General features: G+C 37.9%; 1 protein-coding gene and 2 pseudogenes across 13 annotated transcripts; 2 read left to right on the forward strand and 1 right to left on the reverse strand.

The window, feature by feature from the left end:
* Positions 1-11,680: 11,680 nt before the first annotated feature.
* On the reverse strand, positions 11,681-110,482 carry NEK7 (NIMA related kinase 7). 13 transcript variants are annotated; one of them, XR_010318775.1, is made up of 11 exons: positions 110,398-110,482; positions 87,290-87,430; positions 78,726-78,788; positions 76,932-77,042; positions 56,113-56,221; positions 55,105-55,212; positions 39,524-39,618; positions 35,311-35,424; positions 34,839-34,888; positions 26,431-26,553; positions 14,078-14,187 (listed from the first exon to the last, which is right to left on the reverse strand). XR_010318775.1 is itself a non-coding variant. In XM_023548235.2 (10 exons), exons 1-10 carry the CDS (start codon positions 110,452-110,454, stop codon positions 14,175-14,177), a joined length of 861 nt encoding a protein of 286 aa, XP_023404003.1. In that variant the 5' UTR covers positions 110,455-110,482; the 3' UTR covers positions 11,681-14,174. The 13 variants fall into 13 exon arrangements, 5 of the variants coding, with proteins under 5 accessions (XP_023404003.1, XP_010588490.1, XP_064129506.1 ...); XR_010318774.1 differs by lacking the exon at positions 14,078-14,187 and adding an exon at positions 23,171-24,853; XM_023548235.2 differs by lacking the exon at positions 26,431-26,553 and having other exon boundaries at positions 11,681-14,187.
* On the forward strand, positions 89,871-91,128 carry LOC111750673 (suppressor of SWI4 1 homolog; annotated as a pseudogene).
* Positions 110,483-115,312: 4,830 nt separating the features above from the next.
* Positions 115,313-116,959, forward strand: LOC100667874 (T-complex protein 1 subunit beta-like; annotated as a pseudogene).
* Positions 116,960-144,179: the final 27,220 nt, after the last annotated feature.

Here is a 144,179-nt window from a genome sequence, read left to right on the forward strand (position 1 = left end):
AGCGTTCCGCAGCTAACCAAAAGGTCCGCAGCTCAAATCCACCAGCCACTCCTTAGAAACCCTATGGGGCAGTTTTTCTCCATCCTACAGGGTCACTATGAGTTGGAACGGACTCGAAGCAATGGGTACTGAGGAAATACTCAGTGCCCAAGAAGGGAATGGTTTGTGGAGGTGGGGGAAAAGATAAAAGGGTTTCCTGAAAAACTGCTGAGTTAAGTCATTTCATCTCCTTCCATAACCAGAGTAACTTTTGGGTTTATTTACAACACACAAGGTCGAGGGTTTGAAGAGTGGTTAAGTGCTTGGTGTCGTAAAGGAAATATTATTAAAGAATCCCTGAAGTCATTAAAAGATAACATTTCCCAAAAATGAAAAGTATCATCCTATAAAATTTGAAACTATTTCAGTCTCTAAAGAGATGTGGCAGAGAGTGAATCTGAGTTAGCAGCAGCCCTGACAGATTTCTGTAGCTAAACTGCGTTACGCACGTGAAACACTAGGATAAAACATAATTGGCTTTTTGAGCAGATGATGTATATGAGAGAATGGATCAAGTATATAAAGTCCAAGGGAGGCTGGCATAGGACTACCATTTTCGTACACACGTGTCTTACATGTATTGCCCTATGATTACCATTTCAACATCCTAGATCTGTTATCATTTCTGGAGTCTCACAGTTGGCATAAGGTTGGGGAAAATGGGTTTTCTTTAAAAATATATTGAAAGAAACCAGTACCCCAGACTGATGACTTAATAGAGATATCGAGTTATTAAAAAAGAGAAAAATATATATATATGTATATATATCAGCCTTCTCTACACTTTGCCACCTGGTGCAAAAAAAAGCGGGGGTACACAATTTCTGTAATAAAGTGGACCAAATTTAAGTTCACTTATATCACGTAACTGGCATTAGATGTGCAAACCTAGGTTTCAGGGAATAATGGTATGTTTAAAAAATATTAATCCCACATCTAAAGACTGAGTGCTTTTTCAATTTTTTTTTCATTTTTATGTTATTAGGTGAATTCCTGTGGTTTAACCTATGGAAAGACTGGATCTTAAAATACAATACATACAGACACACATACATAGATGGATATACATAAGCAAGCTACATGTTCTTTTTGCCCTTAGGAGACTGAAATTTGATTTACTGAGCTAGTGGACAGGTTGGCAATTGAAATGAAACTGCTCTCCGCTTCTCCAAACACTAGGCATGACAGTCATTTCTTCTGATTGGTTATCCCTGGAGAGAAGTAAAGAGCAGAGGGAGAAAATATTGTGGCCGAATGCACCTGAGCTAGCTGCTGGATCAATGGTCAGTATCAGCGGGGCTCTATTTAATGAAGCGTACGCCAGTGTCACCGCCTGGCTGACAACAGTGGGTAGCGCTGGTGCCAATGCAGAGGGAACAGAATCTGTTGGAAGACGAGATAATTGCTTCATTTTGTGGTACAAAGGTATAAATCCGATTTTTGTGTACATAAGAGCAAGCTTTATATCCTTAACTGGAAGAGAGCCTCGCACAGAACATAGAGTAAAACATGATAGAAAGAGACCGTGCAAGGGAGTCTTGTTCACAGAACTCCAGGAGAATTGTGAAGAGGGCTTTATAGTCAAGGAACTCTCGCGCTCTGTGGGCAAACACTCGTGCGAAAGCATGCTGTCTTTGTTCCAGAGAGAAATTGTTGTTTTCATTTGTGCTTTTTCCATGATAAAGTGTTTTGACAAACCAATAGAAGCAGGAAAAAAACCCACCAATGTGATTTACACCTAATTTATCTCATTATTGCCTCATTATTATGGGGGAGCCTCAGCAGGGCACCTCTCCCAAATGCTGTCTCTGGCATACGCTTGAGAGTTAAAAGGAAAATGGAAGTGACAGATCTAACTCAGAATTTCCATATCATGTTTAAATTTCCTTGAGGTTCCTGGTGCTTTGAGCTGGCACAAAGTAAAATTATGAGGGCAGTTAAGTCCTTTTAAAGATGTGTTTCTAATTGTTACCAAGTTTAAAACGAAGTCACAATTTCTCGGAAATGTTAACAAAATACAACTTAAAAGTAGGGAATTCATGGTACACCTGTAGCATTAGTGCATACTTTCGGATTTTCCATCATCATCCACCTAATTCTGGATCAGACACAAAATGAATTTTGCTTGCTGTTGTTGTTGTTAAGTGCCGTCGGGTCAGTTCCGACACATAGTGACCCTGTGTACAACATAATGAAACACGGCCCGGTCCTATGCCATCCTCACAGTTGCTGCTACGCTTGAGCCCATTGTTGCAGCCACCGTGTCAGTTCATCTCATTGAGGGTCTTCCTCTCTTTTGCTTATCCTCTACTTTACCAAGGATGATGTTCTTTTCCAGGGACTGGTCCCTCCTGTTAACATGGTCTAAGTATGTGAGACGAAGTCTCGCCATTCTGGCTTCTAGGAGCATTCTGGTTCTACTTCTTCCAAGACAGATTTGTTTGTTCTTTTAACAGTCCATGGTGTATTCTCCTCCAACACTACAATTCAGAGGCGTCAATCCTTCTTTGGTCTTCCTTATTCATTGTCCAGCTTTTGCATGAGGTGATTGAAAACACCGTGGCTTGGGTCAGGCGCACCTTAGTCTTCAAGGTGACATCTTTGTTTTTCAACACTTTAAAGAGGTCCTTCGTAGCAGATTTGCCCAATGCAACGCGTCTTTTGATTTCTTGGCTGCTGCTTCCATGGCTGTTGATTGTGGATCCAAGTAAAATGAAATCTTGACAAAGTCAATCTTTTCTCCGTTTATCATGATGTTGCTTACTGGTCCAGTTGTGAGGATTTTTGTTTTCTTTATATTGAGGTGCAATCCATACTGAAGGCTGTGGTCTTTGATCTTCATTAGTAAGTGCTTCAAGTCCTCTTCACTTTCAGCAAGAAAGTCGTATCATCTGCATATCGTAGGTTGTTAATGAGTCTTCCTCCAGTCTCGATGCCCTATTCTTCTTCATAAAGTCCAGCTTCTCAGATTATTTGTTCAGCATAGAGATTGACTAGGTATGATGAAAGGATGCAACCCTGACACACACCTCTTCTGACATTAAACCATGCAGTATTCCTTCGTTTCGTTTGAACGACTGCCTCTTGATCTATATACAGATTCCTCATGAGCACAATTAATTGCTCTGGAATTCCCATTTTTCACAATGCTATCCATAATTTGTTATGATCCACACAGCCAAATGCCTTAGCATAGTCAATAAAACACATGTAAACATCCTTCTGGTATTCTCTGCTTTCAGCCAGGATCCATCTGACATCAGCAATGATATCCCTGGTTCCACATCCTCTTCTGAAACCAGCCTGAATTTCTGGCAGGTCCCTGTTGGTATACTGTTGTATCCACTTTTGAATGATCTTCAGCAAAATTTCACTTGCTTGTGATATTAATGATATTGTTCAATAATTTCTGCTTTTAGTTGGATCACCTTTCTAAGGAGTAGGCATAAATATGGATTTCTCTCAGTCGGTTGGCCAGGTAGCTGTCTTCCAAATTTCTTGGCATAAAGGAGTAAGGACTTACAGTGCTGTGTCTGTTTACTAAGCATTAGGATGAATCAGTCCTTCACTAGACACCTGGCAAATCACCACAGCAGTCCTGACTAGCTTCAAAGCAGACCAGTTGTAATAGTAGAAAAATGCCCTTGTCTTTTACAGTGTTAGTGGAATAGACTGTGAATTTAAATTAATGGTCATCCCGATAGTAAGTCACTAACTTTAAGGTACAATCAATCAGCGGAGCCATTTCCATCATTTTCCTTTGAAATGAACCACTTCCCTTGAACTTTTGTCAGTACCTCCATATTCTTTCCAAAATCTCCTATTTCTCGTGTTCCTAGCATTTTTTCATCCACTGATTCCCCCACAAGTATATGTTTTGCTCACATAGTGTACAGGAGACCATTTTCTCCCACCACTTCCAAGGTGCTACCTTGGGCAAGTCAATATTTGAGCCTTATTTGCCTCATCTTGTTAAAAATGGGGGTGATACTAGCGGCTACTTTATAGAGTAATTTAAAAAAATGTTGCTGTGGAGTTGATTCTGACTCATGGTGGCCCCATGTGTTACAGAATAGAACTGTGCTCCATAGGGCTTTCTTGGTGGTAATTTTTATGGAAGCAGATCACTAGGAGGACTTTCTTCCCCAGAGCCGCTGGGGGGATTCAAACTGCCAACCTTCAGGTTAGGAGCCTAGACCAAACTGGTTGTGCCACCCAATGATCTACAGAGTAATTGAAAGCTAGCCAGTTGTCAATTCCGACTCATGGCAATTGCATGCGTGTCAGAGTAGAACTGTTCTCCACAGTGTTTTCAACGGCTGGTTTTGGGAAGTTGATCCCGAGGCCTTAGTTCCAGGCTCTTCTGGGTGACTCAAACAACCAACGTTTTGTTTAGCAGCTGAGAGAGTGCTTAACCTTTTATGCCACCCAGAGAGAGTAATTAGGATAACTGAATAAACTAAACTAGTATAGGTGATTTGTTTAAGCATCATGTCAAGAAACCTAGACTACCCTCAATGAATACAAAGTAAATGTTAACACGCTTCACTTTTCTGTCTCTTTGATCACCTTTACCAGAGGTTTCACACCATGCCAAAGAAATATCTTTGCTACCCAACACCTTTTTTTTCTTAATCTCCTGTATTGCTGGCTTATTGTTAAAGCCACCACTTTCTCACCTCAGCGTCATTCATTAGTCAAGTTCTGCATAAACCTGCTGCTGAGCAGGTGTTTCTCACATTCGTTTTTGCTGAGTGTCCCTATCAGCAAACCACAAATGGGAGAGGGACGATAAAGAATAAAACAAATGTCTTAACTCATCTATGTTTGAGCTCATTAATGCAATTCCGGACTTTCTCAAAAGATTCCTTTGCAGTCAACAGAGGGCAGGGTGTGAGATTTGCAGCCAAACTAGAATAAAATCCAACTTGGTGATTTTGGAAAACTCCCTAACCTGCAGGAACCTCAGTTTTCTCAACTGCTAAGCTGCAGGCAATGATATTACTCTCAGAAGAATATTAAGGAAATCCATAAATCCAGACCCATGAGTTAATATATGCAAATGTCCATTCAACGAGCATTTCTTGGATGTTTACATGTTTCAGGGCAGGATCTGCACAGTGAATGGGAGGTTGGAATGGGAGATTCAGGCCATGATGAGGAGTTTAGATTTTATTTTAAATGCAACAGGAAGATATTGAAAGGTTTTAGGCAGAGAATGTGAAATGATGTGATTTCTGTTATAAATCATTTGCTCTGACTGTTGCATGGACAATAGGCTGTAGAAAGGTAAGAGCTGAAGCAGAGACAACAGTTGAGAGAAGCAGGTGATAGATGTTGGTTTAGACTTGGATAGTGCAGAGGCGAGAGAGAAAACCTAGAGGTAAAAGGGACCTATGTAGGCTTCCCTTTCCATGCAAAATTTGGACTTTGAAAATCAAATTAGATAGCCTGCTGGTATACATACATTTTAGGTTAGGTAGAATACCTAGTCCAGGGTGACCAGCTCTATATGAAATAAGACAATTAGTTTGATATTCCACTTTTGGAAGGCTGTGGGTTCTTGGTTTTTTGCCCATGAAATGTTATGTTCTTCTTAAGTTTTCTGTTCTTTTGGGTCAGAATAATTTTGGAACAAAGTCCATTTGCTTTATGCACCAATCTTGTTGTAGTGCTGATGGACAATGAGCAAAGGGGAGCTATTCTGAATGCAGTTACCAAAACAAGGGCCCATCCGTACCGGGCCGTAGGAGAAGGTTTTGTTCACAAAACAGCACCAGGAGTTTCATGATCTGGCTAATACGCAACACTAGATTTAAAATATTAACACAGAGGGAAATTTTAATGTCACAGAAAATAATAAAGCCCTTAAAATTAAAAAAAAAAAAAAAAGCTAATATGACAGACTGGAACAACTTTGTTAGAATATTTATAACTTACACATTAAATAATTACTAAATGGAAAGATACTGATAGAAGTTAAGAGAATATATTTAATGGTGGTCTTTCTACCTATTAAAAAAGTTTCTGGAAAAGAAGCTAGTTGTTGAATCTATTCTGGGAAATTTACCACTTTAGATAATATTTATGCTTGCCTGACTTCAGTTGTTTAAGTTATATGCGTATATCTGGATGATTGGTTAATAATTTTACTCTTGTTCTGTTTGTCGTTTTAAATTTTGTTCTGAAAGTTCTTCCCTTATCTCCTCTCCTTTCTTTTTCTGTCTTTAAAAATATGTATTTATTGTTTTGTTTCCTTCCCATTAAATAGATTGGGCTGGGGGAGCCTGCAGGACAAGGGCCCCAGAGGAAATTGGGAATGAGAAGGCAAGACGATCTGGAAGATCCTACAGGGGGAGGTGGTCAAGACCGAGAGAAGGTAGTTAGGGCTGTAGGACCTCCAGGGCTGGGACAAAGGAAGTGGTCAAGGGTGACAAGCCTGGGACTAAGGCAGTCTGAGTCAAGGAGGCCATTAGGTGGGGTCAGAAGATTGATTAAATACAGTGGGAATGAGCAAATATTGGGGGTAGTGATAGCCAGACAAGAGAGTTAAAATTTGGAAAAATTAAAGGGGGAAAAAAAATTTGAGGTGTTTGATTAGAACTGCATGGAGGTATTGGTGAAGCCTCATAATTTTTTAATATGTGTGCTTGTTCGCTGCCACGGAATCAGCTCTAACTCATGGCGACCCCTTGCAAAATGGAACGAAATGCTGCCTGGTCCTGTGCCATCCCCGTGATTGGTTGCTGATCGGACTGTGGTGCTCCCCAAGGCTTTGATTGTTTAACATGAGAAGTAGATCACCAGGCCTTTCTTCCTAGTCATTCTTACTCTGCAACCTGCACTGAAACCTATTTAGCATCATAGCAAAACACAAGCCTCCACTGACAGACAGGTGATAGCTGCACATGAGGTGCACTGGCCAGGAATTGAACCCAGGTCTCCTACAGGGAGAGTCATTAATGCCTCTTTAACATGCACAGACACATAAATCTAGAACTAGATATAAGCATAAACAAAACAACAACAACAAAAACCCATTGCCATCGAATTGATTCCAACTCATAGCAACCCTACAGGACAGAGAAGAACTGCCCCACAGTGTTTCCAAGGAGTGGCTGGTGTATTCTAAATGCCAGCCTTTTGGTTAGCAGCTGGTCTCTTAACCACTGAGCAACCAGGGCTCCATTTAAGCATGTATGAACACACATATATACCTTCTAGCTTGGTTTACTGAAAAGGCCAAGAAGCAATGCCATCCCACTAGATGTGAGCATACCTAGCACCCAGATCTTTATTCCTAAGTACCATTCTCCTCGAAGAAATTACTGATTCCAGGGTTAAGGCAGAGAAAGTATAAGATGAATCTGGAAAATCTTGTGCCAGAAAGTGCTCAAAAAATGATGAAGATTTGTCAAAAAAAGATATAGGGGCCTGTAGTGGACAATTTGTGCCTCAAAATAAATAGTGAGTAAAGAGTCTAACTTACTGAATAACTAAAACAGGCAAGAATGATCAATGGATGCTAAAACCGGTGGGTGAACATTCGAGAAACCTGGTATTTACATATTCTCAGAAAATCAACTCACAACGAACTACTACTTACAAAGAGAAACCCAGTAACTTAATAGCAAGGACAACAACTTCTGAAGTTATCGAAGTTAAATCACCAGTAATGGATAAATTGACATTGTTGCTTCCTAATGTGTTGCCCGGAAATATTTGACTCCTTTTTACCCTTCAGGTTTTGACTTGAATGTCACTTCCTTATAGTCTCTCTTTTCCTCCTTTGCACTCATCACAATTTGCATTTATATATTTTTGTTAGATGCATTGCTTTCTGACTTAATTCTAAATCCACGAAAACAGCCACTTTGATCTAGATTATATGCTGGGCCTAGGGCATGGTGATATGCAATGCTCATTTACGGAATTATGGACCTTTTCTCTGCTCATCACCTCTTATACTCCCTAACATCTACAGTTTCTTCTTTATTTGCTACTTAAGCTTCAAACTTCTCTAGGTTCACTTTACCTTGAAAAAATTAAGCCAACACTATATGGTTAAGGGAAACCCTGGTGGAATAGTGGTTAAGCGCTACAGCTGCTAACCAAAAGATTGGCAGTTTGGATCCATCAGGCCCTCCTTGGAAACTCTATGGGGTAGTTCTACTCTGTCCTATAAGGTCGCTATGAGTCAGAATTGACTCGGCGGCAATGAGTTTGGTTTTGGTTTTGTGTGGTTAAGAGCTACAGCTGCTAACCAAAAGGTCAGCGCTTCAAATCCACCAGAAGCTCCTTGGAAACCCGATGGGGCACTTCTACTCTGACTATAGGGTCACTATGAGTTAGAATCAACTCGATGGCAATGGGTTTGATTTTTGGGTTTTTCTGTCTGGATAACTAATTTCTCCCCATGTACCACCACTCCTACTTTTACTCCAATTTGTTCTCTACTCCCACTCTCTAATTGAAATGGCTGTTTTGACGTTACTGTGACTTCTTGAGTCCAGGGGCCTATCTTCAATGTCTTTGTAACCCATGGCAATTGCTAACTTCAAATACTTCTCACAGTTTGACTTCATTTCTGTTTTTTGTTTTCCTACCACTGACTTGCCCTTACCTCTCCCAATTTCTAATGTTTTTGCATCTATATACTCTCCCTGGAGTGCTCAGCTACACTTACTGCATTATAATGCTCATTTATTATCTCAATGAAAATAGAATGACTACCATGAAGGAGGTATTGTGTATGGTGTTAAGTGTTGACTGGCTTGGTTTTCGGTGTTTTTGACCTTGAGATGAGAAAGAACTTGGTGCCTTTGGAAAACTCATCCAGTGGGACTGCAGCAGAAAAACTATGGAAAGGTGGACTGAGGTGGAGCCAGAGAAGACACATAAATGCGTTCTGTTCTACACTTATATAACAGTAGCTCCATTTATCGAGCACTCATTTGGTGCCAGGCATTGATGGCACTGGACCAGGCAGTGTTTCGTTCCATTGCACATAAGGTTGCTATGAGTCAGAACCAACTCTATGGCACCTAACAAAAACATTGAACTCAATGCTTTAGAAAATGTAATTGAGTTCTCTTGTAGAGTTAGGAAGCCATATCACTATTTTACAGATGGGTAAGTAGAAGATTAGAGAAATTAAATAACATATGTACATGGCTGCAGTCCCTGGGTGGTGTAAATGGTTAACAAGATCGGCTGCTAACCGGAAGGTTAGAGTTTGAGTCCATCCAGAGGTGCCTTAGAAGAAACGCTGGGAGATCTACTTCCAAAAAGTCAGCCACTGAAAACCCTGTGGAGCACAGCTCTGGTCTGGCACACACGGGGTCACCACGAGTCAGGGGAGACTCGATGGCAACTGCTTTTTATAGGGTCGCTATGAGTCAGAATCGACTCTACAGCAACAGGTTTGTTGGTTTTTCTGTTTGTTTCAAACACAGGATTATAGTTCTAGGAAGGAGTAAAAAAAATTTTATGCAGTTACCCAACAAAAATAATTTACTCAAAAGCCCATGATTATGAATCTTAACTTTCATGTTTCCATATATTTTTATATTCTAAGATTTAAAATTAGATTTAGGGACCCAAGCAAACAATGAAGTAGGTATATCAGAACACCAGAAAGAAAAAGCCCTCAAATAAATGTCAATTAAAAATAAAACAAACTCTATAAACGTTCACATCTTTTTGTGAAGGAAAATCTGATTAATTTGTTTTAATTCATTACTAATTGTACCAGAAATCCACATGGACTTTAAAATAGACAGTGTAACAACTTCATGGAAATCTTTTGATTAACTGCATTTCAGTGCAGTTGTCTTTGCCAATAATGTCATTTTGATTTAAAAAAGCAATTTTTAAAATTGGTGCACCAATTTGGTGGTAACAATAGCTGCAGCCATCAACACATTTAAGCATATATGCCTGGTACAGACTTTTCTAATTAACAAATGTACTTTTGAAATAAAATTTGTAACTAGTCCCATTTTCTGCGGCTAAAATTTACCATTACTTTACAAACACACACATGTCCACACACAGTCTAAACGTTTGTTAATATAAGTCATGTGTTATAAAATCAACCGTTCTTAGAGTCTAGTTGGAAGGTGTTCCTGATGCGTAGGGCACACCCACTCACCCTACTCCACTAAGATCTTTTAGCCTCAATGTCCCCAGGCAGAGCAGCAATTGTCACTTATGTGAAGGGAATACTCAACACAGGGAATTTTTAGGGCAGTGAAATGATTCTGTATGAGACTGTAATGGTAGACACATGACATCATACATTTGTCAAAACCTATGGGACCGTACAACACAGAGCGAACCTAATATGAACTATGACAATAATAATGCATCCATGTTAGTTTATCAATTATACCAAATGTTACCACATGAATGTAAGATACTAATAATAGGATAAACAGTGTGTAGGGGAGAGAGGGGACATATGGGAACTCTCTGTACTGTCTGCAAAATTTTTCTGTAAATCTAAAACTGCTTTAAAAAACAGTGTACATTTAAAAAAGTACATTTAAGATATAAACTATCTGTAACATTGTTCAACAGCACTTGAAAGTGACAGGAAATTGGCTCTATTGCCTAAATTTTAGACTCTGAAGTTTCAAAGTAGGAAGGCGAATCTTTTTTTTTTTTACCTTTTAGGAAACTTTTCTTACCAGACAGAAAATGATGTACTGATAGGACAGGAGCATGTGGAGATGTGCCTTAGTTCAATGCACATTTTATAAGCTACATCTGCTTAGGATCTATCAGAGTTCCATTATCACATCTGACTATTTCAAGTCTTCTTGTGGTCGTTAGCTGTCCTCAAGTCACCTCCAACTCATGGTAACCCCATGCAGAATGGAACAAAATGCTGTCCTGTCCTGTGCCATCCCTGTGATCTGTTACGGACCTGACCAATGTCATCCACAGGATTTCATTGGCTGATTTTCGGAAGTTGATCGCCAAGTCTTATCTTTGTCGTCCATCTTAGTCTGGAAGCTCTGCTGAAACCTGTTCTACATCATAGCAATTCGGAGGCTTCTCCAAAATGGCAGGTATGGAATCGACTAAGCACTGTTTTTATAGGTTAAGTGTTAAGTGAAACAAACAATGGCAGATTTTTGGAAAAAGTCACAGATAGAAATCTTACTGTACTTATTTTTTTATTTTTGTTTTTATTTATATTAGGATATTGTACAATTTTCAAGGCTAGTAACAGAATCTTCTTAGTATGTGTATTTAAAGCATAACAAAATAAAAGTATTTCACAAAGAAGTCCACATTACAGTACTACTGAAATATGAGGCATAGGGTAGTTATGCATTTGTGGGTTATAAACATAATACATTCATTTTAAAGAATAAACGTTTAATGTGAATAACATTTTGGTTAAAATAAATATGGTAAATGTTAACAGCAACACCTGGCGTATATGGATACAAGAAAGGTGTTTTGTAATAGATACTAGCAGAGTGGTAAAGTATTCATGAAATGGCTGTAATAGCTTACTAAATTTACAATCATTGCACACTGTTGAGCACTTTATTTATATAGGGACACACTTCATCCACCATTCCTAAACCTCCGCACACAGAACAAAGTCATCCCACAGTTTTCTATGGGTAACTGGTACCAAAGTCAAGATAAGGTTTAGAATCAGATGTACCTTTCATTTCACTGATTGTAAAATCAATTCAAATGTCTAACTTAATTAAGACAACGTTTATTTATAAACAGAAACATAGATTATTTTATCAGTGATTAAAAAATTACAGCTTCTCATCATCTTCATAATTCTCTGAAATGATCCCACTCAAAATTAAAACTTGGTTCTTACACAGTGGTTTCTTCGGAAAAAAAATACATGAACACTTATGTTAAAAAGTCCAAAACAAAATATTCCCACATGTAGACAGTAAGGGGTTTCCTCGATCATTGAATTCTTCCCAGCTATTTCCTTCTAGCAGACAGATTCACTAAAAAGCTTAGAAGTCACTGTGAGTGGTTAAACTAATGAATTTTTGATCCATGTATTCCTAAAGACTGCAAGAAAAAGGAGAGTATCTCGTTAAACTAGAGGACACTTCATCCTAATCCAAATGAACTTGACACCAATGGTCAACAAAAACAATTCTACTCATACTTCTGGAGATAAGTATGTGGATGTTCAATGTACAGATTGTAAGTCATCAGAGTCTGGGAAAACTATGCGCTCAGCCATCAAATACAGGACCAACCGGGTTTGCCTATCCTAAGATAAAATTACCCTTCAGAAATCATCCATAACTGATTAAAGTTAGAAAAAAAAAAGATGAGTTTACACTTTTTTTGTCATTTATACATTTTTCAAGTTTACAGCTGACTTGAAGGTATTCAGATGACTGTAAGAAAAATACTTTTTTAAAAAACAAAATCAGCAGTGATCTCAGCTAAGGGTAGGCATTCTCTGAAGATGAGGTTTCCACGTTGCTGGGATAATCAATCCCAAGGTTGTACGGTGGCACGGCGTCCTTTAACGGTGGCTGCCACTCGGGCCTTTGGCTTGACGATTCTGTGAGGAACTGGTCACCACTCACATGAAGACGGTCAGGGATAGCACATCTCCACGACAGCGTTTATGAAACTCTGTCCATTTCCTTAAACTAAATAAGGCGTAACCATCTTTGTTATCTTCATGCAGAAATACAGTACTTAGTGTAACAGCTTCTCAACAGAAATGTTAATCCCATAAAAATTCTGGCTACAGCAGTGGCCAGTTTTCATTTTTTAAAACATATTCTAATATCATAACTTTGTCAAACGAATTGAAACTGTATCCACATTCACGGGTACAGCGCAGCAGACACCCTTTCTTCCTCTCTGACAAGACAAAACACACACAGACAGGGTGGCCCAAATTTTAAAAAGTTAAAAAGTCTTTTCAATTCAGGAAAAGTACTGGTATACCTAATATCTTTTAAAATGGTATTGTGTTCTCAGGAAAATCTGAAATATTAATGGGTAAAACGTACACATGATATAAATAAGAAAAGCAACTTGAAGAGTATAAAAAAAGTTCTTAAGGGAACCAATCAGAACTTCAATAAAATCTATGAATAAAAACATATGTTTACACTACAGCATACAATTATGAACTTAAATGCATTTAAATTTATAAAGAAACTCAATTATACTACTATGAGATAACTCAAAAGAATATTTTTCAAATGTACAAACAATAATAAAAACACACATGCACACAAAAAGCCTCGGGCAATGTGCAACTTTAAAAATTACAACCACAGCAGCCAAACAAATCCTTAACCACTTTTTAAATGGATTCATTTATACCATTTACTGCAAAGACAGTATCAAAGATATTAAAACAAAACAAAACAATTCTTCAGTGTCTGACTCACATTTTTGACCCCAAACCTTTTCACATTTAATGGTTGCATTTTGAATGTGTAAGCTAAAAATTTTAAATTTTAAGCTCAAATAGTTTATCTACGTGTATCTTAAGAGTTATACTTGAAAACTACAATGCTAAGAACTAAAACACATACTTCAAACGTTTAAAAATAAAATAATCACAAAAGTTCACACTTGTGTTCATCTCACATGTCCACAAATGACAGAAAAGCAAACAAATCACAGGTCAGATTCTTCTGCTCAGGTTGTGAATCCATTCGGACGCGTGCCAACCTGGACTTTCCGTCTCTGGACCAAGAGTCTGCCTGAACACAATTTGATCAGCAGAAAAGTCCAAGTAATTCTAAAAACCGTTAGCCATTAAAAACCATCACGTTTTCATTTACTCCCCTAACACGCGGTCTGATTATTCTAAGGTCATTTGGGGTTTGCAAGAAGGTGACTTACATTGGTACAAAATGAAGCTTATAAGAAAACTGGTTAAGGATTCAAAGCGCATTAGCTCTGAAATATTAATCTTAACACCCAGACAAAAATGGGGAGGTATGACTTGCACAAAAATACTTTAAATTATTTTGGTTATGTTCTTCATGATCTTCCACACGTTTAGCTGCTTGCAGTGCACGCATGCATTCTCTTGGCTATGTCGTAAACGTAGGTGATGTCTGGTCGCTTCTCGGGATCCGGGTTGATGCACATATTAACTAGCTGTCGTAGCTGCAGAGGAAGGGAAATGACATCACGGGCTTAAGAAAACCACTTCAGTTAGTTATTAAAACAAGACAAAAAAGTAAGAAGAAATTCTGAATAGCTATAGATTTACTAGGGAAGTATATTTTCTGCCTAAGTATTCAGTTGACTAGAAATACGTAAAACTGCTACAAATGATTTTACAAGTGGTTAAAACTTCCAAGAAGTATAGCCATTGGAAAGTGTTAATGTCAAGCAAAAAGTATTTATTCACTGTCAGAGGCTTTTAAAGGCTTTCAAATGGACTCCAGTATTTTTCACAGACATTCAATCAGAAGATATGAGTCACTAACGACAATGGGCTTTTAACTGTAAGGCTCCAAGTGACTGCAGATATACATACCTTTATTTGACCTAAAACTTATTACATTAGCTTTGATTGTAGGTTGAAATTTTCGTTAATTACCATATATCTAAATTTACATGGGGCAATTAGGGTAGACTGCTATCATATACACTTATCATAAACCATTTTATATATACATGAAATGTCTCATATTAGAGAAAAATACTCCTCTCTAAACTAAGAATAATAAATCACAAACTAAGCAAGTTATAAATGTTATTCTAATCCTCAGCTGTGTGAGGTAGTATTAACGTCTTCACTTTATAGACGAGAGCTATGGTTTACTTAAACCACAGGAGAAAAGCTCATTTCAGTAAATTAAGAAAATATCTATCCTATCTGGTTCTAGAACCACTGCTGAGAAGAATACGGGATTTCATTCTCAATTTCACTCTGAGTTGTTCCACCTCATTCACTGAGGACATCTAGCTGATGGTCTTCTCTCCACCTCAAGTACTGCAATCATCAATCCTGGGTCACTTCAACATCCATTTGGATGTTCCCTCCAATACCGCAAAAGAACCAAAGCTTCTTGATTGGCCTTAATCTTCACCTTCATTCCACTTTTAGACTCTGTCCCCAAAGGGCACAGTCTGTTCCTTATCATGCCCAGTGTCACGTAAGAGATGTAAGCACAGCCTCCTGTCCTTCCAGGTCCCTCACTCCTTTCCTCCAGTGTGTTTGTTCTTTGATTTGACTGAGACTATTTCCAATAACTTTCTTCACAGTCAACTGTCTCCTCTGGATTTATGTCATTCATTTCCAGCCTTGAAATCACAGGGCAACCCTGTGGCTATGACTACATATTTGCCAGCCATTAATAATTTGTCCCTTGTTTTTTTACTATAAAAAAAAAACCAAACCCAGTACCCTGAAAATGTTTTTTTCTTTGCTCTTATAACCAGGATGTTAAAGACTACTGGAGACCATGTAGTCTGGCATCACCAGATTCATGGTTACCAACTGCAGTTGGACCTTAAAAGCTGTTCTGCAAATCAAACGTTGTATCTCAGGAGCTCCATTTCCCACAACGGCTAGTTGAAACCTCCACTACTCTATGGGCACTGTCCTCCCCAACTTCCATCCATGACGTTGACCCTACTTCCTGAAGAAAAATCACGACTATTTGCCTTATGCTTCGTCAATATCCTGCCCCAACTCTTTCAAACTTACCTATATCTGAGCTTTCTCATTTTCATTCTTCTAGCATCAGAAGAATATTTTTTCTTTTTCTACTCTCAATTCTATGACTGCAATCTGAATCTTTTTACATCCAGTGTCTGGGACATTGTTGGCTCTCAATGAATGCGTAACAAGTGAATGATGCATCTGTTATTCCTTTTCTGTATTTTCAATCTCTCCCTCATTTGCTGATTCCTTCACTATAGTCTTTAAATATAGTTAAGTTTCTCCCATATTAAAAACAAACAAACCAAAAATGTATAGAACTCTTCTTAACTACTGCCTTATCTAATTTGCTTTAGAGCCAAACTGAAAAGGGCGTTATGTTTAGTAAAATAGAAGGTCAGCACAAATGAGGGAAACCCTCAATGTGACGGACGACACAACAGCCACAATAGACTCAAACATACTAATGATTATGAAGATGGCACAGCGCTGAGTAACAATTTGTTTTGTTGTACATCCAGTCTGTATGAGTCGGTGCCAACTCAACGGCAACTAACAGCAGGCAACTTTCTTGAGGATGAAAAAAGCTATACTTACTATATCTAGTTCCTCAATCTACTCACTTAAGCCCACTGCAATCAGTCTTTCATCTCCCTCCAAAGAGTACTTCACTGAAAGTACTTTGGCAAAGATCAGCAGTACATCCTACTTGCTAAATATAACCAACTCTTTTCTGTCAATTTCTTACTTGACCTTTTTGCAGTAGCTGACACTGCTGATCGACCCTTCTTGGCAGTCTCCCTCCTTGGTTTTCATGGCACTATACCCTGTTGGTTCTTCTCCAACTTTTCCTTAGTTTCCTTTTAGGTTCATCACCTTCCTCTGCCAACCCTTCAAGTGTTGGTATGCCTCAAAATTCTTTCCTTTCCTTAATTCTTTTTCTTGTCACTCTACCTTCTTATCCTAAGCAATCTCATTTACTTCCATGGGTTCAACAGCCCCACCAACATTGTGAAGAACACAAACATGTATCTTTAGTCCAGACCTCTCTGCAGGCTCCATTCACATATCTCCAACTGCCTTCTGAGGATGTCTACCCAGAAGGCCCACCAATACCTCAATTTAAACATGTTTAAAACTCATATTTTTACTATTTTTTCTCTCTAAACCAGTTCTTCCTAATCTTGGACAGCACCTCCAATTCTCAAGTCAGAAATCTGAGCTTTGTACCACATCCTTTACCACACTTCTCTCCACATGCCTGACAATCGTTGACCAAGTCCTATTGTTTCCAAACTGCTAATAAATCTTGCATTTGCTCTTGCCATACAACCTCCACTGCTACACTCTTGGAATAGGCTTCCAACTGATCACTTTGGCTCCAGTTTTCTTCCAACTTCTCTGGCACTGCCTAAGCACCAAGTTGACTACACTTCAAATTTAAGTATTTCAATGACTTTTTATTAAAGTCTAAGGCCCTTAGCATGACATCATGGGTTTCTAAATCTCTGGCTCCTGCTTACCTTTGCAGCCTCATATTTACCATGAGGCCCCAAGTCCTCCTCTCCACTCCCACCCTCCAGCAGCACCCTACACTCTAACTAAATGAAGCACTTGCAGTTCTGTGCTTACCTAGCTTTATTATACCCCCACATCTTCGTTTATGCTGCTCCTCTGTTTATAATGCCTCCTTCCATCCTTACTCTCTTGCCTGTCTAATTGTTACCTATTCTTCTCACTGCACAGCTCTTCTCCAATGCCTTTCTTGAATATCCTATTCCCACACTGAACTTATTACTTTATACTTGGCCTACTGCACTTCCTTTCATGTCTACGTTGTCCTACTGAACCGCAAGAGGTGGAGTGTGAACAATGGTGGACGATAAGTGCTCACTGGATTGCTGAGTGATTGAAAGAATGAATGTGTAACTTTGGGCTTAGGGTGAAAGGGAAGGTTTTGTGCAGGCGGCATTTGAGCTGAGTCTGAAGCACGAACAGAATTTTAATATATAAAGGGATGGAGAGTATCCCAAGCAGAGGTAACAGGATGAACAAAGGTGCTGGGCCAAAGAGAGCACGAGAAATGTGAAGGCAACAGCAAGTACGTCTGAATGATTGGGGAGCAAAGGGGTGAAATGATAAGCTGAAACCAAATAAAAGAAAGTCTTCAGGAGCTTAGAATCTCTTCAGATAGGCAGTAAGAAATCAGTATTTAAGCAGGGAGGGCAAGATCATTAGAGCTGTGCTTCAGTACATATCTTCTTGGTACAGTCTAGGATGGAGCAAAAAGAGAGCAACACCAACAGAGCATTCAAGTTCCTCTAAGACTCCAAGTGAAAAATACTGTTCCTTAGAAGTTTTCACATGGGAATCTGAAAGGGAAATGTTACCATTAACAGAAGTGGGTAACACAGATGGAGGAGTAGCCTCAAGAAAGCAAAACGGAAGCTTTCAGTTTTAAAAGTATTACATCTGAGATAACACTGAGATTTGGGTAGAAATACAAATTCCTGAACTTGGGGTTCAATTCTGGATCCACACACAGCTAAATGAATTATATATGCCAAATAATTTTTATGTTTTACTCATATTTAGATTATGAAGATAAACGACATAGCTCAAGTGAAAAGCTGTTTATCAGTACTGAACTTATACCCTGGTGGTGTAGTGGTTCAGTGCTACGGCTGCTAACCAATGGGTCGGCAGCTTAAATCCGCCAGGCGCTCCTTGGAACCTCTATGGGGCAGTTCTACTCTGTCCTATACAGTTGCTATGAGTCCCAATCGACTCAACTGCACTGGGTTTCTTTTTTTTTTTTTTTTAAAGGCTCTTTTACTCATGTGTTAATTAGTTTTGCTTAAGGGCAGGGATCATTCTGTTGTTGTTAGCTGCCATCGAGTCGGTTCCGACTCATAGTGACCCTGTGCACAACAGAATGAAACACTGCCTGGTCCTGCACCATTCTTACAATCGCTGTTATGCTTGAGCTCATTGTTGCAGCCACTGTGTCGATCCTCATCGTTGGGGGTCTTCCTCTTTTCCGCTGACCCTGTACTCTGCCAAGCATGATGTCCTTCTCCAGGGACTCATCCTTCCTGACAACATGTCCAAAGTATGTAAGACGCAGTCTCGCCATCCTTGCTTCTAAGGAGCATTCTGGTTGTACTTCTTCTAAGACAGATTTGTTCGTTCTTTTGACAGTCCATGGTATATTCAATATTCTTCACCAACACCACAATTCAAAGAAGACAACTCTACTTTGGTCTCCCTTATTCACTATCCAGCTTTCACACGCATATGATGTGACTGAAAATACCATGGCTTCGGTCAGGTGCACCTTAGTCTTCAGGGTGACATCTTTGCTCTTCAACATTTTAAAGAGGTCCTTTGCAGCAGATTTACCCGTTGCAATGCATCTTTTGATTTCTTGACTGCTGCTTCCATGGCTGTTGATTGTGGAACCAAGTAAAATGAAATCCTTGACAACTTCAATCTTTTCTCCATTTTATCATGATGTTGCCCATTGGTCCAGTTGTGAGGATTTTTGTTTTCTTTATGTTGAGGTGTAATCCATACTGAAGGCTGTGGTCTTTGATCTTCATTAGTAAGTGCTTCAAGTCCTCTTCACTTTCAGCAAGCAAGGTTGTGTCAACTGCATAACACAGGTTGTTAATGAGTCTTCCTCCAATCCTGATACCCTGTTCTTCTTCATATAGTCCAGCTTCTCGGATTATTTGCTCAGAATACAGATTAAATAGGTATGGTGAAAGAATACAACCCTGACGCACACCTTTCCTGACTTTAAACCAATCAGTATCCCCTTGTTCTGTCCGAACAACTGCCTCTTGATCTATGTAAAGGTTCCTCATAAGCACAGTTAAGTGTTCTGGAATTCCCATCCTTCACAGTGTTATCCATAGTTTGTTATGATCCACACAGTCGAATGCCTTTGCACAGTCAATAAAACACAGGTAAACATCCTTCTGGTATTCTCCGCTTTCAGCCAGGATCCATCTGACATCAGCAATGGTATCCCCGGTTCCACGTCCTCTTCTGAAACCAGCCTGAATTTCTGGCAGTTCCCTGTCGTATACTGCTGCAGCTGTTTTTGAATGATCTTCAGCAGAATTTTGCTTGAGTGTGGTACTAATGATATTGTTCTATAATTTCCACATTCAGTTGGATCACCTTTCTTGGGAATAGGCATAAATATGGATCTCTTCCAGTCAGTTGGCCAGGAAGCTCTCTTCCACATTTCTTGGCATAGACGAGTAAGCACCTCCAGCGCTGCATCTGTTTGTTGAAACATCTCAGTTGATATTCCATCAGTTCCTGGAGCCTTGTTTTCCGCCAATGCCTTCAGAGCAGCTTGGACTTCTTCCTTCAGTACCATCGGTTCCTGATCATATGCCACCTCTTGAAATGGTTGAGTATCAACTAATTCTTTTTGGTATAATGACTCTGTGTATTCCTTCCATCTTCTTTTGATGCTTCCTGCGTCGTTTAATATTTTCCCCATGGAATCCTTCACTACTGCAACTCGAGACTTGAATTTTTTCGTCAGTTCTCTCAGCTTGAGAAACACCGAGTATGTTCTTCCCTTTCGGTTTTCCATCTCCAGCTCTTTGCACATGTCAGTATAATACTTTACTTTGTCTTCTCAAGAGGCCCTTTGAAATCTTCTGTTCAGTTCTTCTACTTCATCAATTCTTCCTTTTGCTTTAGCTGCTCAATGCTCAAGAGCAAGTTTCAGAGTCTCCTCTGACATCCATCTTGGTCTTTTCTTTCTTTCCTGTCTTTTCAGTGACCTCTTGCTTTCTTCATGGATGATGTCCTTCATGTCATTCTACAACTCCTCTGGTCTTCGGTCACTAGTGCTCATTGTGTCAAATCTATTCTTCAGATGGTCTCTAAATTCAGGTGGGATATACTCAAGGTCATATTTTGGCTCTTGTGGACTTGCTCTGATTTTCTTCAGTTTTAGCTTGAACTTGCATATGAGCAATGATGGTCTGTTCCACAGTTGGCCCCTGGCCTTGTTCTGACTGATGATATTGAGCTTTTCCATCGTCTCTTTCCACAGATGTAGTCAATTTGATTTCTGTGTGTTCCATCTGGTGAGGTCCATGTGTATAGTCGCCGTTTATGTTGGAGAAAGAAGGTATTTGCAATGAGGAAGTCATTGGGCTTGCAAAATTCTATTATTCGATCTCCGGCATTGTTTCTATCACCAAGGCCATATTTTCCAACTATTGATCCTTCTTCTTTGTTTCCAACTTTCCCATTCCAATCGCCAGTAATTATCAATGCATCTTGATTGCATATTTAATCAATTTCAGACTGCAGCAGCTGATAAAAATCTTCTATTTCTTCATCTTTGGCCCTAGTGGTTGGTGTATAAATTTGAATAATAGTTGTATTAACTGGTCTTCCTTCTAGGTGTATGGATATTATCCTGTCACTGACAGCGTTGTACTTCAGGATAGATCTCGAAATGTTCTTTTTGACGATGAATGCAACACCATTCCTCTTCGAGTTGTCATTCCCAGCATAGTAGACTATGATTGTCCGATTCAAAATGGCCAATACCAGTCCATTTCAGCTCACTAATGCCTAGGATATTGATGTTTATGCATTCCATTTCATTGTTGATGATTTCCAATTTTCCTAGATTCATACTCTGTACATTCCAGGTTCCGGTTATTAATGGATGTTTGCAGGTGTTTCTTCTCATTTTGAGTCATGCCACATCAGCAAATGAAGGTCCCAAACACTTTACACCATCCTTGTCGCTAAGGTCAACTCTACTTTGAGGATGCAGCTCTTCCCCAGTCATCTTTTGAGTGCCTTCCAACCTGGGGTCTCATCTTCCAGCACTATATCAGACAATGTTCCGCTGCTATTCATAAGGTTTTCACTGGCTAATGCTTTTCAGAAGTAGACTGCCGGGTCCTTTTTCCTAGTCTGTCTTAGTCTGCAAGCTCAGCTGAAAGCTGTCTTCCATGGGTGACCCTGCTGGTATCTGAATACCAGTGGCATAGCTTCCAGCATCACAGCAACACACAAGCCCCCACAGTACGACAAACTGACAGACACGTGGGGGAGGGATCATTCTAGATTATAAAAATATTCCATGCTTAAGTATCAGTTAATAAAATCTTCCATATCCTTTTATTTTTTGTATTTATGTTTAAAGCATTATGATCTTCCATAACAATCTCATTTTACAGATGAAGAAACTAATAACCATTTTTAAAAAATGATGGTGGAGCCTAAATTGGAACACAGGTCATCTGATTTCCACTGTGCCATTTTTGAGGGCTCGCTAACTTTTACCTACTTGGCCTTCTGGTTTGAATTCCTCATGATGCCTAATACAGCTGTGCATGCATGATAATTATTCAGTAACACTTACTAAATGGTTGAATTTCAAATCATTACCACTGTAACAGGATGTTACTTGGTTTAAGGTATTATTTGAATTCCAATCAGGAGATATAAGTTACTAGGTATTAACAGGAATTACCAGTTATAAGGTGGTTATAAGACATGTAGAGAGTAACATTTCTGGGTACTTTATTCCACTCAGGCGTTGGTCTATCTGGTAAAAACAGTGGTGAGATGCCTCAACTTTTATTGACAGTTTCAATCTGACCTGCTGTTATCTCTTTTTAGGCAAACCAGCACAACAGAATTCAATCATTTCAGGTCTTTGTCAAAGAGTATATGACCTTGAACTGTTTGCCACGTGGCTCCTTTCAAACTCTTACTAAGAGAAGCAAAATTTAGGGAACACCCTGTGAGGGACAGAAATTCATCTTTACTTCTTGTGGATAATTTAAATTCTACCCTTTAATCAAGTTAGATCAACAGAAGGCAGCATCCTTGAAGCACATTAGTTTATCCCACTCCTAAATCGCCTTTCCAAAAGGTGTCTTAATGTTTGCTTTTGGCTTTTATCCAACAACATTTAGATATTTGCTATAAAATTGCTGTTGAAGATACTGCCTGGTACCTTACTCACAGATTCTCATGTGAGATATTTCTTTCTGAATTTAGTGGGTGGGGGACCGTTTATTCCCTGAAGAACAGGTATGTTTCCTCCTTAAAGACAGGAAGCATTTGCTTACTACGTTTCCCTTTGTTCCCTTTGTGCTAAAACAGAAAGGAAGCAAGAACCAAATGAGAAGTTCAACCACAGCGACTCCGTTGGCCGTTAGGGTAGATATGTTTACATGCACCCCCTTGTATCTTTGGTTTTAAATATGCACTTCTATTTTAATAACCTGTACGTTATGCCTTTGGTGTAAATCATCTCAGATGCTTTTTAAAAAGGGCTGGATTGAAAATTACACGAAAGGAATTTATACAGGCCTGAATTCTTTAGTGTATTTTTCCTTTATATATATATATATATATATATATATATATATATATATATATATATATATATATATATATTAGTTGTTCTAAAAATACATCTAAATAGACCTATCAGTGGGAGAAAAAAAAAAATCATAATAAATAGCTGACTTTTATGTTAGGAACAGCCGAGGTTTAAGTTTTATACCTTTAACTTTAATAATTTGGTTGGAAAAATGTAAATTCATAGGGATCCTTACAGAATAGAAAGAAATAGTGGCCTATCAGACTAGGTAATAATTTATTTCAACAAGGTCACATTTCATCCTTTCTTTTCTGTATAAGACAGTACAGTATCACTTTTAGATGACAGTATCATGTTTTAGGGTGATTATTTGCACCTCTGTCGTAACAAGATGATAATCACCTACATATTATAAACCAGGAATAGCATTTAGAGATAGTAGAAAGGATTTTTAATTCATTAATTAGAGGAAGAGAAAAATGCTTGCTTTTTTCCCAATATTCTCCAACTGTTATGGTGTTAAGTAAGTACATATTCAAGGTAAGTACTTATTGGTTACCCTGGCGTGCATATTTTGCAGTTGGTGGACACACTTGGAGGCCATGTTACTTAGATGCTCCATAGAAGCATTAGTTAGTTCTTCTAAGACTCTGTGGACAAATGGAAGTAAGTCTTCTGAACATTTTCAGGCAACTCTGGGGCTTCAAGTAAAGGCTATTTCCAGTGCCAGAACAGACAGAAAACTCTTTTCTAAAAGGTAGTATTTCCTGAGTCCTTACTATGAATCGGAAACCCTGGTGGCACAGTGGTTAAGTACTACAGCTGCTAACCAAAAGGTTGGCAGTTCAAATCCACCAGGCGCTCCTTGGAAACTCTATGGGGCAGTCCCTGACCTGTAGGGTCGCCATGAGTTGGAACTGACTAGACGACAATGGGTTTTACTATGAATCAGGCACCATTCCATGCATTTTTACATGATTTAATTTATTCATTCTTCTTAACAACTCCATGGGGCAGGCACTCTTATCACATACATTTTACAGACAAGTGACTTTCCCAAGGTCATAAGGCAGTAAGGGTAGAGCCCGGATGTGAACCGAAGCAGAGTAGCTGCAGAGCCCAGGCTTCTTTCTGACTGCTGTGTTACACTGTCCAAGGAAAATTTTAACTTTCTCTGCTGATTCTCTCATAGCCACCTCTGCACAAAAGTAGGGTGACCATCCAGATAGACAAGGAGAGTTGTTAGGCTGTTTGATTTTTAAAAGAATGTTAGTTCTAACAACCAGTTCTTCTGGTTTCTAAAAATTAATGCATTTCATGGGCCCACACTGATCAAATAACAACCTAAAACATGTTCTCTAGGGCTCTGCAAAACTCAAGATGAGATACAGGCCTACTTTCTCCACAGGAGATTTTGCTGTTGTTATGTGCCATCGTGTTGGTTCCATGAGAGACACACTGAAGTAATGACAAAAATTTTAAAATTACTGACTACAGTAACAATTTAATGCTATTTCTATCAGACTCATTCATTAAAGTAACAGTAGCTCCCTCCAAACAAATAAGATACACTTGAGTCTTAACATGAGACAATTTCTTTAATAACAGATTACAAAATTATGTAATGACTCGATGAATCAAAAGGAAAAAAAAAAAAAAAAAGCCTCCAAGGTTTTTAACCAGCCAGATACTAAATAATCAAAATGAAATAATTATCTTTGAAATCTTCCTCAGTGGTAGTCCTGTGTTTTTCAAAAAGTTCCTGTAGACCTCTGGAAAAAGGAAATTTCTTTAAAACTCTTCAGTATTCATCTAAGACTTTGTGATGCTTCTAAGTACCAGGTTATTAACCATGCTCAATGAAAAAATATGTTCCTATTTATAATAACATTAAGAATATTATATATGTATATTCCTGTAGGTCAGACCTCAATTTCTAGTAATATCATTAGGCACTCATTTAAAAAAAATTTATATTCAAATTAAGGTAATTAGCTTTCCCTTTTTTTTATTTAAATTACAGAGCCAATTCTATACAAAATCAATGGACATTGTATTAAAAAAAATAAAAATATAAAAGCATTTCATGGTTTACATCATCTCAAAAAAATACTCAATTTGCATTACTTCATACATTTGTAAAAAATGTGCACTTTATTGCTTTTAAGGGGCCCAACTAGCACTGTAGGAAACCCTGGTGGCGTAGTGGTTAAGTGCGACAGCTAACAAAGAGGTCGACAGTGCAAACCCACCAGGCGCTCCCTGGAAACTCTATGGAGCAGCTCTACTCTGCCCCGTGGGGTCTCTATGAGTCGGAATCAACTCGATGGCAGTGGGTTGGGTTTCGGTTTGGTTAGCAGCACAGTGGTTACAGCAATCGACTGCTAACCAAAAGGTCAGTGGTTCAAAACCACAGTGGCTCTGCAGGAGAAAATGTCACAGTCTGCTTCTGTAGAGATTTACAGGCTTGGAAACCCCATGGGGTCTCTGTAAGTCGGAATTGACTCGATGGCAGTCAGTTACTGCTTTTAGCAAATAGTTTTATACAACATGGTAAAAAAAAAAGAAGGTAAAAATAAAGGTCTCAATATGTAAAAACCTTTCCACAAATCAAAGAAAAAAAAAAACCTTAATTTAGACATTTAAGAGAAATTTAGAAAGCAACACAGAAACACTTAAATGGGAAAAAGCATATAGAGTAAAAATGAAATGGATTCTCTATAACATATTTCTAAAGGATTATGGAATCCTAAAATCATACAGAAATTAATGAATGTTTGTTTTCAATACCATGGAGAAAATACTAACATATTTTGATCTATATATTTAGAAAAAGATACCACAGCAAGTAGGTTGATACCAGAAATATTAAAAGGGAGTATTAACAGTCATTGTTGTCAGGGCGATAACCCAATTACGTATCAAGTTCAGTCACGTACAGGTAATAACGATAGAGCTCTTTGTGCATTTATAGCTTTAGGTCACTAACACAATTCTCCACAGAATAATAAAGACTGGTGCTATTGGTACTGTTTCTTTTTCGCCTCCATCTTAATCCCTCTGAGACCAATTATGTTACATCAGCCTCCCAGATATACCCAATTTCCATCTACCCAAGGACACATTTTAGTACCCCAAAGTGGGTCTAATACATTAAACTACACTATATTTCGGAGCTTTAGATATTTATACAAAATGATTAGGCGTATCCAACTTGTACACCAAAGTGTCACTAGTGACTGACTTGGGGACAGAGAAGAAGGGGAAAAAAAGTAATCTTACACATGTACCATCTATATTTCACAACTGAAGACCATTCAGTGTCTTTTGAAAGCTACGGAAGACTTACAAAAAAGTTAATATGGTTTTACAGGTTCCCACAGGCTATCTGAAATACAGGGCACTGTTTCGGATTCATGTCTTCTAGGAACAAGTCCTCAATGCCACTTCAGAAGCGCAGGTGAACAAAGGGCTGCTTAAATATATTTTTAAAACAAAAACAGAAAGTTCAAAACTTAGAGATATAATCTCATAAGGCAACATTTAGTAAAGTGGTCAATAGATGCTATAAATGGTGAGGATATCACCCTTCCTAAAACCACTTTGAAGAAGGAACACCATATGTTATTAACAGTCTGTAATTATACATGATGCAAAGTTGATATGAATAATGGTATACTTACATATTATATTTAATAGTATTACACATATCTTTCTATATTTTACATTAAAATGTTCTTTCTCAGCATTTGACTACATAGTTATAGTGACTGAAGAAATATGTATACAAATAGATTTATCTCCAATCATTATTTATATCATATGATGTAGTGCCTCTCACTTAAATATTCTTGGGACAATGTATTAGCAAGACTCTTCCAGCACCAATTTTAATAATATTGGTTAATTTCCAGTTACAACTTCACAGAATTTATATACTTTGATTAAATTTGCTAATCTAGCTATAAAATAGACACTGTTCGAACAAATAAAAAAGTTGTTTAAACTTCAAAAACATGCAAAAAAAACCTCCACCTGGCACTTTCATCTTGTTTTTCTCTTGTTTAGATAAAAAAAGCCTTTTTATGATCCCAAAATGAAGGTCATGTTTTTTGTTACGGCGTCAACTTTCTTAAAAATCTTCTTTCCACATATTCTGAATTTAAAAATAAGCAAAAATTATTAACAAGTGTTCGGTTAAAAAAATCAGCTGTATTTTTTAAGTTTTCATTTAGTATTTCCCTTTCCTTAATGGTGACCCTTTGGAAAATAAAGTACTAACGAAATTATGATAAACTATAACATTTCTTGTTTAGTATATTTTAAGTCAGCGTATCTGGTATCTTCTCTGAAACATGTGTAGTAGTTTTTACAGACTCTATATGTAAAAGTAATTTCTACCCTTTAGCAAACTGTTTCCTCATTCTTTCCTTTCAATGTCACATGGCCCCTGAGTTATCACAAGCCAGCAGAGTGCTCTGAGCAATTGCCTGATCTTGCCTCTGCCCTTTGGGGAAAGAGATTTCAGAAAAACATGGTGGGCTAAGGGTAAGAAGAGGCAAGAAAAAATGATGAATTGATAAGTCTAAGGATAGAAATCATGAAATGCTCACTCAAAAGACACCTAAGCGTTGACTACAGGTTGTATCATGCTGCAGCTGTGATGTAGGATGCTGGTGAGCCAGAGGCACCCTGCAGTCTTATATTTGCTTAACACTATCTGGTCTTTATTTGCTCAAATGTAAGAGGGGAAATAATGCATGGTTCTTCTTCCTTTAATAGGAAAGCTGTTATATGGATTAAAGAAAATGGTGATTCTAAAAAGTTGAAAAAAATGCATTATCCCAATTTTATTCAAAGCCATGCAGATATATTATACACTATAAAAACCAAACCCGCTGCCGTCAAGTCAATTCTGACTCATAGTGACCCTATAGGACAGAGTAGAACTGCCCCATACGGTTTCCAAGGAGCACCTGGTAGATTCAAACTGCCGACTTCTTGGTTAGCAGCTATGCTACCAGGGTTTCCATTTATACTCTATAATAGCCTATAAATATGTGAAATCAGTTCAGTTCAATTAAAAATGTATTATTTTGCTATTCATATACAATTAAACACTGAAAATGTACTGTTCTTTTTAACCTTTATGTTAGATTTTAAGTATTCTAGAAAATTCAAGACTTTTCTTGTCTCAAGAACAATGAAAATGATGCTGGAAGTATGCACGCATTTGGATGAAGCTCCCGGGAAGACTTTGTCGGGCTGCACCCCTGAATAATTCTTGGAAAAGCCAGAAGGAAGGAAAAAATTCTCCTTCCCTGCCTTCCATTTCTCTAACTTAAACAACAACAACAAAGTGGGGGCATTATACAACTAAGAAAGGAAGACAAAAATAATGGAAGGAAGGTTAATGGAAAAAAGGGTTATTACCATTTATGAAGAGCTTTGGTGGCACAGTGGTTAAGAGCTTGGCTGCTAAACAAGGCGTCGGGGGTTCAAATCCACTAGCTGCTCCTTGGAAACCCTATGGAGCAGTTCTACTCTGTCCTACAGGATCACGTGAGGTGAAAGTTTATGAGATTTCATTCATTTTCCTTTATGTCTTTGACTGGATGTGACTGTGTTGATATTTTAAAGGATGATTTTATACTTGATAAGTTATCTCATTAATTGATTTCTAATAAAAATAAATACTTTTTGATAGGTGAGCTGAAGATATAAAGCCACAAAATAGACATATTTAATGTAGAGCAGAAGACATTAAATAATGTGAAAAAAGATCACTGGGTTAACAATTCTAACTCCAAAATTATATTTTGGTTTCTTCATATATAAAAAGGACTAATGACTTATTAAACTAGTAAATTTTCAAAAATGTAATTAGAAGATAATTACAAATACTGTGTCCTACAAAAATCTTTCCTATTTACAATAAATTTAAACTACTACTAAACATGTGCCATAGCAATCAGTTCAGATCAACAAACACTGCTACACTAATACAGCCTACTTCATCAAAAAGGTTTGAAACACCCCTTAATGTTTTTAAATGCTTACGTTTCTTTTTTCACTCATTGTTTTGTTTTGTTTTTTAACACTTTATTGTGTTTTAGGTTAAAGTTTACACAGCAAATTAGATTCCTATTCAACAATTCATACACAAATTGTTGGGAGACACTGGTTACAATTCCTGTAATGTGTTAGTACTTTCATCATTCCCACCTTGCCTACCCTGTTTCCATTCATCCAGTTTCCCCACCCTTCCCTACTTTCTCATCTTTGCTTTTGTGTAAATATTGACCACCTGGTCTCATACAGTTGATTGTTTAAAGGAGCACATTCCTCATGGGTGTCACTGTTTATTTTTTAGGCCAATCTACTCTTTGGCTGAAAGGTGTTCTCTGGAGTGGCTTCAGTTCCAGCTTAAAAGGGTATTTTAGGGCAATAGCCTTGTGGCTCCTCTAGTCTTTATCAGTCCAGTAAGTCTGGTCTTTTTTATGAATTTTGAGTTCTGTTCTACATTTCTTTCCCACTCTAACCAGGACCTTGTATTGTGTTCCAGGTTATAATAGTCAGTGGTGTTAGATGGGCACCATCTAGTTCTTCTGATCTCAGGCTACAAGAGGCCGTGGTTCCCTTGGGCCATTAGTACTATGGAATAATTTCTTCCTGAGTTTTCGGTTTCCTTCATTCTCCTTTGCTCCAGACCGGAAAAGACCAATAGTTGGTTGTATCTTAGATGGCCACTTGCAAGCTCTTAAGACCCCAGATGCTACTCACCAAATAGGATGTAGAACATTATCTTTATGACTGAAGTTATGTCAATTGACCTAGTTGTCCCACGAGACTATGGCCCTGAGCCTTAAAATCCAGTAAATCAATCCCATGAGGTGTTTGGGTATGCCTATGTCCTCTATGTGCTTTATTGTATATATGAATATATATATATATAGGATGTACAAACATATATACACATATGCCCACAAATACACCTATATATGCACGTGCATGTACTCTTACATGCCTTCCCACACCCTTATAGGCATACATATCTACCTATGTAACCACTCGCATATTTTTTGCTTGTTATTACTGTTGTTGCAGCGTTGTATACGTTACAGCATTTACCGTAATTGTCCTTGTGTACCGCTTACTGTCTTCATTTACCCTGGTTAGGTTGTGCTGACTTCTTCCATATTGTGTATTACCTTTCCCATCACCAGAATTAACGTGTGTCTACAATCTAGTAAGTGATTCTCCCTCCTATTCCTTGTAATCATCAAAGATCACTGCTTTCTGTGTGTATACCTGTCCTTGACTTTTTATAATAGTGGTATCATGCAATATTTTCCTTTTCTGTTTGACTTATCTCACTCAGCAAAATGTCCCCCAGATTCATCCATGTTTAAGGCTCATAGTTATTCTTTATTGTTGCGTAGCATTCCATTTAGTATTTATGTACCACAATTTGTTTATCCATTCATCCGTCAATGGACACTTAGATTGTTTCCATCTGTCTGCTATTGTGTCAAAGTGTTGTTTTTAAGTCTTCAATTTAATTTCTCCTTACTTTATCTTCTGAAATCAAGATCATCTTTATTCTCCATTCTTACTTCCATTTCCTTCACTTTTATCTGTAAACCCTGAACTCAACTTTTCAGAACTTTCTCCCAAACCTATTTGCTCAAACCTAAAAGAAATTTGTTAAAAGCAACCACTGAGGCACAATTCTATTCAACTTTTCGTGCATCTTCTCTATTTAAACCAGTAATTTTTAAGAATAAAAAATATCTAAAGAGATAAAGTCTATATTCTGGATTATGTTAATGCTCAGGTTTTAATAAAATATATTCGTTTAAAAGAACTAACTCAGTAGAGTCACATTTTATAATTTTCTAGAGAATTATTGATATAACTAGTCACCTTTTTTTTTTAACTTAGAGTCTCATGAGATAATTTAGTGAAAATGTATAATTGTGATGATCAGTACCTCTAAAGAAAGTAAATACTGAAACCAAGAGGGGAAAAATCTACTTCAGACATTTCAGAAATGAAGTTGCTTGCTTATAAAGAAGGACAAAAAATCATATAGGAGGTAATATCAATAAAAGAAAGCCATCACATCTTCTGTCCTGCCTTTTGAGTAATTTTCTGCCTTTTGAGTTCTTTGGAAGAGTTTCTCTTATGCATTCAATTGTCACTTATCAGCTCTCCCGTTCTTTATTTCATTTATTCCTTTAATCTCATTCTTCACTCCCTCACTCTCCTCAGTTAATCAATCACCCATCAATCAAACAACTACCAAACGCTTTTTAATGTGCCAGGCCCTGAAGACACACAGGTAAAAAGCAGAGTTACTGATCTTTAGGAGTAGAAGCTTGACAGTCTGGAGAGGGAGCCATAGGAGTAAAGAAGTAATTACAACACAATGAGACTGCCAAGGGAGAGGCATCTGGAAAGAAGAAAGGGGATTCAGAGAAAACTTTAAGCAGGAGATGATGTCCAAGCTGTTTTAAAGGAAGAGAATGAGGAGGAAATGGAATCTACAAAGACATGAAAGTTGTGGAAACTTCTAGTAGAACACGCATTGGTGGAGACAGGGAAAGAAGAGAGTGGAATGTGATCGGTTAGTCTTGGGAGATAAACCAGGGCCAGAGTACCAGGTACCTTTTGAAACATAATTCCTTTATATAGTAAATGTTCAATAATGTTTGCTTCACTGTTGTTAAATTTCACAATCACGAACAATATCAAACACAGTTTAAGAGATATCTAAGGGAAAATACCTCTTTTTGATCCAAATTTTAAGTACAGTAATTAAACTATGCTTAAAAATAAAAAATTTTTATTATTTTTTTTTAAAGCATAGTAATTCTCCACTGATCCATGGAGGAGATCAATATTAAAAGCCAAAACCAAACCCATTGCCGTCGAGTCAATTCCGACTCATAGCAACCCTATAGGACAGAGTAGAACTGCCCCATAGAGTTTCCAAGGAGCGCCTGGTGGATTCAAACTACTAACCTTTTGGTTAGCAGACATAGCTCTTAACCACTACACCACCAGGTTTTCCGAGATCATTATTAGAAAAGGAAAAATACTGAATACCCCCCATTACTGTCACAAACAAAAATATTTTAGTAGGTCACAAAATATACATTTCCTAATATCATCTGTGGAGCCCTGGTGGCGCAGTGGTTAAGAGTTTGGCTGATAACCAACGACAGATCAGCAGTTCAAATCCACCAGCCATTCCTTGGAAACTCCATGAGGCAGTTCTACCCTGTCCTATAGGCTTGCTATGAACTGGAATTGACTTGATGGCAACGGGTTTGGTTTTTGCCTTTTTTTTTTAAATGTCATCCGTGTGTGCAACGGTATTTCAATCTAGAACCATAATCACTTATCTAGAAACCTAATCACCTGCACACAATAATAATAGCACAACTCAAAAAGAAAAATGTGACAGACAGGCTTATTTTCTCAAAGAATACTATTTTTCATTTTTAGTTCTTAATGCTTAACTGTATCTATATTTAAGAACACAAGAAACATCCTAAATCCTAAACTGAGTTTTTCTTGATGAAATAACTATGTCTACTTAGAAATCTTGTAGGGTTTGTTAGGATTCCTATCAACTGAGGCTGGTTGGCAGGCATTGGCTATTATTCTCATGAAATGTTCCCTTCAAAACCTCTTTGACCAGTAGCCCTAAAGACTTAGCAGTAGCTAAGTCAGCTTGGTAAGCTTCCAAATACATTTTTGGTAGGAAATTAATTTGTTTAAAATTTTTATTCATCAACAGCTACAGCATTTGTTAAAGTTTTAGCTATAAAATCAGCACCTGGACTGGTCTCTTACTTAAAAGTTCGCTATTTAAAAACTTTATCTGTACTTCACTTTTTATTGATTCTGATCACTTGCCATGCTAATAAATTAAATGACAGTTTGGATTTTTAAACGATCTAAAGAAATATTTAAATATATATTTAAAGTATATAAAGGAACATTGAAGATGTAAAGTATGGCAGTACTAAATCTTTTTTTTTTTTTTTTGCTACCATAAATTCTGCATACTAATTTTACAAACAAATTGAGTCCCCAGTTAAGGAAAGAAAATATTTATTAGCACATCTGCATTTCAAAGCTCTTGTTCTGAGAACTATTCTACATAACTGAACAGATGAAAGTAACATTATTGTAGAGTCAGCATATTTTTTATATTTCATTTTTTTAGTAAGAATTATTTTCCATGTTTACCTAGATATTATAGCCTCCTGTTATATTAGGGCACAACGACAGAGTTCTACCATATGCGGAATCGTACTGTCTTCTTTGGAAAGTACAAAATATAACATGTTTTGCTTTATATCTCTTTTCGAAATTGGGAACTGTATACAGTGAAGTAAAAAGTGGAATCTATTTTCCTTTTCCAGCTCTAAGACCTTCTATCTGGGCCAGACTTTGATATTTGCCCCTTGGCTGCAAATCCACATATCCAACTTCACACTTAGCTGCAGCGAAGTAGCCCTGCAGGCAGGCCGACTTCAACGAACCACTAGTGGTATCATCATTAAAATCCTGCTGAAGGTCACCATGGTAACCGCCTGCTGAGGCTTCACTGCTGCACTCGGCATCTCCTAATCAGCTACCATGTGAAATGCAAATTCAGACAGTCTGAAAATTAGTCAAGAAGAATAGGGGATGAGGATGCAGATATGTGAAATATTCATGTGTTTCATGGAAAAAAGAAGACAGCATGAATGACACAACAAAGAACGGCCCCTGACATTCTTGCTATCATTCTGCATTATTGTTCACACCCTACTGTATTTCCAGGCCTACGGTTCTGAAGTTGGTTTTGTGAAATGCCATATTTATATTCCAGACCCAAAATAGTAATTAAAAATGGCTAACATAACAGCATTAACATCAAATACAGATAATGCTTCTAAATTATCATCACTGCCTTGTAAGAGTTTATTCTAATTACCTGAATACAAATGCTATTTAAAAAAAAAAAAAAAAACCTGGCGTCGTTGGTTATCATTATAAAAACTACCTAGAAGAAAAGGTACATACCGCATTCTGGGACCACAAATCCTTTCACATATGGTAAAAAATCTTTAGAGGTATTTATAATTCAAGTTACACTGACTAAATTTTCCTTACAGAAATTTGATTGCTATTCATGTCACACAGGAAGACTGACAAGAATACCTAACAAATGAACATTTTAATTGTTTTACACTTTTCACTTGCTTCTTGCCATTCTCCTTGGGCAAAAAAAAAGCTGTTGCTCACAGAAAGGTGAGATGTCCTAACTCAAGACGGTGTTTGCTCTGGGTCGATCCCTAGTGAGCTTTCCAAAAAGAGCTATGTGAACACATTTTCGTTGACCTGAGAGACATTGCTATTCTGCATATCTCCTCCTTAAATATTGGTAAAATCATGATGCATTTTAAGCTGAAACTGGGAGATGTTTTATTCAATGAAAAGCTAGATGTTCAGCAGAGCCAAGACAACTCATTTCGATGGGTTACCAAAGCAAGCAGGGATTCAGACTCAGATCTTAATACGGTAAAGTCTAAAATTTTCAATCCTCTCCAATACACTTTTTAGCACGTCTGCAATGATAACCTCAAAACGCTTCTCTAAAGGAATCTGACTGTAGCGGTGAGGTGGTGACAGGACAGGTATTATCAAAGGAGGTAGGGTAAAGCTAATATATAAAAAGGTATTAAAAAAACTTACCTAAGAGATGCATGTTTCGATTTTTGGAAAACATGGACCAGAGGGAAGTTCTGTCAAAAAAATTAGGGCACTAAAATTGTTTCTTGGTCTGAGGCCATGAGAATGAGGAGCATACCCTAATAGGAGGGGCCAAGAGGGGCCACCAGACATGTTGATTAACTAACCAGACCCTGAGTATGAGCAATAATTCTGCCCTTCGCTGTGTTCATGTGCTGTAAAGTCAGTCACTATTCTCACACCCAGGAAGTGGCCAATTTCACACCACATGCTGTGTTATGTTCCACTCCACGTCGAGTGCTGCAGAGTCAACTCTTTCAACAGCCAGTCTCCGAGAGCATGAAAACAATGAAAAGTGCTATTTCCGCCACCTATACTACCCGTCTGTATTTTGAGATAAAGTAAAATTTCTTCATAAAATGAAAATATCACAAAGTGAACAACAGATGAACATGTGAACTGAAAAATGACTTACTTCCTCTGAATAGTGATCTGAAGGAAGAGGTGGGTAGTCACACTGTTCTATCTTCTTACACAGTGAGTATAAATTCATTTTGTCACCGTAGAAAGGACTCTGTAGGGCAGCCATCTGTAAAATGCTCCCAATGAAACTGATATAGTTACACGGTAACTTTAAAGGTGATTTCATCAAGAATATTACACTGGGGTAGAAAATAATTACAAATACTTTAAATAAAGTTATCTAGGCTATTTTACAAATATCCCTGAGAATTATTTAGAAAGTCCTAAAACCTTATTTCAATTTTTGGCTACTTTTTTTCAACATTTAAATTTTCCTAGCATACAGAAATGGTTAGCATACAATTATTTCTTTACATACATATACAATGTATTACAATATTAAGGAAAAGTACAGTAACTTAAAATTCTTTTGTAAATACAGTATCATAAGAACAACTAGTATATCTCATGACTAACAGATGTCACAAGGCATAGCTCAACCATGTAATTATCAAAATACAGCAAACATGAAACTGAACTTAAAATCGAATTATAACCAGTAATAATTTAAGGAATCCACTGCATTTTATTTTCCTTAACAGTTTCTGTAGGGCAAGTTTATCCTGCAAAAAAAACACGTCCTCTCAATTTGAATATGATAACTGATCCCCAAAACAGTTTACAATGAATTTGAACTTCTTTTCTTTTAATAATGTGTCAAAAACACCAAATATGTTCAAAGGCTCTATCATGAGCCATAGCTGCTACTTCAGGGAATCCAAATGAGATTTTTTATGCAGAAAAACACGAGTCAAAGAATGAGCCGCTTTAAAAAAGACACTATTGAATTTGGATTTATTTTAAGACAATGTTCTAACTTGACATTTAAAGTACAAGCAAATACTGCGGTAAGAGGGTTACAAACTAAAAAATTCAATTTAAAATGTTCACATCCTGTTCAAAACCTTCTAAATCTTTGAACCGCAGCAGCAAGAATACAACAGGGAATGCGAGGTTGCCCCAAAGTCAGTCACCCTTTTCTACATGTGCTAATAAGTTTGATTTTGGAAGGACAATGTGTACATTCCCCAGACAGGCAGAGTGTGTGTGAAACACGCTAGTCCATGCTGTGCTACTCAGTGAGCTTCAGTGGGGACAGGACAAGCTGAAAATGGCTCTCATCTGTCTTCTGGTGCTCCTGACAGGGCTTTAACTCCTTCACAGCCTTCACATGGAAGGGAGAGGTTTGGTAATCAAACCCAGGAAGTAGCTCCACAAATTGTTACCTAGGCTGCGTTTTAAAGAAAACCTACATAAGCCTATATAAAATGGTCTTAGGAACAGTTGTTTCATGTGAAGAGAAAAAAGAAAAGATAATTTGAATGTCCCTAAACATATAAAACACTCCACCTGAAAGGAAATTTCTAAAAGAACAACTTTGATAGAAATCCTTTTTCTTGGTTAAAAGGCAGAGATACCTTCTGGTAAAATAGAGTATTAAAAATGTCTTCTTAAAAAAACAGACTATACCTAAACTATAGCTTCTCCGTGTTGGCAAAAACCCTATGTAAAGGTACATATATTCATTATTACACGGTAGGACTTCATTATAGTACTTTTTGTCTCAATACTGCAGTGTTAAAAAAAAAAAAATCCGAATGTCCCCTAAGGAGTTAAAACAGGAATAGTGTATTTTCATGCATCTCCTGTTTTGACAGATGAAAAATGTCAACTGTCCTGTTTTTATTTTCAAGCTTTTGCACTATTCATCTGGTTCATTAGTGCATCTCGATGTGCCCCTGACAGCTGCTCGCCCTCTCCTCCCAGCAGCTGAATTTTTCAGGCTAATTTGATCCTCCACACTGAGACGATCGCTAGAATGATTGACTTGCTCCCTGACCTCCAGGGTCTGACTTTCCTGATTAGTATTCTGGGGGTGTCGGAGGGACAAAAGCCCACTGTCTGTCTTCAGGGCTGGTGGCAGCTCTCTTTTTTTTTGAACTGTAAGCCACCAACCTACAACCCTGTAAGGATGCAATTGCTGCACCGAACAATAAAGGAAATGTGTAAAACCTACTTTTCCATGTAAAGGTCCGTGTAGCAAAAGCACAGCATCTTGATTTTAATTAGTAAAGTCTACTTTGTTGCATATCAATTAAAACTGTACTGCTGTTTTTTTTTTTTTTTAGGTTTCAAGAATATTTGAAAGTCTAATTTTCTGAGTTTAAAATACAATTTCAAAAAAGGATTCCTATGACTTCATTGTTAACAGTAAACTCTTAGTGGGATATAATATGTCTAAGTTATGTTACGGCCAGTTTTTTTTTTTTTTTTTTTTTTAAGTAAAATCACTGGATATTTCATTAACATTATATTAAAACACAACTGAAAGGAGATATAACATAAAGGTAAATTAAATCTTTGGAAAAAGTCTAGTTCTTCCTAATGACTTGCAGGGAGAAATCAAGAAAATCCACTGAGATGAAAACTAACACCAAGGTACATACTTAACTCAAAACCATCTACAACATATACACATGAATGTAGGGGTATCCAAAGAAATCATTTTTATTTTGGAAATCATTTTAAGTAGATAGAAAACAGGACACTGCCCCTAAAAGGCAAATTCAAAATGTGAAGAATTATTTCAGTTTTGATGTGCAAGTCTGCTGTTCCTAAAGGAATTATGGGAACTTCCCCAAAACACTTAGGACCTCAACGGGACTTTTTGGTTTTCGTTGTTGAATTTAATCTCATTAATTAAAACCAATTTGCTGTTTAGTTTTAGGTGGTTAAAGGAAGAAAAAAATGTTCCTTTTATAATATTAGATTATGTTCTGAAGGAGTGTAAGGCTACCTAAAAAGACATAGAACATTTTAAAATGTACAAAGTGACTAAATTAAACATAACAGGTTAATATAATCAGATTAGTTCTTTTCAACATTATACCAAATCATAAAAGAAAATATAAATCTCTTGTAATCTCATGTACATATAAAACACATATTTTGCTACATCACTAATTCATAATTTTTCATAATGAAAAAATTATCCTAGTTTATTTAAGAACATTTAAAAATTCTTTTTTGTGAACAAAATAATAATTATTCTTAGCAGTAAGGAAAAACTAACAATCTTCTTAGGTTCTTTAAATTAAGGAAATTTTAATCTGTAATCCGTAAAATTATAAACATGACACTTCTAAAAAACACTCCTGATGCTCCTCTTCCAATTAACGGTGGGTTAATTAACACTGATGACTTCATCATATATTTCATTTAAGTCAGAAGGACAAGAAGCTCAAAATTTAGAGTAAGAAAACAGTTGCAGTATTTTATTGGTTTCTATCTATCCACTTCAGAGTTGCTCTGTATACATTAAAACATAAAAATGATTCCAGATATTATTTTCCTTTATTTTACTTTAAAAGAGGTACTCAGATGCAGACTAAATTGTAATTAACAGCTTTGATTCCAAGTTTATATTTCAAGACACTGCTATTCAATTAAAAAATAAAATTACAGAAGTCACAAAATTGAGACACTCTTTGGTAACATGACCCTATGACATGGATATAAAATGTGTTTGTAATATACTTCCCGCTATTCATCCAAATTATCGCACTGCAATATTTGCTAGTCCATCTTACTTGGATAGATTATCACCAGTACAACAGGAGAGAGAGTATTTTGCTGAGTTTTACCAATATAAATTATTACTCAGGAAAACTAAATAAAGTAATAACCTTGAAGGATTATCCGTTCAAATACTATTTTAAAGTTGAATTATACCTATACAAAAGTGAAATAAAATACTGATAAAGATATTTACTGTGCTTTCATATTTTAACTCCATTCCATTCATTAGCTCTCTCTTGCAATGCCTGGATAAGCATGTTTTTATAGCTATCTAAATGTAAATTTTATAAATGTGATATGTAGAAAAGCTTTATGTTAACATAAGAGTTAATACTTGAAAAATAAATTTTCATTAGAAGCATACAATTTTAAAAATATATTAGAGGAAGTAAATGTGAAGCAATGGATGAGGACTAAAACTCCATGATAAAAAGGATTTAAAAACCCAATGAATTGATTCTTCATAATCAAAAAGCTAATCCTTAAGTATCATCCAGAAAAAAATAAGTATATACTATAAGGGCCCTGGAAATATACTGCAGTGAGTAAAAATACATCACTATATGGGATGTGTCAACACTACCTACCTCATAGAGTAGGCAGCCAAGAGACCAGATGTCAGATTTGAAGTTGTATCCATTTTCATGTATTCGCTCTGGAGACATGTAATAAGGTGTACCCACTGCAAAAAAAAAAAAAAAAAACAGAGCATAAAAATGAAGATGCAGATGTGGTAAGAAATTACACATAAAATTCTCGATTAAAGAATGGCACCAAAATAATTCATTAGGATCAGAAAATTGTTTTTAAGGTATTCAAAACTTTTAGATTTCTTCTCTACTCTCCCACCCTTATGGAATTAAACAGCACATTAATATCTATACTGTATTAAAAATCATTTGATGAGTAAAGCTTTATTTCCTTTTGATCAGTCCAGAAAGCAGAACTGGAAAAAAAAAAAAAAAGAGAGACAAATTCTAACAAGAAGGCCTACTCAAGTGATTCACACTGCCTTTATTTTTTTTAAAATATGGCTTACACATGTCAAGTAATTAAACAATATAATGTGTAAAAATAAACAGTAATACATAACAATTTAATAGAGCATGTATTAATAAATCAGACTTAGAAACCTGTACAGAAAGATCCCTTAGATCATACTCTTGGCTCTCAAGATTACAAGTGATGCAACTGTTAACCTTCTGTGCCTTAGTTTCTCCCACTTTAGAGAGAATATAACAAACTTTTGTGCATCAAAGGACTACATAATAACATAAAGGAAATGTTATTGACATCTCTGCAAAATGTGAGTTACTGCTACTACTGAGACCTTTCTAGAGATAAGATGCTCTAGATAATTTTTTATTTTGTCTTTAGATGTGCTGATATTTTTCTCTTTTAAAAATGACTTCTTTAGAAAAAGTGAATATTTATTAAACATTTTAGGATAACAAAGGCATACACATTAAACATTCAAGTGACTTTCAAAGTGAGTATCTTAAATTTCAAACTTAGATGATGGCTATTATTTCCCCATCATTAGCCTAAGGCTTATTCCCAAACAGGAAATCAAAGTTTGAGAATGATATTTGGAACTTTACTTGCTTAAGGCAAGAACTACCAAAACATACACAGCTGCTCACAGAGAAAAGGGTATTTTTCATTTTCTATTATTTTTCAGTATTCCTCAGGTATTTACTGCAAATCTTAACGAACCTGTAATTGACAACACTGAAAACAAGTCTTTAGTTAGATACAAAACGAAGAGTCACACCAATAACAAAAGAACTTTCCCCAAAGGCAGGAGTCAGTCTTCCAAAAGAATGAAGTTCCAACCTAGCGGTTGTGTGTGGAAATCTACTAAAGGTGAAAACATCACCAACTGTGTGTCCAAGAAATCCTATCTATTTCAGAACCCAATTTCACCAATAATAGATAGTCCTCGTCAGAATGGATTTAGAGAAGTATTTATGAACATGAAGAACTAAAAAAAAACAAAGTATGCAAAGAATAAAAGAAATTGAAATTAAACTATGAACTACTCAAATATGAAAATGAGAAAAACTTTAAGAAATGCTTTAACAGTAACATTTACTTTGAAGTCAGACAGGTACATTTGTGAACTTCCGTCAGAAAAGCAAAGAAACCTTTAGAAACAACAAGGTTGAAAGAATCTGTATTGTGGCTGGGTAAGGTAAACATAAATACAAGCTATCTCCCTGGGAGTTTTAACCACTTTCATTTACAGTTTGCATACGCAGCCCTGATTACGGGAAATATCTGCACACTCTCTCCACTTCAGGAAGGATGGCAGGCACGGCTGGAACAGTAAACGGGCTCTGGTTTCAGGACATAAAGCAAGTGCCTGGCAGCGAGGAACATGCGGAGCGGCTTTGCGGAATCCACAGGGGCAGCGGAAAACACTGAGCCTTGAAGGTTCAGAGTTTACCAAAAGCAAAGGTAATTTTAAGCAGTAGCTCTGGGAAACCTGCTGATACGTTTGGGGTTTGATATGAGTGTGAAAGCTTGATGATAGGGAAAAAGAAGAACAAACGCTAACATTTTACAGAGATCAGCCCCAGCATAACACCTTAACTGCAACACACTCTGAACTCACTGACGACCCCCAAGCAAAGGAAGCAGAGAAAAAGAATGATTAGGAATTGCCCTAAACTTAAAAGGTAAAGAAAAAAACAAATTAATGTATGAAAAAGCCTGTTCTCGTAAGCTACTGTAGGTCATTACAGAAAGTGACCTAGTCAGCTAGCTCTGCTACTTTAAACTCAGACACTGATTCTTCCTCATAATGAACAAACTTCTTTATACTAAATATGCATATTTTCATATTTAAACTGCATATATATCTTGCATATATCTATAATAAAACATAAATCTAAGTATGCTACTCACCTCTTTGATGGGCATATTTCCAAAAGAGTCATTGTTTAAGCCGAAAGAGGAGTAACTTTATATTCTGCATTAAAATTAGTAATTGAATAAAGTCATAATTAACTGCTTAGCACAGGTGTACTGGAAGGTTCTACCGCCTCCCTCTTGCACGCTCCCTAAAGTGCACCTCCGTTCTGGACAGGGGCTCTTCCGCTGACTGACACTGAGCAGAGAGACAGACAGGTTCAGCCCCGTCACGTAAACTGATTCATCCTCACTCCTCTCTACCTAGGAAAAAGGCCTAAAAGTTTAACTGCTCAGGAAATCTGAAATACATTTAAATGTAGGGATATGTTCTCAACGTTTCAAAATGAATGGATATGTATTTCCTAAAAACCTTTTTTTTTTTTCTTAAAATCCATGACAGCTGTGTCTATTATTACTGCAGCCTCAAGAATGTTGTGACTTCTTTTAACAGCTGTACAAGAAAAGGGAGAGTGTGGAATGATATGATTAGATGTTAAAACAATTGTGCAAACTACTATGTACTGAGAAGTGTGAAGAATGCAGGATGGAGAATTTCACTAATCTTTCGGGAGTTTATGATCGTAGGTAACAGTGGGAACACCTTATGTCCTTCTGAACCTCCTGACATGAGTAAAAGTAGAGTAGGAAATGGATGATAACATTATAAACAGCGAGGGAAGGTGAACATTAGGAGAAAATTCTAAACTACGGGAAATTCTGTCGCGCCTTTCTTTAATCTACATCAATATTACATTCTAATGTCCAAAGGGAGTCATTCAAATGTAAAAAACCTCTTCATTACATTCATTAACTTACCCTAGCTATATGAGAAAAGTCTGTACATGTTATATGCTTTCTAAGCAATAAATACATTTTAAAATTTATCCTGGATAAAAAGAAAGCCCATTTTTGAAAGTTCTAGATATGTTCTAAGAGCGCCAATAAATCCTGCTACAATACTGCTCACTATGGAAGGTGTGACTAATCTATAACTTTCATTTCAACAGAACACGTTATATACAGAAGCTTTTCAACAGTTTAGCTAAAAATTTAGTACTACAATCTGCAAAGACTTGGAATGAGAAAAGAAATAATACAACTACTGAAGCATCTTTTTATATGGTTAGGTTTTGGTTTGCTATTGTTTTGGTTTTTAGACCAGAGAGAGGCACCACAAAACTAGTCCAGTGTTAGGAAATCTGTTTCCCATCTCAGCTTTGCCACTAACTAGGCACTAACTAGCTGGGACCGCTTAACTTCTCTCTTTATTACTTTCCTCACCTGTAATACAAAGTGATGGGAAGGAGGAGATGATCTCTGAGATCCTTTGCTCTAAAATTCACTGGTAAAAAAAATCTATAAAAATCCATACGGAAAATGAAATGGGGAAAAAAAATCATATACTCCCTTTTTAAACTATTACCTAGGAAAGCTGAATGAGAGTATTTTAAGTCAGAGAGTACAAACAAGAAATGTTGCTTCTTTCTCTGAGAATTAGAGGAAACTGCAGAAAAAAAAAGCTTCGAACATTCCTTGTTGGGAAAATTAAAAGGAGACAAGTTATTCATACCACAGTTTGATTAAAAATAACCACAACAACTTCAGGGAATAGGAACCAATTTTCATTCTTTCCTTCACACTTCTAATTCAACCCAGAAATTACGTTGGCAGACTTAATAGAGACCAGATTTATTTCATCATAGGCGTATTACTCAAGGTTAATACAGAATAGTTGGGTGGTAGATCAATACTTCTGTAAAAGACATTTATAAAATAAAAGCTGTCATCTTTTAAGTGTGAATGATAATTTTAAAGAGCTTTAGTAATGCTGAGGAAAAAATGCAGCTGATTTTATTATTGTTGTTATTCTGTTCCAGGCACTGTGTTAGATGCATTACATGCACCTTCTTGTTCAACTGTAACAAATGTCATCAGGCCCCTATCGTACGGCAAAGGAGCCCTGATATCAAAGTGGTTAAGCACTTGGCTGCTAACCAAAAGGTGGGAGGTGTGAACCCAACAGCCGCTCCACAGGAGAAAGACGTGGCAGTCTGCTTTCATAAAAGATTACAGCCTTGGAAATCCTATGAGACAGTTCTACTCTGTCCTATAGGGTCACACTCAGAATTGACTTGACGGCAACAGGTTACCATATGGCAGGCACTGCCCTAGGTAACCCTGGACAGAGAGGCGTAAACAGGACAAAGTGCTTGGTCTGATGGGTCTAGTGAAACAGAGACTCTCATACCATAGCCTTAGGAGATGCTACTACTATTATTCTGTTTTAGAGAGGAGGCACAGAAAGGTCAAGAAATTTGTAAAAGTAAGGTGGACCTGGAATTCAAACCCAGGTAATCTCCAGCCCTGGCTTTTAAACGGATGGTTATTTCATGAAAACTGGCCACTGTGAGATATGACTGAAAAATACACTGTTTATATTTTCCAAATTAAGCAGCAGAGAAATCTTCTGAAAGTTGCATCATGTGCATATGACAAGCCAGGTACAAAGGTCCAGGTTCAACTGGCGACATCTGAACATCACACTACTCTGTAGCCTCTCTGATTGTTTCAAATAAAGGCTCGTTACGTTGGCTGAGAGGTTCAATGTGCACAGTTTAAAATTAGATAATAGGTTCTTCCCCGAGCAATGACTGAAGCCAAGAAAGGACTGAAAGTTAAAAATAAATCAGTGAAAACATCCTATAATACTGACTGAACATATCCTGTATTTACAGCTCCAAGCCACTTTGAAATATGAAGGGGTAGAAGCCAAAGAAAAAGCCATTGAGAGGTGCTGCGAAGGGGTGTGCGAAAAACAAGCGTGTGTGACCACGGGTGGCAGCAGGCACCCAAAACGAAACTATATTAATGCCTGGTTCAAGAACACTAATCTTCTAAGTTGAAATCAGAGGATGTATCATATTTGGCAATAGTGTGGGGAGCATGAACTGTATTACTCAAAAGACTCCGAAATTTTGATATCCAGCTTGAATGACGGCCGTGCATTTTCTCTGCTGGCGGGATCACAAAATCAGAGACCCATTTGTCTCACTGTGAGAGGTAAGGAGGAGTTCAAGCAATCCTCAATGAAAAACAAAACAAAACTAACATAATTTTCCACCAAGGGGTTTCAAATATTTGTTTAGCACAAGGATCAATATCAGAAAGTTCCAGTTAGCGTGTGTGTGCGCGTGTGCATGTTTAATCCATTCTATTTTCAGAATGTGCTACAAGCACTGTCACAACTACACTCACACACGTGCATGCAAAATAGGAGAATTCCCCACCTTTCCTCTTCTAGGGGACATAATAAAAGCAGGTAAAATGCCATATTGAAACATTCTTAGTAAACTGACTCTTCTCATTTGCTTTTCTCCTTTCACTAAAGCAACTGGTCGGACAGGGAACACCTGGCTGCACATGAATGGCTACTGTTTGGGTGTAAACGGATTTTCTTGAATAGGAGAATTACTTATACCTTTTGAGTATGTAATATGGACAGATTTGGGTGGATCCATTTTTCTAAGTAGGTTTTGTTAACACTGCTTTTTATCCCTTCCTCTATTCTAGTCCCTGAAGAAGCATGCTGCTCAGAAGCATGACGGGCAAAAGGAGAAAAGCCTCTTCAGGATTACATAATTTCTGCAAATAATTTTAAAATGGGACTGCAAATAAACTAATGTTAATGAAGGGACTCATTTACAAAATTTTTATTAAGCCAAGTATAGTATGTCCTCTCTTGAAAAGTAAATGCAAATCACAGTACAATTAAAAAAAAAAAAAACCTCTATAATGGTCTATAATAAAAATGTAAAAATTTAATGTCAAAATAGCTGCTCAAAAAAGAAAGTCCTTAATTTTAGTAGTATAAACTTCTATTAAAATCTCTGACTTTAGAAAAAAGTTCAGCATACCAGCCCTTAGAGAAGGATACAGATGACTCCCTGTCAAGTCTTCCAGAAAGCTGCAGTAAGTAGGATTTCGGTCCCTGTGATCTTTGCCCCCCTGATGTTACACTTGTGTATGCCATGTTACGTGGCAAAAAGGACTTTGCAGATGTAAGGTTATGGACCTTAAAATAGGGAGATTATCCTACATTATCAAGCTGGTCCCAGTGTAATCACATGGGCCCTTAACAGTGGAAGAGGAAGGCTGAAGAGTGAAGCAGGGAGATGTGACAGAAGAGGCAAGAGAGATCTAAGCTGAAACGGACTCCACCCGCCGTGGCCGGCTTTGAGAATGGAGGAAGGGAGTCAGCAGCCAACAAGTGCAGGTGGCTTCCAGAAGCTGGGGACAGCTCGCAGCTGGCAGCAGGCAAAGACACAGTGACCTCAGTCTTATAACAGCAAAGAACTGAGTTCTGCCAACAACCTGAATAAGCAGAAAATGGATTTTCCTCTAGAGTCTCCAGAAAGCAAGGCCATCCTACAGATGCCTTGATTTTAGCCCAGCGAGAGCCATGTCAGACTTCTGACCTACAGAACTGTAAGATGTTTTAAATTTATGTTGCTTTTAAGCTACTAAATTTTTTGGTAATTTGTTAGGGCAGCAACAGAAAGCTAATACAAATGCGTTAATAACTCATGCGTTGCAAGGCAGTGTGGAGCATTGAATTCAACATCTGATGCCCTACTACATAAAAAGAACTACGTGCAGCATTAGGGAGATAAAGAGAAAAAGTATATGGGTCAAAAAATGTCTGAGCACTATGAGCTCACTAGAACATTTTGGGATGGTGTGTATATGTGCGTGTTCTGGGAGTGGGAGGGGACTGGGAGAAGCCAATACATTACCATAAGAAGAATAGTATGGTAAGTAACGCAAGAAAAAATAAATTGTCATCCAGTTAATTACAACTCATACTGACCCTATAGGACAGAGTAGAACTGCCCCATAGAGTTTCCAAGGAGCAGCTGGTGGACTGAAACCTCCGACCTTTTGGTTAGTAGACAGGCTCTTAACGCTGCGCCACCAAGGCTCCAACGCAATATATAAGGGCTAAAATAATGATCTTTTGTAATTTAAATGAGTTTCTAGCTTGGTCATTAACAGATATAACTCTAACCTGAGTAATCACACCTTCCTCAAAAAGCTGCTGAATTAGATATGCAGAATAGAAAACAACTAGTATGCTACATGGCAGTTAGTCCACAGTTAGTGCTTGAAGCTTGATTAATGATTCTTATTTTAAGTCTGCTTTAAACTGATCAAAGTAAGGACCCTATCAACAAGCAAGTCCAGCAGGGGAAACTGTACAATTATTGGTCCAGAGAAAAGTCACAAGGGATCCATAATCTAGTAAACCTTATGAATCACTCTGGATTTAAAAATAAATGAGAATTTCCCAATTTAGAAAGATGGAAATTCCCTAAGGCTACATACAACTCCCTCTTCATTCACCATTTCTCTCCATTCTCATTTAAAAAATACTAAGTGGTCATGGACAGTGTTCACATTCAGTATCTCTGCTTCTCTTCTTCGTCCTGGACACATGGGGAATTACACTCCCCACCCCCTTGAGACAGGCATTGCCATGAGACTTGTTTTGGTCAATGAAATGTGAACAGAAAGTGATCTGTGTCACATCCAAGCCGAAGGGTTTAATTAAAACCAGTGAGTGATTTCCATGCTCTCTTCCCATCACAAAATCACAAAACTGTATGTTGATAGGAAGGTGACACAAGATTGAAGCTGCCTGAAATATCTGACACCGCATGAAGGAAGGGCCGCTATTCTAGAGAGCTATACAGGTCCACAGGTGACTCTGGGTGACAAGAGACATAATGCACTTTTGTGCTAGACAACTGAGATTTTGGTGTTGCTTGTTACTGCAGCATAATCTAACCTATACTTACTGATATATATGATTAGATCCTCCTTTTACGTGTGGCCTATCTCTAAGCCCCATTTATTTCACCAGGATTTATGGAATATCTATAATGTAAAAAGCCCTCTTTTGGGCATATGGGATACATCACAGAACCAAAAACACAAAGATCCTTGTCCATGTGAAGCTTAAATTTTAGCTGGGGGAGACAGATAATAAGTAATAAGCATAATAAGTAAATTACATAGCATGTTAGAAGATGATAAGTCCTAAGGAAAAAAGAAAATGCAAAACAGAGTATCAGAAATTCTAGTGGTGGGTTGGGGTTGGGGGGCTGCATGGTAAACGGGATGATCTGAGCTTCTTGATCTGTGATGCCCAGTCCACCCACTGTACAATACTGAGGAACAGAGGAGAAAGGGTGCTTTAAAACTGCTTGTAAATTATAAAACACTATACACATATTCGCTGCTACTGTTGCTGGTGATATTCAGTAGCAGCAGAAAATTCCTCAGGGTCATTATTGTAGGAAATAAGGGTAGTTTCATACGATCTGACTAAAAATCATACTATATATTTGGAGGGTATAAAAACTGTCCTGTGTATTTTGCCATATTTTTAAATACTGAAAAGATAAAAATACTTGACCCCTGAGCAATTGTCTTTGGGTCAGAACATTTGCATTTGCTGAGAGGATACTTCAGAGTAAGTTAAACAACAGAAATGTGCCTAAAGTACATTCCACCCCTGTGACATGAGAAAAATTATACCCTGATTGCTGTATTCCCATTCACAGGTTTTGGTGAAGTTTTAGTTTTCAGTTTAGAAGATCCACTCAGAACTATCAGCGAAAGTTGCTGAACAACAGAACGGTCATGAAGAAAGACTTCAAGATCCTAGAGACCTGTTCATTTCTGATTCTTGCAGCAGCAACAGCAGTCAAGCCCAGGAGAGAGAGCAAACTATGATGATTCCATATGTAGGTTCCTAAGCAATGTAACAAAGCAAAAGAAGGTAGTTCCAGACTGAAGTAAATAACCACACACAGGGAACAGTAATAAAGTCAGAGAAAATACACAAGGTTCTGACACAATGAAAAAGTAAAATAAAACATCATATGGGAGAGTAAACCCAAACTAGAAGGCCACAGAACTGCTCACCACTACATCACTCAGGCAAACCCACTGACCTCTCTGAGCCTCAGTTGCCTCCACTCTAGACCGAAAGGTTGATGGTTCGAACCCACCAGCCACTTTGTAAAAGAAAAGTCTGGCAATCTGTTTCCATAAAGATTACAGCCTAGAAAGCCTTATGGGGCAGTTCTATTCTGTCATATAGGATCGCTGAGAGTCGGCATCGACTCAGCGGCACACAACAACATAGCTCATGTGTACCCGCAAGGATCTTAGGCAGTTAAATGATTTGCAAACTGTAAAGCGCTACCATGCACGTTACTAGTCAGCTGCAGAAGCACAGAGAGCACTGAACAACTAAAATATATGTCTTCCAACTGGAGTGAGCAGAAAGCAAACCAGGAGTATCTAAAAAGAAGATAGAAAAATGGGAATCTGCCTTTAAAGTAAAAGGAACAGCATCCTTTTCTAGACCTAGACCAGTGTTTTTCAAACTGCAGATCAGGGCCCATTAATGAGTTCTGAAATCATTTAGTGGGTTGCAACCTGCATTATTTTTAGTGAAATAAAACAAAATCGAGCAGACACCAGACTACACTGTAGTTGTTAATGGAAAACTTACATAAAACTGTTGCTGCAGTTATATTGTGGCTATGCTCCCAATATTACTGGGGGTCACTGCCAAAAAATGTGAAAGCCACTGATCTAGGCTATCAGGAAGGTTGATTCAAGGGAGAGATGTGTCCTCAGTCCTCACTATAAGTTTTAATTGTACATACATACACACATATATGTATATACAGAAACCCTGGTGGCATAGTGGTTAAGAGCTACAGCTGGTAACAAAAAGGTCAGCAGTTCAAATCTACCAGGCGCTCCCTGGAAACCCTATGGGGCAGTTCTACTCTGTCCTACAGGGTCGCTATGAGCCAGAATCAATTCAACAGCAACAAGTTTAGTCTTTTTTTTTTAATATGCGTGTGTGTGTGTGTGTATATACATATACTCACACACATACATACACATATACATATATACACATACGTATATACCATACATATATACATATATACACACACACATATATATGTATATATATATGGAGTCCTGGTGGCACAGTGGTTAAGTGTTCAGCTGCTAACCAAAATATCAGCAGTTTGAATCTACCAGTCACTTCTTGGAAACCCTATGGGGCAGTTCTACTCTGTCCTATAGGGTCACGATGAGTCGGAACTGATTTATACATATATGTGTGTGTGTATATATATATATATATATATAAAACAAGTTTTCTAACATCCCTTACATTTCTAAGATTGACACACAATATGAAAGAAAACAGGGCAAACTAGGGATATGTATACTATTCTAGAATTAGTCCCTCTTCCAGAGCCATATTTTCTGTTCATATCAGTTATAAAAGCATCAAATGAAGATGTGATTTAACATGTTTATGTACAAACCGAAGGGAGGGCAGGGGACAAAGAATCACCTAGATCATAGATCAGAGGCAGCGATAAGCCTTCTTTCTGTTCCATGGGCGAAAAGCTCAAACGTGGTATACTCTGCTCAGTTCTGGGCAGCATACACTAAGAGGCACTCTGAAAGCAAAAGATGAGGACTACAAGGACATAGAGGAATCTGAAAACAGCAGACAATAGTAGGCATGCTTAACCTGAAGAAGGCTAAAGAAAGCTCATGAATGCTGTCTTCAAACCATATCATGTCGCTCTCCTCACTACAATCCTACAAATTAGAATAAAATGTGAACTCCCAGATCTGGCCCTGCCTCTTCCCTCGCTCTGCTCCAGCAAGCCATCCCCAGGCAGGGCTTATCCTGCATCTGCCCCTTTATAAATGCTGCCTTTTCTCCAGATCCTTTACAGCTGGCTCTTTCACATCTTTTGACTCTCAGTTCAAAAGACACCTCCTCAGAGAGGTTTTCCCTGACCATGTCCCTTCTAAAGTATCCCTCCCCACCACCATCTTAACTTTTTTTCACATCACTGACAAAAATCATCTTATTTCTTTGTTTACTTTTTAAATTATCTATTTCCGGACACCAGAAGGCAAGTGCCATGAAGGCAAAGGTTTTACACTGTTTAGGCTACACTCCTGGTCCCTAGAATGTACTTGGAGACCTGGTGGTACAGTGGTTAAGAGCTCAACTGGTAACCAAAAGGTTGGCAGTTCGAACCCACCAGCCACTCCTTGGAAACCCTATGGTCAGTTCTACTCTGTCCTATAGGGCTGCTATGAGTTGGAATCGACTCAACGGCAACGAGTTTGGTTTTGTTTTTTTGAGGGGGGGAGGTTCAAATGGTACTTGCACAACATAGGTACTAAAACTATGTTTTGACTGAATTAATCCAGGTATTTTTTTAAAGAGTAAATAGATTACATAACATTTACATAGAGAACTTCTTCTCTTCTTCTCCTCTTCCTGCATCAGCAACACTCCCGTCACATCGTATTCTTCATATAAACAACATTTATATAACACATTGCAGTGCTCAGAAAACACTTCTTTATTTATTACATCATTTGGTTACCCGCTACTGTCGAGTCAATTCCAACTCACAGCAATCCTATAGGACAGAATAGAACTGCTCCATAGGGTTTCCAAGGAGAGGCTGGTGGACTCGAACTAGGGACTGGGTAGTAGTTAGGGGACAACATAGGATGGTTATTACCCATATTCCCTTTTTATCAACCCAGAACCTGAGCCAAGAAAAGTTAAGAAATGGCTTGATCAGGTCTTACAGAGCAACAGGAATGCAACCACCACATCGCACTATTTCTCATGTTTAGAACATGAAAGAAGAAAAAGGCGCTGGCACACCATGAGAGGGGAAGTGTAGTCAGTGGTAAGAGTACAAAGCTAGAAGGGCGCCAAACACTAAAGGGCCCCAAAGGCCAAGGACTTTGGGTGACATTCTTTAGGCAACAGAGAACCATCCAAGATTTCGGAGGAAAGTAACATAATCATATAACGTCTTTTTTGAAGATAATTCTGTTGGAACCATGGAATGAGTTAGAAAAGAATAATAAGAGAAACAGAGGAGAATATTTTCCTAGTCTAAACATGAAGTAATTATGAATTATGGAGAAGTGAATAGAAAGTAAAGATACTGTGAGACAATATATGTGTTGGTGCAGGGAAGGAGTAGAAAAAAAAGTGGGGATCTCTGAGGTTCTCTTTTTCTTCAATTTTGAAGATTCTAACATGGTTTGAACATTTAGCAACATTACATCTAGCATATATAATTTTTAACCCTTGCATTCAAGAAATTATTACCATTCTATATTGTTTTCATATATTTTTACTTTTATGAGCAAATTTTGAGACTGCTTCTAAAATTTAGTTCTGAAAATTGATTTAAAATGTGGCCACCTATACAACTTTATTTTGCTTATGGAAAATATGATAGAACTACATGCTTTATTGCACGTTGATTTGTTATCGTTGAATCAAATAATACAAATAAGAGATGCAAAACGCATAGGCAATTGAAAAATTCAAAGACTTGTCAATCTTATATGGATTGTTAAATACAACTTTTGAAAGTACTTATTCCTAGTAGTGAATCAAAGTCAGCTAAAATAGTGTCTCTTAACAAACCAAATGTATTTTGGAAAAAAACAAATGAAGAATAAATGCATAGACGTAACCGATGTTACTAAAATCTAAGTATCTTTTTGCCGTTTGAATTAAATTTCTGAAAACATCACCTTACTAACTTAAATGAAATTTGGTTGGAGGACAGGCTTCATTTACTGAAAATTTATTCTGATCTTTCTATATGAACTACAAAGACTTAACACATCTCATCTGCAGTTTCAGTAAAATTTAGACTTGCTTACAGATTTTATCCTCAGTAAAAAGAGAAAACAAATTAACATACGATAAACCCAGAGTTCTGTAGGTTATTTTCTGTAAACAAAATATATTTGTACAGGTGGCCATGTTTTCAAAACCAACTCTTAGAAGCAGTCTTTAAAATTTTCTCTTAAAAATAAAAATACATGATAATAACTCAGATGGGTAATAATTCTCTAACAATGAAAATTAGGGTCAACTTGGCAACACAACTAAGTCTGTGTCAAGACTTCTATCCTTGTTATTTTTTTTCTGACCCTTCTAAATAAGATTTTTAATGGTCCAAATCACCTTAGCAGGCTAGATAGAGTTCAGACTTGAATCCTTGGTGTTTAATGCACTTTGCTTTAGAGAAGTTTAATTTCAAACCATCAAAAATCTTTACTTCACAGGGAAGACAAACAAGGAAAACAAAATTTTCTTTTTTTTTAGTTTTTTTTCTCAATATAATATAGAAAACAAAATACACTCGTGAAATTTTATTGATTCATCCATCAAGGAAATAGTCTCATACCTACTTCCTCACTGACTGTACTTAGGTTTGTCTTAGAATCCACAGTAATTACAGGCATCGCCATGAACTCTTTATAACTATAAATCCCTAAATAAACTGATTTTCATAAAACCTAGTATTAGAAATTCTTAATGAAACTGATCTATTAAAACTAACTTTACTCTCTATATCACATGTTTTGGACTAACACATCACCTAAATTTGGAGATGCATATGTGTTTATAAACCCTGTTTAAAGCTTTTAGTGAGGAGGTAAGAGGCATTGTGAGGCAGGCCAGTGTCTACTTTGAAAACTATCAGGGTCCAAGTTTCAAAAAATATGCTTGATCCTGAGGGCTCAAAGTGATAGCGTGCAAAGCAGCATGTAAACAACACACGTAGGGGCATGGGCATGTGCACTTGTGTGTGTGTGTGTGTGTGTGTGTACAAATGTAACCTAGCATTTCTAAGTACATTAATGACAGAGTACTGTTAAGACAGTCCATTCAAGTGATTCTCCTAAAGTGGAAACATGTTATCTTTACTAGTGATAACTGTCACTGGCTTGGAAGTCTATGGTTTTCATAGAATTCCTCTACTGTTTTCACTTTAAGAGTTGTAACTTCCCAAATAAAGCTTTATTAAAGTGCTACCTAAATGCATGCATTATTTGTTCTTACAGCATCTCATATCACATCTTCTACAGAAACAAGCAAAAAATGATGTTTTTGCCGTCAGTGCAAAATTTTATGTTCTCAAAGCACTTAACAAAATTGAAACCCTGTAAAGTATTACCTTTCCACCACTCTTTAAACTTGAATCCATTCTTTTGCTATTCAACAAATATTGATTGGGAACCTACTCACGTAACAGGTACTGTTTTAGACATAGAAAAATTAAATGAATGTTTCAAGGCCACACAGAACCCGAGTAACAAAGCCAGAACATTAAAAAAAAAAAAAAACTTAGACAACTAATTCAGATACTCTTTTCACTACTCTGTTATTTAGCAAAACTTGCCTGTTCCTCATCAGGCCATTTAAAAGTTTTTATTGCATCTTTAAAAACAGTAATTTTATCTGAATTTCAGTGGCTTTCAATGAAAGTATGATACTAAGTATGATCAAAGATTTGGCACTGTTAACAGCAACTTTTTACTTTAATTCTTATTTTATTTGGATCATCACCATTTTATGCAAATATTATATTTACAGAAGAAAATATGATTTGAAAAATTTTAGGAGAAGTGCTATCACTATAATTTGAGTTACTCAACTAAAAAACATTTCTTCCTGGTAATTTTTATTGTTTCTAAACTGGACGCTTTCTTTCTATTGTTAATATAATGTTTAATAGCTAAATTCAATTCTATTTTGGATACAAAGGACACCGTTGTATTATCTGCTCTAGAATGAAAACACTACTTTTTTTTTTTTTTTACTTTATAACTTAGGGAAAATATTTCCTCACTAGCCATAGATCATCTTTAGGTTTTTCTCCTCTGTAGTAATCACAACTATATATGTTATTATAACAAATAAACTACTAGAGTATTTTTAAATGGCCAGGTGAAGTCTTCTTCCAAGAAACTGTTCATTCATCATATTATCTTAAATGTATAATAAATATCATATTTTACTAAATATATAATAAAAACAATGTTCCTTGGCCATTGTTAAGACCAAGTTTGTTTATCGGCATTTTTTTTTTTTTTAACTAAGTGTCTGCCTAAGGTCTGTTAACAGAAGTATCCAAATATCACGTGAAATGGATATATCTTATAGATAGTTGTCAGTATCTGCTCAGGACTTGTGTTTTATTTAGAATATGAGCAGTCATATAGTTTGTACATTCCTTATCTATTTAACCACAATGACAACAAAAAGAAACCCTGAATGAAATGGTATCATGTCTCTTACCTAAAGAATGTGCAGCTGTGGTCTTGGAGCTGAAAAACCGACCGAGCCCCAGGTCTCCAAGCTTTACCACACCAGTGGCTGTAATGAACACATTAGCTGGTTTTATATCTGTGAACAAATGAAGAGATCAGGTGAAACATGATAGAAATTTAATCCTTATAGAAGGATTAAAAACCACTGTTCATGGTATAATTTAAAATGTACCTTAAAAACGAAAGTAAGTTTGAATTTTGAACCAACTACTTTATTTTGAATAATATTGATATATCCTAATATTTCTGAGTTCTCAGTCCTCTGATAGACGGATGTGGAAGGAGCATGATGAAGACTGTGATTAGTCTTCATTTAGAAGGCATTTTCAGGTAACACTGGTGAAATCCAAAGCACAAAATAAATTTGTGTCCTTTTTATATAAATTTTAAATAAAGCATCTTACTAAGAATTAATCTATTGGTATATCTACATAAAATATAAAACCATAACAATGCTATTATACATATACTCATTTATTTAGATGACTTTAGAAATCTTAATTGCTTAAATAAAGTATATTGAAATTTTCTGCACCCCAAAATCAGTGGATTAATTTCTTAGTGATGTAATCTTAACGTCTGACTGATAATCAAGAATATATTAAGAGCTAATGCTGAAGATTAAAAATCTAAGTGGTTCAAGTATACATTGCTCATTTGGGGAGGACGGAAAAAAAAAAAAAAAAAAAACCTCTTTCTTATGCAGATTCAGCTGCTTTCCTGCGTATATGTTATTTTTCTTGACCAACACAGCCGATAAGGTACTCAGAGCACTCAAGCAGAAAAATGACTAATTTTCATTCTTAAAGCTAAGTAGGGCTTTATACAAAGGTTTATCGTTCCAGCAAAATCATAATTTAGGAATAAATTATCTGAGAAACCATGATACTATGCAAAGATACTATGCATTTATCCTTAAATTGTGTAGCCACCTGCATCACTGAAGACAACATTAAAAGTTACGATGGTGTCTTACCTCTATGCATGACTCGTCGAGAATGCATGTGTTCCAACGCACTGCAGAGCTGAACAAAGTACTTCCAAACAGTTCTTTCAGGAATTAACCTCTTTTGTTTCTTAAAATGCTTTTGAAAAAATTAAGAATAAAAATGATGATAACTCACATTTCTTAGGGCTGGATTCTGTCATGTAAAAGGCTGTAATCAGAAAAACATCTATATTTATCTACCTATAGCCAATGAAAAAGCATATGATTTTCCATGCTGAGTGATTCCAAGAGTTTTAATCTTAATTTTTGATTAAGTATCTTAATCAAATACCTTAAATTTTGTATCTACAGGTAGCATAGGCCATGTAACTCTACATCTTTCTAAGAGAAGACCATTTCAAAAAATTAACATCCACATAAAATAATTTCTTACCCTAAAAGGAAAATGTCAAATTTCATTTTAAGAAAAGCCAGAATAAAATAGTCTAGAAACCTGAAGGCAATTATGTTCATTAAAAGGCAATTCTTCTCCTGACAGATTTCACTATAGAATTCCGTTTGAGTATCAAATCACCCAGGTACATTTAAAATATCACTTAATTTATTAAAAATTAAATAAAAGGATTCATGTAATAGTTTTCATGAATATTTGACACTAAAAGTCAAAGTTGCACTTTGCTTTGAATGAATGAAGGCAAACTTCATGGAAGAAAACCATTATAGGAGGGCCAGGGCAAAAGCTGACTCAGTAACCTAGTTAGGAGAGAGCGAGTCATCACACGTGAAGGCATTTACTAAAGTAAATGAAAATCAGAGGTACATATTTATGTCTATTTTCTACATTAAATGTGCTAGAAGACTATATTAATAAAGAAAACTTGTTTAAGACCAAAGCTCACGTTTGCTTCATGAGACTTACAAAGACCTATTATACAAAAATTATTTTTCCAATGCAAAAATGCAATTGGTTCCCTACTTAAGAATATTTATAAATGAGCAACAAGAAATACTGCACTTAAACAAGTTTTCATAAAAATTTCTATAATCTTAAATCATTAAAAAAAAAAAGAAGAAGAAGAAGATGTAGTTATCCAAACTGAAATATGTGTACTAAAGGCATTTTATCTGGAAATTGGACACTTTCAAAAGTTGAAGTAATTGGGTTTTTGTTATTGAAGATGGAAAAACTACACTTCAGACAATTCCAAGGCAACTACTGCTGTCGATTATTACCCCTGTGACCAGCTGAGGGCAGGCTGGAAGAAAAAACCGTAGAAGGAAATCTGCTGAGATTCCTACTTCGTGCTTCGCAAAAAATTATACCTACTGTGTCATAAACATTCACTATACCAAAGAATAAATCTTTACGGAGAAGCTAATAAGCTGAGGCTAACCTTTATTATAAAACATACCATGGAAATGAACTCACTAGCAATTCCAGTGGCTATTACACCAGTACCACTGTGTTCCAAAGAACAAATAACAATTAGATGTCCGGGTAATTAACTAGCAAATCAGGGAGTTACTAAAATGTTGAAACCTCCCATATGATATTCCAATATTCCATCTTTTTAATTGGAGACTGTGTCAACATCGGTTTTCATTTGAAGTGGGCACTGTTGCAAAATCAATTCTTTACACATCATTTTCTTTCAGACTTGGAATGAGTCCAAATAAAGCCCGTATATGTGTTCTCCCCAATGCTAGATTAGCATATCAGAGGATTGTTTGATGTCAACAGGAAGACGGGGACCACATTTCTTTTCATTCAAAGATAAATACACCATATCATGTAAGGATCAGACCATGAAAGAAAAATTTTATGCTTTAATATAAATTCTGAAATCGTAATTATAATTAACTTAGTTTATTTTTAAAGTTCCATTATTAAAAAAATAAATAAAATATAAAGGAAAAGATTGCCCTGAAAATACATAGTAGGAAAGATGTTATCAGACCAAGATGGTCTGATTATTTTCATGTTTTTATATTTTTTGGGACTTCCTCTTATAACAACAAATTAAAGGTGATGACAATAAACTGACATCAGTATACTGCTACCTGGATGGACTGACCTGGGAAAGCATAAACATCCAAATTAGTAATAGCCTTTTGAAAAACAGTTTTATGAATATCACTTAGTCAGAAAGTAAGTTAAAAAGCAATTTCACTATGTCATTAGTATCTCCCAATATTTTTTAAGTGTCTGTTTAATCATATATGGCTTTTCAATGACTACTCAAGAGTAGGGATTTTTTTTTTTTTTTTTAAATAAATGACCAAAGAGTTATGATGAGAAAAACCTGTCTGTTCTGATGGTGGCACTTCTGACTATCTCTTAAAAAAAGAGGACGAACAGCAAAAGGAAATTAAAATTTGAATTCTTTTTACTACCGGTAAAATTTAACACCACAAAACAGAAACTTCCATAATGCCAAAGTATCTAAAAAAATAAAAAGAAGAATCTCATCTTGAAATCTATTCTAACAAATACACATCTTTTAAAAGTCAACTCTCTAGCCAAAAGGTATTACTGTTCAAAAATCCTATTTTTCCCTGAAAATTACAGCCCTATATAAATATTCAGGTCTAGATTTTTAAAAAAAAATCTACGGTAACTATTAGATTCTAAGGTTTAATGTACATACACTTGTCATGTAATACGTTTTTAATAAAGCAATAAATAATTCAACTAAATAATTTAAAGGTTAATATCAACACAAAGATTTATGTGACAAAGACAAATATGTGACACAGCAATTTTTCCATATGTTATGAAACAGAATTGCAACTTTGTACACCTGAAAATAAAGTATCTAAAATTTTATGAATAGGCAGAAATTAATAGGTATACTTGAACATTTGGTGTACTTTTTGGTTAGTCTTTTTTTTTTTTTTAAGTAGGCTAGTCTTCACATAGTGTTTATTTTAAAAGTGCATTTTCTACCTCCATCAACAGTATTCAAGTAAACACTAAACATTATTCAAATAAAAAAATCAGATGTAGCAAAAAGCTAGTTAATTTACATATAATATATATATACAAACATCACATTATACTCTCATTTATGTATAAAAAGACTCAGCATTTCATGCAGGTGAAATTCGGCACATCTCGTAGAACACGTTTGCCGGCCATCTAAGTGATCTGTGTTAATATAAAGAGGCTAGCTGTTGCAAGCTGCTTCCAGTCAAAGATTTTGGGAAAATAGTCACACTTTGTTTTTTCAATCTCCAAACGTTCTCCTACAAATTAAATGCCCAAGGCAAAATCCAATTACATGGTGGACACTGAACATCTAAGTATCATTCTTTTGAACACAACTAGCTCGCTTCATTGCTGCATTCTAAACACTACAAATCCAAGTAGAATACATACTAAAAATTTCTAAATTTTGCAATTCTAGCATTCCTTCTCAAGAAATCTTGGGAACTGCTGAAACTCCTGAGATAATTTGTAAACCATAAATGAAAAATATCTCCTGAAATCTTCTTAAAGCCAAATAACAGTTTAGCTTCACTCGTAAAAAATATCTGCCTTGAGCATTATCCTCTTTTAAGAACTCTTATATGGGATCAAAGTGACAATAGCAACTTGTAAGATTAAATAGGAACCTTAGGGGGCAGTGAGTTTACATTAATGGGGGAGGAACAACTCAAAAAAGGAGGGTGAGAGTGTTTTCACAACTTGGAGAATGTAATCAATGTCACCAAACCATACATGTAGAAAGGGTTGAATTCGTATATGTTTTGCTGTGTATATTCTCAACAACATCAACAAAGTAAATAAAACTAAAAAAAAAAAGATCTTGGGAAAAGCCTCAATGAAATTATCCTGCATAAACTCATCAACAGAGAAAGAACAGAAAATAATCTTGTTGCTTTATTTTTTTTTTTTTAACAAAATAATAATCTCTAGGGTATATGAAAATATTTAAGCCCACGGGTTGGCATGGTAACCTTTAAAAAAATCAAGGTTCTGACAAAAGATTTGGAAGTATCAGGGCCAGCTTCAAGGTACAACCTGCGCAATTATGCAAAGTCCTGAGTTTGGTTTGATGCTTTGTTGTTATCATCTTGAATGTCTTAATAATTTTTGAATAAGGCCTTTCCACGTATTAAGTAGCTGGTCCTGGGTATCACACATCAAGGATCCTTTAGAAATATACTGTTGTACTTGTTATGGACTGAACTGTGTCTCCCTCAAAAATGTATGTCAACTTGGCTAGTCCATGATTCCCAGTATTGTGACTGTCCACCATTTTGCCAGGTGATGTGTTTTTCCTATGTGTTGTAAATTCTACCTCCGTTACTGGGTGGGATTAGCGGCACTTATGCTAATGAGGCAGGACTCAATATACAAGATTAGGTTGTATCTTAAGTCAATCTGTTTTGAGATATAAAAGAGAGAAGCCAGCAGGACCCAATCTACAAGACTGGATTGTGTCTTAAGCCAATCTGTTTTGCGATATAAAAGAAAAAAGTGAGCAAAGAGACTTGGGGGACCTCGTGCCACCAAGAAAGCAATGCTGGAAGCAGAGCAGGTCCTTTGTGCTGAGATGCTCCTAGACCAGGGGAAGATTGATGACAAGGATCTTCCTCTAGCACCAACAGAGACAGAAGGCCTTCCCTTGGAGCAAGTGCCCTGAATTCAGACATCTAGCCTACTAGACTGTGAGAGAATAAATTTGTTTGTTAAAGCCAAACACTTGTGGTATTTCTGTTACAGCAGCACTAGATATCTAAAACCAAAAACCAAACCCAGTGCCGTCGAGTCGGCTCCAACTCATAGCGACCCTACAGGACAGAGTAGAACTGACCCCATAGAGTTTCCAAGGAGCGCCTGCTGGATTCGAACTGCCAACGCTTTGGTTAGTAGCTGTAGCACTTAGCCACTATACCACCAGGGTTTCCAGATATCTAAGACAGGGTTAAAAATGCAAATACGATCCTGGTGTGCAATGCATTCTATTGCATTCTGATTATCGCAACCACAAAGATATGTAAAGAACTTAAGAAGGGTTAAGAGAAATGATAAGTAATGAGAAATAATAAAGTTATAAGAGAACTAGAACTGCAGGCACCAGTTGGTTCTCTGTATCTTCCAAGTATCTGACAAGAGGAAGTGGTTTATATTAAATATAAAAAACATTTCCTCCTCGGGAGTGTTGTCGAATGTTTAGTTTAAACATGTCACTAACACAATCTATATTCACCTTTTAATAACAGAACTGATTATGAGAACTGATGCTGCTGGTTGTGTGACCTTGAACAAGCCACTTAAATTCATTGGGTCTCAGTTTCTTCATTATTTTAAACAAAAAGTTTGGAAATGATCTCTGCGGTCCCCACCACTTCTAAAATATAATCCATGGTTCTACAACCTCAGTTATAAATAAAGCATACATAATAAATGCCTGCTTGGCACATTTTCACACTTAAAAATACTTTACTGGGATGCCCTATCCTTCGTATCTATGGCCAACAGAAACAAAGTAAAATAATACATCAAAGATCTCCACTGGTTCAGTTAATACTATAAATGGTCTTCACATCTATGATAGTTAAAGTTCTTTGTTATCAACTTATAATTAGATCAATCATTTATCATAAAAAAAAAAATTTTTTTTTTAGGGATGTCCAATTCTCAGACTGCAGTACGATTAGTTACTTTTGTGTGTGGTCTTTCTAGCCATGGTCTTGTAACTCCCACCCAGGTGACTGAGTGGGGCTGTGCAAATAAGATAATTGTGGCCCACCAATGGGACTGGTCAGTTTTGCCTTAAAAGACAGCCAATTCCAAGAGGAGAGTGGAGAGCCCACTACCACCAAAGAAGGAGAGACCAGCAGCAGGGACCTGGAGCAGAGACCCAAAGGAGACAGCACAGCAGGCTTCCCAGCCCATGGAGTGAGAAAGCTGAGTGCCTTTGGGCAGAGACTGAAGGCCAGGGAGAAGTCTACGCCTGGGACTTGCCAGCCTCCACAACAGCGTGAGCCATTTCCTTTATATGGTTCACGAGTTCTGTGAGACATAGCAGTGAATTAGGGAACCCAAAGACAGGAGGAAGAGTACTGAGGGGAGAGGGAGTAGTTGATGTTAGAGCTGATGGAGTGTTACAGCAGCTTGGAAGAGTCAGACATTTGGGACATCTCTAACCTCCGCCTTATAGGGACAAGCTTTGTGCTGACCCTTATAAAAGAAATTGTTCATTTACAGACAAAAATACTTCCGTAACTATAATGCATCTCTATATGCCTACATTTTACAGTGGTTATGTCAAAGTGTGATGGCAAAGATAGGGTGCTTCTGAAGTATAAGTGGCAGTTCTAAGCATGACTGCTACTGTATATTAATGTTTCCATGCAAACACTTTTCTTCTAAAGGTATAATGAGGCAACAATAAACTTAATTGAACAATCTTTGCTGTACACAATTTTGGGCAATTACACAAATGTGTAAAATAGTTAATATTTCAATATGCAATATTAATTTGCAGTGTACAAATATTTTCACTCTTGGCCTTACAAATAAAGCTCAGATACCTTAGGTCACTATGCAGGCACTAAGTAGAATGGTCCAGACCAGCCACAACACTACTGAAAATACTTATCACTGGCATCTCACTTCATCTACTTCAATAAAATATCTCCTAAACAAGCACTACTAGTCTTTTTCATTTCCTGTAATGTTGGAAAGTCTGTTAAGAGTTGTTCAGCTGTTCCTAGATTATAATAATAGAATATAAATGCAATCTATTTATCCCCATAAGTCAAAATTGTAAACATTTGTAAAAGAAACTAAAAATTATTTCATTTTAAGTAGAAAATGTGAAGTTTGCTAAGCAGCTAAGCTTTAAAAAATCCTTAAATTATTTGTTGTTTTTGTTAGCTGCCATCATGTTGGTACCCATCTCATGGGGACCCCATGCACTGCTGTGATCTATCGTGTTTATCATTGGCTGATTTTCTGAAGTAGATCACCAGGCCATTCTTCCTTGTCCATCTTAGCCTGGAAGTTCTGCTAAAACCTGTTCAGCATCATAACAACAGGCAAGTCTCCACTGACAGGTGGTGGCTAGCCAAGAAGTCAACCTGGGTCTCCCACATGGAATGCAAGAATTCTACCCCTAAGCCACCAATGCTCTCAGCATAACAATCAGGAAAAAGAAGCTTCTATAAAGTCATAATGTATTTTCTCAAGAAAGGTGCCTTTTGTAAACTGGTAATCAACATCAAGAAAATTTAGAATTTAAAAAGATCAGTAAAGGTATATGCATGTATCAGAATCACTATAATACATGATGCGTACACTGCAGCCACATGAATTAATTCTTAAGAGAAGCTTCCGTGTTACTAAAACTGACAGAGAAAATACCTGGAAATACTTGAGATATTTTCTCTGCTGCATCAGAGTAATAGGGAGAGAGAAAGCAAGATAAAAAATTAGAAAGTCAGTCTCAGGAAGACACAGAAGGTCATGAAGATGAGCTGAAATATTTGCCTCTATCTTATTATGTTATACCAGATAACTGCAAGACAGTTGGAAAGGTAATTCTATTCTCTTAATGGATGAAGAAAAAACAACAGAGCAATAATGAGACATTAAAATTCTTTTGACAGAAATCTAAGTGAAAGAAAATTACGTGCTTAATCTAAGAGGGGTTCCCTGGGTGGCGCAAAGGGTTAAATGCTTGACTACTAACCAAAACTTTGGCAGTTCGAATCCACCCAGAGGCACCTTGGAAGATAGGCCTGGCGATCTGTTTCCAAAAGCCTTAAAAACTCTATGGAGCAGTTCTACTCTGCACACATGGTATCATCATGAATCAGAACAGACTCAACAGTAAATGACAGTAACAACAACATAATGGGAATAGTCAAGATTCTGTATCCTTTCTTGTGATTGTCTATCACTACCAGAATTACTGCTAGTGGTGTTACAGTTTTTAAAAGGAAGCTTTAGATTAACATTACCTTCAAATTTAAGGAGCGCTAAGCTCCTTGAAAATTTATCTTCTAATATTCCCCAAGTAAACACAATTGAAAACTTACATATCATTCTGAGAAGAGCTAATATCAATATTATTCAAACTATTTCAGAGCACAGAAAAGGAAAAAATACTCCCAAATTCATCCTATGAAGCCAGCACAACCCTGATACCAAAGCCTGGCAAAGACATCACAAAAAAAAACTACAGACCAATAACCCTCATGAATACATACGAAAAAATTCTCAACAAAATTCTAGCCAATAGCATTGAATAGCATATCAAAAAAAATAATACATCATGGCCAATGGGATTCATACCAGGTATGCAAGGATGCGTCAACGTTAGAAAATGAATCAATGTAATCCACCGCATAAAGAAAACCAAAAATCACATGACCATCTCAATTGACAAAGAAAAGGCATCTGACAAAGCCCAACAACCATTCTAAGCAAAATAATAGAGAGGAAATTCCTTGACATAATAAACCACATTTATACAAAACCAACAGCCAACATTATTCTCAATGGAGAGAGACTGAAAGCATTCTTCTTGAGAACAGGAACCAGACTAGGATGCCCTTTATCACCACTATTATTCAACATTTCACAGGAAGTCCTAGCTACAGCAAAAAGGCAAGGAAAAGAAATGAAGGGCATTTAAATTGGTAAGGAAGAAGTAAAACTATGCCTTTTGCAGATGATATGATCCTATACGTAGAAAACCCCAAAGAACCCACAAGAAAGCTACTGAAACTAATGGAAGGTTTCAGTAAAGTAGTAGGATACAAGATTAACATACAAAAATCAGCTGGGTTCCTCTATACCAACAAAGAGAACTCTGAAAAGGAAATAAGGAAACAAACACCATTTACAATAGCCCTCCAAAAGACAAAATACTTAGGAATAAACCTAACCAGGGATGAAAAAGATGCACAAAGAGAAAACTACAGAACACTACTGCAGGAAACCTACGTAAATGGAAAAACATACCATGCTTATGGATAGGAAGACTCAACATTGTGAAAACGTCAAAATACTACCCAAAACGATACACAGATACAATGCAATCCTGATCCAAATTCCGACAGCATACTTTAACAAGATGGAAAAACTAATCACCAACTCTATATGGGAAAGGTACAGTAAAGCATTATTGAAGAAGAAGAACACAGTGGGAGGCCTCACATTACCTGATCTTAGAATCTACTATACAGCCACAGTAGTTGGAACAGCCTGGCACTGGTACAATAGACACACAGACCAATGGAACAGAACTGAGAACCCAGACATAAACCCATCCACCTATGGGCAGATGATATTTGACAAAAGGCCAAAGTCCATTAAATGGGGAAAAGAATGTCTCTTTAACAAATGGTGCTGGCATGAAACGATCATCTGTAAAAAAAAAAAAAGAAACAGGATCCACACCTCACACCATAAATTAAAACTAACTCAAAATGGATCAAAGACCTAAATATAAAACCTGAAACTATAAAGATCAAGGAAGAAAAAATAGGGACAAAGATGGGGGCCCTAATACATAGCATAAATACAATACAAACCATAACTAACAATATACAAATACCAGAAGAGAAACTTGATAACTGGGAGCTCCTAAAAATTTAAACAGTTACGCTCATCAAAGGATACCAAAAGAGAACCTACAGACTGGGAAAAAACGTTTGGCTACGACATATGCATCAAGGGTTTAATCTCTAAAATCTACAAAATACTTCAACACCTCAACAACAACAACAAAAAAAGACAAATTAATTAAAAAATGGACAAAGGATATGAACAGACACTTCACAAAGGAAGACATTCAGGCAGCTAACAGACATGTGAAGAAATGCTCACGATCATTAGCCATTAGAGAAACGCAAATCAAAGCTACAATGAAATACCATGTCTCTCTGATAATATTGACAATAATAATAAATAAATACACAAAATAATAAATGTTGGAGAGGTTACAAGGAGATTGAAACTCTTATGCATTGCTGGTAGGAATGTAAAATGGTACAGCCACTATGGAAAACAATGTGGTGCCTTTTTTGAAAAGCTAGAAATAGAAGTATCATATGATCCAGCAATTCCATTTCTAGGAACATATCCTAGATAAATAAGAGCCGCTACACAAATAGACATATGTACACCCATGTTCACTGCAACAATATTCACAACAGCAAAAAGATGGAAACAAGTCATCAACAGTGCCCATCAATGAATGGATAAACAAATCATGATGCACACACACAATGGAACTACACAATGATGAATCCATAAAACATCTCATAACATGGATGAATCTGGAGGGCACCCTGCTGAGTAAAATAAGTCAATCACAAAAGGATATATATTTTATGAGACCACTATTATAAAAACTCACAAAAAAGGTTTACACACACAAAAAAACAATCTTTGACGGTTATGAGGGAGGAGAAGGATGGTGAAGGGAAATCACTAGCTACATAGTAGACAAGTGTCAACTTTGGTGAAGGGAAAGACAACACATAATATAGAGGAAGTCACTATCACTTGACCAAGACAAAGTCATAGAAGTTCCTCAGATACATCCAAACACCTTGAGGAACTGAGTTGCTGGGGCTGAGAACTGGGGACCAATGTCTCAAGAGAAATCTGGGTCAACTGGCACAACATAGTTCATAAAAAAAATGTCCTACATCCTATTTTGGTGAGTAGCATCTGGGGTCTTAAAAGCTTGCGAGTGGCCATCTGAGATACATCTGTTGGTCCTATCTCACCCAGAGCAAATGAGAATGAAGAAAACCAAAAATACAAAGAAAATATTAGCCCAAAAGACTAAAGGACCACATGAATCACAGTGTCTACCAGTCTGAGCTCAGAAGAACCAGATGGTTCCCAGCCGGGACCACTGACTATTCTGATAGGGGTCACAACAGAGAATCCCAGAAAGAGTAGGACAAAAACATAGAACAAAATTCAAATTCAACAAAAAAAGACCAGACTTACTAGTCTGACAGAGATTGAGGAACCCCTGAGACTATGGTCCCCAGATACCCTGCCAACTCAGAACTGCAGCCTCTCCTAAAGCCCACTTCTCAGACAAAGATGAGACAGGCCTTATAAAACAAACAACAATACACGCTGAGGAATGTGCTTCTTAGGTCAATCAAATACACGCGACCAAATGGGCAACTCCTGCCCAAAAGCAACACGAGAAGGCAGGAAGGGACAGGAAAACTGGACAAATGGATATGGGGAACCCAGGGTAGAAAGGGGAGAGTGCTGTCACATTGCAGGGACTGCAACCAATGTCACAAAACAATTTGTGTATACATTTTTGAATGAGAAACTAATCTGTGCTGTAAACTTTCGCCTAAAGCACAATTTATATATATATACACACACACACATATCACCTGAGAGTTACACTAACAAAATTACATAATGGCTACTATGGAAAAAAAAATTTTTTTTTCTTTTTTTTTAATATATATTTTTTTATATAGTATATAATTTTCAATTTACTACAATCCCTAAGATCTACACTACTTCACTATCAGATTGCTTACATATCAAAGAAAAGTTATGTGATATTTTTACATTAACATTCATACAATAAAAAAGTGCTATATAACGTATCTACATATACAAACCACATACAGACAAAAACTTACAGGGATACACCCACACGGGTGTGCATGTATTGTGTGTATGCCCCTATGTATACGATATTCAATTTGGCATAGTGTTTTTTCAGATATTGCCAAGAATTTTTAACCTTAAGACTTCAAAATAATTCTTGGGTGATACATAAGATAGATCATATACAAAAGACTCAGCGGCAAAGAGGCTGCATTTGGACTCACTGAAAATTCTCAGTTGTCTAGATGTGGGCTATATGCTTTATGTCAGATGTAGAATTGGAAAGTGTTTATTAAAATGTGATATTAAATATACGCATTTACATTCTCTTCTATATGTCACAAACTGACTTTATAATAAGCATTTTATAAATAGTTCAGTGAATGAATTATATTTTGAAAAATGGACTATGAACACTTAAGATGTATTTTAGTATTATTTCTACTGATGAGCTGAAATAAACAAAATTCTTATTTAACAGTTTTGGAGATTAGTTTCTCATCTCCTCTACACTAAATCTCCATCTCCAAATATGCTTCTTGACATTAGAAGAGTAAAATAAACAGTATAATAATGCATACTACAAAATGGAGTATATACTCCATTTTTATGCAAACAATGCATGCCTTCTACATTTGTTTGCCAACTGCACCCTCCCCTCCACCGTACCCTTCCCCCACAAAGTATTTTCATAAGTGTCATCATGCCAATTTTTTTTTTACATGTTGCTGAAAAAATTAGCATAGCACGCTTACAAAAATACCTTAAGTTGGAAAGAGCGGAGTTGGCAAACAAAGAAAGTGTGTGTTATTTGTGTGAAAATACAGTATTCATCCAATCTAGGCTATAATAAATAAAACGTATAGGATATATATAGCATAATTTAATAAACTGAAATCTGTTTTGTAAGTCTATTTTCCATTAAAATTCTGATTACTGAGAATGAAGAAATATATGATGAAAAATCCTAGATTTCCTTTTATCCTAAAACTCATTTGGGAAGTATTTCATCTGACCACAGCCTCAGGTATTCCTTTGTCACTAATTAGAGAAATACTGAACAGTTCAACTATAAATTGCTTAATTATATTTGTCAGTCTGCTCCAAACCAATTAATTATTTACTTGTAAAAATCTTTGATGCAATGCCATCCAGAGGTTCGTTTCTGGAATACAGACCAGAAACTATATTTCCTCTTCTACTCCAATTAAGCTGAAGACTTGAGAGAGTGAAGTACATTGTTATTCAGATGTTCAATGATTTATACATATTACTCAGTATAAAGAAATGAATCACGTTCTTTACAGTTCAAGCATCTACTGCTGTCCTTTATAAAAGCTGAAATCACTGTCATGTACCTTGAAACAATGAAGTTCCTATGATTCTGTCTGAATGCAGTTTTTGAAAAACTTTTTTTCAATAAAGAACTGCTTATAGCACTAATAGGGGTGTTTAGAACTCAGTCTTAGAATCTCTTAAGGTCAAAAACAACTTCCCTCTATCAAAATCATGTCTTCTCTCATATCCTCACATCACTCAGTATCTCAGGAACTCGCCACCAGACCAGAGTGCGACGCAGCAGAAAACTGCTGTGGCTGTTACACAACCACCCGTGTCACCTACTGGTCCCTGGAACATAGAAGGGTAACAGAGGTAAAAGAACCAACTTTTTTCTCCTTTCTTTTATTTAGTTGTTGTGGTTGAGAATACACACAGCAAAACATGCACCAATTCAACCGTTTCTACATGTACAATCCAGTGGCATTGATCATATTCTTCAAGTTGTGCAACCAATCTCACACTCCTTTTCTGACTTGTTCCCCTCCATTAACATAAATTCACTGCCTCCTAAGGTTCCTATCTCATCTTTCAAATTGTTGTTGTCACTTTGATCTCATATAGACAGTTCTTAAAATAGCGTAACGCTCAAGGCAGATATTTTCCACTAGTTAAGGTACGGTTTGGTTTTAAGAAGACCTTAGAGGATATTTGGTTTAAGTTTTAAAGATTACCACAGGTCAACAATTTCAGGGGTTCATCTAGCCCCCTTGACTCCACAAAGTCTGGAATCCATGAAAATTTTAAATTCTGTTCCGCATTTCCCCTTCTGATCAGGATTTGTCTACAGAATCTTTGATTAAAATAAAAAGAAGCAGCTTTTATTCATGTACTCACTACATATTTATTTTAGAGTTCCTACTGTGAGCCAGGTACTTCCTAGGAGATACCCTGGTACACAAATAAGGCAAGGTCCCTGTACTCACTACATATTTATTTCAGAGTTTCTATTATGAGCCAGGTACCTTTCTAGGAGATACCCTGGTGTACAAATAAGGCAAGGTTCCTGTACTCAACAGAGCTTTAAGTCTAAAAGGAAATACAGACATCAATAAAATGGTCACCCAAATAACTACATGATTATGTTACTAAGCTATGAAAGATGGGTGCTGTGAGAGAATTAATAGCATATAACAGTCTATCCTTGAGGAAATGATGTCTGAGCTGAGAACTGAAGGATAAATAGACATAAACTGGGAAATGCTCGGGGTAAAAGACCATCCCAGACAGAGAGAACTGTGTGCATGAAGGCCCTGAAGCAGGAAAAAGCATGACTAGTTCAAGGAAATGAAAGGTCAAGCTGCTGGAACACAAGAGAGGGAAGCAGGGGCCAGAGTCCACAGCAAATATTCTCTGTGCACCTGCTCTGTGTCTGGCACTGCCCTAGGCACTTAGGAAATATGAGCATATAAAAGAGACTAAGATCAGGGAGTTTATATTATGGACCACACAGGGTTTGGTCAATCTTGTCAAATATTTTAATCTTTACCCTCAACGGGAAACTCTAGGACAATCTGAAAGCAGAAGTTTTACACCTCTTATCCCCCTATGAACTGCTGAAGAAACAGATGTGAGGAATGGGGGACTGGATGCTGGGAGGCCAGTTAGGAGGCTCTCACTCTCCAAGTGAGAAATGGCACTACTTCACACTATAGGGAGATAAATGAAAGTGAAGCTGAGTAGATAAATTTAACAGACATTTAAAAGAAAAAAAAAAAAATAAACAGAACTTGGTGACAGATTGAAAATAGGAGGCAAGAGAGTGAGAGAGAGGTGTCAAAGTAGAGTCCTGGTTTCCAGTGTACATGACTGGATAAACTGTGTTACCATTCCTTGAGTAGGGAATGTGGAAGGAGAACGGGAGGAAAGTCCTAAATTTGTTTACAGACATGTTGAGCTATAAAGGCTCAGAATTAAAAGAGAGCTCCAGGCTAAAGAAAAAACTTGGGAGTGAACAAGGCTACAGGGAGTTTCAATTGAATTGAATCTACCAGCATGGGCGAGATCTGCCATAAAGAGAATAAAAAGCAAAAAGAAAATATAAAAAGGTCAGGACTGAAACTTTAAAGCTCCATCATTTAAAGGCCAAGAAGAAGAAGCTGACTCAGTTATGAAGAATAAGCAGAATATCCAGAGAGGTAGGAAGAAAAACAAGGGACTCTGAGGCTCAAAAACCAATAGAAAAGTATTTTAAGGAGGGTATTAGGAGGTGCACGCCCAAATGCTGCTAAGAGATCAAGCAAAAGGAAGAATGGAACAAGTCCACTGGATTTACTGACAGGTCACTCAAGAGCCATTTTCTGTGGTGTGTTCAAAACAGGGTCAAAAGTGAAGGGAAAAAGAGAACTAGGGCAATAACTGAAGGAAAAGGCAGTAGGACCCTCTTGATGCTTTTATTTGAAATAGCAAGACCTTTCCTCCAAACTCCTCATTGTTTTTCTTTACTTCTTCACTGCATTTATCACTACCTGGCATACATGCTACTTGCTTATTATTTTGTCTTCCTCGTTAGAGTGTAAGTTTCATGAATGAATGAATGAATGAATGAGGGGTATGTACGTATTTGTGTGTGTGCATGCAAACATGTTTCAGGTAACAGTGACTTGAACATGTTTAAATGATGACAGAATGGATTGAGAAGATATAAAATGGTTGTAGATACAGGACTGGGAACAGGTAATAATAATGCTAAGGATTCTGAGAATGCTTTTTCTCATTTTGAGTTGTACTATATCAGCAAATAAAGGTCCCAAAAGCTTGACTCCATTCACATCATTAAGGCTGACAATACTCTGAGGAGGCAGCTCTTCCCTAGTCATATTTTGAGAGCCTTTCAACCTGAGGGGCTCATCTTCTGTCATTATATCAGACAATGTTTCCTGGCTATGCATAAGGTTTTCACTGGCTAATTTTTTTCAGAAGTAGACCACCAGGTCCTTCTTCCTAGTCTGTCTTGATCTGGAAGCCCCACCGAAACTTGTCTACCACGATGACCCTGCCACTTGCCCGTCGGTTTGCCGCACTGCGGTGGCTTATGTGTTGCTGTGATGCTGGAAGCTATGCTGCTGGTGTTCCAAATACCGTATATTAATATATCTGGTTGTAGAGAGACATACAAAGCTTTTCATAGAGCTATGTTTTAAGAATAAAGAACAATGGCAATTATTCAATTTTCTATCAATAAAACAATAGTTAAATAAATTATGATGTGTCTCACAAAGAACGCATATATTAATACATATTTTATATGTGCATATGTGTGTGTGTATGTAAAGATAGAAAATAAAGCAGGGGGGTTTTATGTACATAGAAGTTAATAGTGGTTACCTTTTTTTTTTGTGGGAGGTGAAAATGGAAGGAGGAAAGGAAAGAACTTCCACCACTCCAGAAAAGTAATTCAAGACAAGAGGCCCTTTCATTTTATATTATAAAAATAAACACTAAGTTTACTGAGTCAAATAGAAACGCCGTAAATGTATGTACTACTGTGTTTTTACGCAAATAACGGAAGCCTTCTATGTTTGTTTGCCAACCTTGTCCTCCCTGTGGGAGGTATTTTTTAAAAGCATGCTATGCTAATTTTTTTTACAGCAACACGTAAAAAAAAAAAACTGGCATGGCGCACTTACGAAAATACCTCGAGCTGGGGAGGTGCGATTAGCAAACAAATACAGAACCAAAAGAAACCAAATCCACTGCCAAGTTGATTCCAACTCATAGGACAAAGTAGAACTGCCCCATAGGGTCTCCAAGGGTGTAAATCTTTACAGAAGCGGACTGCCACAGCTTTCTTCCATGGAGCAGCTGATGGGTTCGAACAGCCAACCTGCCGGTTAGCAGCCAAGCGCTTTTACCACTGCACCACCAGGGCTCCCTACAAATGTAGACGGTACACATTATCTGCATTAAAATATGATATTCTTAATCCATCAATCCATAATAAGATTCATTCAATTTGAGGAAGGACCAGGAGAGACCTTTGAGGTCAAATCTCCCAAAGTTACTAAATTATTCTCTTTGACTACAACTCAGGCACTCGGTGAGGTCTAAAACGTCATACTGCAAAAGACATACAGAGATGTAACTAGGATATGAAAACATTCTTCTCATGTGAAACTGCTTGGTAGGGAAATAGCTCTAACTTTCTATATGGCCATTACGCCAAGATTGTTATAATGTCTTTGTTTGACAATACGACTTTTAGAGGAGCTCCAAAAGGATCTGAGAGGGGACCTAACCCAGAAGGTCTTATTTCTTGACTAGGCAAACTGACGGCACCTATAATAAAGGCGAGGATCACCAAAAGGCTTATACAATAAACCCTACTAGAGAGGAAAGAGGAATTATCAATAATTCTCTAAGGAAGAGCCACTTTGGTTCTGTAGATCAAAGTACATTAAGGTCTATATAACCTTAGAGAATCCGCTGATATCTTGTATTCAAAACCTTCCCCCCTCCGCCCTCCCCCCCCCCACTAAATAGTCTTTTACATGGTAAAACCAGTTGCCATCAAGTCCATTCTGACTCATGGCAAGTCCATGTGTTGCAAAGTAGAACTGCACCCCACAGAGTTTTCATGGTTCTTCCACCAAGGCACCTGTGGGTGGTTTTGTACCACTAACCTTTTAGATAGTAGCTGTGAGCTTAACCGTTTGTGCCACCCAGGGACTCTTTATATGATAAACCCATTGCCATCGAGCGGATTCCAACTCACAGCGATGCCACAGGACAGAGTAAAACTGCCCCACACACTTTCCGAGGCTGTAATCTTTACAGAAGCAGATTGCCCCATCTTATTTCTGAGGAGCAGCTGGTAGGTTTGAACTGCAGACCTTTTAGTTAGCAGCTCAGCTAACCACTGTGCCACCAGGGCTCCTTCTTTTACATTTCAGATGTCCAAGTGTGTAATTAACAATTCTACCTTAAACACAGCAACATTAAGTTACTACGCATTACCGAGCATAAAATTCTGTTGTCCTGAATCTACCTTACTATATCCACTGGGTCTGTTGATAGAAAATTTTCTTGATAATGTCAACGGATGGCAGGATTCATTTAAATAATGGAGCTGAGTTCATCATCACAATAAATATAAGTTCACACAAAAACTCTTCCTTCCCACTGGCCTAAGAAATTTGAATCTGGTGAAGACGGAGGTGACAGGGCTGTTAAAGGTTCTCTGGCCTTGCATTAGTTTCCTCATGTGGCAAAAGGGTAAGAGCATCCTTCCAAGATAAATGTTATTTGCTCAGGCTTGCCTTGGCAACTGGCCAGGCCTAACAACCTATGTGCGTGCAGTAGAAATAGAGAAGGAAGAAAACTAGATTAGACAAGAGCAAGAAACTCTAGCTGACAATCAAAACCCTAAATCATCAACTTCACAGTCAAGGGCAAGACTTTTTAAATGAAACTGTCTGCTTATTTTAGTGGACCTTCAGCAAGTACTTGCCTAATAATGGTTTGCCCCCTTTCTTTCTCATGATAATTAATTAGGAGCCCTGGTGGCACAGTGGTTAAGAGCTTGGCTGCTAACCAAAAGGTCAGCAGTTTGAATCCACCAGCCGCTCCTAGGAAACCCTACGGGGCAGTTCTACTCTGTCCTATAGAGGTGCTATGACCGGAATCAACTTGATGGCAATGGATGTTAATGGATAATTAAATAAGTCTCATATGTAAAGGTTTAGTTTATATTAGTTGCTCTCTATTGTAAGGACCATTTAAGTTTGCTTTAATCTCTCTCATCTTGGAAGATGCTGTTTTGTAATATTTTGCATTTGCATTTCTTTTTAAAACTATGACTATAAAATTTTATTGTTCCTCAATTGGCAAAGGTAATTTTATTTGTAGTTAGCTGTTTAGGCTAGTGGTGGCAAGTCCCTAAAACAGAAAATCAGATAACTAATTAGAAGTGACTCACTCTTACCTGGGACTTCAAACAAATAAAGTCTGCATGATAGTATTCTGTGATAATAAAAATATTACCTTCCTCTTATGTAATGTTTGTATGATTTAGAAAACATTCTCTTAAATTATCTCCATCTTAGAGTTGAGGAAACTAAGCCTAAGAGAAGAGACATGGAGTTTAAGGGGCTGATACTGAAACCCATAACTAGAGATACTAAACCCATAACCATTGCCAGACAATCTGTCAATGCTTGATCAGAGAATCTATGAACCCTTTGAAATAGAATGCAAAACTGTGTGTACATCAACATTTTTCTGGGGAGAAGGTTAAGTAAGGACTTTCATCTGATTTTCAAAGATCTGTGATATAAAATTGTCTAAGGGCTACTCGAGGAAAATACATCAGACAAATCCGATTTTAAATTCCAGTTCTGCTATTTACTGGAAATGATACTCATCTTCTCTAAGTGTCAAGCTGACCTCTCAGAATCATTGTCAAGATTAAATAAGATAGTACATATAAAGCACCTAACATTGTTTTTAAAAGCTCCTTGTAATAACTCCATGCAGCAGAGACTAAAAGTTGAGCCCAGTATCTGTTCAACTCGTCTTTCACCGCAATCGTTTAGCAGGGTGTGTGGCCAGCTGAACAAAGACTATTCCAGCTAGATATCTTAGATATTTGCAGTTAGATATCTTCATGAGACTAAATTACGGCCAATGGAATGAAGTCGAAAATGTTGTGTGGCAGCACCTAGGAATGTGCCTTAAGTGACAGCCAGAAAGTACCTTTTGTCCCTTCATGCCTAGCAATGCTGACGTGGTGTGCTGGCAGTAGGCTGGGTGCCTGAGATTTTGATACAGCACAGCCATCACAGTAGGCCTGTACTTTTGGCACAGTGGTTAAGACCTCAGACTGCTAACCAAAAGGTCAGTAGTTCTAATCTACCAGCAGTTCCTTGGAAACCCTATGAAGCAGTTCTATTCTGTCCTATAGGGTTGCTACTAGTCAGAATCGATTCAAACAACAAGTGTTGGTTTCTGTAATATAGAAATAATAACAATAATAGCAACAGCTACCGTTTACATAGCCTTACAATGTGTGGGGCACTGTTCTAACACCTCATAATTAATCTAATCATCAAAAAAACAGAATGAAGTAGGGTCTGTTATTTTAATTTTGAGAAAATGTGGCACAGAGACATTAAGTTACTTGCCCAAGGATAAGCAGTTTTTAGCCACCGTTATTCCGGGGTTTCTATCACTTGCAGCTGAACTTAAACTCAACTAATATGTCCTCAGAAAATAAATTTAAATAATTTTTAAGTGGTCAAGTCAGTGTTTTATATTCAAGGTCTGACTGCAAAGCCTACTTTCTTCTCCAATGGATCTCTCCCAAAAATAGGTCAGGCTGCTTAGAATCTCTTTCACCCCTCTTTTCCCTGCCGTCCAGGGATCTGTGTTGACACAAGATCAAGGGTAGCCTGCTCAGAGAAATCAACCTGCAAAATTTTAGTTTACATGAGACAAGTGTCTCAGCCTATTTCCAAGTTGGTTTGGGGATATTCATATATCTAGGCTGACTAGTGTGGACTCCACCAAGTAAACCGGCTTCATAATCATTATCATCGCCTAGCAGTTACCACATTTTTACGCAAATAATGCACGCCTTGTACGTCAGTTTGCCAACCACGCCGTTCCCCCAGAGGTATTTTCATAAGCACCACTACGCCAATTTTTTTCAGATGTTGCTGTAAAACAATTAGCATAGCATGCTTACAGAAAATACCTGCCAGAGGGAGGGTCTGGTTGGCAAACAAATGTAGAAGGCGTGTGTTATTTGCATAGAAATATGGCATTACATATCTACCACATGCTAAGCATTGTGTTGAAGGCTTTAAAGTACCTAAATACCTATAGGTTAACAGACAAATCTATTAGAAAAATAAAACTTTAAGACAATTAAAATTAAGAAACAACTAACCTTTATCATTCTGGATAGATCACCAGCATCTGCTAATTCCAAAACTATGTTTAGTTCATTATCTTCAATGAATGATGCATAATATTTAATTACATTCGGATGGTTGAGTTGCTAAGAAAAGAAACAAGTATTAAGAAGTCTTCTTAATGTAAATTTCAGAGTCACTTATAGTCAAACTTAAGCATAAATTTACATTCTACGTTTTATTTTTAAATTATAGACCTTTTTACTATGCTAGTGTATTTTTCTTTAATCTTGGTGAATTTTGAAACAAATATTATAATTATTGAAAGTAAAACTACATATCAATTAACATTATTTTAGTACTCTTTGTGAGAAATCATATAGTAAATTATGCACTTACAACTTTGAAAGGCAATACTACGTCCAATAAATAAATAAACATATATAAACAAATGACAGTTAAATCACCAATTACTAAAGGTTATAGCCTGTCATTTGAGAGCACTCGATGATAAAATGTCCTTTTTTACTCCTTTGAAGTTAGGGCTGGTCATAGTATAATCCCATCCAGTGGTACAAAAAATAACTGGTATCTACTTTATTATACCTGAATGTTGCTTTTACAACAAATAATACAAATATACAGAACTTATTCATGTAGGTTGATATCTAAAATCCCTGCCAAAAATTTAGCCTTGCAGAAATATACGCATCAGTCAATACCAAAAAACCCAGTGCCATTGAGTCGATTCCGACTCATAGTGACCCTATTGGACAGGGTAGAACTGCCCCATAAAGTTTCCAAGGAGCACCTGGTGGATTTGAACTGCCGACCCTTTGGTTAACAGCCATACCGCTTATCCACCACACCACCAGGGTTTCCACATCAGTCAATACACATTTTTAATTTTTTTGTTTGATCTTTAAACAAGTCAAGATAGGACAAGGAGTTTCTTAAAATTATTCAAGAATTATCCCAGAGAGTACACAAGTGATTTTCTTCTTTCTACTTACAGGTTTTTTTTGCCCCCAAATTTTCAATTATAGTATATATATATATATATATATATATATATATACACGCACACACACACATATATGTGTGTGTGTTTTTAAGGTACTTCATGTCCCAAGACATTACTACAACAGTCAGAAAGCATGGTTCTTTTATTTCTCAGTCTTATCGTTTTGGATAAATCGACTCATTTTAGGCACTAACACAAATGGATGGCATAAAAAAAACACCCAAGTCCTTCTAAAAGTTAAAAATATAACATGTCTCAAAAAAAAGTTCACTGGAATAGAAGTGGTGCAGAGGTAACTGAATTTTCACTTATATTCTCTGAGTGTGTGAGGAAAAAAAAAAACTGAATTCCACCCTTCCTAAATCCGGAAAAAAAAAGATTCAGAAATATTATAAAAACATGTGAGCCACTTAGATCAGTCCACCTTCTCAGTATACCACACCTTGAAATAATACTAATATGCATTTACAGTACATAACCATTAGAATGTCTAGTTGCGCAGTCAAGAAAACATTTCTTTAATGTTTCATGCCCATTTTATCTGTTTCCCAGCTTGAAATGGAAAAAAAAAAAAAACCCCAAAAAGCTGATCCTCCCAAACAGCCCGACTACATTATTTTACAATGAACCCAAAAAAAGGTAGCCACGTTCTTCAATGTATTGAGATTCAAATAGCATACTATATTACTTGAAGTCAGTGTAGCATAAGTCTTAGAAATCTTTTATAAGTGTGATATTTTAATAAATCACCTTTATCAATACATTCTCTGTTATGCTCGAAATATCCAGTAGCTCATTGATTTACCTTAAGAAGATCTATTTCTTTGATGCAATCAGCACGTGCTTTGGCATCCATTAAATCAAATATCTAAAAATAGAATCCAGAATTGTTTAACGAAATAATAATCTATGGTTCAAGCTAGCACGTAAATTCGTAATATTCTATACGTAGTGACATATAAACTAAGAAATCTTCTTTCTGATTAGCTTTTAGTAACCGTGGAAGTCTACAGGTATTTTATCTCATGCTACCATAAAGCTTATGCTTTTCCTTCTAAAGGCTGTCAGTATTAAAAGCTGAAAAAGATATTTCTTGACACACGTCTTAAGTCCAAATGGAACAGAAGTTGTGATTACTGAAATAAAAAATAATAGTTAACATATATTGAAAAATTAATATATGCTAACTGCACTGCCTAAACTACCTCACTTATCATTTAATAATCCCTATGAAGATTTAAAAAAAATTTTTTTTCTATGAAGATGATAATATTAGTATTCCCATTTTACAGATGAAGAAATGAGGCTTAGAAAGATTCAGAGACTGACAAAAGGCCACACAGGTAATTAAGGGAGGGGCCAGAATTCATTCTCAGAGTTATCCAACTAGAACACAAGCTCTGAACCATTAATCTATAAGATCTCCAGTCAAATCATGTCCAAATGCACTCATTCTTGATGAAGGTGATATCACTCCAAAAGAGTGAAAATTGTTGTTGCGTGTTTTTTTTTTTTTTTGGAGGGAAAGTGAGAAAATCTTATTCCTTTTAAGTACAAAGCACAGATATATGTATAGCCCATAAACAGACATACAGTATATCCGTGACATTAAAATTTCATGGCAGTGGGGCAATTAGGAAAATAATGTCTAGAAGGCTCCTTGGGCGTGATAACGAAGAAAAAGTTGACAAATACTGGTCTAATGTGAAAAACCAACAAACAATACAATCAAAAGGATATTTAGTATGTCTCTGAAAGCAAATTCTCGAGGTAAACAATAAACAAAGCAATATTTTAGATATTGCAGAAATATCTAAGTCAAGAACAAGCCAATTAAAATCCTAATCACATCACAAAGAAATTAATAACTTTTATAATCATCTACTTAAGTCTTCCTGATCCAGATGGATAATAAATTCCATGAAAAGTAGCTGTGTTAATCTGAAACAACAGTAGGCTCTAAGCCTTTTTAATCAGGGAAGGAATTATCAAACACCTACCAGAGGGTGCTAGCCTCATTACATATGTTGCTTTAAAATCTTATAGATAGAGAAAAAAAAAAACTCAGTGCCGTTGAGTTGATTCCAACTCACAGCGACCTTACAGGACAGAGTAGAACTGCCCCACAGGGTTTCCAAGGAGCACCTAGTAGATCCAATTGCTGATCTTCTGGTTAGCTGTCTTGGCTCATGACCACTGTGCCACCAGGGTTCCAAAGGAGATAGACAGAACTGGTTCCAACGTGGACATGAGGACTGAGAAGTTAAACAACATGCTTATGGTCATAAAACTAGTAAACACGAGAAATGAGACTTGAATCCAGGTCATTTCAGCTCCACAGTGTGTGTTTTCTTCATTAGCTCAGACTGACATGAAGCTTAACCAACACACAACTAACTAATAAGTACTAAATATATGTACGTGCAAAGTGAAGTATCAGAAAGCTAACGGATAACATTAGAACCGTGAAAGAATTATAGATTCTGCCAGCCAAAAAAAAACAGATACCTAAGGCATAAAATACAGAACATGGATATGTAATTACAGCTTATAAAAGGAAACTTTTGTTCAATATTAGTCTTAATACCCAAAGATGTACACGGTTCCAATTTTTCCTTATTTGTAGTTAAAACGGTCAATATGAGAACATTAAAAAAAAAAATTAACAAAAATAAAATCTATAACCTCCCCACCTCAAAGAATTTTAGCTTTCGCTCAATCCCTTTCAGTTTTTGCCCAAATGTATGTGCTTTTGATGTAGTGAAAATAGCAGCAGTATGTAAAATAGCATATGCATTTCTATTCTACCTAACATTATGGCAAAATCATTTTCGTGTTTCTACGGTCTTCAATTTAATTTAGTTCTGCTGTATCTAATAAAAAGTTCAAGTATCAATTTTATATTTTACAATTTTTAACGTGAAAGAGTTGAACACTACATACTGTTGGGGTTTCAAAATATATATTTGGTATATACACACAAGAGAAAACGAGAAGCATGAAAGAAATCACAAAAAATTAGAATCTTAATGGTTTATAAAAAGAAAGAAATAAGTTAGATGGCACCAAAGTTCCTCCCACTTAACTCAAATGATAGAAAGGGAAATATGTGTGTTGCTGCATGTATTAGAAATAATAACGTCTCTTTTCTCCATTAGTAATAATTCTAACGTCCTAGCCAAATGAACATGTGTTAACTATCCTGATTTCAGAGAGGAACGGAGAGGAGGAGGGGAGAGGAAGGAAGGAGACAGCTATGAAGAGCAAATCACTACTACAAAGTTCACACAAAATATCCAGTAATAAAGTCTTTGCAAACATCATGCGTATAGTTTTACTCAATATATAGATGATTAATACCAATAACCTGATCCTGAGTATAGTGAGCTTATATTGTTCATGTCCATACTTTCCATTGTTCATAAAAACGGGTTGAACACCAACTCTTATTAGATCTTATTGTAGATAAAAATAAAACAAGCTTGTAGTCTATAAGATGCACACTGTCTAGTACAGAATGCAGACAGACTATAGAAAATTAACATATAATGTAATAAGTGCTACTTGTACAAAGTTGATATGAGAACTTCAAGAGGAGTGGAGCATGGATGAAAGGGCCCCCAAACCGTATTTTTACATGCAGGAAAATTTGATATTCTCCAGAAAGATTTCTATAAAAAATAACTAACATTAAAAGCTTACCACTTAAAGGAGTAAGCTTCATATTTAGCAATTTCTTATCGAGAAGACCCTTATTCCTCAAATTCCCAAATGATGTCTGAACAATGATGTTGTTTAACTATGTCAATTAATAACAAGTACTGATAAATACAGAAATAAAATGAACTTATTGTTAGTTATACGTATGAAACACACACACACACACACACACTGCTTTTGCTTAAGAAAAGAAAATGGCAAGAGCAACAACTGATTCTTTCCCAACCATGAATGCCGATGTCAGGTAAGGAAATGCAGATCACAAGGGGCTTGAGATGACTCAAAGATATGCTGGGAAGCACAACATTTTAGATGCCTTAGACCTTGAAGGAAATCCTAAAAACTTTTTTTAAGGAGACAGAGAAAGGATAATTTTGGCATGCGTGATAAAAACGGAGAAAATCACGAACTTGGAGACAAGCAGAAATGTAATCTCCCAGTAATTGATGTCTCTATAATGGAAAATACATAAACAGATAAAAGATAAAACCAAAAAAAAACCAAACCCAGTGCCGTCGAGTCGATTTCGACTCCTAGCGACCCTATAGGACAGAGTAGAACTGCTCCATAGAGTTTCCAAAAGATAATAAGATGAAAGTAAAACGTATGTGAGAGCTTTAGGAAATCCTAACTAGACACAAAATACCAAGGCAGAAACATGCTACAGAAAAAAAAAAACCAAATCCAGTGCCGTCAAGTCGATTCCGACCCATAGCGACCCTACAGGACAGAGTAGAACTGCCCCATAGAGTTTCCAAGGAGCGCCTGGTAGATTTGAACTGCCGACCCTCTGGTTAGCAGCCTAGCACTTAACCACTACACCACCAGGGTTTCCACATGCTACAGAGAAATTGCAAATCTTTAATTCAACTTATAATTGAACCAATTTGGAATTATAAATCAACTTTAATTTTTAATTGAATTTTCAATAATATCAAAAGTCACTCATCAAACACTGGGAGAAAAGAAGCATTGCTAGGGCAAAATTAAACTCTGAACTGAATACATTTACAAATACATTATATTGGGAAATTCAGAAATAGCTTTTCTTTCTTTTTCTCTTAGCCAACAAGTCAAGACAAAAATACATACTGAATGTTTAGATTATGTCTTTCCCTGATGTAGAGTTATGGTTCAAAGCTGTCTAATCAATTTCAGGAGCAAGAAAAGACCACACGGATGGGGGAAAAAAAAAAAAAAAATCTGGACTTTGTGGAAATACTTTTCACGAAGTTACAAAGCAAGTCCTCAGAAGGCATTTTTTTTTTCAGCCAAAGCCTTTTCAGGTTTTAAAAGCTATACTTGGTAGGAACAAAGTTACTAGCTGTAGTTAGGCAAGTACTGGTCAATAAATTGTTGATATTCTCTGAATCATTTTTAAAGTTTTCCTTCATCATCTTGAAAATTTTGCCAAACTTTAGAGGAAAAAGAGTCACGCAAGTAACAACAGAAATGTCCCTAAAAAGGCATATGTCAAATTGTTAGAAGAAGAAAAAAAAAAAAAACTAATATGTACCAAAGAAAGCATTTAAAGATATATACATTAAGAGAGTTCAACAAGCTAGGTATATTTCACTTCCAATAAACCCTACATATATGGAAATCTTAACCAGCTATCACCTGCACCTCACCAGCTTATGGAACCTGAATTAAAAAAATCAAAAAGCTTATCTCTAAGTTCAATAGCCTGTCTTCCAGGTGATGGGGCCTCCACCTTCGCCCTTCTGATCTCACTCCCTGAGTCTGGCTCTGTTCATCCCACCCCTCTTGATGCTGTCAGCCTCTAGACCTCTGGTGCTATAGCGATGCTTCTCTCTCTCTATTCAAACTGCCCAGGCTGCCCAGAGGCTACACTGAACCTTCCTTGACCTTTGCTGGGGGCAGGGATAGGTAATGAACTGTCTCCTCCACCATAGGAAGTATTTCTGCTATTAGCCTGCAAACTTCGGGTTCTCTTCCTGTCTAATTGGTAGGTTGGCTTTTCTTTCCAGAGCCTACCTTTACTTGCAGGGGTAGATGATTGGTGGGCGGTGGGGGGGTGGGGGGTGGGGGGGTGGGGGGTGGGGGGGTGGGGGGTGGGGGGTGGGGGGTGGGGGGTGGGGGGGTGGGTAGGGGGAGTGGAGTGGAAGCTCCATAGCAGAACGGCTGTGGCTTCTAAGGATAAAAATCATAATCACTGAACAAAATAATCTCCAAATAATTAAAGTTTCTACTGCCAGCTCTTTCCTTCCTAAATATAATGGCAGCCTGAATGGTGAGGTAATGGGGGAGTAATTGTGGGGTTAGGACTAAGCATAGTAGGTCCAAGAAGAAGTCTATACTGGCTCCTTCTATAACTGAGATGTGCAATCTAGCTTCTGTCAACCTTCCTCACATTCTAATGAGTCAACATGTCTGAACTGCAAATTAAAACACAGGCATTAATTTCTTTCTCATGGCTTTCTTAAGGCCCTGCCAAATGATGGTATGGAACCAGAAACATGTTTGTGCCACTAACTATTCTATGACTATTTAAAAAATCTTTGCTTCAAAGGAGATGTCTTTTATATTCCACAGGCTAGTATACTGGGGGCTGACTTCCAATCTATCAGCAGGCCCTGTTCCATAGGTTTCATTAAATTTGGATAAATTTTCATAAAGATTGGTTAATGCTACCATATACTGTAGGTACTCAATCCCTTCCACGCTTTCAAAGAAGTCACATGTATTCAGCATGCACACCCCCCTTTGCAAATACAGATAACAAGCAAAGCTGTAGGATTGTAACCAGAACCTCGTACATTCCTTTTTAAAGTCCCTAACTCACGATGCCCCTGTGTGTGCACGGCAGAGCTGTTCCATAGAGTTTTCGAGGCTGTGACCTTTCGGAAGCAGATCACTAGACCTGGCTTCCGAGGTGCCTCTGGGTGGGTCTGAACTGCCCACTTTTCAGTTGATAGTTAAGTTCTTACCCGTTTGCACCACTCACTTAACAATCTATAGGAGTCCCTGGGTGGTGTGAACAGATAATGTACTTGGCTGTTAACCAAGGGCTGAAGGTTTGAATCCATTCTTCCCAGAGGGTGGCCCAGAAGAAAAGTTTGGTGGTTTACTTTTGAAAAATCAGCCATTGAAAATCCTATGGAACACAGTTCCACTCTGACACACGTGGAGTTGTCGTAAGTCAGAACTGACTCAAAGGCGACTGACGCAGTGTGTAGGTAGCGGAACAATCTATGAGGAACCCTTCCTTGCCTACTATTCAGAGTCCTCTGCTGGTTTCAGTGCTCTCCACAATTGGGTCTCACATTCATACCCATTGCTACTGAGTCGATTCCAACTCATAGAAACCCTTTAGGACAGAGCAGAGCTGTCTCGAAGGGTTTCCAAGACTGTAACCTTTACAGAAGCAGACTGTCACATCTTTCTCCCGTGGAGTGCTGGTGAGTTCAAACCACTGACCTTTCTGCTGGTGGACAAGAACTTAATCGCTGCATCACCAGGGCTCCTTCTATTCATAGCCAAGCTTAAATTTCCATTCCAGCAATTCCAACAGCTCAAATTGACATCTCCATTCTGTGAACTCCTATTTAAATCAGGAATCCATGCTACAGGAATAATATTGCCAATTTCTTTATTTCCCTCAGTGCTCAGTGGTTCATAGCAGAAATTTAAGAAATGCTTTTTAAAAACTTATCAAAAAGTTCTTCTATAAGGGAATAATCATTCCAGAAGTCATATGTTTCATAAGCACTATTATCCATATTCTTTATTATGTTTTCTTCAGCTATAAGTGGTCTGTCAGAAGAGAGAAGACTATCTTTTACAGGCTACTGGTGGGAAAGTAAACTGATGTAACTTTGGAAAACCACTTAGCATTAGCCTGCAATACTGACCACGTATATCTTATCATTTCCATTCTTAGGCACACACAATAGAGAACCTCATGCCATGTGTGCACCAGGAAAGATATTTAAGAATATCACAGAAGCATTGTTGACAACAGCAAACAGCCCTAAACAACCTAAGGAGCAAGCAACAAGTAACAACTGAATACTATATAGCAGTGAAATGTATAACAACAGCTCTACTCTGTCTTACAGGGTGGTTATGAGTCAGAGTCGACTCAATGGCAATGGGTTTATATATGCACCAACATGGATGGATTGCTCAAACATGATACTGAGTAAAAAAACCAAGTTGCAGAAATATATGATTCCTTTATATAAAGTTTTAAAAATGCAGAAGTAAATGACAGATTTTTTTTTTTTTTTACTAGAATTTTAGAAATTCATTCTAAATTTCTCTAGTGTAGACTAGGAGAAAACTCTAAAGAAAAACAAAGGAATGATAAACACAAAACTCAGGACACAGTTATCTTGGGAGGAAGGCGGGAGGACACAGGTCAACGATACTTGAAATGTTTTATTTCTAAAGTGGGTGGTGGATATGAGGGTATCTGTATCATTCTTTTTATCTAACATATACACCATAAAAATCTGTCCTAAATATTTAGTATTTCATGCTTAAAAGGTAAATAAAAACCATTCATCTCTGTACTGGCTACTGCATGTGGACAGACAGGTCTCTGCAGAAACAAAAGACATTAGGGTTGCATAACAAAATGAGAAGTCCACCGGCAGGTGAGAAGAATAAGCAACTTAACTGAAAAGGGGAAGTGTATGATATCAGAAACACTCTGAGGCAAAAAGATCTCCTAGGCTAGAGAATCTAGTTAGTGCGAGTCCAACTTTTCAGGGCTCTGGCAAGAAAGCATTCCAGGGAAGCTCAGTGGGATTTGAACACCAGGGTTAGGGCAGGATTTGGTAAGAGGAACTGGGGCAAGAGCAGACAGACTGAAAAGGGGGACAGAAGAATCAAGATTGAAGAGCAAAGCTGATTCCAGGGTCATAAAAATATTCTATGGGGATATTAAGTTAGAAGTCAACTTTATCCCCTAATTTTATCTACTTCATTTTTTAAAATTTCCCAATCCATGAAGTTCGCCTCACTTCCCTTTGATTCATTTATTGCCTATATAGTTCTCTACATTAATTTAATGCCTTACCCTAATTTTGACTGTGATTTATTAACTTCAGGTAATATGCTCTGTGAGCCTAGTTTCCTACTGCAAGGCCCACTGCTTCAGAACTCCAGCTGAGCATTCAACCTCTAATTAAATGTCCAGTTAGAAGGAATGCTGATAGCTCAAATCTGCCTCTTAAAGCTCAGAGCTGTGAAAGCTTTTCTAGGATCATCCCAGTCATTGCTCAATCTAGGTGCACAATACTGACTAAATTTTTAAAGCCTTAGACATACTATTGGACCCCTGGTAGTACAACTGTTAAGTGTTTGACTGTTGACCAAAAAGGTCAGCAGTTTGAATCCACCAGCCACTCCCTGAAACCCTATGGGGCAGTTCTACCCTCCTTTAGAGTCGCTATGAGTCAGAATCAACTCAACGGCAATGGAATATTTTTTTTTTTAGACATAATATTAAAACTAAAAGTTAATTTCCATTTTGTATTACTCTCAATTCAAGCTTTTAAAGTACAATGTTTATTTCCTCCCAGTATTCTCAACTTAGGACCCAGTCATTCAGGATATGCTTTTCTCTATTATTCACATATTATAATTTTACATAGATTTATATAATTAAAATGATCTTACCTGTACTTTTTTTAAAGCTACTGGTACTCCATCCAAGAGACAGGCTGCTCTATAAACTTCACTAAATTGTCCACGACCAATTTTCTTTTCTATTCGGAAGTTGGCTAATGTATTATAGCCCATATCCGGTCGTAAGGCCTTCTGTAATTAAAAAAAAAGGTCAGAAAAGTTTTCAGTCACACAACATACAAAGAGACAGCTCGTTAATCATCTTCACGTAAGCAGGTGACACCTGTGGTGACAGTGCGCACATCCACACCCTGAACAGGTATTTACTGAGCACCTATTCACGCCAGGTACTGTTCCCTGTACTGGGGGTACAGTGGCAAACCAGAGGGACAACAATCCCTGCACTCGAGAAACTTTCATTCTGGTGGAGGAGAAAAATAATAAATGAGGTAAATATGAAAAATATGTATAGGATATGAGATAGTGTTAAGTGCTAAATAAACTCGTTGCCATCGAGTTGCTTCCAACTCACAGTGACCTTACAGAACAGTGTAGAACTGCCCCACAGGGTTTCCAACGAGCGGCTGGTGGATTCAAACTGCTGACCTTCTGGTTAGCAGCCAAGCTCTTAACCACTGCATCACCAAGGCTCCCAAAACCAAACCCACTGTCGTCGAGTTGATTCCAACTCAAAGCAAACCTATAGGACAGAGTAGAGCTGCCCCATAGGGTTTCCAAGTGCTAAACGGAAAAAAGTATATCAAGGAAGAAGGATAAGAAATGTCAGGGAATTTGAGGGATTTTAAATTTTTAGATAAAAACTCCCTACAAATTGTTGTTAATTCACCGAATATAAGCCTGTTCCATCCAATCGAGTACTTCTCTGATATTTCTTTTCTTTTTCAAAGAATCTTTGAGTTGAAGTGGACCTTATCTAGAATCACTTAGCTACTTGCCAACTAACACATGAAATGCTTAACTTTCTGGTAAGTAGTTACTTAACTTCTGCAATCAATATTTCCAGTGGCAGGGAGTTTACCACTACATCAAAATGGTTTATCCTGTTAAACATGTTTTTTGTTCTTGGAAAGTCCTTCCTTTTTATAACCAACATTTTGTGAGTAGCTACTATGTGCCAGGCAGTAGACACTGTGCTATCTACTAGGGAAACAGGAATGAATCAAAAATGTTCTCTGTTCTCAAAGAGCAAACCCAAATACGTGGAAGCTTTTCACTGTGCTGTGACAGAAATAATCACAGGACATTAATGTGGGAAAATTATAGGATAGGGTGGGACACAATTATGGGATGTTGTGGGGCACAGCAGTCATATCTACTTGAGATAAAACTCCTTATAAATTTTACCCTTTGTCCTAGTTTTTTTCGTTTGTTTTTTCATTTGTTTCTTCATGTACTAGTTCATTCATTCAACCATTCTGTCACATGGTGAACATTAAACAAAGCCATCTACAATATGACCCCACATTATGGGGCCCTACATGATAATCTAAGGAGCCTGGTTGCACAGTGCTTAAGCACTCAGTTCTCTAGAAAGTTGGTGGTTCGAACACATTCAGGGGCTCCATGGAGAAAAGGCCTGGCAATCTGTTTCCGTAAAGATTGCAGCCTAGGAAACCCTATGCACAGTTCTACTCTGTCTATAGAGTTGCTATGAGTCGGAATCAACTTGATGGCACAAAATAACACAAGATAATGTACAGATATTTTCAATTTCAAGTCTTTTAAGGAAAAATAAAAGTGAGACTAGACACATTAAAATGAAAACAAAAAGACATATAATAGAAAAAAATAAAACCTAAATAAAGGGAGACGACTTGCCATGCTATTCATTTATAAGAGGTTTTTTGTTTGTTTCAGTTATTGAGATTAATTTATAATTGTCACTGTGGCAAAATGAGATATATTTAATAAAGGAAATTTACAAAGCACTGCTTTTCATACATTCGGTGAATATTAGCAATATTTTTTAGTTTTTTAACTTTAAATAATAGTTACATTTAAAAGGGGAGGGATCTTTAAAATTGCCTATGCTTTTCTAAGAATTATTATTTTTTTTTTTTGTAAAAATTGACACACCAAAATAGTCTTTACCATCTAAGAATCCTCTCCCAGATGCTTAGAGACCATTCTTTCTCCTCATGAAGACTTGTCAATCTCAGCGGTAAAATACAGCTTCATCGTTATGAACTCTATCACACAATGCATATACTTCAAATCTGACTGGGAATTCCATCTTCTGTCTGCACAATAACTTGACAAATATTAGCGTGAACTGCTAAGGCAGTGTGACAACCGCATGCTGAGAGCAAAGTCTCACTAATGTGTTTTGGCATGCAGGTTTGTAATCACACATTTACATATGCAATGACCTACATTTGCATGTCAGATCACACAGTCGTGGTTTATTAAGAGTGGGCACCTCCCTGTGCTTGGCAGCCAGAGTGGCGAGAGAGGGCCAGAGGGCGGTGTTTTTTGGCAGTTGAGGGATGAACTGCCACCAAGGATTAGGTTGATATGGCCTGAGCATTAGACACTTCATTAGACGTAATCTGTTTAACAGTGGGCAGTGTATGTAAACTTCACAGCCCATTTGCGGCACCTTTCTACCCCCATGGCCTTTCTTCAAAGGGCAGTGTGGGTGAGTGACAGCTTGTCTCATCTGCTCCTGTGTCCTGTCACCCAGTGTAGACGTGCAGAGCTGACACAAGAAAGAAGCATAGCTGCACACTTCCAACTACCCGTGGGTATCTGGACCACATTGCAATTTGTATCAAAATAAGCTTGTGTAGGAGGAGGTCTCCTTTAGATCATCAGACAGGTGATACATATACAGGCAGCCCCCAGATGACATTCCTAAATCTGTCTTTAAGTCAAATTTGTACGTAAATTGCAACAGTCAGGTATGGTTCGTATCTAATGTCAGTTAGTCAAAGGTTTGTCTAAATACATCGTATACAGTCATGTGTCACATAACATCCATTCGGGCAATGTCTGACCGCATACACGTCCGTGGTCTGGCAAGAGCCTTCTAGGGGATGCCTACCCACCCCTCCTGGTGCTCAACGGCTTCAGCCTCCATGGCATGCCTGTGAAGCTTAAGGCCACCATGTTCCAGAACCTGTTCCCCTCCATCAACATGCACAAGGTAAACCTGAAGATCATCAAGGGCTGCCTCCTCATCATCTGACTCCCAGGAGCTGGATTTCCACCATTATGGCATCAAAGTCACTCCCGTGGGCACAAGTTGCGAGATGAAGAAGCTTCTCCAGGAGAAGTTCCCCAGCACATGAGCCATCTATAGGGTGTCAGCAAGCTGCTGGCCATGGGCACAGGGCTGTCATAGAGCGAGGTGCAGCTGGACAGTGAGCACATTACAGAGCTGCCCCAGGCCACTGCTGGGTGTGGCAACATGTGGGCCCAGGAGAGTGTCATGGGCACATTGCAATCAATCCTCAGGTGATGCTGCAGTTCATCAAAATCCAGCAGGTATGAGGGAAGGGAATGTTCTGTTTCACAGCTTCATGCATATGACGGAGGAGGCCAACCTGGTGACCAAGGAAAGGCTGAGGCCGAAGGCCCAGGGGCAGGACCAGCAGGCCCACAACGTACAGTACAAGCAGGAGCTATGAGAGGCCCACAAGAAGAAGAACCTGGCAGGGCATTGTCACAGGCCGATGGGGACAGTGATGCCAAGGACCCGGTGTCCCCACCAGAGGCTGAGGGGGCTGGCCAACCTGAGGAGAAGGAGGATGAAGCAGAGTATTTCCATCAGGCGGTAGGTGAGGAGCCTGAGGACATGTTCCCAGGGCTGACCAAGCAGAGACCAGCCCACTGGACCTCCACTCGAGAAGCAGCAGGTAAAGAACTAAAGGCCAGACCTGAGGCCTCTAAAGCCCAAGGGTGGGTCCCTCTGAGTACAGGCCAACCTGGGGCCCAGAAAGGCTGCCTGGGGCATGTGCACTGCTGGGTGCAGCTGCATAAGACAGCTGCCCTAGCCTGAGCCCTAGCAACGCCAACAGAATTTCCCAGATTGGGACTAAGAGACACTACCCTGGGGCTCCTGCTGGGCTCCAGGTACAGTCTTCGGTTTCCTTTTATAAAGGAGCTGTTTCCCTCACTTCACCCCTACCATGAGCTGCACCAGACAGCTTCTGAACCCGAGATGAGCCACTAAAGGGTCTTCAACTTTTTAGAGAGTAAAAACCTACTTATTGTTTCTTCCACTACAAAATGAGGATACCAATGTCTTGCCCACAACAGAAGGCTCTTAATAACATTAGTTCTGAGCCTAACCATAGGTCTCATCTACCAGCCACATCATATATACCCCAACCGGACCACGAGCTTTGGCTTCTCCATGGCTTTGCATTTGCTTATTCTCATGCCTTCTGAATAACCTCTTTTTCCTTCACCATCTGGCAAATCATGGCTTATCTTTGAGATTCAGTTTCACCGCCAGTTCTTCTAAGGAATCATCTTAGAATTGTTTCCATAGCAATTGACTAGTCATTCGACTCAATAAACATTTGTAGGAATGCAGGCATTGTGCTAGGTTCTGGATCATACTGATCTTTTTTTTTTTTAATAATATTTTATTGTTTTCAGTGGAAGGTGACACAGCAAATTAGGCTCCCATTTGACAACTTCTACACAAATTGTTCAGTGACATTAGTTACATTTTTCACAACGTGTTAACATCCTCTTTAACTGCACTCCAGTTGTTCTGTTTCCAGTGCTCCAGTTTCCCTGCCCTCTTACCTTCTCATCTTTGCTTTAGAGTAATTGCTGACCTTTTGGTCTCATGTATATGGCTTTTTAATGAAGCACCATACTCATGGGTAACATCCTTTTATTTTCTGTGCCAATCTGTTATTTTGCTAAAAAGTGACCTCGGGATAGTTTCAGTTCAAGATTTAAAGATCACACTGAATTTTAATGATTAGTTTATACATATATATTTCTCCTTCCACACATTGAGCTTCTCAAAGGCAGAGACCAAGTTTCATTCATCTTTATATCCAGATGCCATGAAGGCTGTCTAACATAAAGTAGATAATAAACATTAATTTGCTCAAAAAGTGGATGTATTTGAAAGAAGTAAATGAATGTAAAAGGCTTCAAATACATAGTGTATGGCTATAATCACTGATAGGCTCTAAGTATACTCTAGCAAGAAAGCAGTATTAACAAACAAGAAAAAACCAAATCTGCTGCCGTTGGGTTGATTCTGACAAAAGCAGGATAGTGCAGTTAAAAGAACACCTCACCTAGAAAGCAAGGCTTCTGCCTCTGCCATTAATAGCTTCCCAACAGGTGAATCTGAGAAATTCTCTTTAATCCCACTGTTCAAGGAGACATTAGTAATAAATCATGCTCCTGTTACAGCAACATGGGATATGTTGAATACAATACTTCAGATCAACCTTGCTCCCCAGCCTGACCTAGGCTTGCCATTTCCAAAGGAATCCACTGGGTTTCCATAAACCAAAACCAAAAAAACCAAATCCACTGCCGTTGAGCTGATTCTAACTCATAGCGACCCTATAGGACAGAGTAGAACTGCCCCACAGAGTTTCCAAGGAGTGCCTGGTGGATTCGAACTGCCGGCCTTTTGGTTAGCAGCCATAGCACTTAACCACTATGCCATGAGGGTTTCCGTATAGCTTAACAGAAAAAGCAAAGGTTCCGGGATTTGTCAGCAAGACCTGGGCTCAAATCCCAGTTCTGATGCTTAGTATCTTTCTTTTCAGGGTAAGTTATCCAAATCTTGGTTCCTACTTCTGTAAAATAGGAGTAAGCCTACCTCAGAGAATTGTATTTGATGAAATAAATAAAAAGCACCTGGGACAGGGTCAAGCACGTAGCAAGTGCTCAACAACTTCTAAGACTTTCTTTTCTCCAAGAATGCCAATAAAAACACTTTTCTATCACCCACTCTCATAACAGGGCTCTTCTGTTTGTAGGTCCTCCTTTACGTCCTCTAATTTTTAAGTCCCTACCTCAATTTTCTATTCCCTCTTTCTCCGGGCCACAACTGGAGTCCGTCACTTCCCTATCTGTTGCTAGGCTTCCAAGTATCATTCAGTCCTGGGCTCTACATTCCAACCCGGACATCCCATTTATCAAGTGAACTGTGTCCTTGAGTCATGAATGGAAATGGCCTAAGTGTTTGATTATAAGGCTACTTGACTGGTAACACAGTGTATCTAACTATAGTTATTCTGTTCAAAGTCCTTTTAATAATTATTGGGGAACACTTAGTACATAAAACCATATTTGCTGGCAGTTAGGTTATCTGGTTGGAACATGCTCAACTTAAAGTTAAAAATCCCAGGCAAATTGAAGAGGAGAATAACTGTGGCAGGCCCCATAAACCCTACAAGTTTGAAACGGCATACTTTTCCTGACAAAAGAAAACTAACAGAGGGCATGGCTTGTTCAGCACACCGAGTCTTCTAAAATTACTAAACAAAGCCTGAATACCCCTTATAATTATTTTCAAACAAATTCAGTTTTGGAAGAAGCCTCAAAATATAACTAATTAACATGGATAACATAACTATAAGCCTACATAGGTTACTTTTTAATATTACTTTATTTCTTAATTACTAACTGTAAGACACACAGATATCCTCACTTAAAAGACATAATTAAAACTGATCTTGGAAGCATTTACATCACATTTTTTGTGGTAAATTATGCTTCGATCCTTGAGGTACCTAAATCCATATACTAACAGATCCCACTACAAAAGCATTCTGAAATCTCAGAAACATGAACATTCAAAGTCACATATGACAACTAAGCAAGGAAAGAGCCAAATGAATGAAGCTTTATAAACACCCTGGGTGTTCTGGTTTCTCACCAACAGTGCACTCTAATCACACAACACCAGATCTTGCTAACTAACAGGGATTAACTTCTACACATCAGTCTGTGTTTACTGCTTCCTTCATGCAAATAACTTTTCATTTCAAAATAAAATTCATTCTATTCTGCCCCTGGCTCTTATCCTCACAAGTGGAGACTCTTTAAATAATTATTAATATCCTATTTTTTTTTATGACTAAGTTAATTTGAAGGCAAGAACATCTACTGAGCAATAAAATAATTCAGGGTAACATTATGAAGAGAATTCTCTCTGGGGGAATTAGAACAGTCACAGCATGGGCTCAATAGACTCCCCAGAGAGGAAATTCCTGGAGGTATTGTTATCAATGATCTAACATATAAAAAAACAGTATTAATTATAATACTTAACACCATTAATGAGGTTTTCATTGTTATTCCAAACTCAACTCTTGCTGGTGATTTTCATGTTACCACTTACTTAGATTAATAAATTACTTTAAATTTCATATTAATATTGTTAGCATTCTCCAAATTACAAAAATTCAAATGCCCTTCAATTTTATTTAGCAATAAAGCTCATGCTATGATCTTTTTTGCCACTCATCTCCAAAGTACAGAAACTAGAATATTCTTCCTGACAATTTCTAACACAACTCTGCCATATATTATTTCCTAGAAACCTCCTGGAAACCCAAAAACATCATATATGCCAGTAAACCCTAATTATCCAAATGAAAAATTATCTCCCTAAAATTTCTTAAACTATTTCAAAAGTAACCTATTCCTAAATATTCCTGTGTTGGAGCCTTAATCAGTTTGAACAAGACACCATTAATCATTATAATTTAGGCTTTCTTGAGTCGGAATCGACTCAATGGCACTGGGTTTTTTGGGTTATCAAACAAAGGAGGAAATTCACCATAGCATAAGAAAAATGAGTGACCAAATATAACCAATTATTAAACATTACTGTTGTTAGTTGTCATCAAGTCAATTCTGACTCATGGTGATCCCATGTGTGCAAAGTAGAACTGCTCCATAGGGTTTTCGAGGCTGTGCCCTTTCAGAAGAAGATCACCAGGCCTGTCTTCCAAGGCGCCTCTGGGTCAGGTTCGAACTGTCAACCTTTCAGCTAGCAGTCCAGTGCTTAATCATTTGTGCCGCCTAGGGACTCCACATTTTAAGACCTTGATATTTGTAGCATTCAATCACAATTAATTATATCACCTAGCACAATAATTACTACACCCAAATGATATAACCAAATATACTGATTCTCCCAGCTTAATGTGAGCAGGATAATTAATTTATAGCAGATACTCCCACCTCCCCCACTCCTTCACAAATACCACCAACTACACCTGGTAAAATTAAATATGGACAAGGTCATGGAAGCTCCACAGACACATACAAACTCCCTGAAGGACTGAATTGCTGGGCTGAGACTGTGGGGACCTTCATCTCGGGGAACGTCTAGCTCAATTGGCATAATATAGTTTATAAAGAAAATGTTCTACATTCTACTTTGGTAAGTAGCGTCTGGAACCTTAAAAGCCTGAGAGTGGCCATCTAAGCTACTCCACTGGTCTCACCTCTTCAGGAGCAAGGGAGAATGAAGAAAACTAAAGAAACAAAGGAAAGATTAGTCCAAAGGACTAACGGACCACAACTACTACGATCTCCACCAGACTCAGTCCAGTACTACTAGGTGGTGCCAGGCTACTACAACTGACTGTTCCAACAGAGATCACAATAGAGGGTCCCGGATAGAACTAGAGAAAAACATAGAACAAAATTCTAACTCACAAAAGAAGAACAGACTTACTACCCTGACAGAGACTGGAGAAACCCCAAGAGTATGGCTCAAACACCCTTTTAGCTCAGAAATGATGTCACTCCTGAGGGTCACCCTTCAGCAAAGATTAGACAGACCCACAAAACAAAGTGAGACTAAAGGGGCACACCAGCCCAGGGACAAGGACTAGAATGCAGGAGCAGACAGGAAAGCCGATAATAGGAAACCCAAGGTCAAGAAGCGAGTGTTGACATGTCGTGGGGTTGGTAACCAATGTCATAAAAAAATACGTGTACTATTTAATGAGAAGCTAGTTTGTTCTGTAAACTTTCATCTAAAGCACAATAAAAAAATTTTTTAAATATGGAGAGAAAAAGCTTCTTATCAAAAGAGAAAGAGAGTGACAGAGAGGGATTTTTTTTAATTTATTCATTTGTTTCACGAATATTAATTGAGCATCTATTATGTGCCAGATAACACATTACATTATTTAACAGATAGCAGAAAATACAGACAGACAGGGAACTGCTCTCATGGAGCTGACATTCTAGCAGGGAGGGGGCACAGGGTGTAAGAAAGTATAAACAATGAACACATAATACATAAGACAATAGACAAATATATAATAGTATCCAGTATTTCCTCTGTGTATTTAAGCAGTATGCAGAAAATTAAAATAGGATGATGTGAGAGGAAAAGAGTGGATGGCTGTTTTAGATTGGGTAGTTTAGGGATGATGTTGCTGGGGGGGGGTGACACTTACACTGAGATTAAGGGAAAAGAGCAGCTACAGCAGAAAGAACACCTGGAGAAAATGTCTTAAGGAAGGAATAGCTTGATGTGTTCAAGGAACAGCAAAAATAAAATACAATAAAAAAAAAAAAACCTGTGGCTGACGTATGGCGGGCACAGCAGTCAGTATAAAGGAATGAGGTTAGAAGTAAGCACTGTTGGAATCCCAGTGTTTTGAAAATCAAGAGTAAAGAGTTTGGGCTTTAAGTAGGGGAGTACCGTAATAGGTTCTGATACACATTTTACAACAATGACTTATGATGCTGTGTGGAGAACGGTTTCAGGGAGGAGACATTTAGAGCAGGAGTAGAAGAAGGAGACTGCAGTGGACAAAGACTACTAAGAGGTAATGAGTGTGGCCTGAGGAGGTATATGGAGATTTGGTGAGGTAGATGGAATCAGGATATGATCTGAAGAAAGAGTCAAAGGACTTTCTGATCAATTGAATACGGAGAGTGAGTGACAAGGAGAAATCAAGGATGACTCAATAGATTTTTGGCTTGGGCCCTTAGATAGAAAGTGATCCTATTTACTGGGATAAACAAGGCTAAAAGAGAAGGTGTTTGGGCAGAAGTTAGGTAATAAAATGCAATTAAAAAAAATAATAATAACGTGATATGGAATAAAGCAATGGGTAGAGAAATCTGTGGGCCAAAACAATTTGGTGAATACTGCCATTGTCATCACCACTGTTGACCTTGTCGTCACCACCATCATCATTACTAACATTTAAAGAGTGTTAACTGTATGCCAAGCATCCTGCTAAAAGCATGGCAAAAACTATTAATCTTCTCATTTACTGATAACAAAACAGAGGCTTATAGACATTAAACAACTTGCCCTCCATCACACAACTCCCGAGAAGAACCCTCGATCCCAGACAATCAGAAGCTCACACTCTAAACCACCACGCTAAGCACAGGCCTGTCCTTTGTTTCCTCCCGGTTCTCCTCCATATTTCTCCCCAGAAATGCTGGTGTTCCGCAGGGTACTATTGCCAGCCTTCCATTCTCACTTTGTTCACTCACTCCGTGCAATCTGACTCCTCATGATCATGTCGATGAATACGAAATTTCACTCTGGTCCAGCCCCCTCTACTAAGCTAAATTTCACTTGCAATGATGATCTCAACAAGTTCAAAACTGTTCTTCTATTCTCTTCCCCAATTATGGCTACCATTATCCACTCCCTCGCCCTTACTCACATCTGTATTTGGGCACCAAGCTTTATTAAACATTCCTTCAAAAGACTGTTCAAGTTTGTCCTCCCCTCTCTATTATCAAAACCTTGGTCTAGTCTTGCAACATAAACAACCTCCATGTCTCAAGAATTACCCTTCTTCAATTCATCCTTCATTCTGTTGCTAGAAACCTTGCCCTATAATGCCACATCCAGTAGAATAAAGTCAAACTCTCTGGCATATTATAAAAAGTCTCTACTGTTTCACGTCTCAAGACTCTTAACCTGATATGCAGACCTTGTTCCCAGCAATATGAGATGACTTGCCATTGTTAAAAAAAAAAAAAAAAACACGTTCTCTCAAGCTTCTGTCCCTTTATGCATGCTATTTCTTCTACCTGGAAAACCCTTTCATCATGACCTGGTAAACTAACTTATCCTTTAAGACTTTGCTGAAAAGTCACAATAACTGTTAAGCTTTCCATGACCTCCACTGGTTGAGTTGGTCAATGCCTCCTCTGTGATCACCAGGCAGAATCCAGGTGTCAGAGGACCATTCTTTCTGCTCTGGGTAAAAAGAAATACCACATCTTATTATTCCTGCTCATAGTAGAGCTTGTCAAAATGCTGTCAATTTTTCCCAGTTTATTATTTAATTATCCTACTATTCAAATATTAAATGCCTTTAAAATATGTAGAAACTTTCTTTCTTTAACACTAAGATAGACTACTTACTTGAAATTATATTTCATTTCAGAGATAAGACCTTCCAGAGTTGGCCCACTTCAAATCACCTGCTTACCGGACTTGTAAATCACAATAAATTTGTCATCAGAGGTAACTCATTTATAGCAAGCTCCCATAAAAGACATGTCACAGAGTATTTTCGTAATATTATTGGGAAGTCAATGTTTCTTTTGCTCATTTAGACTTTGAAATCAGTCAAAAGTAAACAAATGATCCAGATAATGGACAGATCATTTGGTAACATGCTGAGGAATACCGATGGGCAAAAGCCACTTAACCCTCAATTAAAATTATCCAATTTGATAACATGGATTGCTTGTTGAATTAAGGTAAAACAAGTATGATTTTCAAATCCTAACACAAAAGAACTGCAAAATATTTTACTGAAAACAAATTACTGTCACTCAGTCTTAAAATTTTGGAGCTCTGACCTTCAATTATAAAAGACAAAATTTAGGGCGCAATGTAAGCAGAAGGAAGAGAATCATTCATTCCTACCAGATATAGGGTAATATACTAGGTCACAGGTGCACAAAGGTGAAGGAAGAGCAGAAAAGACTGCATTACCTGTGTACATCACTTTATCGAATATAAAGCCAAAGATCTATGGCAAGTGTGACACGTGACATCAGATGCAATCATATAAAAGAGCATTCATATACTGATCATCACTCCCATGTACACTTAACCAATTTAACTAATTGTGCAATATATTTTAAGCTAATGAAAAGAGCAACCGGGGTGAATGGACACAGGAGAGGGAAATAATAGTTGAGTTTTGAGACTGAAGACTCATGTAGGGAATCTATACATAATTCTGTGTGTGTCCAATAATGTTGCAGGACTTTAATAATAAAGAACTACAGAGAATTTCTAACATAAAGCAAGAGAAAATGGAAAGAATGTGAGGAGAGTTGGTGACTATCAAAAATTCAATCAGTTCACAACACTGAAGAACAGTTTATAGTGATCACTGTGCCATGAATCCTCTGAAATACCATGAACAGTGTTCTCTGTCAGCTAAAGAAATAGGTGACTGACAAATACGGTCTACCGGTGAGGCGAGACCAAGCAGTTCTGCGGGCATAGTATTCCTTACTGTGAAGGCAGGGACTGTCCACACCCCCACTTAACTGTTCTGGAGTTAATGTCAAGTTAGATTGATCACAGAGACTCCTGTCATCCCCTCCTGGAAATCCTACTAAAACTTTTCCAGAAACTCCTTGCACTCCTATGCTAAATGAGAAACCAGTTTAAAAAAAAAAAAAAAGCATAATTAAATTTACACTATATAAATATAGCTGGGGATATATTTATTTAGGAATATTTATCAAAATTCCTAAATTTGGGAAATGTTTGTCTTATGAATATTTCAGCGAGAGTGTTGGGTGAAACATAAGCATAATCATAAGGAAAAATCATAATAGTCACATCAAAAATGCTATAATGGAAAATAAAGTATAAAGGTATCTTAAATCTATCTACCACTTGTCTGTCAGTTTGTCGTACCGTGGTGGCTTGTGTATTGCTGTGATGCAAATACCAGAAGGGTCATCCATGGTGGACAAGTTTCAGTAGAGCTTGCAGACTAACACAAACTAGAAGAAGGACCTGGCAATCTACTTCTAAAAAAAAAAAAAAATTCGCCCATGAACACTTTATGAATAGCAGCATGATATTGTCTGATACAGTGCCAGAAGATGAGCCCTCAGGTTGGAAGACACTCAAAATACGACTGGGAAAGAGCTGCCTCCTCAAAGTAGGATAGACCTTAATGACGTGGATGGAGTAAAGCTTGCAGGGTCTTCATTCACAATGATTGTGAGCATGGTGCAGAACTGGGTCACATTTCGTTCTGCTGTACACGGGATCTCTATGAGTCAGAACTGACTCTATGGCACCTAACAACAACAAATCTAATATAATACAATTGACTTTAAAACTAACATACTTGAAAGCACTCATTCAATGTTGTTCTTCAAAACAGCTACAATGGGAGGTTATGTACTTACTCCAAGAGGGTTTCCACTACTCAAAATATGTTCGAAACCCCTCCTTTATAATTTTAATTGGAGCTAAGAGGTGAGGAGACCAGTTACAAAGCTGCTGCAATAAGCTAGGTATGAAATGACAATAAATACTCTAAACTAGAGTAATAGCAGTGAAAATGTAGAGGATTAGCAGATTGAACAGCAATTCCTACTCACAGCAACCTTACAGGACAGAGTAGAACTGCCCCATGTGGTTTCCAAGGCTGTAATCTTTATGGAAGCAGACTGCCACATCTTTCTCCTGCAGAGCAGCTGGTGGGTTCAAATCATCAACCTCTTGGTTAGCAGCAAAGAGCTTAACCACGGTGCCACTAGGACTCATCAATAGCAATTTAGGGAGTAAAATCAAGAGAACGTGGAAGGTGCCTAAGCACTGGGTATGACATTCTCTTGTCTCTGGCTGGGGCAATCAGATGGATGACAGTAATAGTCCCAAGCAAAAGTACAACCTTGGGCAGAATATAAGAAATTTTACCTTGAAGACTGAGAGTTTGAGGTACCTATAAAGAGTCACGGTGACTGAGGAGATGAGACTAAGTCAGGAAAAGTATGTGGAGCTTTCTCTGCGAAAGCTAGAGAATAACTAGTTTGGAGTCTGACAGACCTGAAAGTTTTAAGCAGAAGAGACATGATTTGACTGAAATGGATAACTGGGCTGGGAACAGATTGAGGTAGATGCAAAGAAATCAATTGGAAAGTTATCACAAAAAGGTACGTGAGAAATAACTTTGACCAAAGTGATAGCAGTGGAGGAGAAAAGAAATGTTCTGGCTCTAAACGTGTCTTAAAGATAGAACATATAGGATCTGCTAACCCAAAACCCAGTGCCATCGAGTCGGTTCTGACTCATAGTAGGATCTGCTAGCAGACTGGATATTAGATGAGAAAGACGGAAGAAAGTCAGGGATGGCTCTAAGGGTCTTAGCCTGAGGAACTAGAAGGATGGGCTTGCCACCAACATAGACAGACTGTGGGTAGACGGTTTGGGTGGAAATATTTAGAGTTCACTTTTGGACTTATTACACTGGAGACATCCAGGGAGCCCTGGTGGCACAGTGGTTAAGAGCTCAGCTGCTAACCAAAAGGTCAGCAGTTCAAATCCACCAGCTGCTCCTTGGAAACCTTATGGGGCGGTTCTGCTCTGTCCTATAGGGTTGCTATGTGCCAGAACTGACTCGATAGCAATGGGGTTTATTACACATGCAAATGTGCTATCAAGTAGGCAACTGAATGAGAGTCTGAAATTCATGGCAGAGATCCAGGTTGAGATACAAACTGGAAAGCTACCAGCATATAGATCACATTTAGGATCATGAGGCTAGAAAAGATCATCAAGTAACAGACATAGACAGAAAAGAGGTTCAAGGTCTGGGCCTTGGGGCACACCATCATTAAGATGTCCAGGAGGTAAGGGTAAAACAGCAAATTAGAGACCAATAAGACAAGAGAAAAATAAGGTTTCTGGAAGCCAAGTGAAGAATATGCTTCAAAGAGAACAGTACGGTCAACTCTTACCAAATATAGCTGCTAAGTAACGCAATACGAGGCCCAAGAACTGACCGCTGGGCTAAGCAACATGAGGTAATTAGGAATCTTGACGAGAACAGTTCAGGTGGAGAGAGGGAGCTTAATTAAAGTGGATTTAAGAGAGCAAAAGGAGAAATGGGAGACAGAAGTACAGATAAATATTTCTCGGAATTTTGCTGTATAAGGGAGCAGTGAAATAATGTTAACAGCTACAGAGAAGAGTGACTTCAAAACCTATTTTTAGGTTGTTTTGGTGTTTAAGATGAGAGAAATAACAATACATTAGTATGCTAATAGGAAGTTCCCAGTATAATCAGTAGATCCAAGGTTATCCTGAATAGGAGAGGAGATAAAATCTGGTACACATGGGATAGCTGGCCTTTAAGAGAAGTGTGGATAGTTCATCTGGTAACAACAGAAAAGAAAGACTGTATGAGTACAGATTCTGGGAGGAGGTTGTTGTGGTAGGAATCTCTGGAAGTTATCTTCTGATTGTTTTCTTGGTGAAATAGGAAGCAAAGTCATCAGCTAAGAATGAGCACGAGTTGGGGGTTTGAGGAGAGAGAAGATATGAAATAGTCATTAAGGACGTAAGGAGTAAATAGACTAAGGACATGATTGCTGAGCAGCCTTAAGGTTTACTTGAGGTTCACGGGCATGCATTTAAACTATGGCAAGAGTCTTTCCTCAAAAAAGCAACTTCATTCAACATCGGTAATGTTACTCAGTGAGGTAAACTGTTAAAAGGAGAATTTAACATCTAAATTTCTATAAAGACGTCTCAAAATAGAAGCTCTACTTAATGCCGTAAGACAAGCACCTTAATCAAATCGGTTTTTCAAAAGAAGACTCACATAGAAAGTAATTCTGTAAGATAAGCTCAAGAGAGGGGAAAGTAACACAGATATGGAGTCCAAAAGCCTGACCCACTCAATAGAGTCTGCTGGGGGCTACCCTTCTCTCTGGCCCATAATGCTCCCTGACTGGTACCCTAAACAAACTACAGGGTAACCTTCATCTCCACCTCATCTCTTCACACTCGCTTTGTAGAGATTTGAAAACACAAATGGATTATAGTTTGCACTGCCATAAGCTTAAAGGAGTGGTCGGTCTACTTCACTGGCTGGGGTGGAAGGCTCCAGGACAAGACTCTCATACCTTCCAAGCTATAAAAATAAGGAATGTCTATTTTTCTACCAATAAATCTGGGGTCCCTTTCCTCTTTCACAGACAGCCAAAGCAACACTAAATATCTTCAAATTTACGAAAAATGCAAAGCCTAAGCCTCTGATGTTTATTACAATTAAAATTAATCCTCCTTCTAATCACTCCCAGAAATTCTTAGAATTGCACTCTGATCGTAATTATTTTATATTTAAGTTTATGATAAAAAAGTGAACATACCATATCCCTCATTACTCAATTTCCATAAATCAAAGTACTCATAAAATGTTACCTAAAAATTTCCACAATTTAAAATTAGTCTCAAAGACGTGAACCAGACAAGGATGTCCTTTATCACCACTCTTATTCAGCATTGTGCTGGAGGTCCTAGCCAGAGCAATTAGGCTAGAAAAAGAAACAAAGGACATCCAAATTGGTAAGGAAGAAGTGAAAGTATCTCTACTTGTAGATGATATGACCTTATACACAGAAAACCCTAAAGAATCCACAAGAAACCTAATGAAACTAATAGAAGAGTTCAGTAAATTATCATGATAAAAGATAAACATACAAAAATCAGTTGGATTCCTCTACACCAACAAAGAGAACTTCAAAAAGCAAATCAATACCATTTACAATAGCCCCCAAGAAGATAAAAATACTTAAGAATAAATCTAACCAGAGAGGTAAAAGACTTATACAAAGAAAACTACAAGACACTATTGCAAAAAACCAAAAGAGATCTACGTAAGTGGAAAAACATACTTTGCTCACGGATAGGAAGACTCAACATTGTGAAAATGTCTATTCTACCCAAAGTGATCTAGAGATACAATGCAATCCCGATCCAAATTCCAATGGCATTTTTTAATGAGACAGAGAAACAAATCACCAGCTTCACGTGGAAGGGGAGAGACCCCGGATAAGTAAAGCATTACTGAAGAAGAAGGCCTCACACTACCTGATTTTAGAATCTATTAAACCGCCAATCGCATCACATGCATGTGAACGCTGGACAATGAATAAGGAAGACTGAAAAAGAATTGATACCTCTGAATTGTGGTGTTGGCAAAGAATATTGAATATGCCATGGACTGTCAAAAGAACAAACAAATCTGTCTTGGAAGAAGTACAACCAGAATGCTCCTTAGGAGCAAGGATGGCAAGACTGCATCTTACACTTTGGACACGTGGTCAGTAGAGATCAGTCCCTGGAGAAGGACATCATGCTTGGCAAAGTACAGGGTCAGCAGAAAAGAAGAAGACCTTCAACGAGGTAGAAGGACATGGTAGCTGCAACAATGAGCTCAAGCATAATGACAATTGTGAGGATGGTGCCACACTGGGCAGTGTTTCATTCTGTTGTGCACAGGGTCACTATGAGTCAGAACTGACTCGACAGTACCTAAGAACAACATTATACCGCCACGGTAGTCAAAACAGCCTGGTACTGGTACAACAACAGATACACAGACCAATGGAGCAGAATTGAGAATCCAGACGTAAATACATCCACCTATGAGCAGGTGATATTTGACAAAGGCTGAAGGTCCATTAAATGGCGAAAAGACAGTCTCTTTAACAAATGGTGCTGGCATAACTGGATATCTATCTGCAAAAAAAATGAAACAAGACCCATACCTCACTCCATGCACAAAAACTAAGTCAAAATGGATCAAAGACCTAAATACAAAATCTGAAATGATAAAGATCATGGAAGAAAAAATAGGGGCAATGCTAGGAGCCGTAACATGGGGCATAAACAGTATACAAAACATTACTAACAACAGACAAACACCAGAAGAGAAACTAGAGAACTGAGAGCTCCTAAAAATCGAACACTTATGCTCATCAAAAGATTTCATCAAAAGAGTAAAAAGACAACCTACAGACTGTGAAAAAAAATTTGGCTACAACAAATCCAATCACAGTCTAATCTCTAAAATCTACAAAATCCTACAAAACCTCAACAACAAAAAGACACATAACCCAATTAAAAAATGGGCAAAGGACATAACAGGCATGTCACCAAATAAGACATTCAGGCAGCTAACAGACACATGAGGAAATGCTCATGATCATTAGCCGTTAAAAAAGCAATGCAAATCAAAACTACAATGAGATATCGTCTCACCCCAACAAAAAAAGGCTAGCATTAATCCAAAAAACACAAAATAAGAAACACTGGAGAGGTTGTGAAGAGACTGGAACACTTATGTACTGCTGTTGGGAATGTAAAATGGTACAACCACTTTGGAAATCAATTGGCGTTTCTTTACAAAGCTAGAAATAGAAGTAGCACAGGATCCAGCAATCTCACTCCTTGGAATATACCCTAGAAAAATAAGGGCCGTCACACAAACAGATCTATGCACACCCATGTTCGCTGCAGCACTGTTCACAATAGCAAAAAGACGGAAACAACCTAGGTGCCCATCAACAGACGAATGGATAAACAAATTATGGTATATTCACACAATGGAATACTATGCAATGATAAAGAAAAATGATGAATCTGGGAAACATCTCATAACATGGATGAATCTGGAAGGCATCATGCTGAACGAAATTAGTCAGTCACAAAAGGTCAAATATTGTATGAGACCACTATTATAACAACTCAAGAAAAGGTTTAAACACAGAAGAAAGCATTCTTTGATGGTTACAAGGGTGGGAATGGAGGGAACATGGTATTCAGTAGCTAGATAAAAAAAAAAAAAAAAAAAATTTTTTTTTTTTTTTTATAAGAATTATCTTAGGTGAAGGGAAGGACAACACACAATACAGGGGAAGTCAGCACAACTGAACTAAAAGTTAAGTTTACTGATACAACCAAACACTTTGAGGGGCGGAGTAGCAGGGGTGGGGATCTGGGGACCATGGTGTCAGGGGACTTCTATGTCAACTTGCATAACAAAGTTTATTAAGAAAATTTCTGCATCCCACTTTGGTATGTGGCATCTGGGGTCTTAAAACCTAGTGAGTGGCCATCTAAGATACATCAGTTGGTCCCAACCCACCTGGAGCAAAGGAGAATGAAGAATACCAAAGACACAAGGAAAAAATGAGCCCAAGAGACAGAAAGGGCCACATAAACCAGAGACTCCATCAGCCTGAGACCATGAGAACTAGATGGTACCCAGCTACCACCAATGACCACCCTGATAGGGAACACAACAGGCAGTCCCTGACGGAGCAAGAGAAAAGTGGGGTGCAGAACTCAAATTCTAGTAAAAAGACCAGACTTCTTCCCGGAGGACATGGCCCCCGGACTCTGTTAGCCCAGAACTGAAACCATTCCCGAAGCCAACTCTTCAGGCAAAGATTAGACTGGCCTACAAGACATAAAATGATACTTGTGAAGAGTGTGCTTCTTAGTTCAAGTAGATAAAAAAAGTAGATGCATGAGACTAAATGGGCAGCTCCTGTCTGGAGGCGAGATGAGAAGGCAGAAAGGGACAAGAGCTGGCTGAATGGACACAGGAAATTCAGGGTGGAGAGGAGGAGTGTGCTGTCACTTTATAGGGAGAGCAACCAGGGTCACATGACAATGTGTGCATATACTTTTGTATGAGGAACTAACTTGAACTGTAAGCTTTTACTTAAAGCACAATAAAAAAAAAAAGGAATAAAATTAGTCTCATAGTAAAAAGTAAATATTTTACTATTTCTCTGTCATCACCTTTTATACAGACTGTTTAAAAAAAAAAAAAATCTGCCAAATCCATTGTTCCACAAGCAACAGTCCAAAGGCAATGAAAATATACAGCTGTCTATTCCAACTCATAGTGACCCTATAGGACAGAGTAGAACCACCCCATAGAGCTTCCAAGGAGCAGGTGGTAGATTCAAACTGCTGACCTTTTGGTTAGCAGCCAAGCTCTTAACCACTAGACAGCAAATAAATAAATAAATACATACATACATACATACATACATAAATAAATAAATAAAGACACATAAATCTAACATCCTAAAGCTTTTTAAAAAAAAGAAGCACAAACTACTAAAAATGAGACCACATATTATGCATTATGCATTATGGGGTTAGAGTATTCATCTTGGAACAAGAAAAAGGCTATGCCAAGAATATACATCACTCATCATTTTAACAGGGAACTGGTATTTGACACTTAGAAAGCTGACTTCCTTAGTTGTCTGTTTTTGCCCAGACTTACATTAGCATTACAAAAGTGAAGGCAGTCACTCGGCTAACCATATGTTGCCATATCGCCCCCATTATTCAGGCCAATGGTGTGGAACAAAACAAAAGGACGGTGTCGACCCCAAGCAGAGGCTGTCCTTTTCCAGTCTTTTAAAATAATGCTACAGAGAGCAGTAACATTTTTCAAGGCCTTAATAAGCAATAATGCCTATAAGCTCTTGTCAGGTAATCTTTCTTTCACTGTCTCACATGAGTCTGAATGCAGAAGAGGGGAGGAAAAAATCATTTTCCCTTCCCCCACTAGCCACAAGGCAGCTAGAAGCTGGGATGACACTTGCCTATTTCCAACAGGGAAAGAAGTCCACCCACGCACAAGCAGCAGCAGGAGGCATAAACGAAAGGAATAGTGTGAAAAGAAATGCAGAACCACTCATATAATTCTGGGATTTATACTATGTGCCGACCCAGTGTCTCAGAGGAAAACAACGGCTTTCATTCTTGCCTCCTACTGCCTCTCCGACCTTTCCTGGTTGGTAAGTCAGTAGGCAGCGACAATGAAAGTGCTTATTTTTTTTTTCCTTTGAAACATAGGACTGTTCAAAACTGTGAATTTCAAAACATAACATGAACTACCTAATTTTTGCAGGTGCTTCTTTTACTGCCTTCACTAGAAACAATGTAGTATGAAGGACCTGTGTGTGTGTGTGTGTGTGTGTGCGCTGTGTAACACGGCACTAAGCTATGTCTATATATGATAGAGGCTACTTATCATAATCTTGGTAATATAACTTACGACCACAACACAAAATACAGGTGGTAGGTTTAAAAAACAAAAAAACTACCATCTTGAAATTAAAATATTGGCCTTACTTTAAGCTGAAAGGTCTTTTTACTCAATACAGAGAATTCAGGCAGGTATAAGGAAGAAAGGCAATTTAAAACTGTAATTAGGTTTAAATTAGGAGTACTTAAATTTAACTTCAACTAGAACTAATTTAAGGAGTTCCAGGTTGGTTTCAATCACACGTTCTTACTGAGCCTCGGCTACATATTAGCAACTGAAGCACCACAGGCATACCAAGATAAGTATGACACAGTCCTTTCCCTCAAGGAGATTTTAACCTAAACAGGGAGGATAAGGAAAATGCCCATATAAAAATGATACAAAAGTGTCAGAAATACAAGAAATGAGATACAGAGAATATATCATCCAGTTTCCAAGGACAGGGAAGGTCAGTCATTTTTAAATGGTCTTTGAACAGTGGACAGATTTCAAAAATTGGAGAGGAAGATGGTGGAGGCAAAATAAGAAAAGTCACAGAAGCAGAAAAGAGTATTTTCTGGGCAGTATTTTTCCGAACTATGCTTCACAGAACACTGATTCTGAGAGAAGTCAATACACAAAACCACAAACCAAACCTGTTGCCATCGAGTCAATTCTGACTTATAGTGACCCTGTTTTTTTTTTTTTTTAAGACACAGGATAACTGCCCCAGAGGGTGTCTAAGGCCGTACATTTTTACAGAAGCAGACTGCCACATCTTTCTCCCACAGAGCAGCTGGTGGGTTTGAACCGCTGATCTTTCAGTTAGCAGCCAAGCACTTTAACCACTGCATCACCAGGGCTCCTGAGAAGTAAACAGATGCACTGAAAAAAAGCGGGGAGGGGTTCATAATCAAATAAGTTTGGAAAATACTACATGCTGTATCACCCTCTTGGAAATTGACAACGCACATCAGTATAGGAAACGCTCTGAGGAAGTACTGCAGTAAAGGAACTGTTAGCCCACGTCTCCTGAGCCATGATGACTGCAGAACTCGTTTGAAAGAACATCTATCAGTTCTTCAAACAATTTAGAAATACTCGTCTGCACAGTAGATTTTAAACCTACTATAGAATGCCTCAAACACCGAGCTGAGAAATACTGTCCGCACGAACAACAAAAACGAGGGGCTGTCCCCACATAGGGGCATCTGATATTTTTAAAATGTCATTATGTTGAGCTTTATGACAGGCATTCATAATGAATGCAGGGTGCTAAATCATGAATTAATGATGTGTGTACATTCTTTAACTGAAACAGCCTTTTTACTTCATTTTATGTCATAAGAAATGAGCAACTACATAACAGGAGAAAGAGCGCAGAAGGCGACAATTACGGAAAGCAACTATAGACAGGGCAGGATCACCTGGCCAAATCAGAGGTCGGCAAAACCTGGGTGTAACCTCAGGTTTTTTCCTTCTCCCTAAGCCTAATATTAGGAAACCCTGGTAGCGTAGTGGTTAAATGCTATGGCTGCTAACCAAAAGGTCAGCAGTTCAAATTCACCAGGCACTCCTTGGAAACTCCATGGGACAGTTCTACTCTGTCCTATAGGGTCACTATGAGTGGGAACTGACTCGAAGGCAATGGGTTTGACGGTTTTTTGGTAAGCCTAATATTAACCTTCAAGGCCTATGGGTCACTCAATTAAAGTCAAAGGCTAAAGCTGCCTTTTTCTTTTTTTTCCTTCATGTTTGTACATGACAATTAAGAATCAAAACAGTATTTTAAAACAAAGACAATTCTGACTAAAACTTGGAAAGTCATAATTAGTATTTTTTGGCTACTTTATTTCCTATCTCGTTGCCGTCAGGTCGATTCTGACTCACAGTGACCCTACAGGACAGAGTAGAACTGCCGCACAGCTTCCAAGGAGCACCTGGTGGAGTCAAACTGCCAACCTTTTGGTTGGCAGCCGTAGCACTTACCCACTATGCCACCAGCGCTTCCTCTTTATTTCCTAAAGGAAATGTAAATGTACTACTTCCTTCCTTGCCCATATTTAAAACAGATTTATGCCAGCCTTAATATGAATAAATTACCTGTGGTTGGAACTGAGGAACAGGTGTCCCTTGCATTCCTTGTGATTGTTCATCCATTGTCTGAAGCAACAGGAACTTCAGAATTCTGCAAAAAATGTACAGTTCAAGGTTAAACAAAGTAATTATTACGAATTCATGCTGCTCATCATATGCCTGAAGCTTGCACTGAAATACAACAGATTTATCTGGTGCTTCAAAAACTATTACAATACTCCACACTCTTATTCTGTCGTTTGCTAAATCCAAGCTGTTTAGCTCACACAAATATTCACTGACTCAACCATTTCCACTTTTCCAAAGTAGCATTATGTGCTTCAACATTCCTACTGTCTATTTCCCAAGACGGAATTCTCTCTTCTCCATTATGCTTTATCCAGGCATAGGTCAAAGAGGCTTCCCTTTACCCTGCCCAATACAAGAAGATAATTGTCAAGGAAACCTTCCTATAATCATTCTCAATGTTTTATATCCCTAAAACGCACCTTGTCTTCACATTTCAAAAATGTCAGTATTTTTGTTTTGCATCTCCAACTGTAATGCTTACTATCATTTTTAGGTTTACATTTAAAAGGCCAGCCCTCACATGAGGGTTTACTCTCTCAAGTATATTTTGCCTGTTATTATAAAACATTCATCTATTAATTCAGTAAACATATGCTGAAGATCAATTATATGCCAGGAACTGAACAATATGCATAGAATTCAAATATAAGGAGGCACAGCCCTTGCCTTCCACAAGCTACTTCTGCACTGATTTTAATACAAACACCAACTGCTTCTACACAGTGAGATGGATCACTTTGGAGTGGCCTTTCTAGCTATGGTCTTATAACTCCCATGCAAGGGATTGGCGGGACAGTGTGATAGGGTAATTATGCCCCACCAAAGGGATTGGTCAGTCTTGCCACTCTGCCAGGCTTGAAATGAGCCACCCAAGAGTAGTGAGAGCGGACATCCTTTTCTTGTTCCTGATCTTAAGCGGAACGTATTTGGTTTTTACCATTAAGTGTAGTATCAGCCGTACATTTTCGTAGCTGCCCTTTATCAGGTTGAGATAACAGGTGACATAGTGGTTAAGAGCTGGGCTGCTAACCAAAACGTCGGCAGTTCAAATCCATCAGCCACTCCTTGGAAACCCTATAGGGCAGTTCTACTCTGTCCTATTGGGTTGCTATAAGTCGGAACCAACTGGACAGCACCTAGTAACGATTCTTACTTTGCTTCAAGTGAGATGGATGCTGGATTTTGTCAAATGCTTTTCCTGTGCCTACTGAGATGATTATATGGTTTTGCTCCTTTAGTTGGTTAAAATGTTGAATTACAACAGTTCATTTTCAGATGTTAAATGAGCCTTTCATTCCTGTGATAAACCTCGCTTAGTCATGATATGTTAACTTTTTTATAAGTATATTATCAATTAGATTTTATACGGTGTTGGATTCAAAGAGGGGAGAAGGAGGAAGGGAGGGGAGAGGGAATCCTAGCAGTGAATTAAATTCACTTTTAGTGCAAAATCTAAAGCATTAAAATCAGCATTTCTCATCAAGTGTCCACAGTTTCAAGAGACTCTCCATGAGAAAAGGGACATAAGTAAAAAGCAACAAAATACTCTTTGCATAGTATCTAACACAGATCCATGTGTCATTAGATTCTTAATGCTATTACAGAATAAGAATAAGAAATGTTTACATACTGACTTAATACCATAAATGAAGCAATAACACATTTTAAATATATTAAATATGTATTCAGTCTTCTAGATTATAAATTCCATGTGGCGGGGACCCACCAGTGTCACCGCAGTTGTATCCTCAGCTTTGAGGTCAGCGCTAGATGCAAAGTAGGTGGTTGAATGAATATTTAATGAATGCATGCACGTCTGTCATAAAAACATGAAATATTTATTGCTACAGTTTAATAACTATAAAGTTAATTATAAGGAAAACTTATCAAATTCAACAAATTTGGCAACCAATTTTCAGTCAAAACACAGGTTGCCAAATTTGTGCTGCCTGAGTTGAATTTTAAATAATGAATAGGAATCAACATGGTTTAGATGAACTAGGGAGGAGAGGAATTCTGGAAAGAGAAAATAACACTTCAAAATACCTAAAAACACAGCGCAGCATCTTATAAGCAGTTTCACATTAAAGTTGATAGGCAGTGAGGGGGGAGGAAGTTTGTAGCAGAAGATTAGGCTAAAAGCATAGGCAGGTGTCAGATGATGAAAAAAACTCCTGTGATACTTTGTCCAGGGAGCTAATGTTGGGTTTTAAGCAACTGAGAAAGATAAGGTAACTATTTTTAAAAGACAATCTTTCCAGCAATGCGATAGGGGTAATGGGGAGGGAGGGGACACATAAAAACAAGCAAGAAGACCAGTTAAGCTACTGAACACTCCAGATAAGAGTTATAAGGGCCCTCACCCATGTCCTCTTACTCAACCTCTAAGAGCTTTCAACACAACAAACCATCTCACTTTCCTAAATTTGTGATCCCACATTCTCCTGGCTTTTCTCCTACATTATAGCTAGTCTTTCTCAGTTTCCTTTCCTATATAACTTACATATGTTGGAGTGCTCCAAGATGTGAATTTCAATCTCAATCTCTCTCCCTCCCTCTCTCCCTCCTCCCCTCCCTTTCTCTCTCTCTCGCCAACCTACACTCTTTCTTCAAGTCATCCCACCCAGCCCCATGTCTTTACATACCATCCTTATGTGATTGCTCTGAAATTTGTATCTCTACCCCAGGCACCTGCCCTGAGCTCTGAGCTACATGCTCCTACATCCAACTACCTGACATCTCCACATAGGTATAAGATTCCACATCCCATCCTCTAACCAAACCTGCTCCTCTTTCAGTCTTTATTATCTCTTTAAACGAATCACCATCTACTCAGCTGGTCTAGCCCCACAGTTATTTTTGGTCTCCAGACCACTTTATCTGAGGACCCCAAAGACCTTTTATTTATATGCATTTTCCATCAATATTTCCCATATTTGAAATGAAAACTGAGAACATTTTAAGTACATACTCATTTACAAAAATCAAGAAACCCATTGTTTTTATACAACATACTTTTATAAAAAAATAACTATACATTCCCAAAAAATTAGTTACAAGAGGGGGCATTGTTTCACATTTTGCAAATTTCTTTAATGTCTGGCTTCATAAAAGCAGTTTCTATATTAAATATGTTGAGATACATTGTTTTGGTTGAAGTATACGAAGAAAATCCGGCCTTACATAAATATATACTTGGAAAACAGAAGACTGTTTTAAAAGCATTGTAATATTTCTGCTGATACTCTTCTCTGATACTATACCAAACTTGATAGGTGGTCGATTCCTAATGTTAGCTGCAAATTGGAATTTCAAATCACATCAATGAACTTTCGTTCTCTGTTATGTTAAGAACAATAGTCTATCTTGCCCTTTGAAGAGATCTTGTACTCATTCATGATTTTTAACATCATGCACTGGTCATCTGGAAAATTTTAGTTCACTTCGTTATGCAGATCTTCCAAATGTTGATCATTTCATTAAACAACATTAAAGAATCATATTCATTAACACCACCACTGAGGTCATCAGAAAAGTCTTCAAATAATGGAAATCTGTTACAGTCATTGAGATAAACAGGAATTTTCCAAACTCCTACATTTTCACTTCAAAACTCAAATTTTACCACTGGCAACAACAACAAAAAAAGCCAACTGTTTCCTTCAAAGTGATGGGCACTTCATTAATTTTCATTAACTCTGGCCTGAATAACCACCGTTTGTCAGTTGTTCTCGCAGTAAAAATGGTGTTTCATGAAAACAGCAGCTACTCCACCGGCTGTTCAAACAACTGCACAAATGGTTTCCTCGAGACAACGTTTACTGACCGCGGTGGTGCTGTCAGCATGGTTCCCATTTCGTCACACATCATATTAAAGGACATGTACTCAAAGCTCGAGATTTGATACAAATAATACTCTTTTACTCTATTCCTGTTTCATCAAGGACATTTTTTAACGAAACCAGTTTTTTGGTTTTTTTTTTAATTACAGTCGTATAACATAAAGAATACAACAATTAGTACAGTTTGGCACCACTACCCTGGTTTATGCTAAGGCATCAGCAGTTTTGTAAATTTCTTGGTATTATTATAAAAATAGTTTTGGCCTTGAAGACAACACGGAAGAATGTTGTTGCAATGCTGAACAGATCTCAGCGGAGCTTCCGGACTAAGACAGACTAGGAAGAAAGGCCTGGCAAGCTACTGAAAATCAGCCAATAAAAACCCTATGAATCACAATAGCCCGATCCACATTCAATGATGGAGATGGAGCAGGACTGAGCAGTGTTTTGTTCCATTGTGCACGGGGTCACCACGAGTCAAGGGACAGCTCCACGCATCTAACAACAGCAACAAACAAACCTCTCCCACATTAGCTCATACCAGTCTCCCTTAACTGACTACCTCCACTGAATTTCCTCTGTTCTTGAAATCTGCTATTAATTGCCACTGAGTCAAAACCTACTAAGACCTTTCTGGCATCAGGGCCTTTGTATCTGCTGTCCTCGTTACCCAGAATCTATAATAAAAAAACAAAACAAAACAAAAACCCACTGCCATTGAGTTGATTCCGACTCATAGTGACCCTATAGGACACAGCAGAACTCCCCCATAGAGTTTCCAAGGAGCGCCTGGCAAATCTGAACTGCCGGCCTCTTAGTTAGTAGCCGTAGCACTTAACCGCTACGCCGCCAGGGTTTCCAGAGCCTCTAATAGACTGGTTCAAAATCAGGCCTACCTTAACTCTGCCCTCAGTTGTACCCCTGCCCCACTCCAGCTCTCTCTTTCACATCATCACTTTGTATTTCCTACAGAGCAATTGAAACAATTTGCATTCTTCTCTCCTGATTACTGGGGCTAGCTGCGAGGGATTAGCCTGTGCATCGAACTCCTTGGAACCATGGCGTCCCTTTCCCCTGCTCCTGTTAACATCTTCAAGGCTGGAGCTGATGAAGAGAGAGAAGAGACAGTTCATCTGTCTTCTTTTATTGGTGCCATTGCTAGTGGAGACTTGGTAAAGAGCACTCTGGGACCCAAGGGCATGGATAAGATTCTTTTAAGCAGTGGACGAGATGCCTCCCTTATGGTAAGCAATGATGGTGCAGCTATTCTAAAAAACACTGGTGTTGACAACCCAACAGCTAAAGCTTTACTTGATACACCAAGGGTTCAAGATGATGAAGTTGGTTATGGCACTACCTCTGCTACTGTTTTAGCAGCAGAATTATACAAGGGAAATTTAATTGCAAAAAAGATTCATCCACAGACCATCATTGCGGGTAGGAGAGAGGCCACAAAGGCACCAAGGGAGGCTCTATTGAATTCTGCAGTTGATCATGGTTCTGATAAAACTAAATTCTGTCAAGATTTAACTAACACTGCGGGAACAACACTATCCTCAGAACTTCTTAGTCGTCACAAAGCTCACTTTGTGAAGCTGTCCTCAGACTAGAAGGCTCTGGTAATCTGGAGGCAATTCATGTCATCAAGGAGCTAAGAGGAAGTCTGGGAGATTTCTATTAAGATGAAGGCTTTCTGTTGCATTAAAAAAAAAAACTGGAGTAAATGAACAAAAGCAAATTGAAAATGCTAAAATTCTTACAGCAAATACTGGAATGGATACGGACAAAATATAGATATATGGTTCCAGATAAGAGTTGATTCTACAACAAAGGTTGCAGAAATAGAACAACTTAGGAAAGGAAAAAATGAAGGAGAAAGTTAAATGTATTTTTAAGCATGGAATCAATTGTTTTATTAACAGGTAATTACTTTATAATTACCCTAAACAGCTCTTCAGTGCTGCTAGTGTCACAGCTATTGAGCATGCAGATTTGGTAGGTGTAGAACACCTAGTACTTGTCACAGGTGGTGAAATTGCTTCTGCCTTTGATCACCCAGAACCTGTGAAGTTTGGAAGTTGCAAACTTGTTGAGGAAGTCATGATTGGAGAAGACAAACTCATTCACTTTTCTGGGGTAGCCCTGGGTAAGGCTTGCACCATTGTTATGCGTGATGCCACTGAACAAATCTTAAATGAAGCAGAAAGATCTCTCCATGAAGCTCTTTGTGTTCTTGCTCAAATTGTGAAGAATTTTAAAAGAGTTTATGGAGGAGGCTGCTCTGAGGTCCTGACGGCTCATGCTGTTACACAAGGAGCCAACAGAATACCTGGCAAAGAAGCTGCTGCAATGGGGTATTTTGCTAAAGCACTGGGAATGTTGCCAACCATCACAGCTGACAATGCAGGCTATGACAGCACAACCCTTGGTAGCACAGCTCCGAGCTGCCCACAGCTAACGCAATATTAAGGTATAAGGGCTGGGTTGGGTATGAAGGAAGGTACCACTGGTGATATGGTGATGTGATATGTAACAGAAAGTATCCAAAAGAAACGAGTTCTTCTGAGTGCAGTTGAAGGAGCAGAGGTGAATTTACTTGTGGACAACATTATCAAAGCAGCACCTAGGAAGGTGTACCTGATTACCACCTCTGTTAATAAGCACTCCCATGTGCTGTCAAGTTCTAGGCCAGTTCACAGCAAAGTCCTGTTTAAAATGAGAGAGTTCTACCTCTGAAGACTGTGCAATCAGTTTGCCTCTGGCTGTTATATCCTTAAGTTTAGACACTTAGCTGACCTTCTATTTTAGCATAGGTTTAAGTTATTTGCCATTTCATTCTCCATAAAATTTAGATGATTTAAAAGTTTATTTCTTATATTGTGATTAAAGTAAGAAATTGCATAATAAAACAATTTGCAATATCTTCTTTATTGTTAACTTGCTTATTGTCTATCTCCTCCACTATAATGTAAGTAACAGGATGGCAGGAACTTTGTCTTTTACTCCCTATTGTATTCCCCAGAAAGTGCCTGACACACAATACACATCTGTTGAATAAAGGAAAAATTAATGGGAATGAAGAATAAAGGACACATTTTAGAGTTGTTTGTAAGTTAACCCTTAGGAGTTATGATTGATTAGACATGGTCAGAGATGGACAGAAGGAATTAAGGATGATTCCAAGGTTTTAGCTTGGGGGATGAGGTATATGGTGGTACCACCACATAAACTAGGTAAGACAAAACACATCAGGGTGGGAGTTAGTGAGGGGAGGTACAGGATAGGAATGACAGAGGAAAATCTAACTGTGAATTACTAACAGAAAGACTGGACCATATAAGTTCGAATTTTATATATACAGTCAGTCCCCAGCTTAGGAACATCCAGCTTACTTGTACTTGCCCTTTAATGTTATGTAAATTTGCCCTCACTTCGAAACAAGAGCACCAGCCCCTGCTGGCAACAGATTCTTCATCACGACCACCTTCACTTGCTGCACGTGCAGCTTTTAAATCACTGAAAAGGCCTTGAGCCTTTTCTTGTACTAAAAAAAAGTGAGGCTAAATAAGAACCATACGCACCTGTTCGGACTCACCTACAAATTCTTAGACACATTCAGGAACAGATCTCATTCGTAGCCCTGGGACTGCCTTATACATACCAGTCCCTGGATGGTGCAAACGATCAATGCACTCAGCTGCTAATCGAAAAGTTGCTCATTCAAGTCCACCCAGAGTTACCTCAAAAGAAAGGCCTGGTGATCTGCTTCTGAAAGAACGAGCCACTGAAAACCCTACGGGGACAGTTCCACTCTGACACATAAGACGGAATCAACTCGTCAGCAACTGGATTGGTTTTGGTATATATGTAAACCTTTCTTACACATATATATTTCTTATCCATATGTATTTCTGGGTTTATTTCTTATATATTTCTGGATTTATTTTATATATATATACATACGCACACACACACACACATATATATATATGAAAGCTGGACAACGAATAAAGAAGCCCAAAGAAGAATTAATTCATTTGAATTATGGTGCTAGTGAAGACTACCGAATAGGCTACCAGAAGAACAAACCAATCTTTCTTGGAAAAAGTAGAGCCAGAACGCTGCTTAGAAGTAAGGATGGTGAGACTTCGTCTCACATACTTTGGACACGATATTAGGAGGGACCAGTCCCTGGAGAAGGACATCATGCTTGGTAAAGTAATGAGTTAGTGAAAAAGAGGAGGCCCTCAAGGAGATAGACTGACAAGAGTGGCTCCAACAATGGGCTCAAATATAACATTTGTGAGGATGGCACGGTACCAGGCAGCATTTTGTTCTGTTATACATGACATGGGGTTGCTGAGAGTCAAAACTGAATGGCACCGAACAACAGCAAATTGTGTGTGTGTGTGTGCGCGCGCGCGCGCGCGCGCGTGAGTGCGCACACGCGAGTTTTATTATGGCTAAAATTTGCCATGTAGAACTTTGGAGAAGAAAAGTTCAATACACTGCCTTGTAATTCCCATAACTAATTTTTAGTGAACGATAAGCTTTTAAAGTGTTTGAAATCAGTTACAGTCCCCCAAATCTTTCAAATTCTACAAATACTTTCACACATACTCCCAAATTCGGTTCATACTAAAGTAAAACGATTTCCAACTATTCTTGTGTGTAGCCACAATATTTTACAGAATATAAAAGTACAAAACTAAGAAACTATTTCTGATACAAAAGTTAAATTAATGATAAAAAACCATTTGGTTTTAAGAAGTCAGGTCAGTCAGTGGACTGAATTTTCATAAATCATATGACCCTGGTAAGAAAATTATTAAAGTACTGTATACTACATATTTTATAAATAATAATATAGTCCACACTGACACTATATTAGATAACCACCTTAATCTGAACATTGAAATAACATTACAGCATCATCCCGTAAATGAAAATCATATTAATGACTTTCCTAGTTCTCCTATTTTAATAAATTTATAACGTGTCTAATGCTAACATAACTATCGGCAGGTTAAACTATGCTAAGCATACACTTTTTCCTGAATATTATTTGAATTGAACAACCACAGTTACTGTATTCACCTTAACCGAAATCTTAATCAAAATGAGCTGCTTTCTTCTAGATCTATACACATCCTCAATAAATCTCAATTTTAAAAATTTAGTATTTTTTTTGCAGAAGTTGAGCTAAAATAAAAGCAATAAACATTTCAAAACATTAACCTGATTCTCAGTCAATTATAATAATAAAATTTACATAGTAGGAAAAGGTAAAGTTTACAATTATAAAAAATATATATATATTGGAAAACTAACCACAAACTGTATATGGACAGGAAAGAGTCTGTGGATAAGCAAAGCATCACTGAAGAAAAAGAACAAAGTAGGAGGGCCTCTCACTACCTGATCTCAGAACCTACTACACAGCTACTGTAGTCAAAACAGCCTGGTACTGGTACAACAAGAGATGCAGAGACCAATGGAACAGAATTGAGAAACTAGGCGTAAAGCCATACACTTATGGTCAGATGATCTTTCAGAAAGGACCAAAGGTCATTAAATGGGGAAAAGACAGTCTTTTTACTAAATGGTGCTGGCATACCTGGATGTTCAGCTTTAAAAAATGAAACAGGACCCGTACCGCACACTATACACATAAACTAGCTCAAAGTGGATCAAAGGCCTACATATAAGAAGTAAAATAATAAAGATCATGGAAGAAAAAAAAGGACAACACTAGGGGCCCTACCACATGGCATAAATTAAATACAAACCACAGCTAGCATTGCAAACACTAAAAGACAGACTAGCTAAGAAAAAAAAAAAAAAAGCTGCTAAAAATTAAACACACTCATCAAAAGACTTCACCAAGAGAGTAAAGAGAGAACCTATACACTAGGAAACAATTTTGGCTACAACATATCCAACAAGGGTCTAATCTCTAAAATCTACAGAATACTTCAACACCTCAGTAACAAAAAAAGATAATCCAACTGGAAAATGGGCAAAGGATATAAACAGACACTTCACCAAAGAAGAATTCAGGCAGCTAACAGACACACAAGGAAATGCTTGCGTTCATTAGCCATTAAAAAAAAAAAAAAAAACTTGCTGTCAAGTTGATTCCAATCCCAAAGGACAGACTAGCAATGCCCCATAAGGTTTCCAAGGAGTGCCTGGTGGATTCAAACTGCAAACTTTTTGGTTAGCAGCCATAGCTTTTAACCACTGTACCACCAGGGTTTCCCATTAGTCCTTAGAGAAATGCAAATCAAAACTACAATGAGATACCATCACACCCCAACATTACTGGCACTAATCAAAAAGACATAAAATAACAAATGTCAGAGAGGCTGCTGGGAGACTGGAACTCTCATGCACTGCTGGTGGGAATGTAAAATTGTATAAACACTATGGAAAATGATATGGCATCTCCTTATAAAGCTAGAAATAGAAATACTATACGATCCAGCAATCCCACTCCTAGGAGTATATCCTAGAGAAATAAGACCTGTCATACAAATAGACATATACACATTCATGTTCACTGCAGCCTTATTCACAATAGCAAAAAGATGGAAACAACCTAAGTGCCCACCAAGAGATGAACAGATAAACAAATTATGGTATATACACACAATGAAATACTATGTAACAATAAAGAACAATGATGAATCTGTGAAACATCTTACAACATGGATGAACCTGGAGGACATTATGCTGAGTAAAATAAGTTAATCACAAACAGGCAAATACTGTATGAGACCACTATTTGAAAAACTCAAAAAAAAAAAAAAAAAAAGGGTTTACACACAGAAAAAAACCATCTTTGATGGTTACGAAGTAGGGGAGGGGTGGGTAGGAGAAATCACTAACTAGATAGTAAAAACACATGTTAATTTTGGTAAAGGGAAAGACAACACACAATATAGGGAAAGTCAGCACCACTTGACCAAGGCGAAGTCATAGAAACTTCCTAGACACATCCGAACACCTTGAGGGACCAAGTTACTGGGGCTGAGGGAAGGGGAGTATGGTCTCAGGGGACACCTAAGTCAAGTGGCATAACATAGAAGAAAATGTTCTACATCCTACTTTGGTGAGTATTGTCTTAAATGCTGGAGAGTGGTCATCTAAGATACATCTACTGGTCCCATCTCGTTCGGAGCAAAGGAGAAGGAAGAAAACCAAAGACACAAGGAAAATATTAGTCCAAAGGACTAATGAACCTCAGCCTCCACCACCAGCCTGAGCCCCGAAAAACTCAATGGTGCCCAGCTACCACCACCAAATGCTCTGACAGGGATCACAATAGAGGGTTCCAGTCAGAGCAGAAAGAAAATGTAAAACAAAATTCAAGTTCACAAAAAAAAAGATCAGGCTTACTGGTCTGACAGAGGCTGGAGGAACCCCCAGGACTATGGCCCCCGGACACCCTACTAACTCAGAACTGAAGTCGCTCCCAAAGTCCAACTTTCAACGAAAGACTAGACAGGCCAATAAAACAAACAATAACATATGTGAGGAAGGTGCTTCTTAGTTCAATCAAATATATGAGACCAAATGGGCAACACCTGCCCAAAAGCAAAGGCAAGAAGACAGGAAAGGACAAGAAAAGTACAAAAATGGACACGGGGAACCCAGGGTGTAAAGGGACAGTAGGAGAGTGCTGACACAATGCAAGGAATGCAACCAATGTCACAAAACAATTTGTGTATATATTTTTGAATGAGAAACTAATTTGCGCTATAAACTTTCACCTAAAGCATAATTTTTTTTTTAATTTTAATTTTTGGAACAAAATAATTTGGTGCATCTTACTGATCATTATTCATGTCAACAAGAACATTATAACTCACCTTTAGGAAGAAAAAAAAGTTTTAAAATTATAGTCAATATTAAAGAATGTTTAGCTAAAGAAAAATATCTCTATTCTACAACAAAAAATTAACAATGAAGAAAAACGTAAAAGGCAATAGGATAATTTCTCGATTCAATTTCCTTTTTAAAGGTTAAAGTAAATCTACTTTATTCAACAAAAGCTGTACATACATTCTATTCAAAAATACTTTTTCTGTTTGCACACATTCATTTTGAATATCCTATCATGCTATCACAGTTTCTCTACAACCAAATATACATACCAATCTTGATGGCAGACAGTTTCAGGGGATTTTTTTTTTTTTTAATTATTCAGAATTTTAAAGAGTTGAAGTAAACTAGTCTAAACTTATTTAATAGTTTGCTTTCCTTGAAATGAAGTTCCCTTCAACCTTCAAGATTATTTACAAAATCTTTAGTATTCCTGCTAGTTACATATAACATTTAAATATTCTATGACAGAGTTTCACTTACCAAAACAACTATAACTTAAAAATAATAATATAGAAACAGGAATTAACAGGATTAAAAAAAAAAAAAAAACACTACTACCATCTGAAAGAAAGTCACTGACTTAACTACATGTATATGTGACACCTAAAAACTGAAAGAGTGCCATGGAAATTCTAGGGTGACTGATACTTGGCAGAGTCTGAATATTCAAATTCAGAACTAAATATTTTTCTTGGCCCCAAAATCACCATTCAGCAGGAAAAGTCTTGACCTCACCCTCCTGTCTCCATCTGCCTGAGTCAGCCAGTATGTCCCTAATAAGCAAGCGACATGTACGTAGCACACAACTCAAAGAAAATTAAGAAGTGCTTAGAGTCAAGAGCTCATTCTTGCATTTCTATGTCGTTATGAGTAAATTCTTAAGAGCTACTAAGGTAATTTTCAGATCTTTGAAAAGAATGATGAAAGTTTCTAGAACATCACACTCTCCATATTCGTCATTACTAAAACCACAAATATAGGCTCAACTCAGCAAGAGGCTCTATACTTCAAGGAAAACGTTGAGTCAGCGTGAGCTAGTTTACTTCAGGAGTTCCTGGATGGTGCAATTCACGCACTTGGCTGCTTACCAGAAGATTGGAAATTTGGGTCCACCCAGAGGCAGCTCATAAAAAAGGCCTGGAGGTCTACTTCTGGAAAATCAGCCACTGAAAACCCTACGGAACACAGTTCTAATTTGACACACATGGGGCCACCATGAGTCAGAGTCAATGGCAATCGGTTTTTTAGTATACTTCAATTTTTGGCATGCCGAATAATTTATACATATTCCACATACCCACACACATACTCTTTGACATATACAACAGCCTAGCATAGTCCATTCAAATTACTGGTACTAATCTAGCACTATCTACAGCTCATAATCACATCAGCTCTCATAACCTTTATGATCAAGCCTCTCCCCGAGGTTCTTATTTAAGGTCCACTCTTTTTTTTTTTTTTTTTTTTGTCTAATTCAGTTGTTCTTTAGTCCTCATACTGGCTGGTAAATTAGCTCGACTCGACAGCACTGGGTTAGAATTAGAGTGCTACCTTGTTCTCCACTGCTCTTCTGCATCCAGTTATGCCCCTAAATCCTTTTCTTATGGCTTAGTCACCAGGAGTCATTGCCGGATTCACAATCTACCTGCTGAGTTACTGGCTTTCTAGGCCTGATTATCTGTCTCTCTGAACACCTTCATATAGCCAAATACTGAACTTTTTCTGTCTTAAAGAATCTGTCCAGTCCCAAGGTCCTAGAATCTCCCAGCCAAATTCATTCTGATTCGAACGCTTTCTTCCAATATATGTATGTGGTATCACCCACAAGAAGTAACAGGTTAAAAAAAATAATAACTTTTCCAACCTTTTACCAGTCCTAGAATAAGACAAATAATCTTAGTTTTGTACTAATTCTCACAACAAAATACTAAAAAAGTATAAAGATTTCTAAAAAATGTTGTAAGTATAGTAATAAAATATTAGAAAAAAAAAGCAATTGCTGCTTCCTCTCAAAAACTTGACACTCAGATCTTGTAACTCAGTAAGTCAATAACCAATACTAATATAGCTCATTCGACCTTTTCCATATCCTGTATCATGTCATATTCCTTGCAGAAGAACAAGCACACAACAATAAAAGCTAATACATATATATGACTCTCTTTTCCCAGAAACTTTTGTTCTATTTTAAAAACATTATATTAACCTAGCACCCAGATCGTGATTTCTAAATACCATTCTCCACTTAAATAAACCAGGGCTCCTTGGAGAAATAGTAGATTCCAGGGCTGGGGCTGGGAAAGTACTAGACGAGCCTGAAACATCCTGTTGTGCCAGAAAACAAGGAAATGCTCAAAGAACGATGAGAACACGTCAAGCAGATACAGAGCCAGCTTGAACAGGTTCCCACCGGCCACATTGTGGAACCATTTCATAGTGTGGGGGATTTTCATATTTTTTTTTTTTTGTAACAATGATCAACTATATTGTTCCTTATCTATTACATTCTGTTCTGTATTACTAAAGACTCCGAAAGCTGTTTCCTACTATTCACTGCAAAACAATTTTTTAAGTATTCTCAAAAAATGAATAAGTTAAAAATGGCAATCCAAGTGTAAAATGAAATCATAGCACTAGAAGAGTAGTAGAAAATCTAATTCTCATTTACTTCTAACTCATCGTTTTCTTCATAAAGCACAATGCTCTGCCTTAACTTTGTTAAAAGCCGCTTATCCAAAGCACAAAGAGCTGCATACTCTGAGTAAACATATAAAATACACTGAATATCACCAACAAAGAAATGCAAGTTTAAGCAATAATGAAATATCACAGAATTGCCGGTTTACCAAAATGACACAATTTTTAAAAATTATGTATAATGCTCACAAGACTGTAATAGACATTCTAGAAATTATGACAAAAATGTCACTTTTACTCAGTACTTTTTTATTATTAACTTTTATTGAGCTTCAAGTGAACGTTTACAAATCAACTCAGACTGCCACATATAACTTTATATACACCTTACTCCGTACTCCCACTTGCTCTCCCCCTAATGAGTCAGCCCTTCCAGTCTCTCCTTTCATGACAATTTTGCCAGCTTCCAACTCTCTCTATCCTCCCATCCCCCCTCCAGACAGGAGATGCCAAAACAGTCTCAAGTGTCCGCCTGATATAATTAGCTCACTCTTGATCAGCATCTCTCTCCTACCCTCTGTCCAGTCCCTTTCATGTCTGATGAGTTGTCTTCAGGGATGGTTCCTGTCCTGGGCCAACAGAAGGTTTGGGGACCATGACCGCCGGGATTCCTCTAGTCTCAGTCAGACCATTAACTATGGTCTTTTTATGAGAATTTGGGGTCTGCATCCCACTGATCTCCAGCTCCCTCTGGGGTTCTCTGCTGTGCTCCCTGTCAGGGCAGTCATCGATTGTGGCCGGGCACCAACTAGTTCTTCTGGTCTCAGGATGATGTAGGTCTCTGGGTTATGTGGCCCTTTCTGTCTCTTGGGCTCTTAGTTATCGTGTGACCTTGGTGTTCTTCATTCTCCTTTGCTCCAGGTGGGTTGAGACCAATTGATGCATCTTGGATGGCCGCTTGTTAGCATTTAAGACCCCAGATGCCACACTTCAAAGTGGGATGCAGAATGTTTTCATAATAGAATTCTTTTGCCAATTGACATAGAAGTCCCCTTAAACCATGGTCCCCAAACCCCCGCCCTTGCGCCGCTGACCTTTGAAGCACTCCATTTATCCCGGAAACTTCTTTGCTTTTCGTCCAGTCTAGTTAAGCTGAACTTCCATGTATTGAGTATTGTCCTTCCCTTCACCTAAAGCAGTTCTTATCTACTAATTAATCAGTAAAAAACCCCTCTCCCTCCCTCCCTCCCTCCCCCCCTCATAACCACAAAAGTAGGTGTTCTTCTCAGTTTATACTATTTCTCAAGATCTTATAATACTTGTCTTACACAATATTTGTCCTTTTGCTTCTGACTAATTTCACTCAGCATAATGCCTTCCAGGTTCCTCCATGTTATGAAATGTTTCACAGATTGGTCACTGTTCTTTATCTATACGTAGTATTCCATTGTGTGAATATACCACAATTTATTTACCCATTCATCCGTTGATGGACACCTTGGTTGCTTCCAGCTTTTTGCTACTGTAAACAGAGCTGCAATAAACATGGGTGTGCATATATCTGTTTGTGTGAAGGCTCTTATTTCTCTAGGGTATATTCCGAGGAGTGGGATTTCTGGGTTGAATGGTACTTCTATTTCTAACTGTTTAAGATAACGCCAGATAGATTTCCAAAGTGGTTGTACCATTTTACATTCCCACCAGCAGTGTAAAAGAGTTCCAATCTCTCCGCAGCCTCTCCAACATTTATTCTTTTTTGCTTTTTGGATTAATGCCAGCCTTGTTGGAGTGAGATGGTGGAATCTCATCGTAGTTTCAATTTGCATTTCTCTAATGGCTAATGATCGGGAGCATTTTCTCATGTATCTGTTAGCTGCCTGAATATCTTCTTTAGTGAAGTGTGTGTTCATATCCTTTGCCCACTTCTTGATTGGGTTGTTTGTCTTTCTGTAGTTGAGTTTTGACAGAATCATGTAGATTTTAGAGATCAGGCGCTGGTCGGAGATGTCATAGCTGAAAATTCTTTCCCAGTCTGTAGGTGTTCTTTTCACTCTTTTGGTGAAGTCCTTAGATGAGCATAGGTGTTTGATTTTTAGGAGCTCCCAGTTATCTGGTTTCTCTTCGTCATTTTTGGCAATGTTTTGTATTCTGTTTATGGCTTGTATTAGGGCTCCTAAGTTTGTCCCTATTTTTTCTTCCATGATCTTTATCGTTTTAGTCTTTATGTTTAGGTCTTTGATCCACTTTGTGCATGGTGTGAGGTATGGGTCCTGTTTCATTTTTTTGCAAATGGATGTCCAGTTATGCCAGCACCATTTGTTAAAAAGACTATCTTTTCCCCAATTAACTGACACTGGGCCTTTGTCAAATATCAGCTGCTCATACGTGGATGGATTTATATCTGGGTTCTCAATTCTGTTCCATTGGTCTATGTGCCTGTTGTTGTACCAGTACCAGGCTGTTTTGACTACTGTGGCTGTGTAATAGCTTCTGAAATCAGGTAGAGTGAGGCCTCCCACTTTCTTCTTCTTTTTCAGTAATGCTTTGCTTATCCGGGGCTTCTTTCCCTTCCATATGAAATTGGTGATTTGTTTCTCTATCCCCTTAAAATACGACATTGGATTTTGGATCGGAAGTGCGTTATATGTATAGATGGCTTTTGGTAGAATAGACGTTTTTACTATGTTAAGTCTTCCTATCCATGAGCAAGGTATGTTTTTCCACTTAAGTATGTCCTTTTGAATTTCTTGTAGTAGAGCTTTGTAGTTTTCTTTGTATACATCTTTTACATCTTTGGTAAGATTTATTCCTAAGTATTTTATCTTCTTGGGGGCTACTGTGAATGGTATTGATTTGGTGATTTCCTCTTCGGTGTTCTTTTCGTTGATGTAGAGGAATCCAAGTGATTTTTGTATGTTTATTTTATAACCTGAGACTCTGCCAAACTCTTCTATTAGTTTCAGTAGTTTTCTGGAGGATTCCTTAGGGTTTTCTGTGTATAAGATCATGTCATCTGCAAATAGTGATAACTTTACTTCCTCCTTCCCAATCCGGATACCCTTTATTTCTTTGTCTAGCCTAATTGCCCTGGCTAGGACTTCCAGCACGATGTTGAATAAGAGCGGTGATAAAAGGCATCCTTGTCTGGTTCCCGTTCTCAAGGGAAATGCTTTCAGGTTCTCTCCATTTAGAGTGATATCGGCTGTTGGCTTTGCATAGATGCCCTTTATTATGTTGAGGAATTTTCCTTCAATTCCTATTTTGGTAAGAGTTTTTATCATAAATGGGTGTTGGACTTTGTCAAATGCCTTTTCTGCATCAATTGATAAGATCATGTGGTTTTTGTCTTTTGTTTTATTTATGTGATGGATTACATTAATGGTTTTTCTGATATTAAACCAGCCTTGCATACCTGGTATGAATCCCACTTGATCAGGGTGAATTATTTTTTTGATGTTTTGTTGGATTCTATTGGCTACAATTTTGTTGAGGATTTTTGCATTCATGTTCATGAGGGATATAGGTCTATAATTTTCTTTTTTTGTAATGTCTTTACCTGGTTTTGGTATCAGGGAGATGGTGGCTTCATAGAATGAGTTGGGTAGTAGTCCGTCATTTTCTATGCTTTGAAATACCTTCAGTAGTAGTGGTGTTAACTCTTCTCTGAAAGTTTGGTAGAACTCTGCAGTGAAGCCATCCGGGCCAGGGCTTTTTTTTGTTGGAAGGTTTTTGATTACCGTTTCAATCTCTTTTTTTATTATGGGTCTATTTTGTTGTTCTACTTCTGAATGTGTTAGTTTAGGTAGGTAGTGTTTTTCCAAGAATTCATCCATTTCTTCTAGGTTTTCAAATTTGTTAGAGTACAATTTTTCGTAGTAATCTGAAATGATTCTTTTAATTTCATTTGGTTCTGTTGTGATGTGGTCCTTCTCGTTTCTTATTCGGGTTATTTGTTTCCTTTCCTGTATTTCTTTAGTCAGTCTAGCCAATGGTTTATCAATTTTGTTAATTTTTTCAAAGAACCAGCTTTTGGCTTTGCTAATTCTTTCAATTGTTTTTCTGTTCTCTAATTCATTTAGTGCACCTCTAATTTTTATTATTTGTTTTCTTCTGGTGCCTGATGGATTCTTTTGTTGCTCACTTTCTATTTGTTCAAGTTGTAGGGACAGTTCTCTGATTTTGGCTCTTTCTTCTTTTTGTATGTGTGCCTTTATCGATATAAATTGGCCTCTGAGCACTGCTTTTGCTGTGTCCCAGAGGTTTTGATAGGAAGTATTTTCATTCTCGTTGCATTCTATGAATTTCCTTATTCCCTCCCTGATGTCTTCTATAACCCAGTCTTTTTTCAGGAGGGTATTGTTCAGTTTCCAAGTATTTGATTTCTTTTCCCTAGTTTTTCTGTTATTGATTTCTAGTTTTATTGCCTTGTGGTCTGAGAAGATGCTTTGTAATATTTCGATGTTTTGGACTCTGCAAAGGTTTGTTTTATGACCTAATATGTGGTCTCTTCTAGAGAATGTTCCATGTGCGCTAGAAAAAAAAGTATACTTTGCAGCAATTGGGTGGAGAGTTCTGTATAAGTCAATGAGGTCAAGTTGGTTGATTGTTTTAAGGAGGTCTTCCGTGTCTCTACTGAGCTTCTTACTGGATATCCTGTCCTTCTCCGAAAGTGGTGTGTTGAAGTCTCCTACTATAATTGTGGAGGTGTCTAGCTCACTTTTCAATTCTGTTAAAATTTGATTTATGTATCTTGCAGCCCTGTCATTGGGTGCATAAATATTTAATATGGTTATGTCTTCCTGATCAATTGTCCCTTTTATCATTATATAGTGTCCTTCTTTATCCTTTGTGGTGGATTTAAGTCTAAAGTCTATTTTGTCAGAAATTAATATTGCTACTCCTCTTCTTTTTTGCTTATTGTTTGCTTGATATATTTTTTTCCATCCTTTGAGTTTTAGTTTGTTTGTGTCTCTAAGTCTAAGGTGTGTCTCTTGTAGGCAGCATATAGATGGATCGTGTTTCTTTATCCAGTCCGTGACTCTCTGTCTCTTTATTGGTGCATTTAGTCCATTTACATTCAGCGTAATTATAGATAAATAAGTTTTTAGTGTTGTCATTTTGATGCCTTTTCATGTGTGTTGTTGGCCATTTCATTTTTCCACATACTTTTTTGTGCTGAGACATTTTTCTTAGTAAATTGTGAGATCCTCATTTTCATAGTGTTTGACTTTATGTTAGTTGAGTCGTTACGTTTTTCTTGGCTTTTATCTTGAGTTCTGGAGTTGTTATACCTTTTTGTGGTTACCTTATTATTTACCCCTATTTTTCTAAGTAAAAACCTAACTTGTATTGTTCTATATCGCCTTGTATCACTCTCCATATGGCAGTTCAATGCCTCCTGTATTTAGTCCCTCTTTTTGATTATTGTGATCTTTTACCTATTGACTTCCATGATTCCCTGTTATGTGTATTTTTTTTTTTAATTAATCTTAATTTGTTTGTTTTTGTGATTTCCCTATTTGAGTTGATATCAGGACATTCTGTTTTGTGACCTTGTGTTGTGCTGGTATCTGATATTATTGGTTTTCTGACCAAACAATATCCTTTAGTATTTCTTGTAGCTTTGGTTTGGTTTTTGCAAATTCTCTAAGCTTGTGTTTATCCGTAAATATCTTAATTTAGCCTTCATATTTCAGAGAGAGTTTTGCTGGATATATGATCCTTGGCTGGCAGTTTTTCTCCTTCAGTGCTCTGTATACGTTGTCCCATTCCCTTCTTGCCTGCATGGTTTCTGCTGAGTAGTCTGAACTTATTCTTATTGATTCTCCCTTGAAGGAAACCTTTCTTTTCTCCCTGGCTGCTTTTAAAATTTTCTGTTTATCTTTGGTTTTGGCGAGCTTGATGATAATATGTCTTGGTGTTTTTCTTTTTGGATCAATCTTAAATGGGGTTCGATGAACATCTTGGATAGATACCCTTTCGTCTTTCATGATGTCAGGGAAGTTTTGTGTCAGGAGTTCTTCAACTATTTTCTCTGTGTTTTCTGTCCCCGCTCCCTGTTCTGGGACTCCAATCACCCGCAAGTTATCCTTCTTGATACAGTCCCACATGATTCTTAGGGTTTCTTCATTTTTTTTAATTCTTTTATCTGATTTTTTTTCAGCTATGTTGGTGTTGATTCCCTGGTCCTCCAGATGTCCCAGTCTGCATTCTAATTGCTCGAGTCTGCTCCTCTGACTTCCTATTGTGTTGTCTATTTCTGTAATTTTATTGTTAATCTTTTGGATTTCTACATGCTGTCTCTCTATGGATTCTTGCAACTTATTAATTTTTCCACTATGTTCTTGAATAATCTTTTTGAGTTCTTCAACACTTTTATCAGTGTGTTCCTTGGCTTTTTCTGCAGTTTGCCTTATTTCGTTTGTGATGTCTTGAAGCATTCTGTAAATTAGTTTTTTATATTTTGTATCTGATAATTCCAGGATTGTATCTTCATTTGGGAAGGATTTTGATTCTTCTGTTTAGGGGGTTGGAGAAGCTGTCATGGTCTGCTTCTTTATGTGGTTTGATATCGACTGCTGTCTCCGAGCCATCACTGGGGAACTAGTTTTTCCAGAAAATCCGCTAAAAAAAAAATGCAGTCAGATCCCTATCAGAGTTCTCCCTCTGGCTCAGGCTCTTCGGATGTTGATGAAGCCGCCTGGGGAGTGCGGGGGAGGGATCAGAGAGATAGGAGAGTGGCACCTCAGAATATAGCCAGAGTTGCTTGTCTTGCTTGGAATGAGTATTATATCTCAGATTTCCGCAGGGCGTGTCACCTATGTGTGCTGGCTGTGTGGAAATTGCCCCCGGGGGGTCTGGCCCGGTGGAATCATGGTCAGATACTCCGCTGCCAGCCTGGGATGGTGCACTCCCGACTCCAAAATCAGTCGCTTCCTCCCGGGGACTCCCCGTCCCGCCTGCCGCATCGCCGCGCTGCCGCCGCGAACCATCTGGGCTCCCCCCTGGGGTCAGCTCAGGTGAGCGGAGCAGCTCCCCGCGCCTGCTCTGCGACCACGTGTCCCGGCTGGGACGCCACTCTCCCCGCTCCAAGATCCGTCACTGTCTCCCGGGGACTTTTCCCACCGGCTGCGTCGCCACGCCACCCGCGCGGACCAGCTGGGCCCCCTCCCGGGGTTAGTTCAGGGGGGTGGAGCAGCTCCCCGCGCCCGCGACCTGCCAAAATCCCGGTGGGACGGCTCCCCGGCTGGGACGCTGTTCTCCCCACTCCAAGACCCGTCACTGTCTCCCGGGGACTTCTCCCACCGGCTGCGCTGCCACGCCGCCCGCGAGAACCGGCTGGGCCCCCTCCCGGAATGAATTCAGGGGCCAGGGCTAGACCCCTTGTTTGTGCCGTCTGCACCCCTGGGCTCTGCCCCAAATTGGGCGCCGAAGGTCACCTGACTGGTACACTGGCTCCAGGCTCTGAAAACAATCGCTGCCTCCCCGTATTTGTTCGTTCTCTGTCTCTAAATCTGTGTTTGTTGTTCAGGGTTCGTAGATTGTTATGTATGTGATCGATTCACTTGTTTTTCCGAGTCTTTGTTGCAAGAGGGATCCGCGGTAGCGTCCACCTATTCCGCCATCTTGGCCCCGCCTCCTTGCTGTGTATATTCTTAACCACAACAACAACAAAAGGAATGGGGAAAAACAAAAAATGTGGAGTATGAAACAAATTTCTAGGAGGAGGAAAGAGCCACTCTTTTACATACTATGTTATAATATGGTATCATATTTTTAAAGACATCTACTTTCTAACATTTTGATGTTATATTAACATGACTCTGCTCCGCTTTTGCTTTTTAAGCTAAGCAAAAAAAAATAATTTTTATCTCAAAATTAAGTTATTTAAAAAATAAGGCAGAGTCAAAATATTAGCTAACAAAATTTGTATTAACTAAATTTATCAGGGCCATAAGATATGGTAATATCCACAACAGTGATTTCAGCAGAAGTTAGTGGATATAAGAGGCGATACTTGGCTGTTAGGCCCTCATTTAGTTTTTGGGTCTGTGGTCCTTTAATTAAGGATTCTGTTTGATGTGCTACAAGCCTTTGTATTTAAGACTCTTACCATATCAATGTATGTTAGTGAAGAAGGTAAAATTCAACCAGCAGGTGTCAGCAAGAGCCATAATAAAAACGTTAATCTTGGTTATCTTAACCTTTATTTTGTTACTTTTTGTTGATGCTTCAGCTTAAAACAGCTATAAAATATGATTTTGCTGGAAACTTATCTATATTCCAATGTAGAATTCTTCTTTCTGCAGTATATTACTCTAATGGCAAATGAGCAAATGTTTTACAGAACATATCTGAAGAATAGCAACAGCTCTAAAAAGATTTAGGGCAAAGAATAAGATGTTTGCTAATTGTTACGAATTTTTTTTCATTTCATTGCCTTGAAAAAAATCTCACATAAATTATCGCATATCAAAAAAGCTTATATTTACCACTTTAGAGATTTCTCTGATTATGTTTCTGCTTTTTTTCAGTATCCCATTCTTATTGATCAGTTAACAGCCATGTATATATTCTATAGGACTTCAGAAACAACTCTTAGAATGGGCTTAATTTTCCAGTGACAATGTGGCATTTACACGCTTTCGGCATGCAATTAACTATTTTATTTAACAACCTATTCTAATTCACTGAATAGTCAGGAGAAAGTAATGCCTCTTTTCCATTAAATTGAGAAGTTCTTTACATTTCTCAATTTACTATAATCGTTATTAGAAATCCTACCTTTTTCCCTATATTCTCACTTGATGAATTGACTAAAATACAAATTCAATATGCTGATATAATATCCAAGCTTTTGTGATAATCTTACTGGAGTAGTAAACAAAAAAAGAATGGGTAAGGAGAACATTGCTGAGACCACAAGCAAGGTATGTGGTGATGTAGAATGATCTGAAGTACTTTCATTTTTTTAAAATATGTTATTTCTTGTCATACAAAGTTAAGGCCTTCTGTCTTATATGCACCCTTAACTTATTAACTTACTAAACTACTCAACAGTCCCAGGGTTGTATCCTTTCACTATACTTACTCAGACTATATGCTGAGCAAATAATCTGAAAAGCTGGACTATATGAAGAACAGGGCATCTGGGTTGGAGGAAGACTCGTTAACAACCTGCAACATGCAGATGACACACGCTTGCTGAAAGTGAAGAGAACTTCAAGCATTTACTGATGAAGATCAAAGAGTACAGCCATCAGCATGGATTATATGCGTCAACATAAAACAAAAATCCTCGTAACTGGAATAAGCAACATCATGATCAATGGAGAAAATACTGAAGTTGTTAAGGATTTCATTTTACTTAGATCCACAGTCAATGCCCATGGAAACAGCAGTCAAGAAATGAAATCACGTACTGCGCTGGGCAGATCTGCTGCAAAAGATCTCTTTAAAGTGTTAAAAAGCAAAGATGTCACCTTGAGGACTAAAGTGCGCCTGACCCAAGGCATGGTATTTTCAGTCACCTCATATGCATGCAAAAGCTGGACAATGAATAAGGAAAACCAAAGAAGAATTGATACCTTTGAGTTATGATGTTGGGGAAGAATATTGAATATACCATGGGCAGCCAGAAGAACAAAAAAAAATCTGTGTTGGAAGAAGTGCAGCCAGAATGCTCCATAAAAGCAAGGATAGTGAGACCTCATCTTGTTTACTTTGGTCACGTTGTCAGGTGGGACCAGTCCCTAGAGAAGGACATCATGCTTGTTTAAGTAAAGGTTCGGGTAAAAAGAGGAAGACCCTCAACTAGACAGATTGTTACAGAGGTTGCAACAATGGGCTCCAACATAGCAACGATTTTGAGGATGGCACAGGACTGGGCAGTGTTTCTTTCTGTTGTGCATGGGGTCATTATGAGTTGCAACCGACTTGACGGCACCTAACAATAACAACATATTTTGAAACTTTAAAAAATCATAGTACTATCATTAAGAAAACATTTATTTGATATACCTTTAGCATTGTGTATGGCATGCGGGGATACTGTGATGTATAAAGCAGACAATACTCCTACCCTTATCGGGCTTATATTTTGGCAAGGTAAAAAAAAAAAAAAGGTAGATAGCTGAAACAAATAACTATACAATTAACTATTTGATTGTAATTTTGATAATGGGAAGAATAGTATCTTATGAGTATACAACATGGAAATTTGTCTCTGGAGTCTTGCTTTTTCATGTCACATTATATTTGGCATATTTTTAAGTATCATTAAACATTTTAATAAGCCTTTTGTCACTCTGGAGCCCTGATGTCACAAGTGGTTAAGCGTTGGGCTGCCAACCAAAACGTCAGCAGTTCGAATCCACCAGCTGATCCTTGGAAACCCTGTGGGGCAGTTCTAGTCTGTCTTGCAGGGTTGCTATGAGTGGGGATTGACTTGACGGCAACGGGTTCTGGTTTTTTGTCACTCTAGGGTTCCATGTTATGTACTTGTAGTTTATTTAACCATTTTCATATTGTTGGACCTTTGCATTGATTCCAGTTTTTCTTTATGATTAATGCTTTTGTAATATACATCCATATATGTAAACCTATATTCAGTCACTGATTTATTTCTTTAGGATAGAGTTGTGGGATTAAAAGTACTGAGTAGGGGAGGGGGGCCAAGATGGCTGACTAGGTAGACGCTACCTCGGATCCCTCTTGCAACAAAGACTCGGAAAAACAAGTGAATCGATCACATACATGAAAATCTACGATCCCTGAACAACAAACACAGATCTAAAGAGTTGACCTGAGTGACAGAGACGGAGAACGAACAACTACGGGGAAGCAATGACTGTTTTCGGAGCCTGGAGCCAGCGTCCCAGTCAGGTAACCTTGGCGCCGGGCTTAGGACTGGCCCCAGGGGAGCTGAACACAACATTTTGTGACGGCGCAAACACAGGGAGCAGCCCTACCCCCCTGAACTGACCCCGGGGGGGGGGGCCCAGCTGGTCCGCGGAAGCGGCGTGGCGACGCGCCTGGCAGGACGAGAAGTCCCCGGGAGGCAGCAACTGATTTTGGAGCCGGGAGTGCAGCGTCCCAGCAGGGGAACATTGACACTGGGCTTTGGACTGGCAGCGGAGGATCTGACCGCGGCTTCAGCGGGCCAGACCCTCAGGGACAATCTCCACACAGCCAGCACACATAGGCGACACGCCCCTCAGGAATCTCAGATAAAATAGTCATCCCAAGCAAGATAAGCAACTTTGGCTATATTCCGGGGTGCTACTCTCTCCCGTTTTTCTGAACCTTCCCCTCCCCTTCCCAGGCGGCTTCATTAACATTGGAATTTCCTGAGCCAGAGGGAGAACGGCTCTGCGGCATTGATTTTCCCTTTTTTTTTTTTTTTTTTGGTCTTTTCCTAACCCATTCTTCCAGCCTGAGAGAAGCAACCACAAAAAACCCAGGGACCAAAAATCCTTCCCTAATTGGACTAAAAACACAGAACCAGCTCCAGCCAAGCATATATGATGCAAATCTCGGGCTTTCATTCTTACAGGGAACAAGGTGGCTGTTATAATGCAAAGGCAGTTCTGATAGGGATCTGACTGCATTTTTTTTAGCAGATTTACTGGAAAAATAAGTTTCCCAGGTCTGATATCTCTGCTTATTCAACAGAGCCCTAATTGACCCACAACAGGGAACTGAGGGCTGAAGCTCCCCCCAGACCACCTAGCCTCTTGCCTTAGGGGTCTAAGGAGGGTGACACCTACCGATCTGTAGAGGTACTTACATTGGGGGCCTAAGGTACAGCTGCAGAGCCCTCCCACCAAGGTGCTATAGGAATAGAGACACACCTACCTCACTGACACTTGGGGGAAGCCTGTCAGCATCCTGCCCCCCCTGGAGTGTGAACCCCACCTGCTAATAGAATCTGCTGCACACAACTATCACCACTACTTCTCGAGGTGGATAGGTGTTAGGGTGCAGCACACACTTTGATGACCCAAAATCAGATTCTACGCAAGAATAGTGAATAGACTCCGGCATATATATCTGGCAATAGGCCAAACCAGCTGGTAATAGGTCATAAGTAAGTCAAGGGCTACAACAAACAAGACAGCACAATCTAGTAGCCCATCCACGTATATTGAAAGAAAACAAAACAAGATAAGACTCAGTGAGCAATTATAGAATAAATCACTACTATATCTTAGTGATGGCTCTGAGACAGCAGTCGATATCAAACCACATAAAGAAGCAGACCATGACAGCTTCTACAGCCCCCCAAACAGAAGAATCAAAATCCTTCCCAAATGAAGATACAATCCTGGAATTATCAGATACAAAATATAAAAAACTAATTTACAGAATGCTTCAAGACATCACAAACGAAATAAGGCAAACTGCAGAAAAAGCCAAGGAACACACTGATAAAAGTGTTGAAGAACTCAAAAAGATTATTCAAGAACATAGTGGAAAAATTAATAAGTTGCAAGAATCCATAGAGAGACAGCATGTAGAAATCCAAAAGATTAACAATAAAATTACAGAAATAGACAACACAATAGGAAGTCAGAGGAGCAGACTCGAGCAACTAGAATGCAGACTGGGACATCTGGAGGACCAGGGAATCAACACCAACATAGCTGAAAAAAAATCAGATAAAAGAATTTAAAAAAATGAAGAAACCCTAAGAATCATGTGGGACTGTATCAAGAAGGATAACTTGCGGGTGATTGGAGTCCCAGAACAGGGAGCGGGGACAGAAAACACAGAGAAAATAGTTGAAGAACTCCTGACACAAAACTTCCCTGACATCATGAAAGACGAAAGGATATCTATCCAAGATGTTCATCGAACCCCATTTAAGATTGATCCAAAAAGAAAAACACCAAGACATATTATCATCAAACTCGCCAAAACCAAAGATAAACAGAAAATTTTAAAAGCAGCCAGGGAGAAAAGAAAGGTTTCCTTCAAGGGAGAATCAATAAGAATAAGTTCAGACTACTCAGCAGAAACCATGCAGGCAAGAAGGGAATGGGACGACGTATACAGAGCACTGAAGGAGAAAAACTGCCAGCCAAGGATCATATATCCAGCAAAACTCTCTCTGAAATATGAACGCTAAATTAAGATATTTACGGATAAAAACAAGCTTAGAGAATTTGCAAAAACCAAACCAAAGCTACAAGAAATACTAAAGGATATTGTTTGGTCAGAAAACCAATAATATCAGATACCAGCACAACACAAGGTCACAAAACAGAATGTCCTGATATCAACTCAAATAGGGAAATCACAAAAACAAACAAATTAAGATTAATTAAAAAAAAAAATACACATAACAGGGAATCATGGAAGTCAATAGGTAAAAGATCACAATAATCAAAAAGAGGGACTAAATACAGGAGGCATTGAACTGCCATATGGAGAGTGATACAAGGCGATATAGAACAATACAAGTTAGGTTTTTACTTAGAAAAATAGGGGTAAATAATAAGGTAACCACAAAAAGGTATAACAACTCCAGAACTCAAGATAAAAGCCAAGAAAAACGTAACGACTCAACTAACATAAAGTCAAACACTATGAAAATGAGGATCTCACAATTTACTAAGAAAAACGTCTCAGCACAAAAAAGTATGTGGAAAAATGAAATGGCCAACAACACACATGAAAAGGCATCAAAATGACAACACTAAAAACTTATTTATCTATAATTACGCTGAATGTAAATGGACTAAATGCACCAATAAAGAGACAGAGAGTCACGGACTGGATAAAGAAACACGATCCATCTATATGCTGCCTACAAGAGACACACCTTAGACTTAGAGACACAAACAAACTAAAACTCAAAGGATGGAAAAAAATATATCAAGCAAACAATAAGCAAAAAAGAAGAGGAGTAGCAATATTAATTTCTGACAAAATAGACTTTAGACTTAAATCCACCACAAAGGATAAAGAAGGACACTATATAATGATAAAAGGGACAATTGATCAGGAAGACATAACCATATTAAATATTTATGCACCCAATGACAGGGCTGCAAGATACATAAATCAAATTTTAACAGAATTGAAAAGTGAGCTAGACACCTCCACAATTATAGTAGGAGACTGCAACACACCACTTTCGGAGAAGGACAGGATATCCAGTAAGAAGCTCAGTAGAGACACGGAAGACCTCCTTAAAACAATCAACCAACTTGACCTCATTGACTTATACAGAACTCTCCACCCAATTGCTGCGAAGTATACTTTTTTTTCTAGCGCACATGGAACATTCTCTAGAAGAGACCACATATTAGGTCATAAAACAAACCTTTGCAGAGTCCAAAACATCGAAATATTACAAAGCATCTTCTCAGACCACAAGGCAATAAAACTAGAAATCAATAACAGAAAAACTAGGGAAAAGAAATCAAATACTTGGAAACTGAACAATACCCTCCTGAAAAAAGACTGGGTTATAGAAGACATCAGGGAGGGAATAAGGAAATTCATAGAATGCAACGAGAATGAAAATACTTCCTATCAAAACCTCTGGGACACAGCAAAAGCAGTGCTCAGAGGCCAATTTATATCGATAAAGGCACACATACAAAAAGAAGAAAGAGCCAAAATCAGAGAACTGTCCCTACAACTTGAACAAATAGAAAGTGAGCAACAAAAGAATCCATCAGGCACCAGAAGAAAACAAATAATAAAAATTAGAGGTGCACTAAATGAATTAGAGAACAGAAAAACAATTGAAAGAATTAGCAAAGCCAAAAGCTGGTTCTTTGAAAAAATTAACAAAATTGATAAACCATTGGCTAGACTGACTAAAGAAATACAGGAAAGGAAACAAATAACCCGAATAAGAAACGAGAAGGACCACATCACAACAGAACCAAATGAAATTAAAAGAATCATTTCAGATTACTACGAAAAATTGTACTCTAACAAATTTGAAAACCTAGAAGAAATGGATGAATTCCTGGAAAAATACTACCTACCTAAACTAACACATTCAGAAGTAGAACAACAAAATAGACCCATAACAAAAAAAGAGATTGAAACGGTAATCAAAAAACTTCCAACAAAAAAAAGCCCTGGCCCGGACGGCTTCACTGCAGAGTTCTACCAAACTTTCAGAGAAGAGTTAACACCACTACTACTGAAGGTATTTCAAAGCATAGAAAATGACGGAATACTACCCAACTCATTCTATGCAGCCACCATCTCCCTGATACCAAAACCAGGTAAAGACATTACAAAAAAAGAAAATTATAGACCTATATCCCTCATGAACATAAATGCAAAAATCCTCAACAAAATTGTAGCCAATAGAATCCAACAACACATCAAAAAAATAATTCACCATGATCAAGTGGGATTTATACCAGGTATGCAAGGCTGGTTTAATATCAGAAAAACCATTAATGTAATCCATCACATAAATAAAACAAAAGACAAAAACCACATGATCTTATCAATTGATGCAGAAAAGGCATTTGACAAAGTCCAACACCCATTTATGATAAAAACTCTTACCAAAATAGGAATTGAAGGAAAATTCCTCAACGTAATAAAGGGCATCTATGCAAAGCCAACAGCCAATATCACTCTAAATGGAGAGAACCTGAAAGCATTTCCCTTGAGAACGGGAACCAGACAAGGATGCCTTTTATCACCGCTCTTATTCAACATCATACTTGAAGTCCTAGCCAGGGCAATTAGGCTAGACAAAGAAATAAAAGGTATCCGGATTGGCAAGGAGGAAGTAAAGTTATCACTATTTGCAGATGACATGATCTTATACACAGAAAACCCTAAGGAATCCTCCAGAAAACTACTGAAACTAATAGAAGAGTTTGGCAGAGTCTCAGGTTATAAAATAAACATACAAAAATCACTTGGATTCCTCTACATCAACGAAAAGAACACCGAAGAGGAAATCACCAAATCAATACCATTCACAGTAGCCCCCAAGAAGATAAAATACTTAGGAATAAATCTTACCAAAGATGTAAAAGATGTATACAAAGAAAACTACAAAGCTCTACTACAAGAAATTCAAAAGGACATACTTAAGTGGAAAAACATACCTTGCTCATGGATAGGAAGACTTAACATAGTAAAAACGTCTATTCTACCAAAAGCCATCTATACATATAACGCACTTCCGATCCAAAATCCAATGTCGTATTTTAAGGGGATAGAGAAACAAATCACCAATTTCATATGGAAGGGAAAGAAGCCCCGGATAAGCAAAGCATTACTGAAAAAGAAGAAGAAAGTGGGAGGCCTCACTCTACCTGATTTCAGAAGCTATTACACAGCCACAGTAGTCAAAACAGCCTGGTACTGGTACAACAACAGGCACATAGACCAATGGAACAGAATTGAGAACCCAGATATAAATCCATCCACGTATGAGCAGCTGATATTTGACAAAGGCCCAGTGTCAGTTAATTGGGGAAAAGATAGTCTTTTTAACAAATGGTGCTGGCATAACTGGATATCCATTTGCAAAACAATGAAACAGGACCCATACCTCACACCATGCACAAAAACTAACTCCAAGTGGATCAAGGACCTAAACATAAAGACTAAAACAATAAAGATCATGGAAGAAAAAATAGGGACAACGTTAGGACCCCTAATACAAGGCATAAACAGAATACAAAACATTACCAAAAATGATGACGAGAAATCCGATAACTGGGAGCTCCTAAAAATCAAACACCTATGCTCATCTAAAGACTTCACCAAAAGAGTAAAAAGACCACCTACAGACTGGGAAAGAATTTTCAGCTATAACATCTCCGACCAGCACCTGATCTCTAAAATCTACATGATTCTGTCAAAACTCAACTACAGAAAGACAAACAACCCAATCAAGAAGTGGGCAAAGGATATGAACACACACTTCACTAAAGAAGATATTCAGGCAGCCAACAGATACATGAGAAAATGCTCTCGATCATTAGCCATTAGAGAAATGCAAATTAAAACTACGATGAGATTCCATCTCACTCCAACAAGGCTGGCATTAATACAAAAAACACAAAATAATAAATGTTGGAGAGGCTGCGGAGAGATTGGAACTCTTTTACACTGCTGGTGGGAATGTAAAATGGTACAACCACTTTGGAAATCTATCTGGCGTTATCTTAAACAGTTAGAAATAGAACTACCATACAACCCAGAAATCCCACTCCTCGGAATATACCCTAGAGATACAAGAGCCTTCACACAAACAGATATATGCACACCCATGTTTATTGCAGCTCTGTTTACAATAGCAAAAAGCTGGAAGCAACCAAGGTGTCCATCAACGGATGAATGGGTAAATAAATTGTGGTATATTCACACAATGGAATACTACGCATCGATAAAGAACAGTGACCAATTTCTGAAACATTTCATAACATGGAGGAACCTGGAAGGCATTATGCTGAGCAAAATTAGTCAGAGGCAAAAGGACAAATATTGTATAAGACCACTATTATAAGATCTTGAGAAATAGTAAAAACTGAGAAGAACACATACTTTTGTGGTTACGAAGGGGGGAGGGAGGGAGGGAGGGAGATGGGTTTTTTATTGATTAATCAGTAGATAAGAACTGCTTTGGGTGAAGGGCAAGACAACACTCAATACAAGGAAGGTCAGCCTAATTGGACTGGATTAAAAATAAAGAGGTTTCAGGGATAAAATGAAAGCTTCAAAGGTCAGCGAAGCAGGGGCTGGGGTCTGGGGAACTTGGTTTGAGGGGACTTCTAAGTCAATGGGCAAAACAATTCTATTATGAAAACACTCTGCATCCCACTTTGAATTGTGGTGCCTGGGGTCCTAAATGCCAACAAGCGGCCATCTAAAATACATTAATTGGTCTCGACCCACCTGGAGCAAAGGCAAAGGAAGAACACCAAGGTCATACGACAACTAAGAACCCAAGAGACAGAAAGGGCCACATGAACCAGAGACCTACATTATCCTGAAACCAGAAGAACTACTTGGTGCCCGGCCACAATCGATGTCTGTCCTGTCAGGGAGCACAACAGACAACTCCTGAGGGAGCAGGAGACCAATGGGATACAGACCCCAAATTCTCATTAAAAGACCACACCTAATGGTATGATTGCGACTACAGGAATCCCAGAGACAATGCTCCCCAGAACTTCTGATGGCACAGGACAGGAACCATCCCCGAAGACAAATCATCAGGCATGAAAAGGACTGGTCAGTGGAGGGGGAGAGAGATGCTGATGAAGAGTGAGCCAATTAAATTAGGTGGACACTGGAGAGTGTGTTGGCAACTCTTGACTGGAGGGGGGATGAGAAGATAGAGAGAGAGGGAAGATGGCAAAATTGGCACGAAACGAGAGACTGTAAGGGCTGACTCAATAGGGGGAGAGCAAGTGGGAGAAGGGAGTAAGATGTATGTAAACCTACATGTGACAGACTGATTGGAATGGTAAATGTTCACTTGAAGCTTAATAAAAATTAAAAAAAAAAAAAAAGACCATACCTAATGATATGAATGCGACTAGAGGAATCCCAGAGACAATGCTCCCCAGAACTTCTGATGGCACAGGACAGGAACCATCCCCGAAGACAACTCATCAGGCATGAAAAGGACTGGTCAGTGGGGGGGAGAGAGATGCTGATGAAGAGTGAGCCAATTAAATTAGGTGGACACTGGAGAGTGTGTTGGCAACTCTTGACTGGAGGGGGGATGGGAAGATAGAGAGAGAGGGAAGACGGCAAAATTGGCACGAAACGAGAGACTGAAAGGGCTGACTCAATAGGGGGAGAGCAAGTGGGAGAAGGGAGTATGATGTATGTAAACCTACATGTGACAGACTGATTGGAATGGTAAATGTTCACTTGAAGCTTAATAGAAATTAATTAAAAAAAAAAAGATGCATCAATTGGTCTCAACCCACCTGGAGCAAAGGTAAATGAAGAACACCAAGGCCACAGGACAACTAGGAGCCCAAGAGACAGAAAGGGCCACATGAACCAGAGACCTACATCATCCTGAGACTAGAAGAACTAGTTGGTGCCCAGCCACAATCGATGACTGCCCTGACAGGGAGCACAACAGAGAACTGCTGAGGGAACAGGAGATCAGTGGGATGCAGACCCCAAATTCTCATAAAAAGACCATACTTAATGGTCTGACTGAGACTAGAGGAATCCTGGCGGCCATGGTCCCCAGACCTTCTGTCGGACAGGACAGGAACCATCCCTGAAGACAACTCATCAGACATGAAAGGGACTGGTCAGCGGGTGGGAGAGAGATGCTGATGAAGAGTGAGCTAATTAAATCAGGTGGACACTTTAGAGTGT

Source organism: Loxodonta africana, chromosome 20 (assembly GCF_030014295.1).
Source record: "Loxodonta africana isolate mLoxAfr1 chromosome 20, mLoxAfr1.hap2, whole genome shotgun sequence".
In the NCBI taxonomy this organism is placed as follows: domain Eukaryota; kingdom Metazoa; phylum Chordata; class Mammalia; order Proboscidea; family Elephantidae; genus Loxodonta; species Loxodonta africana.

What these genes read in the sequence shown, in the direction of transcription:
- NEK7 (XM_010590188.3), bottom strand. Translation starts at nt 110,454, where the DNA reads ATGGATGAACAATCACAAGGAATGCAAGGGACACCTGTTCCTCAGTTC. An exon ending in TTCCTCAGTTCCAACCACAG is followed by an intron (nt 87,431 to 110,397) that starts GTAATTTATTCA and finishes TTTTAATTACAG; the next exon opens with AAGGCCTTACGACCGGATAT. An exon ending in TCGACGAGTCATGCATAGAG is followed by an intron (nt 55,213 to 56,112) that starts GTAAGACACCAT and finishes ATTTGTTCACAG; the next exon opens with ATATAAAACCAGCTAATGTG.